This window comes from Odontesthes bonariensis, chromosome 2 (genome assembly GCF_027942865.1).
Source record: "Odontesthes bonariensis isolate fOdoBon6 chromosome 2, fOdoBon6.hap1, whole genome shotgun sequence".
NCBI classification, from domain to species: Eukaryota; Metazoa; Chordata; class Actinopteri; order Atheriniformes; family Atherinopsidae; genus Odontesthes; species Odontesthes bonariensis.
Genome location: NC_134507.1, coordinates 7,632,529 through 7,773,528, shown reverse-complemented (window position 1 = coordinate 7,773,528; position 141,000 = coordinate 7,632,529). Strand labels below are relative to the sequence as shown.

Genomic DNA, 141,000 nt, shown 5'->3' with positions numbered 1-141,000 from the left:
AGGGGTCTGCTCCCAATAGAAAATGCCTCACCACATGCTAGACTCCTTAGCTCCAGTTTACTCCAGACAACTGCAGCAGGAATAAATAAACCGAGGAAGAATAAAGTAAGGAATAAATACATTATGAGCCTGTCATCATCTTTTTTTCATATTCTGTGCCATCAGACTGAAAGTTGACCCTGACTTGACCCAGTCAGTAAAACCACAGCTCGCCCACTTCTTTCACCCCTGGAGCCGGACAAAAACATCAGGGCTGGCCCTGTTGCCCGCCCTGGTGGAAAGCGGTGGTTTTATTGTGGTTATGTTCCCAAGTCGAGCAGTAATGAGACGCATTGCTCTGCACTGCGGCTCCGACTCCAAGTAAACTGACATGAGGTAACGCCACGCACAGACAGGAAAAGAATTTCATGGTGATGGTTCAGCCAGAGATAAAGACCTCATTCTCCCTAAATAAATAAATAAATAAATAAGTAAGTAAGGGAAGAGAATGAAACGTTAACACACTGTTGACATGACACGTTTTTTCTTGTTTTCTCATTATAATTCAGCTGTCTCCAAGGTGTCAGATGGAGAACTGCTCCCAAAACTTATTTCAAAGTTCAATCACGCGCCACAGTAGCAGTTTTTTGCTCTGACAAACTACTGGCACGTCACGGTTAGAAGTACAAGCATCTTCACACCTACATCCAATATATAAAGAGAGAATAAGTTCATTTTAACTGTCGAATAAACACATCCCACTGTGCAGCTGGACTGTTATTTTCACTGATAGATGCTTTTACTAGCCTGGGAAAATTGGGTGCACTTTAGAGAGTATAACTAGAAATGAAGTATTATGCAAAGAGGTGTATATAAAATAAACCTTTTTTCTCATAAAGGGGCAGGTTGTGCACTCACTGAAGGAGCAGCGAAAGGAATCTTGGCTTCTGCACTTATCTGGTGTGTGGAGAGGGGGGTACTTTCCTCCCTCTTTCCTCCATTTCTTCTCTATCTCTGGCACCAAACTTATCAAAATAATGTGCAGTAAGATCATTTTTGGCTTTCGCCTGACAAACTGATATAAATTTCAATCTGACTCTGACAGAAGTTTTCATTTTGCCAAGAGTGCAAAAGGAGGCGCGCGAGTTTGTGTGTGTTTGTGTGTGCGTTTGGAAAGTGTGCCGTGCGCGCCTTTCGAACATCGGTTAAACTGTGACCATTTAAAGAGGAGTTGGCCGGAAAATGTTGTGTTTTCTGACAACACGGAGGAAGAGCAAAACATTTTCATGTACGAGTCAATCGAGTAAGCCGCAAATTCTTTCACGTCTTCCATAGCTTTGGAGCCAGAACCCCGCCTCTGTTCCCCACTTTAATAACTTGATTCTAATTCCTCAGGCTCATTATCTTTATTATCATTACCACCTGTGAGGAGCTTTTCCAGCTCAGAAAACCTTCCATGCAGCTGTCTGTCAGGTGTCCACTGTGCTGCTCAAAGTCACAATGTAAAAAGAGAAAGGTGACATCTACACTCGAGCTGGGATGCCATTCAGCGGCGCACCATTGGCACCTTGGTCCAGTTTGGCACTGGCCTCAGGAGCAGGAATCTTGCACCCTCATTACACCCCAGCCACTCTAATTACAACCTGCTCAAGAGCTGTTATCCTACACCTCACAGTGACAATGACAGCGCCTCCTCTTAGAGGCCTGGCCAGTTTTCTGTGCTGAAACCTAACACAACACTCCTGTAAATAGAAGACAGTCCTACTGGAAGGAACATTCAGCAAGTAGCAATTACAAGCTAAAGCCTGCGATCTGGGGGAGGCGAGCATTTAACTTTTTTGAGGACATAAATGTCGTTTTCTCTTGAATGTTGAGGATGATGGCGAGGATGCTTTAATGCATTCAACTAAACGATGATGAAACCGAGAGGCATTCTTTCTGGCCCCTCGCTCGGTTTCATGGGGGAGAAATCCATTTACACAACAGGCAGCGAATGCGGCTATGAATGTGTTCCATGGTGTCCTATCACACGCACATTATTGTTTGAGATCCTGTGTTATGCTGACAAATCCTCTCGTGGCAGCAGTCACCTAAGCGTCTTCCATGAAAGGGATGTACATATTCCTCCACTTATTTCAGAATTTATTGTGTTCGTTGCTAATCCAAAGATGGGTTCCTCATGTAATACCCGCCATCTAATCATTCTTAGTACTCCAAGGGCTTGTTAGACAAGATGCTGTAGACGGTAATTGTTTTGTCAATTGATGCCATAGAAAAGCAAAGATAGATTAGAGAGCAGAAGACAGTGGAATAATATTTTGGAACATTCACATGAACACTGCATTTAAGAAATGTAAGATATTTCTAAATGAAAATCTGGAAAAATCTGCTGTAAGATAGAAAATAGTACATTCAGGGGATAGAATGTGCATCTACGTGAACACCTTGCTGCTTCTTTTTGAATACAACGCATTCATTGTTTTGATAACATGCCTGACTTTTGAGCGAGCGCTGGCTGCCTACTGTATGTCCTCTCTGAACATAAACATATTACACAGCATAATGTTTTTATAAAAGTCCATATTAGGCTGCGCACATCCTAAAAGGTTTATGACGACCATTTAGCATCATGAGAGCGAAGCTTAACATGGCCGTGTCAAGATAACATGCAAGCATCCGTGTTGTTTTCATTGGCTGTCAGCACAGATTTTACAGTGGCTGTGGGGAAAAGGGGGTGTATGCGCTTAAGATGCTCAGGCAGGGTCTGTCACTGCAGGGGAGCGGGGACGGGGAGACGCAAAAATAGAACAAGAGAGACAGAAAACTCTCCTGTCCAAAAAGATGACGAGGAAGAATGGAGCACAGTGGATAATTTGACTGGAGTAGGGGGATAATGGAGGAACAGTATTTTATTTGAAACGGCAAATCCTCTCTCACACAAGCCTCATTCAGCTGTCTGTGTTGCTCTCAAAAAAGGAGCGCATGGGCAAGAGTGGCGCTGCAGAAACTAGGTGGAGCTATTGCTTACATCTGCATCCACTGGTGAGGAATGAGGGCCAACAGAGGGGAGGGGAGAAGACAATGTTTAGGAAATTAATGCAGTGCAGGGCTGGGTCAGCGCCTTGAATAAGACCTTCGGGGGTATAAGAAGAAAAGTAGCACTGTGAACTGTGCACCTGTCACACAGGATCTAGAGGCTCTCGTACTTAAAGTGCCGCTTTAGGCCTGCTTGTTTCTCCGGAGGAGGGTGAAATATGAGAAAATGTCTGCACGGTTCATACTTTATCGAATCGGCGCTCCCCTACACCCCTAAAGATGACACCCAACAGAAATTAATCTATAGGGAGATTGTGTTGCCGTAATGCTGAGTAGAAATTTGCAGACTAAATTACTCTTTGGCTCTATCTCCCCCATCACCCATGCATCATAAAAGCAGGGGTTTAGTGTGAGATGAGTAATCTCGCTCCAGCATGCCTCTCTTCTGCTGCTTCCCCTCACGCCATAATTGTCAGAAGGCAAGCCAGCTTAGTCAACCCTGTGCTACGGGCCAGGATAATAATTGCTGTATTAATTGGTGTTGTCCAGGCTAGACAGAATATAAGAGATCCCACTGGGGCTAATAATTAATGTTTTTTACCCTCTATTTCTCTCTTCCTGCTCTAGCTCACACACACTCTTCCAGTCCCTCCTTGCCTTCTTTTGCTGTATCATTAAGCACCGATCTGAGTAGCAGGAAGATGACGTCTCACAAGAGTATTTTTAGATAAGGCAGTGGACAACAGCACTATTGCCTGTGCTGATTGTGTTTATTTAAGTCCTTTCATCTCATGCTGATATGGGTGTCATGTATTCTAAGAGTTTCACAGTTGTCTGTGAGGATGTGTTGGGGGGGTTAAGGTCTGATATGAAACCTGGCCTCCTGTAAATTTGACTGATTTGATGGGAGCTTGAGAGCGGTCCAGTCAGTTGCAAAAATACCAACGCGCAGAAGCTCACGAAGCGTCTCCCAGACGAATGAGCAAGGGAAGGAATAAAGGTGCGGTATGCAGGAAGTGATGTGTGGGTGCGCTGTATATTAAACTTGTCTTTGTTTTCTAGCCACATGGCTGCAGTTGCACAGCCCCTCACAGCCTGAACCTGCTTACGCTCCTTGTCGGAGGGCCAGTGAGTCAGTATGTGCGAGTGATTGCCAAAGAGGAGAAAAGCGTTTTTATGAAAGGTGCACAGGAGCCCGTGGCAGTTTTTTTACGCAGCCCCTCCACCCTCAGGAAACAGATAATTACAGGCTGCATTATGTGCTGTGGTATCATGTCAGAAAGTATAGTGACTGCACAGGACTGCTGAATGCGCTATTACAGCATGTGTTCCAATTGTAAAGCGATGATTATACTCTATGATCCTTTTAATGACAGATATGGGGATTTTTTTTGCTCAGCTGGTATTTAGCACATATCTCAGTGTGGTGCTGTTAAACACATCTCACAATTTAAGAGGCAAGGAACACAAATTTGGAGGTAGAATAGAGAAAATTGCCTAATAGGGATCTCACTGGTTATTTTCAAATACGAGCCAAACCACACACCAACTTACTGATTCGTCACAGCTTTAATTTAGTGACCTCCCATGGTGTGCTTGTTTTTTTCTCTTTCTCACTTTGACTCCAAGAGGTGATCGAGGAAATGACACTTTCTCTTAAGCGGCTGATTGAAGGTTATTCAACACGAGTACCTGTGCTGTGGAGATTAGGCGGCTTGGTATTAACAGGCTTCATTTCAAGTCATTTATGGTCGTATCTGGCATGTTACAGAGACCGTCGCCTAAACGTCCCCTCTATAGCGCTGAACCAAATGTATTGACTGCACGCCTTAATTAGAACCACAGCTTTAATAAGGCCCAAATTGAGTGAAAAAGCAACTCAACAACTGCAATAAATGCGCCCGAGCACAGCTCTGCTCTGCAGACAGAAAGGGAATTAGGACCATGAAGAGGCCCGACTTTATTAACGATCCTGACAGGGTTGTTTGACCATCTGCCCTAATTACAGGTGCACACTCTCAAGCTAATGGCTAAGTGTCACCCATGCAAAGGTGCAAATTAGTGTCCACTTTAGGATCCAGGGTGTGCCACAAATCAAACTAATGACATCAGCTGCTTTCAGGCGTGAAGCACAAATCAGTAAAAATGTCTGCGTTCATCTGTGTTTTTGTCTTTTAAATTTTGAGGGTGCCGAACATTATTTATTCAAGCGCAATCTCATCAATCAATAAAACCGGACTCTTGTTATTTTATCCTTTGCCAAAACCAGCTGGTCATCATGTGAGAATTTATGCTGCATGGGAAATGCTTGGCACTGTGTTACATGTGTACACATGTAGACGTAAGGACAGAATGTTGCCACTGTGGTTGGTATTTCAAAGGCAAAGGTTTATGAAGCCTGCAGGGCAAATTAAACAGCTGCATTCCCGACATGCCTTGTTCTGCACCACACTGGCAGTTAGATTAATGGGAGCCTTGCTGCTGATTTAGGCGCTAGCTTTTAGTAGAGCCCCGTCACTTTTTCTGATTTCGTTTAAGTTTGCTCAGACTGCAAAGTCAGAATGAAAAGCCACCCAGTAAAACCGACTGTTTTAGCCCACATAGCGCGTTCTCTCTGCTCCGGCGGCCTCTCTTCTTCAACATCTGCAGCAGGCCAGCACTTCTGCAGAGGGCACGACACAGGGGGAAACCTACAGTATTACTTTTCACTTTTCACCCGCACTCACCTCTGACTCATGGGTGTTACCAGAGTGAACCATCAACTAATCAGCTTTCTACACATATCTTCCTAATGTCGACAGCTCGCCTGTAATTCTCCGTTCTATAGGCCTGTGCAGAAACGAGTGAACTCTGTGTCGCTAAAATCAAGGAGTCATTAGCAGTGGAACAGATTGTCTTTTCTTCCAGTGCCTGTCCTTCAGATAAACAGGCCTGAGTGCTGACATTTGATCCGTTCTACTAACACAGTCCATCCTGACCAACTGATGGGAGGAACAGTAATCAGGTGGAGGTCATGTGGATGACACACCGCACTGCAAGCTTAACATTTTCTTAAAATGAGGGAGCGCGGAATGAAGCATATGTTGCATAAATCTGTGAAGCGTATTCAATTTCTGTGAGCTGGGATTGTCAGTGCTTTAAAGAATTGTAGTAGCACAGCAAATTATGCACAAGGTTCAGATGAGCCCCAAACAACTGGATGTGCTCTGGATTTATGACTGTTAATCATTTGAGATAGTCTAACAGAAGGAGAACTCCGAAAGAAGAGGGGGAGACTCTCCCTCTTGGCAAACACTGCCTTATGGTGCGTTTTCATCCAAGCCAAACGTCTGTCTGTGTGATCTCCTCCTGCAGGAGCCTGGTGTTCTGTCAGCCACCCAACCCAGGCAATAACTGTCATTAATTAGTCTGATAAATTACGTCCAAAACAATGACATGTTTAAATGGTCCAATTTAGCTCAAATCCTAAATGAGATATTACATCAAAAGCCAGCCGTTTCTCTCTTTTAGCCCATTTAAAGAGGCATACTGCCTTCCTGAAAGCATTTTAAAGGTTACGATTTCCTCAGATGATAAAGCAGTACCTTTTAATGAAATTCTAATTAGTAATTTCATGGACTTTGTTACCAACCATATCTGATTAGTGCACATTTTCACAGCCTGCTTTAATTAAGCGCACTCGCAGCACAGTTTCAAACATTCCCCACTTGAAGATGGAGCTCAGCTCCTCAAAAAACTTACTTTGTAAACACCAATGTTGCAATTTCCTTTTTTAATTAGATTAAATTTGAATATTTTTTGTGTGTGTGTTGATGGAAATATCTTTCTTTTTTCCCCCATTTCTGTAGCAAATATCCTTGAAGATGAAAAATGTGGTGATGATAAGGTTCTCACTACCTACCATGAATTTTGCTTAATATTTAATTTGATGGCAACACAATTAGTCCCCCACAGTTTTTCTTTTTTTTTTTTTTAAAGCTTTTCTATTTAGAACTTTTCCAAAGCCTAAACTCTGTTACTGTTATAATGATGGAAACATACTTCCAAACTTTACTTTTATACAGTACGTAACTGTCTGTATAAAAGTAAATTGTGTGTGGGTGGTGCTGCCGCAGGTCAGCACTTCTCCAGGTTTTTAAGCAATACTCATAATCACATTACACTTTTTACAAGTAGGTTGCATGTTTCCTATCCAATTTTGTCACAGCCAATTACGCACTGTTGGTGGGCTGTTAAGCTTGGGGGACTGTTGACCAAGGAGCCCTGAGACATAATCTGATTTCACTTTTATTCAAATGGTTTTCCACTTTGAGATCTAATCCTGGTTTTCGCTGTATGAACTCTGACCCTGAATATCAACCGGACTGCAGTTGGTATTTAATGTTCATCAGAGCTCGGTGTGGGAGTCTTCCCCTCACAGCGGAGTACTTTTGACACAGCCTTCACCCAGCCTCCCCATAGTAGGCCCCAGTGGACTCTCTTAGGTCCCTAACCACACAAGTGTTTCCACGGTGGCGAAACTGTTTCACTCTGACTGACATCCCAGTATTGGGGTACGCAGTTATAAAAGTGCACAAAGCGTGACAGACCACCTTGGCCCTACCTCATCACCCCATCTCTCGTTTTAAACATGGAGTCCAGCCTGTCAAGTCACATGCCGGAGCTGTAATTTAGACTAATAATTACCAGACATCACCACAATGAAACATCAGTGTCTGAACTTCTTTGGACCAAACTGAATTTTAATACATTTGGAAAAGGTTGGCCGGAGGCAAGAACCCTGCACACTGGGAAAGGCAAGCGCACATGTGGAAGCACTTTGGGAAGTGATAAATGATTTGAAATCCACAGCGTCCCTGAAAATGGAAATTAGGCCGAACAGGTGTTAAATGGGAACCACTGGTGCATTTTGAACAGGGGTAAGACAACGTCCCGGGTCTTCGGGGCCAGATGTGACAGGGCACAGGCCGGGATGGGGAGGGCGCTGGTGAGTGGTCATGGCCTGAGGTGTGTGATGTGTGGAGGCCCCATGTGACCTTCCCTGCGAGAAATAACGGATCACTTGTGTCAGATGTTCTGTTCTTTTACCCTCCCTGTTGCCATGAATACATTCCTTCTCTGGAGAGCATAAATATGAATATTGCTAATTTAGCTAAAGCATAACTTATAGATAATGTGTTTAAAGTTATTTTCAGCTGTGATCTGCTGCACATGTGAGGTATTCCAGTCACAGGGTGTGATGATAGCAGCTTCAGCTTGCAAATTCTCATCACCTCTGGCATTATTTCTAATATGTATGGGTGCTGTCTTTAACATGGATAATTGCCATAAATTGAAGCTTTATTCACAGTGGGTCACGAAATGGCCAAGTATAACAGCCATCAAGTGGGTAAGACTAATTTTCCCTCTGCTCTGCACTGAAACTCTTAACTGGAATTTTGAGCCAAGGGAACTGGGCCGCGACCTAAATGCCCATGATTTCATTCACATCATGCAGAGGTTCTCTTCACCTTAGGGAGCCAGTTTAAACGTGATGAGTCATTTACATTGTCAGAGATAATGAATGAATAGCAAAACGGTGACAGTTTCTGGCGTGAAAGAAAATAACTGAAATAAGTGGGAAGAACGCGGGACCAGGCTCCGTTGTTGGAGCGACAGCGAATATTTGCTCATTTTGGACTTTCTGAGCACTGATGTAACTGACAGTAAATTCCTGCCTCTTTACCTAGCTAAACACCCAACCTCCTGTTTCTCCACACGAGCACACCCTCTCGATGTCTGCTCAACTCTCCTGTTGACATTTCCTTCTTTCTTTTCCCCTGTCAATCACACTTTCCCGGCTGATTCATGGAAACCTCCTCAGACTCCGTGAATTGTCCACTTGTTTTCACTCTGAAATCTCAGATTCCTTTTTTTTTTTTGTCCCAGCTGTCAAATCCGGAGGAGTCAGCATTGGGCACGTTTGCAGCAGTGGGTGATGTCGGGGCAGCATTATAATACGCCCTCAACCAGAAACGCTCCCAGAATGCATCACTCTGCAGAAAATTGCTATACTGGTTGAGAAAATGGACAGCTGTTAGGACTCTGTGGTATTTCAAGAGTATAGACTTTATACTAATAGAGTGGCACACTGCCCAGATGGATCCTAATCCTATCTATACATCAGCATAAGTTAACCATTTCATTAACCCTGCGGTACAAACCACTGCTGGGGGCTGGCTGTGTAGCTGCATTGTTTAGCCATGACACCACTGCATGGGAGTTTAATTGGCTATTCCATTAATAACACAGACAAACTAATTTAGTAGAACCTGTCCTCTTTAAACCACGGGAACAAAGAGTAGGAGGGTGGAAATCAATCTCAGCTTTGTGCCTAAGCCACTGACCCGTTCATGCTTTGAAGATTGCTGCTGTAAAAAGAGAAAAAAGGAAAAAAAAAAGCATCTGAGAAGTTATTTAACTACAAACAGAGCCTACCTTCCCCATTCCAGCTGCATAATCAGGCATAATAAGTGACTGCAAAGGTCCACTTAATGTATTTCTAACACTGGAGACCTGCTAATCCTGTCAGGGGGAATGAAATAGAGGGGGGGCGGGGGGGGGAGGCGTGCAGAAGCCTAGCCATGGAGCTGAGCATTTAACTCCATAACCATGCAGGGAAATGCCTGGGCGCCTTTCACACAAAAAAAAAAGAGAAAGAGAGGGAGAATAAGCCCAGCTTCATATTTCAGCCCAAAGTGCGGATCCATTTTTCCGCTTTAGTGGCCATCGAGGAACAGTGGAAATAACAACAACAGCAGCCACGGCAGTAACAACCATTCTCACTGGGCTGAGTCCTCATAAACCGATGCTATTATCACTCTCTTTATGGGCAGTTAAATAGAGAGCCCTTCAGATCAGCCGTGTGGGCTTACTTAGGTGAACCTCGGCCCCCTCGCTTTTCTGCCACTTGTAACAAGGCCTTTGTTGCTTATTTGGATTCTTCTTTTTGTCAATAATGATTGAGAAATCAGTGCCGACATTATGCAGAAAACTCTGCCTGAGGTACAGATGTCGGCATGTTTACATGCTGTTCAGTCTCAGCCCCCCGATTGCTGCTACTTGTTTATTGTGTTCACTGACATTAAATATTCTTGATGGAAGGGACAGCTATTTTTTTCCTGGAGTTAAACACCATGATGCCGTCAATAATGAAAAGCTAAATTAAGATAAAAAGGAGGAAAATGCAGAGCCTTCAAGCACTGCTGCCCTGTGAATAATGGAAGCATAAAAAGGGAAGAAAAACAAACAAAAGCTCCCAAATCAACAAACACACTGAGGCTCATCAGATATCCCGTTTTCCCCAGCTCTGTTTGTCAAAACACCTTTTATGGTGGTCTTTGAAATTCAGGGGCCCCATTAACAGTTCAAGCATATAATCACATCGCCGTAATGAGGTATTAATTAAGCGAGGGGCATCCATTGGCCCGCTAAACAGCCTCATAAACAATTGACAGGAGATTTGTGATTTTTGACTCCCTGACACCATTAAACAAATCAATATTGGGTTTTACAGACATGCTCGCCGACTAGCTCTCTCTGGTCTTTGCCAATCAGCCCTGTTGAATACTAATGAGGGAATTAACTGCCTCGTATTCCGCATGTGTCCCATCAAACAGATCCTTATCGAGTGAGTCTCATTTGCATGGAAGAAGACTCTGCTTTGTAGGTAAAGATTTCACAATATGTCACTCATTATGCCAGCCCGCACCGCCCCACCCCAACTCAATCTCATCCACTTGTCTCTTATTTTCCATAAGACTCTTGAATATCCCCATGACCACCACCAGACACAAACACACACACACAATCACACGAGCCCACTAGAATTCTTAGGACTTGTTTGTTCTTATAGTCCAGCAAAGAGAAGGTGATGTAACATAATAAACAGAACAGCATTTTTTCAAGTGCCGCCCTTATCCTCTGTTCCTGCTCAGACTTTCTGCCGCCACGCCTTTGAAACAGCTGCTTGTTTGTTGTAGTCTTTACTCGCCCTTCTTGAGTGCTCCAACAATCTCGTCTGAAAAATTGCTTTTAGACTATTTAACGCTTGCTTTTGAAATGACAGCGTTCAGTCGTTCAAACCCATTTCAACATTCTCTCTCTCGTGTGGTCAGTGAATTTTTTTGGGTGTGTTTTGATATCATAAAGGTAACCTGAAACGCAGCTATTGTCATTCAGATTTTCAGTCCTCGGTGGCAGCAGCATGACAGCAAAGCTACAGCTAAGTGGCAAAAACAAATAGAAAAAAATCTGTGAGGAATAAAACGTCCACTTGCAAGCAAAGACAGAGGTTAGCAATCCAAATGACAAGATATTTCAAACCTTTGAGTAAGGAGCACTGAATGCAAGCAAAGGCTTGGAGAGCATCTAGTGTCGATGCTGCTTCTGGTGCTTTATGATTCTTTTTCAAGGAAGTTTTCAAGGAAGTGTGGAGTTTTGTATGGTAGTGTAGTGGTGCGCTGTTCTTATGAGTGGGTCCCTGTTTCATTTTTTCGGCGCACACATAAAGATGCTCGTTACAGCCACTGTGGGCCAAGGTTCAAATATTTGGCGAGGTTAAAGGCCTGATTGACGATGGAAATATTCTGAGAAGAAAAACTGGAAAAAACTGATTCGGTTTGTAAATTAATGAGAAAAGAAACTCATTTAAAAAAAGCGAGCATGGGATGGATCTTCTCTGGGGTTAGAGCTGTGAATTTGTGAGCAAAAGAGATTTGGATCAGGTGATGAGGCAGCCATGCTGTTGTGCTTCTTGCTGCACTGTCTGCGTGTAGACGATCACAGAGACGGTCTGTAGTCTGATGCAGGTGATGAAAAAGAGTAAAAGAAAAGTTTCTTCCATGTAAATTAGTGTCTTTAATCTCAGCTGTTTCTTATTCAGTAGGTTTTTTTTTCTTCTTGCCAACCCAGTCAAATATAGCACATTCATAAATACAGCAAATTCCTACCCATTCTTTCATTTTGTTCATATTTAAGGCTAAATGTTACTAATTCGGTTATTACAAACCAAATATTTAACCATTACACACACACAGGTATATTGGTCTAACTGATATCAGCCGGTATTCAGCTTGTTGACTGCAATCAGCCTGTCAACAAATAGGATAACATCAACCGACGACCGTGGGCAATATCTATCAGGTGTCTTCTGGTTGTGTTTCATTAACTTTACTCTTGAAATAACAACATTTATTTTTCATTTAATTTGGCTAGGAACAAAATAAATCTGTCGGGCCGCGTAAGTACTGAAAAGTAATTGAGTTGGAAATGGTTTTAACAAACTGCAAAGTTATTTTCATATGTACCTATTCATGTGGAAGGTTAGAATGATTGAGTTTTACATGTGCACATTCAAAGACAGAGTGGCACGGGGCTGAAATAATGGCTGCGCAATTAATCGAAAATAATCACAATCTCTACATGTTGTCTCGTTTCTGATTCGTGGCATTTCACTTGGATGTATATTTCCCAGCGTTCAGACCAGGCTGCATTCACAATGCTGGCTGATTTACTTGCTATATGTCACATCCATTGGTCACACGTTTTAAAGCGAAACACCATAAATGAAAAATCCGTGGCAGCGTTGGCATGTGTGACTCGACTGGTGCAAAAAAAAAAAAAAAAGAGCATGTTTCTCGACATGGAGCATTTTTTTCAGCTTCAAACCTGACGCTGAGACACGAGACGTCACTACTGTTGAGCCGTGCTTTACCATCACTGCAGCAACGCAGGTTATCGCCCCCCTAATCTCTACAGCACGAGATGGCCACAAAGGATAAGAAAACCAGAGCTGAAACACACCACCTGAACGTACGCAACTCAGACATTACACGCAGCATCATCACACTCTTCAAGCTGAGAAAGAAGAGCGAAATATGCAACAGCAGACCAGTATTTTTTGACATTCTACGATTTATGTTCAACAGCTACTATCCAGCATCACGTCCAGCATTTAATATTTTCATTGTTGAAAGTGCTGTAAGGATAGCATGTGTTCTTTTTCCTCTTTACTTTGGTGAAATAGATTAGAACAATTTCAATCGTACATCCTTAGTTAAAATACTCTGAAATGTTCACTTCATTCGTTCAGATACTTTCCATTCTGCATATGTCGTCATTGTCCTGGCATTAAAAAGAAAATGAATAAAAACCACCGGTGTCGACTGTCAGCCATCGGCCGGCAGCATTTTTTAACAGTTTTTTTTTAAACGTGCAGATGTAGATCGTAATCTCAATTACGGCTAAAGTTGCATCCATTTAACAAACGTGGCTCACTGTGTCCCTGTCTTTACTTCCAGTGATATTAGACTGCTGCAGCCAAAGCTTTAACTTCTAAATTCATTAGTGACACCTGCCTGTGCTCTTCTTCTATGACAAGTCAAAGTAAAAGGCTTGTTGTTCTTAGCGTAGGATTGCAATGGGACTGATTCTTCGGGACACTACGCTAAAATGATCATCGTGACATGATCGAATATCAAACAGAGTTGGAGCTGCATTCATTGCATTTCCTCACAGTGCTGCATTCTCCAAGTTTAGGTTTCAGCAGGTGAGCCCAGAAGGACACACCATCTAATTTAGTCCATCATGGGAGTGCTCTCTGCACCGCTCACCCCAGCAAAATGAGTGACAGGGGATGGCCTGTTGTCTTTGTGCTGCGTGTGTGGCCGTGGGGCGGGGAGTTAATGCCGGAGATTGACTCTTAATTGCAGTGGGGAACGCTCATCTTTTCTCATTAATGAGACGGAGTCAGAGCCTGGAGAGTTTCTCATCATCACACAAACACACTCCTCCACCAGGCCAGGTTAACTGCTGTTAAGATTATTGGCTTCCCCTGCAGATGTTTTTTTTTTTTTTTCTTCTGAGCACTATGCCTCAGATTGTGAACAAGCAAAAGATGTTGTTGCTGCTGGAGGAGGAGGGGGGGGGGTTTGTCTCTGAAGTGAAGCAGTCACATGTGTGATACGAGCCCAGAAGAGGCAGGCCTCAGTCCAAGGGGCTGGCCAAAAACCTCTCCGTAGAGCCTAACGAGTCATACGAGAAGGCCATTTATGGGATCACGTTTCATTTGCATTTTGTCCAGCCTCCAGATCAAAAGACATTGTTAATTTGAGGCCTGCGCCGATAGAAAGTGAGTGTTCCCCGATGGATACAGATGTTGTGGGTTGAACAGGCAGGAGAGGAGGGTTGGAGCGGTGGGTGCTGCTCGTCTTTCTGTCTGCCTGCCTGCGTCTCCCTGTGAGTTTGGAGGTGGGGGTTAACCTCCGCCTAAAGAACGACCACTGGCTCCCCGTGATGCATAACCGTGAGGGATTAGAGAGCACAAAGCAGTAGACTGTTTGGTGGAGCACTAAAATGTGCTCCTCTGGGGCTCATTGAAAAATGATTGCCGATTAAGTGTTTGAAGTCTGCCAAAGACGAGTGCGCGTTTTTAGTGGGATGACGATGAAACTCTATCTTTCCTGCTTATGCAGGCAATTTTCCCTCACTTTTTTTCCACTAACTGTACCATGATGTGTGTTCTCTTCTCGCGCTTGGAGTTGAGGTTGCCAAACTCATTTCACCTTTTGGACCCCAGCTTGACTGCAAGCCAGACAACCAAAAGTGATAAGAGTGAATTAAGCTGTTACTCTCCGGCGGGAATGTTATTATACCGCCTGAGAGTGGCATTGATTTCCCTATGAGAACAACAGGTGAGCATGTAGAAAATAACTGGGAATCTGCCTGAATAGCCTGTAATCCAGAGTCTATAAAGATAAAACTATATATATGGAAATATAGGAGATAGGATGAAAAGCTTGATGAATTGGGTCAAGTCCTAATACCAAGTTTAGAACACCATAACATTTGTGTTGAAGCAGCAACAGTATCGCTAAAATGTTGTATTTTTCAAATGGTGTTTTTCCAACATGATTTGCAGTTTTCTTCGGTATTTGCTCAGAGTATAAAACAGGGAATCGCAGGCCAAAATCCTCCAATAGCAGAGCAGTGAAGTATGGCTGCAAGTCCTCGTGACGCCGGGGTCAGTCAGAGTCGCCCTGCAGAGGCATATGGAACTGTGCTTCCCTTGATTAATTGAGCCCCTAAGACGACTAATACTCTGAAGTGAACTGGAGGAAATAATTTGTGCAAGAGACAATGTCGAGAGTGATGACAAACATAGCTTAGCGTTTCCCTGGTTGCACCTCAATTCCCCTCAATGTCAGCTTTGAAACTGCGGCACTCCTCAATATATTATCATGTTACACTCATTTGTTTTCATTATTGCATCAAAGCGAATCTGGTCATGCAGCGGCCATTTTCTGCTGTACGGAGGCCTAGAGAACAAATGTGACTCCGGAGTCACTTTGGGGTTATACAAACAATGAGGAATCTGCAGTTTAATAAAGGGTTAGACTCACATTCTTAAGTTACTACCTAAAGAAAGCAACAGCCACTGGACTTCAGGGTGAAACTAGCACTCCATGTTGCCTCGTCCTGGGCTAATATTTGAATTTCTGTCTGAGGATTACGCTGATTCACAGCTACACTCAAACCATGTTATAGCACATCAGACATTTTGTGTGAGGAAATGGCATTCCAACCTTTCCTCCTAAGCAGTGTTGGTAAACAGTGGCGGAGCTTTGGTTAAAGAGCTGTAAAAGGAGCTGAGCCCAGTATGTTAAGCAGCCTCTCAGAAAAGCCGGAGTCGAGGGGTGAAGGGAGACTCCGGCCCCAGCGGACAGGTGGAGGTAAGCTGAGAGCCGTACCACCCAAGGGGAGGATGAACTTGAGACGTGTCCCACACCGTCCTGTGAAGGTGGAGGTCAGCAGACAGCCATGCTGATCGGCCGAGATGCCCCAGTCAGCAGGAGGGACCGGACCCTACTTCCCCCTGATGAAATGAAGCCACCAGCGGGCCAGGTCAGTCACAATTAGGACTCATAAAATATAATCAAATCCTCAAAAGCTGGACTCGGGTGGTCGGGACAGAACAGAGCACATCTTTGTGCTGTGAGAGGTATTACTCATGCATGAAACAGACACACCTTGTTCACCGACTGGGATGTATCTCTTAATCAACTGGAGAACAACCACTTTAAAGGTTTCCACAAGAAGAAAAAAAAAACTATTTACACACCTCTTCCAAAGCGTCACTTTTCCCTGATAGGCAATTTGTTTTTTTCACAAGACACAATACTTTTTATAATAATCTCCGTCAGATCAGACAGCCGAACATGATAATAAGCGTTTATGACCGTAGAGGTTGTTTGTTTTCCGCCGGCATCTCTATCTAGGCCGTTTTATTGTTTGTTTTTGAAAGCTGCTAATTAAGGCAGCCTCAAATTTGTATTTCTGTTGTCTGAGGCCTGGGGCCAGGATTAACAGCATTTAGCATTGTGGAGAGCACCCCGCCCCCTGAAATAGGGTAGATAAAAAAAATTTGAAAGAAGACAACATGGAAAGATGAGTTTGTTGTGGTAATACACACAGAGGGGGGAAAAAAGCATTTGACATGTTTATGTAACTGCTCGGAGATGAGTCAGTCATTAGTTGTTCATTTACACATATGGGAGGTTAAGAAAAGCAGCTGCTGCTAGCTGTGGTTACACTTAAAAGCCCACGGCTCACATGAGCTGCGTATTCTTTGTAGAAACAGGGATAGATGCACCTGCGTTGTTTAAACGGTGGTTTTCACACCAAAGTGCACATGATGCCAAAAGGTATTTGGAGTGGCCATAGCTTTCTGACACTCATTACTGGGGTATTACAAGAGCACGTCAAGCATGAACATATTCCCCATTTCTGCGGTACATCTTGAACAAAGAGTTACATTATAGCCTTGGAATTCTCCGACGCTCACTAGGCATTATTTGCCCCCTAGGCTGCACCCCGGGGTGACATCTCAACTCCCTAGCTTATTAGACCTGCCTGTCAAATCTTGGCTCCCAACCTCTTGCCCAATAACGAACATGATTTGAGCTGCCACTTGGAATGACCTGCTGCACAGACTTGCTTACTGGGAGGAAGTTTTCTGTTAAATGACGGTACTTTTGAAAGAAGATCAAGATGATAAGCCCGATTGAGCACCTAATAATTCATTTTAACGGATTCATTATTTGACTTCCTCTGACATCCTGATAGCCACGCTGATAATAACTGCTACAAATTATAGGCTCGGAAGACTTTACAGTTTAACTGGTGTGACAGTCAAATATTTTGCTTGTATATATTTCGAAGTCTCAGCTGCAATCTGGCCTCAGTCTCAGCTGATCGTAGTTTCAGGTTTTTCGGATAATGTCGTTGCGCTCGGAGCAGAAACGTTTGTACTCCCAGCTGGTCACTGTAAGAAGAAGAAAACAAAAGGTTTAAGGCTCCCAATAGATGTATGTATACATACATATATATGTATACATACATATATATGTATGTATATACATATATATGTATGTATATACATATATATGTATATATATATATATATATATATATATATATATATATATATATATATATATATGTATATATATATATATATGTATGTATTTAAGCCTGATGATGTCTGTGTGTTTTTGAAGTTGGGTTGGGTTGTTGAACTGCGCTCTGTGGTGTGACATTGTGTGTTATGACGCCGGCTTTCGTCTCCTTTCACATCTTTTTAAGCATTTTTAAGCATGCGTAACAGCTGTTGTCACAAAGGAATTGTGTAGTTGACATCAGCACTGATTCATCGTCGCAGTGCAGATGTTGCCAAAAAAACAAGCTCGCAACAGAGCACTACACAACCCATTATGTTTTAATATTATTAGCTCTTGTCCTGCTAAAAGCTCTTTTGGATCAGGGATGTTCAGGCTACCTGTTTGCAGTTTAACAGATGTTTATTAAGTTTTTTCTCTTTTTGAAGCTCCTCACCCAGCCAGTGTTTAGGTCCATAAAAGATGGCGGACAGTCTGGGAATCTCTCACCTCAGCATCCTCTGGTAGTCGCAAACAATCTTATTAAATGAGCGAAGACTTGCGGCCCTTCAAGGAGATCACACTAGGCCAAAACTGAGAGAAAGTGACTGTAAAATGAGGGAAAGCGCAGCATTCAAAAGAAAGGCCAAACTAACAGGCATGTTAGGACGATTATGTTGCGCTGTACTAACAGCTGAACGGTTTGCCTCAGTGTATGTTTCTTCTTAAGTAATTCACGTGCCCCACATAAGTAATTCATAGACGATGTGTAGATTTGCAAAATGGGAAATAATTCAGAAAGAACATTTACACGCGGAGCGGTTAACTCAATAGGATTGTTATTTGCAAACTGATCTCAGGTGAACAAATATGAAGAAGACTTCTATCATATTTCCTACATCCTACAGGAAATAGATGAATTCTCAGCAGAGAAAAAGTTTATTTTTCCTCATACATTCCTCCACCTTAGCTCTGTCATAAGCTATTTTCTGCTCCACTGCAAATCCTAATTGATCGAGTTCAATCTTAGCTTTACATTACATGGGCAGATGACATCATTTGATACCGATATTTTGCAGCGCTCTCGCAGGCTAATGTTGTTTTGCCAGCTTTATGACAACACACCGTCTAGACAAAGGCATATGTACACAGAAATCAAGTATATAAATGTTTAGACAATCATTATTTTAATTTGAAAATTTTAAGGTTGACTTACCTTTGGTGGATGGTGCCAGTCATTGTTAGATGGTGGCAGCGTGAGTGTTATGCTAAGGCCTCCGGTGCTTTGGTTTCTCTCGAGCTCACACGCTTCAGGAGGTTATGTCAAGAGTTGAGGAGACAATAGCGCAATTTATTAGACAGCTGAAGATCAGGTTGTGCTTTCAGTCTTGGTTTTTTTAAAGATTACACTACATACTACTGCGTTGTTTGAGTAATGAAGCAGTGACGGAAGAAAGTTTGCGCATATTTAACTCTGTCTTTCATTTTGACAGTCAGGGATTTCTATCAAAGAAACTAATCTTCCAACATTTGTACAAATAACATGTGATAAAAAGTTTTGTTTTTTTTAAAGTGAGCAATGGTTTCTTCTTAAAATATCGGTTTGTTCCTCCTACAGTAACTGTCATTTAGTTTTTCTAGGACAGCGTAAATCGATCATGAACTCTGGAGGAGGTTTTTCTCTTATCTTCGAGGATTCTTTATCAGTATCCATTTCATAAAGAAAGATCTGGGTAGTTGTCTCCGGTAATGTTATCAAAAACGCCTTGTTTTTTTTGCCATGAAAAACGTACAGCACCAAGAGCACATTTCCTTCCTACATACCTTAGTCACTCTTTTTTAACAAGACAATTAAGACGCTCTCAAACATCAGTCACTGCAGGCTTTATTGCCATTCGTTTCTTCAGGGTAGAACAGCAGCCTCCCAGAGGGGCTGCTAAATCAACCTTAAGACCCAAGACTAGCGCTTTAACCCCTTGACTACCTCTCTCCAACTCCTCCCCCTTCTCAAAGCTTGTCCTTTAGACATTTACTAATAAACAACAGGTCAGCACCTGTGATGGCAGGTGATTTATTTGACCCTGAACAGCCATGACGAGCAGGCAGTGGGGAGGGCGGTGGATTGGAGGTTAAGGAGGGGAAGACCCTCACCAGAAAACCAGCTCCACAGCCCCCGGAGGCCTGGAAGTCGACGCCCCCACTGTAAAGCACTTACTACTCACTTAGCTCTGCTTCTCATCTGACTGTTTTCTTTATTTCGCCAGTAAAAGATGGTAGAATTATTCCAGTTTATCACCACAAGCTCTTAAAAAGCCCTGGAGGGTAGCTGTTGGGGTGTGTCCCCAGTGTATGATACAGGTCGAACGGGGCCTGACCACGCTCTTCCCTGCTAGTCACACAAGGCCACCAGTTGTGGACCAATGATAAAGGATTAAAGCATGCTTCCCCTGCATCTGTCTAGCAGAGTGAGCTGATCAGACAAGGTACAGTGCAGGATGTTGTCTAAGGACCTAACTAGAGGAGAATTATTGAGTAACAGGAAATTAAAAAATTCCTGCAATGCCGATTCACCACTCAAAGTAATTCTTTTGCAATCTGGTCTGACCCCGCTCTGAACTCCCGCCATTGGGGGTTTTCTTTTTTTTTTTGTTGTTGTTGTTGCCGGCAATATATCTCAAAATAAAAGACAGAAGGAGCAGCAAAGTTTTCCTGCTTTTCTGTTTTTTTCACAATGTCGTTGTTGTTTTATGTATCACAAGTACAAGGTGTACTTGGTCCAGATTGCCAATTACAGTCTCCCACAGTAACAACGGCCAACCAGAGAAATAACACAGCTCTAAAAAGTTAATGGAAATTCAGGCAAGTTTAATGATTGCATTTAGTTAGGTTCTAGCTTGTCTAGTTCATCCATTTGGGGGTATTTACCCAGGTCCTCCTGCCAAATGCAGATAGCTCTCTAACTGGTAATTCCCTGCGTGATACATGGGACAAAGGCCTAAATGTTCCACAGTTCCAAATCTCCTCTGAATGATTGCACAGAAATTTTGTTCTACGTTTTTGCCTCTTGGAGACTGATCCTTTTCCAGGAAACACAGGAAAAGGAACCAGTATCTTGTAAATCAGACCTGCCTCTTATCGCGTGGGCAAAAAAAGATCCATGCTGCCAGAGAAAATGGTTTTAATTTACAGCAAATACAACAAACATGTGGATTAAAAAAAAAAAAAAAGGCCTTGGCTGTAAAGGACATTTGCAATCAGTCATATGTTTTCTGTGCTATTTTTACATTAACAAAATCAGACGGATGGGAATTTATTGCACCATTAAGTGACCTCTGAGTTAGAGTGTGTGCTTTTATAAGGGTGTTAATATGAATTATGTGAACATATTACACAATCACCTACAAGTTAAAGCAGACGGGCTCTGTAAAACTGTAAGCAGGTGTGAATGAATACAGCACGGAAGTGTCAGTCTGTGACCGCGGGCCCACACAAACCTTTTACACTCAGTAACATCGACCCTAAGCCCGCTTGTAAAATATTAACGCCAAAAAAGAAAAAAATAAATAAATTACACGTGCATTACTTTAGATTTCAGCAGCATGTGGGAACAGTTAATGCTGTACCTCTAATGTGGCTGAGCTGGCTCTTCTCATTAGCAAAGTGACCGGGGCAGGAGGGCTGGAGTGTAAGGTGATGAAGAACATCCAGGCCGATTTCCTCAAACCTTCAGCCCACGCTACATGAGGATTTGATGAACGCTCTTCTTGATTTAGGGGAGCCATCCCACCAGAAGGCAGTGCAGCTGGGGTCATGGACACGCCCCAATCAGTCCTGTGTTGCCTCCTCTGAAATCTAAAAGGATCAGGGATGTACAGCGTTGGCTGGTAGTTCGTTTGTTTTAACCATCCTGGGGCAGCAGATGGGAGGGGACATTACAGACAGTGCCACAGAGTCATTTTTTACATTGCATTGTTAATGTTTCATCTCTCTGACCTCAAAGCAAGGCCGAGTAAAACACTGACACCAGGATGATATACTGTCACGTATGAGTTGCAGTAAATCTTTATTTTTAGATGTTATTTCGCTATTATTCGCACCACAACATAGAAATCATGGTAGAGCGGATGCTGTGTCCTCCTCTCCAATAACTCTATTGTTCTCTGTGGCAAACAGATTTCATAAATCTCTTGCAGAATCCACTCTTGAGGGAGTTCAAGTTTTTTCTTCTTCTGTTGAGTTTATTTCAGACTTCCTGCCTTGTGCATTGAAAGTGCAATACTGTACAGAAGTCTAGAGCCAGGCCCGATGTCTTTATACTGTGTTTTCAAGCAACCCAACCTTGTTTTTTCATTCAGTTCTTGTACTTCACCACTTTCAGAAGATTTTTTTGGTTTCTTTGTTGTCCTTACTAAACTGACCTATATATCATTTAAGCATAAAAAGCACTTAACTCAATGGGTTGAACCGGTGTTCATCCAAACAACTTGGCAAAGGGACAATTCTGAATTGTATTTTTAAGCTATTTGTTACTAGCAGCCTCTTACAAAGACATATTGTGTTCTCATTTCTTTAAAAGTTTTTGTTTAAATGCAAAGGATAACGGTGAGGCGGACATAAAATGGTATTTTTACACCAAGTTGTTTCCAAAAGAGCTGTTATCAGAAACTCAAAACAATGTGCAGTGTGTCCTTAAGAGATCGAGGAAACTGAACAAATGAAGTGGCCAAAAAAAAGGAAATCTTTTTTTTAAAATACAGCGAAGACCTGACACAGGACCTTAGCGATGCATCTGGTCTTCAGTAGGTCCATCTACTGTTGGCTGAAGCCTCATCAGTAATGGTGTCCATAGAGGGTGGCTGGAGAAGCCATTCTTAAGTAAGGGAAAAGGGAAAAGGCTGAGATGAGGCCAAACGATACAAGAGCAGGACTGAAAATCAGTGGCAACAGGCCCTATGGTGAGATGCATCGTTTCTAGAACCTGGATCTTGATATTATTGAAGCAGTGTGTGATCAATTTGATACAAAACAGAACAAAAAGGCAGCCAACATCCAACTAAGAGCTGAAGAACTATACCTGAAGGCTAAATAATGACAGGAAAGCTCTCTAACAGGGTTCGGGCTGGTCGTGAAAATGTTGACTTTGAACCTCAGCCGAATAGTACAAACTTTGTTTTTGCCTTATGTACTGTGCTTTCCATTTATGTTTGCACATGTTTAAATAAAAGAATTCACCCTATTCCCATTTTTCCCAGTCATAGAAAAAGAAATGAGGGATGGCTCGAGTTTTTGCGCGGTGTTGTACATAATGTAAGAGGATATTTCACTTGGAAACAACAACAAAAAAATGTCCCCGCTGACCTTAAACCCACACTGATTTGTGGGCCACGAAAAAGGAGTTAACGTGTCAGTAACACATTTTTTAACCTGTTTAACAAAACAAAACCGATCAGATGGAGAAATTTACATCAGACAAGCTCATCAATTCAAAGTACACGACATCGCATAGAACAAGAGGTAGCATTCAGGTTTGTGGTTTCTTGTCCGTGGTTTTCCAATGAGATGATAGAGGTCCCTATAAATCCTGATCCTGTTTCATTTTAGAGTTTTCAGATTGGACGTGGTGGATGGGGGTATTTCTATTAGTCCTTTGGATGGAAAAAATGGAAATTAAGAAAAATAAATAAATTTATATATACATGTATATATATATATATTTTTTTTTCCATAAAATTACTCTTAAATCTTAAGTCTGCCAATAACTAGGTTAATGCTTCAGTGTCTGCCTATTTCATAGTTCTTGAAAAAAGAAATATTAGCACAATACCAAAACTCATTAAAATAATAAATAAACATTACAACCTGTCACCAACACGTCTATCTATTTTAATGTTGTTTCATTTTGTTTCAAATGTCTAGTTTAAAAAAGAAAAACGACACTACACTGTCACATTTTAAGGAAACACATCTGGATCAACACATCTGGTATCCAAAACAGGAAGCAGATGGAAAGGCATCAGCATTTATGTGGTATCTGATTGCTGTGAATCCAACAATTATACCTGTTTTAATTTGTTTTCTACGTATTATAAAAAAAAAAAAAACTAAACTAAATGTGTCGCCGATGCGTAAATGTGTAAATCGCTTGCCTGCTTCTTCTGGAAGTGAGGTGGATGGGAGCAGAGAGACTCAGAAATGTGAAGCCGAGGATAACAAAGCCAAAACAGTGAGCCAAAAACTACTATGAGTGATGTGACATCGTACCCGTTTTTAAAAGCAACAGATATATTTATCAGAGCAGCTTTAGATGCCAAACTAGGTGCCAGTGTGATCTTCAGTGGTTTCTCATATTCCCTTTTGCCTTATGACATTAAACAGTATTTAACAAATTGGAGCAATGCCTCATATTACTGTGTTTAACTCTGTCACATACACAACATCAGCCTCAGCTTAATTCTGTTCAAACCAAACAATTATTTGGATTGATCGTAACAGAAAGCCGAAGCACGAAACAGTGAGCTTGTGTGTGTTTGCGCATCGCTGCCATAACGCACAGTTATTTTTACTGAGGACTTGAGTGGAGTGTGAGTTGTGTTTGAAAGGTGGTAAACCTGCTGAGGCTCTTAATTTCCCCCACTCTTCACCAGCATGAGGGATGGTTCAAAGGGTGACTCTCTGACAGGGCATGTGATCGCTCGTCTGTCCTTTATCTGCCTCCCCACATTAGCACGTAAATGAGGCTGCACTTTGGGTTTGGGGAGCTGAAGCGTGCTCAGTGTAAACAGGAGTTGTGCTGTTATCGTTGTTGGACAGATTTCTGACATCCTAACACCTCCGTTTCATTAACATTCAAAAGGGCTGGGATTTTGACACTGCCTCTGTTTATACAGATTTTGAATACTTTGCTGTGGGGATTGTGTACAAAATACTGTATACATAGTATCTCCATTATGGAGTGAATTGTACACTTCTGTATTGACAACCTAAGTATTGTGGTGTATAGAGATGATTATGTGTACTATAAGAGCAGAAGTTAAAATGTGTGTTGGTTACTTTGTACCACGACTTAAGAGGCTGCAGTTGAGCTCTGCAGATGCTTTGGAAGCGCTGTCAACAACAGAAAAGAGCCTTTAGTGCAAAAATGGATCCAAGATTGTATAATTAGCCGTAGTGCTATATTTAAATGTGGCTTGTATGTTGGTGTTGTATGCTGGAGTGTGTTCTCAGGCCTACGTTGGAGTGACTGCAGGGTCCTAAAACTCCATTGTGACTCGAGCAGAGCTTATCGCATGGGAGAGAACTGGCAGGCTCTTAAAAGGTATTATATGTGCTCTCGTTCTCCTTCCCTCTGTCTGACAGGAGCCCTTGGGATGAAAGGGAAAAGCAGTGGAAAAAGAGACATCGGTTCCCGACATGGGGAAGTCTTTGTTTCTATTCTCTCCATTCCAAGTCTCTCCAGGAATCCTAATTTCCACCATTCACCTACCTATCGGCAGATAAAAGCTGGTTGAAGGGGGGGGGGGGGATTTCCTCAATTGAGACAGCTTGTAACCAGTCTGCATAAGGGGGGAAGCCACACAAAGCTCTGGAGTGAGAGGAGGCTGAAGCACAGATTTCAAATCGCTTTGAATTTGAACACACTAGTGAGGGAGTTGTTCTAAAGGACATTTTCACAGAGGCTGATTTGAAACCTGGCTGGGAATCTCTGAGCTGGGAGTTTGCATAAGACCAGTGACACACGACATGAGAATCTCCTCAAATCCCGCATGTTCCCAAGAAACCGAAGGAAGGATGCTGACGCTGCCTGGCAGAGTGTTATTGCCTTGTTTCTACTTATGTTGCTTTCCTGAAAACACTCTCATTCAAGGCTGTTTTCCTTCTTTTTTTTTCTTTCCTTTTGGGAGAGGTTGGGGGTGGTGGTGATTAGACGGTGATGTCCAAACTCAGGCAATGCCCGTCTTGGCAGCAGACGTCTTTAATTCAGCTGGTTGGCATTAGAAAGAGGAAGGAGAAAGTCCATGCCAGTCTCTGGGGAGAGGGAGGTGTTAACTTCTAATGGCTTTCCCTGACATCTGCAGGGCTCCCAGCAAAAGAGAGTGAGGCCTTTTTGAAAAATTAATGGAGCTGAATGCATCTCACAGCAAGGAGAGGGCTGGATTAATCAGCACATTAAGGGCTAGCCCCAGATTGAAAATAATTATTGGAGCTGACAAGGTGCAGAGGTGCCAGTGCCAGCTCCTTTCAGGAATGCATTTTAAAAAGCAGTTTAAAAAGCCTTCAGATGTTGGCATTATCTTGCGTGACCAAATTAGGAGCAAATGAGAAAAGTTTATCTGGCATTTTGGAGTATTGAAAGAGCTTAGGCTTTATAAATTATACAGTGTGTGTTCATGTGTACGTCGACGTGTGTGGATCTGCATGCATGCGAGCAAAAAGGGTGCAGATGTGTTCTGTGCAAGCGGGGAGGGGGGATGCAAGCCATGCGAATTATGTGTAAATCCCTTTTCTCTTTCTCAAATTAAAAAAAAAGAAAAGAAAAAGACCAAAGGTTTCAGATTAAAAGTGTGTGTTTTTTTTTTTCTTTTTTCCAGACGGACTGCACAAAACTTTAAGGGGGATTAATTTAAACGGGTGCTTGAAACTATCATACTGTTTGTGCAAATGAAAAGTGGATGTCTTAACACCCTGAAAGAGCCAGACGGTAAACTGATTACTGTTGACCACCCATGAAAAGCATGAAGAAAAAGGGAGGGAGAAATGATTTAATAAGCGGCATGTTTCTCTGCGTTTCAGAAATAATCCTCTATAATTTTCCCGGGGTAGTGATTGGGCATGCGTTACAGTCATCATAGATATTCTCAGCCTTTCAGACATCATTTGCCAGATAATAGGTGCTTCCATCAGAGAAGAATCAAGGCGATGCAAGGCAAGTCAAAGAAAATAACTATTTACGCCAAAGCCATATTGATATATCTATCTTTGTGCACAATAAAAAAAAAAAAGTTGAAAATCTGTTATTTTCTTCTTCTCAATGCCCGTTTTTATAGCAAGATATTGGGATAATAACCTGCACTTTGTATGTAAAAAATGGAATGAATTTATCATTAATCGCACATTTCTCCCAGATTTGTATTGGAAGACTAAACTACGACTTATATGAGACATTTTTTTTCAAATCTGGAACTGTTCCAGTAAAGTAAATGTTATTTAGTTGTGCAGCCCCACCTTGTGCTTCCTTCACATTTTCTGCATGTTCACTTTTTAAACAATGTTACAAATGGTCAGCCATCTGAGCATTTCCTTTGGTTATTCTGGATAAAATGGCCGTGACTCTGCCCTAAAAGCAAACAGAATATGACCAAATGGATTAACAGTAATAATGTTTACATCTTCACGGTGGTATGAAGACAACACCTTTGAAGAGAGGCGGTCCAACCATCAAAAGAAACTCTGTGAGGAATGCCAAATGTTTGCTTGACTGTTTGATCTTTAAAGCCCCTCGATCAGATATGCAACCTTGGATAGAGATCTCCATTATGGCTGTTATTCTCTTTTAACTACAACGGCTCTCCAGGTAATGGGAAAGCACTCAGTGGCAAATTGGAGGGCCTGAGTGGCATCTATCATCTTTGCGATCTCTGTTCCACCACAATGAAAGAGTCACAAACTTCAGGCCGGCGTGGAAACTTTAACACTGCGAACGAGCGATTACTTCAGCCGACATCGATGTCGCTCTGTTGTCTCGAGCGCTCTCCCTGTCCCACGCCATGTAATCACACAAGGCATGACTAAAGTCAAACCCCAGAAAATAGGTGGATTTGTAGATGCAATCAGGTTCGTGATGTAGCCAATTCAAGGGATACAAATTTGATTTAACTATCTCCAGAGGTGATGTGCGGAATGAGATATTACTGAAAAGGCACGTAAATTGAAAAAATAAATAGGAAAAAGATCATCTTAATTAGCTTGAAATTAGACTCATATTCCATGGTGCTGATATCAGAAATTGACATAGGTTAGAGATTCCATTTGTTTATTCACCAGTTGTGTTGGTGATTGCCATTCGTTGCATATCACAGTTTTTTCTTACAGCATATCAGTGAAATTGTGTTTGTTTCAAGGCAGAGTAGATTATCGAAAGGTGCGAAAGAAATTATAAAACTGGATTGCTTGACATGAAATGCTACACCTCCAGAATAAATTGTGTGCATGTGCCTGTCTCTGTCCCTCAGCTTGTGGGCGTAATGCTTAAGCTTCTACATTTTGTAAGTCCAACAGGATATTTACCTCCTGTAAATGCTCACATTTAGGTGAAAGTCCAATTTCCTCAGATTCATGTGTTTATGATTGTGTTTTGGAAAGCTCACCCCTGACCTGTTGCCTCAGGGGCCGAGACTGGCGCAGGACAGCTGAAATCCCTATTCTTCCTTTGACTCACTTTTTGCCCACACTTAGTAGTGTACTGGTGAATCACCGAGGTTAAGTGCCTTTTTATTACATCCTTTGAAAACAAACAAAAAGATAGGATCGCTTTGCAAAATGTAAATGAAAATAGAATTTGTTGATGGGAAAATCATTCAAGCCATATATTTAGTTTTAAACAAGTAGACAACGAAAAAGAGTAATTTCATTGTGTTTGAAAAAACAAATCTCATGTATCTCTGTTACTATTACATGCATATACAGAAAACATGGTTGCATGCAGGGGACAAAGTTGAATAGCAGTTCTGAATAGCTGTGATCTTCAGGCCTTCAGGCAGCGTTGCATGAGCTCAGGAAGACTTCTGAAAACTGTTGAGAGTAAATGCAGCTCATCACTACAGCCCAAAAGGAGAAGGGAAAAAAAAGAAATGCACAAACGCTGTCACATTTCCAAATGGACTAAAGCGATGAGTCAAAAAATGTTCAGGTTAGCTGTTATATGGCTGTTAGATGGCTAGGGTCGGAACTAATGCACATCGGTAACTTCAGATGTTTCAAGACACATGGTTGGGGTTTGAAAATATACATCTTGTATTATTAATGGATCTTTGTTCACACCCTGTCACGTGGAAATGGTTCTACAGAAAACAAGTGCCTCGTTTGAAGCCGCACATGAAAAAACGTACCTATTGCATGTTTTCTTGTGAGAATGGACAAAAGCCTGATTTAGTTATAGTGTGAGGTGTATCAGCACACACTGTCTGGATAACGTGCCCATCTATGAAAGCACCATTAAAGCAACAATGTGTAGCAGTTACTGACCTCTACGGGTCAAGTTGGAGAAAATAACCATCTTCAATGCCATCCGCCCACTATTGAACAAACTGCATCTAGGTTACATATAGGTTAATAAGCAGAAAGATGAAAAATGCAACTTTGGTATCACTCCAAGCTTCTGTTCATCACTGATATCCATCTGGGAAAAGCCACACCAGTGTCTTCTTTTATGTTCTGCCTGAATTTGGTTTTGCCTCCTCGTGTTTTCATTTCTTTGACTAGGGTGGATTCACGTGGCGTTCGCCGATACGTACTCTCAAATTCCCGAACCAAACAGCAATCACAACCACTAATTCCCCATCCTTATTCTTCATTGTCAGCCCCTGAACAGTACGCTTCTTCTACGTGTCTTTTTTGGCGGTGATATGGCCATTCTTTTATGTGGAAGAAGGTGCTTTGTAGATAGATGTAAATGGATCATTCTAAGGTTATTGAAACATAAGTCATTTATCAGAGCAATTGAATTCTCATAAACAGTTTTTAACAATTTAGTCAATTTTTTAAAAAAGATTAAAAAAATCAATCTGGTCTTGTAATTATTTGTCATTACGTACTGTTACTTTAATGTTAGATAGCATACAGCTTTTAGAGGAACATATGCTGCAATCCAGGTGGCGTCTTTTTTTCTAGGAAGGCTTTGCTTATTTCAGCAACATGATGCAAGATCACATTCTGCATGTATTACAAGGGCACGATTCAGAGCGAGATTTGGTATCCGGACTCACGGAGTTCAACTAAACTTGTCTTCCTGCAAGACCTGTCAGGAAATTAAAAATTTGTTTTACTTGAATTAGGCCGAGACTTTCTGGCAGGCACCGGTCACTTTTTCTCCTACGAACAGGCTAAAGTGGACCACTGGTGAAGAATCCAATGGTGAGTGTTACACTGCTGCAGTCTACTGAATCTGTGGTTAGCTGTGATTGTAGAGGCAGTGTGTGGATGGTAATTTACCCCCCACACAACCCGTGATAATCCCATAAACCTCAAACAACTTCGCTCCTCTGTGCTTCCGTCAGCTGTTACACTGTGCAGATGTTAGAAAGATTTCATTCTGTGGTCCTGGACCCCGGACCACACAAATTTCAGAAGCCATAAAAGGGTTTTTCGACTCAACTGAGGAGTGAGTACTCCTCACTGATTGAGAACTTAAGAGCTAGAATTAGATTGAGGATTAATTGTGACTGTTTTCTGTTACAAGTCTGTTTGGGGAACTGCAGAAACCCATTTCTACGACTATTCTGCCAAAGAATAAAAACACTGATATCTTTGAAAATATGAACAGACATGTCTTCATATAAAAAAAAAGAAGACTGATTTTAAACTCCCTGAGTATAAAGTCAAGAATTTAAGAGAAGGTGATGTTTCCAGAAATGAATTATGCCTTTAGGAAATGCAAACTTCACAAAAGAGGGTGAAAAACACATCGAGCTTGTCATTATTGACAGTCCCACCTCCAATCTTCCCCCTCCGTCAGCAGAGCAACCCTTCTCTGCCCTGTGGCCGCTGCCTCGGGCATGGCATTCTGGGTAGCGTTTGAACACACCTCTGTCTACTCTGTTCAAAAGCTGTTCAGATCTTGGAAATATTTATGGATCCCTTTTGAAATCTTTGCATATATTTAAGCGGGAGCTCTGCCTTTGTGTATGTGTGTGGTGTGTGTTTGAGTGTTGGGGGGGGGTCTCGCTTCTGTACACCAAAAACAGAAGTTGATGGATTAATTTTTATGATAGATTAAAGGGGCGACATCAACCATATTTCTTCGTATGTGAACAAAAACGATAAATCCATAAAAATAATGCAAACCAGTAGAAAAAATATATATATAATTTTTTTTTTTTTAAATCTTTAAATCTGTTTTTTACAACAGTCTGTAATTAAACTTTCTTTAAGCTTCCAAAAGAGATTTCATGAAGGCCAAGGGTCCCGGGCTGACACTATGTGTGATGTTAGGGTGCTGATGGTACAGTATGGTGGCTGTGATAAAGGGCAGCTGCCGGCGATTTAATGAGGGAGCAGGGGATGTGGCCCCCCCACCGCAACTCATCGCCACTTAATGGCACCACTAATCCCTGCAGAGATGGTGCTGTACACACAATTGGTCCACCCCACATGTGGCAAAATATCCCAGCAACACTTTCTCACACCCAGCATCGCCAGTTAGCTGTTCACGATCACTCCGAATGAGTGCCTTTTTAAAAAAAAACGTTGACAGAGGGAAAGGATGAGCCGGCTCTCACAGGTGATTCTTCAAAGGAAATTGCTTGTTTCTCTCTAACACCACCACTTCTTCCACTTTATAGTTGAAGACCTTGCTTGTAGGTGTAAAGGGCTAGAAGGTGTAAAGATGTGCCCATTATTTTTCCCTGCAAGCCTCTCTTGTGTATGACTGCTGTTGGCCACATGCTGCTAAACTGCAGGGCAATGAGCACTCATACTTCCATGGTCATAGTGTTAAGGGTGAGGACAGATCCATCAGTCCTTGATGTTATTTAAAGCAGTCTTAATTGGACCTGGTGTGAAATGGAATCTATGAATTGCTGGCTCATTTGTTTTTCACAACATTATGCCATTATAAAGTGGACATACTCTGACCTGTTAGCTTTGCCAGGAGTTCTGTCCTACATTTTCTCTCGCAATCTCTTCATTGGAAGCCTCAAGCCTGACACCAGACATGTGCATCTACAGATCTGCTTTAGTCCTCTCATCAAACACAATGATATCGCTTTGTTTTTTCGATGAGTTTCATTTGGATATGAAGAAAAAAAAACTTAGGTTTCTGATACTGTTCTCCACGCATGCACATCACTCTCAATCTCTAGGCAGATGAACATATGGAAATTGAATTGCAAGTGAAATTCAAAAGCATGAAAATCCAAACCACACTCCACAAAAACATTCCACACATGAGTTTGCAGCACTTGCAGCGCCGCAGAATGGAAAGGTAATGCATCTAGCAGAAACGTCAAAGCAAAGGAGAGCTTGTAAAACATCTCAATATGTTAACATGAGTGCACGATTAGCATGACTCATTTAAGATACACGCATGTAGGACATAACCAATTTCATTCCCAACTGGGAGTTTACCTTGTTTCCTTGAGGAGGAATACTTATTCTTCTTGTCTGGATAATAATTTACAGATTCGCTGTCCTGCAGAATACACCCATTCTTTGACTCAAGTTGATACTTTAGTCTCAGCAGGACTCCAGGGCAGCGGAAACAAAATCTTTAGGATTCTTTACCTCTCCATATGTTTTTGTTTATGAGCAGGTACTTCTGCCTGGGAATTCACCCCCATCATTTTGGGACACAGAAGGTGTTTTCTCCATAGTGAAGAGTATATGCCCATACATGTGGCGTTGCCCACCTGCCCGACACGCACATAAGCTCTTTGTCTATTTATATAAGGCACACTCGCATACGCTAACCCTCCGTCAGCCTCGGATCCAGATGTGCTGTGCTCTAGGCGCAGACTGAGCTTCCAGTTGAGACTCGAGCATTTCCCTGGCAAAGAGCAAAAAGGCCAGATGAAACAGACAGAGGAGGGGGATTAATGCTCTCCTCCCTTTTTCACTGGAAGCCTGCACTCACAGCCCCTCTGCATTCAGCAGGACTGGCCCATAATGCATTCAGAACCTGGATTGTTGCTGAGTTTCGTAAAGAACAGAGTCTGGATGCGATTCTAATACATGGAAATTTATCTTGCACCTGCCTCAAAGTTTCTTACCCGAACACAATTCTTGATTTCGACAGAGCGGTCATCCCTTATCCTCGTTTTAAAGTTGATGAAAATCTGCCTTAAATCCTTTGCGGTGGTAAATTATTGCCTACGATAATTGTTTATGATGCCGTGGTTTGAGGAGACAGAGCTCTCTGCTTTGGATCTCAGTGTTTTATGGTGCAAAGACAGAGGATCTTTAATCAGTCTGGCTTTATAAGTTAATCGAAAGCTCCTGATGGCACAGATTAATCTTAGAGTGCATGGGAGGAGGATGCAGGGCCAAAGAGAGCAAACCTCAAGGGGTGGCGCTTCATATTTCTCTCCAAGAGGATTATGGGGGATTTTGTCAACAGATACCTCTTGAAAGCAAAAAGATGCCATGGTGAATCGAATATGGAACAAAAAGATAATGTTTGTTTTGGGGTGTTTTCCATCTCATGTGTTGCATTTACTTTGTTTATTGTGATCTAATTCCTATAAATATTGACAGACAAACATTTCGCCATGATAAACATGCAGTCTATTTGGAAGAGATTTACGCTGAAAAGACAAATCAGTGTGTGATGGTTATCCTGTGGCTGTGAGCACATACGATGGGCCACCGGTGGAAACAGAAATGGGCCCGAGCGTTGGTCGCTATGCCCCCATCATCCTTGATAAATGGAGCAGCGGCAGAGAGGCCTCTGTGAGTGAGCTGTAACTTTCGGCAGCCCCTCACAGGTGTGGGTGATCTTTCATCCTCCCAGCACTCCTCCGCCGCTTTGGCGTCCTATCTCTGGCCTCCATCAAAAGTGAACGTGCTGCCCCAGGTTCAGATTAACTCCACACTGACAGACCAAAGGCCTCCCCTCCTCCTGCCCCCTTCCACCTCGACTCACACATCTCCTACAACAGGGGAAATTAGGGCTAGTTTAGCAGATCTTACAGCACCACTAAACACCACCTCAGATCGCTTGCTGATTGCTTGGCTCAATCTATTGTGTCCCTCCCACCACCTCCACTCCCCTTCGCTTATCTGTGCCTGTGGCCAAAAGCAGCTTCTCTGCTCTGCACACACACACATGTACACACACGATCCTCCCTCCAGCCTGTCCTGAGAAAACATATAACTAACTTATTGTGAGCGGTCTCTCAACAGGGTCAATAGATGATATCAGTTCAGACTCTTGCCACAATGTTTGCTTTCTGGTTTTCCAGTAAAATACACGCAGAGTTAATGTTTCTTTTAATTGTGGATTAAAACAGATAGTTTGCTGTGCTCATGACAAACTGTAAGAGCTCCTTTATTGGTTATTATCCAGATTTCCTCACAGATTGGCCTCTGGGGTCACAGATTTACCTCGACTGGATCGCTCTGAACAACGTTGAGTTCAGCAACAACAACTCAGTTGGTATAAATGGAAAATTAGATATGGAGGATGGGCAGCGGTGTGATAATTGCTTGAGAAAAAGGGTTCCATGTTGAAATGAAATCTCACACGACGTGTACCATTCCTTTAAGAATCACCTTTGCCGCAATTATGGATGATCAGCCATTTTGGCAAACTGGTTAAATGCCCATGTTTGGGTGAGACCTATCATTTGTCTCTCTTGTCAGTTTCCTGTTTTCCTGAGCAACTCCCTTGACCTGGCTGGCAGGCCTGCCTGCCCCGAAGAGCACTTTCCCTTTCTTCATACTATGCTGGGCCGAAAAGGGAAGAAAGGAGGGAGGGGTGGGTGTGGAGTTGGGGGTCTAACTTAATCTGACCCCTTGCTCAGGTCAGTGAGCTGCTTACAGGGTCTATCCAAACATAGGAGCTTGTTTTGCTAAAGCTGTGGAAAGAAGAAGTACCCTCTTAAATCAATGCTTTACTCAGAGCTGTGCACATGCAAGGTTGTTATGTGTGAAACCACAGGAGGCAGGGCTGGCACACAACCAGCAGCATGCTCCTCTTCCTCATACTCCTCTCGGCAAAGAAAAAAAAAGAAAACTTCTCACAAGCTGTTTTGCTGCTTTTTTAAACCTGAAGTCTATGGAACAATTTCCCCACAATTGCTTTGGTTCGCTCAGATTCAAGAGCATTTTCATTTGGGCCTTACACAGTGTGCGCTCTTCCTATGGCAGAGGGGAATTGCACTCTAAAATGCATCCAGCTGTGTGTACTTATCTTTTTCTCTTGACATATTTTTGCCAAAAAAGTTCAGCCCTGATTTAATCACTATGCTGCGTTGAGTCCAGTTTGAGCAGTATGTTTGTGGCCCACAGACTGGAGCAGTTTGAGATTTTACTCTACTGTTTGAGTATCATATGATCTAAAGAGGAATGTAGAAATCAGCCAGATTTATTCTTCCTGTGTGACTGAGCGTTTGCAAAGGCAAGGATGGAAATGTTTCCTCTCGCTCGAGGAGGCATTTAAGGTATCTTTGAAGTAGCTGCAAGACTACTGAAATGCCTTGTAGCAGAGGAGACAAGATACATTGCACACCTCAGAGGTGAATTGTCATTTAGCTTTTATGAACACCCGAAGGCACTCCCCCCACCACCACCACCACCACCACTCGAACTGACTTGGGGTTCTTACTTTGTAAGTAAGATAGGGCTGCTGTGAAGCGCCTGGCACTGCAAGGAAAGCAAATTCACATTATCTTGGGTCTGTTCCAACACCTGAGCAAGGTAGGCCCCCAAACTACAGGAGGAGTCACAGGTGGCTAAATAAAAAAAAGCAGAAAACTTGAATGCAGGTTATATATGGGGCCTCTGCCAAACATGGCCACTGATAAAAGGCTCTTGCTGTGACTGTAAACAATGGCTCTAATTCACCATAATGATTCTATGGGTCTAAAGCTGTGGGAGATGCAATGGCCAGTCTCAGTAGCTTAATTATCTCTCTAATTTGTATTAGCACTTGCTATCCTCTCAGGGATAATTATGTATCTTGTGTGTGAGCAGGCTTAATGAGGTTAACTTGAGTCTTTACGTGGGATAGGAGTTCAGTCACCTCAAAGAGGGAGAAAAGCTGCTGATTACTGTGTTTTTCTCCCATGTAGATGATGACCATTAAGTCTTTTAAATCCCAGCGGAGCGCAGAGGTACAATGCACTTACTCCCAGTGGCAGCAGCGAGCACAGGGGGTGGGTTAGTTAGGTTGCAGTTATGGTTGAAAGGTACACAGTTTGAGCAGCTGAAAGCGCACTACCTCATCCGTGCTGACCGGTTGTAGATGGAAATCGCAGAATGTTCCCTGCCAGATTAGTATAACCTCACTATCATTCACTGTGTTTACCCCCCACCGCCACCACCCCTTCCAGTGACATTTTCAGGAAATCTCAGCACTTCTCGCCGCCGTAAGTCACCGTGCACTGAAGTGAATTGTGTTTAGCGGGTATTGATAAGGCCGATAAGAGCTCTAGCTTGCTTTTTGATATAATCTGAATTCCTAAAGTCCTGTGATCGTACGCTGTTTCCCTCTCAGTTCATACATGATATACTATGCACCACTAGCACAAAAGACTACATTTTTTTCCCTCTCATGGCAGCGATTAATCCACAGCTAAAGAGCTCTCGTTTATTTGCTGCACCCCTCCCATTTTTATACTTGCTCAATACTCAGCTGTTTTTACTGCAGGTTAGGAAAGGAAACCATCTTATCTGTTACTAGGGGGATTTATTAGTGTGAAAAAGATAATTGCTATTCATAGGTCACTGGGGGCTGATTTACAACCACTAATATTTAGGATTCCTTGAGCCGTTTTTCAGCTTTTTTTTTATCTCCAGCCCTGCCTGCAGCGCGGAGGGGAGAGAGGTCACGTTGGACGATGAGGGATGGGCTGGGCAAAGCCTCCACTCAGAGCAATTTGGCTGAAGACTAATGTGTGAGGAAGTAGCCCACATGAAAAGGCCTCATCCACGTAGGTCTGCCTGGAGCTGACAAACACCTGTTCTACTTAACCTGTAATGAGTCTGCAACCGAGCTCTGCCTTAGCCCTCGCCGTCTGCAAGGGCAATCCTAAGAAAACAAAAGCGGCAATAAAGTGGAAAAACCTGGGATGATATTGCTTTGAATTCTCTTTTATTGTGTCTGAAGATGTGTATAAGAAAGAAATACCTGGAATGACCACATCAAAAGCTGAAAGCTACAAACCGAACATTACCGAAAAGCCTCCTCCTTTTCCTCCCGGCATTGAATTCACAAAACAGGGAAATCATGACTTGTCCTGACAAAGGTCATACCTCGGTTATGTTGATCATATTACCTGTCACACAGATAGAGTTTTTTTTTTTTTTCTCCTAAAGTTTGTGAAGGTTTGGTTGCAGGCGAAACAGGAAATGAAGAGTTCTGGGTCTGTCTGTCCATGCTGATCCTCCAGTTGACCGGGAGGCGGGGGCTGGGGTGGGGGGGGCTTCATCAAGAGCACTCAGATGTGGGGTCATGGGTTCAGAGCCCAGGTGTTGTGCCTCACAGCAGGACACTTCACGGTCTAAACTGTACAAATGAATTTATAGAAAACCCTCCTATCTTGTGCGTCCTCACTCTAGAGGCAGTAATCTGCTCTTTATTTGACACAGAGTCTGTAAATTTGCCAGATAACAGAAAATTTGGTAGACCTCAACACTTTTGTGCCTTTTTTATTTTTATAGACAAATTTGACTGTAGATTATTATCACATTTAATTTTCAATTTGTTGTCTGAATTAAAAGAGCCAGTCGGCGGTTGCCAAGCGTGATATCACAGCAAGAGGAAAAGAATATGTGAGCGACTAGAGAGGCCCAGGAACATGCAGCTTCTTCCTTTTTTTTAATTTTTTTTTTTACCTCACTTCATTGATTTAATTTCTCCTCCTTATGAGATGTCACTTTGTCTGAAAAGGTATTCATCCTGCATATGCAACTCTTAATAACGCTAATCTTTTTGCCAGAGCAGAAATCTCATGGAGGGATAATCTGAGATAAATATAGTTAATTGAGGCCAGGTGAACTTTCTTTATCAGCGGCGCAGTCAACCAATCTGAAGTAAATGTGATAATTAGAACAGAGATGTCTTCACCGAGAACAGAGCGTGGTCCTGTCCCACAGCCATTTGCCTCAAATTATATCTGATTTCACAACACATCAGAAATCTCTAGCAAATGAGATCGGTTGAGGATGCAATAATGTTTCCTATAGCGATATATAAACAGAACCTGGAAGCAATAAGCATGAAGTACATCTACTTTTCCTTCCTCTGCCATATGTTTCTGGTCTTATACAACTCTGTAAATCTTTAGCATGATTATTTCAATAAAACAAGTGCATCAAACGAGGCGTGCTATCTCGCTGGAAGGCTATTTCAAGCCCAGAAACACGCTCACCTTTTTCCCTTAGGTTTCCTGGTGAGGTATGAAAGAGCGCTCTCTCTGGCCGTGCAGGCGGCCTGTGCTCCACTGAGCCTGACCACCATTAACACCCCTGAGAAACCTCGTCCTAATTACTCATTCAGCCTGACAGAATCTCCTTAATTACAAACTTCATTAGCCTGCAGGACTTTGTTTTTCTCCAGAAAAGGAGGGAACAGGGGACAGCTCAGGCCAAGGTGCAGTGGAGGCAAGGGGGTTTGTGCTTTAGCACCTTATTCCATGCTTTTTTTTTTTTTTTTGAAAAGGAGATGTTAAGACCTTAGCAAGAGATCTAATTAGATTCATGGTGAGAATCAGACACCTTTTAACTAGCCTCTGGAGTCCCTCTAAAAGGACAGCAAGATCCAGGGTAAGAGAGGCACAGAGAATTAAATTGACCTACTGCTGCCTTTCATGTGTGAAGTGGTCTGATTTGCCATGTCCTCACCTCCAAATACAAAATAACCCGCAGCACTTACGCACCCCACTACCATTATACCTTGCCTATAAACACATAAGACAGCTGGTGGGGTAAGGGGAGGACAAAAGCTGCAACAAAACCATGTGCCGTGGCTTTAGCTCTTTTGTTAATTGATCCGGAAAAGACATGTATTACCATTACCTCGTTTATGTATCCCACACTCAGCACTGCACCTGTTTGTTCTGAGAAAGCGATGCACGCTATAGTAGACCATCACACATCACTTCAAAGTCAACTGCCACTCATTTCTGAGGGTTACGTGCATTTAGAGTTCATATGTTCACGCTGCATGCAATTATATGGTAGACTGGCGAGTGTTAGCACCAGTTAGAGTCAGCTGAAGCACAGGGCGCCGATGCATAATAGAGTGCTGCACAACCGGCGATGTTGGAGAGGTCCTCACCATCGCTGGTCAGACTTCAAAGTCACTTGGTGGGCGAGGAGTAAGTCTGTTGCTTCTGGGGAAGTAATTATTTTACTTTAAGCTTACATACACCCTACCAAGAAGTTATGCTTGTTAGTAATTAGAAGGCAGCACTCAGAAACTCCACTTGAGATCCTCCAACGGTGTTAGCATCCCTCTCCTTCAATAGCTAAGCTGCGCCGTCTGACGAAGAACATTATGAGTGAATGATCAGCAAGTGTAATTTGGGTTAGTTTCTCTGTGGAGGTGCTAAGTTGTTCATTTGCCCATAATAGATGTCACAACCTGAATTACTGCTACCAATCATTTACCACCTGTCAAGCAGCGTTCCGACTCTCCAAGCAGTCCCACTGAGACGCCATGTTTATGCTCAGATCAAACAACTAAAGCCATCCATGTTGCTTTTTTGATTTTTTTTAGACATGTTATCGTTTAAATGTCAGACACTTTCAGCCCACTGTACACTTCCACCGTAACACATTTCAAACACATGGCTGCATTATTTTACGACAGGGGATTCAAGAACATCTGCCGCCAGTGGAAAAGAGCAACCAACGTGAACCTCTCACATTTTCCAACCTTATACTTTACATTGCTTTCATGTCGAATATCAAACTTGTGCTTAATCTCAGCTGAAGCAGCAGCCTTCAGACCCGAGGGACAAAAGCCACGTCTCCACTTAGGTGTTTGTGCTCATCGCCCAAGTCTGTGTTTTTAGCCCCAGCCGAGGACATCCAATTCGAATTTCTTGGAACAAGCCCTCAGACCATTTTGTCAAACAGCGTTTTTTTCCACCAGGAAAACCAGAGAATGTAGAAGTTCCCACCACCCAACCCACGAATGCATCAACACACACACAAGAGACGCACACGCAAGCCCCACAGAGACTGTTGTTTGCGAATATTAGTCATGTTAACATCAGCATCAAGTGTAGAACAGCGGGAAGGGGGGGTGATATGACAGTACCGACCAGAGAATTGCACCGACACAGCTTCGTTCTGATGCCACAAATAACCTCAGTGTTGTGTGAAATGCTGATGGGAGCAGGCATGGATCTGCACCTGCGAGCAGCACCCGAAACGTATACCATAAATGTCAAAAAGGAATCATTTCCTGTCTGTTATGAAAGCTGCTTGTTGTAAATCAGTGTTACTTGTCATTCTTTAGGGTTAAAAGAAGATTGGGAAAGGAGAAACTCTACATTCCGAAAAGTAAGGGGGGGAAAATATAAAAAATATTCCTAATTTCAGTGCTAAATGTAAAGGGTCAGGCGCCTGTGCAGTGATCTGCAATCATTTATAGAAAGAAATCAATTTTCTATTTAAAGAAATATTCAAATAAAACCTCATTGTGGTATTTTGTATGCTTTGTGACTCTGCACACTAGTTTTTGGGTCATTTTCTTGTGTAATGAATTTGCTTTTGCTTTCCCTTCATCACAACCTAAATTAAGTGAGTTAACCTGACTTATTGAGTGTCGAGAGCTTACTCCTGTTAACTAGCTCAGGATGTAATGTATGTTTTGATCCACGCTATACATAGTATGCATCAGTGCCGATGTGGGACAAAAGCTGGGTAAGTCAAGTCAAAGTCATGGTATTTTGTAAAAGATTAAACTAATTTTGTCTCTTTTTTTCATGCATGTGAATAAGTTGTCACAAGGACTCCAGGAAGGAAATGACAAGAATATGTAAGACTGTGGCACTGACTGATGTGTTCAGTATTACTTTTGCCTGACACTGGTCTGTTTTAAGGCACTTAATGAAAAATCCAAAGATCTACAGTTACACTTTAAACTCGTGTCAAAGGCTGAGTTGACTTTTCGTGCTGAAAAACGAATAAGAGAAAAGCGACGCTCCATCCGAGAGCACACAGAAAAACCCCTCGCTAAAGCGGCCCACTTTAGTATTTCATGCTGCTGCGCTTTTTCCAGACACTAAACCCTCAACTGCTGTCAGACTCAGCCAGAAGAAACTCGATATGTCATGTTTTTGGGGGCCAGATTGTTTTGCTCCCTCCAGGCCACCAAGAGGGGGAGACACAGCAAAGCTCAGGCGGGTGCATAGAGAGGGCAGAAAAACAGGTGCCCACAATTTCACCTGTCTGCCCAACAAGCCCCACACTTGCAGCTACTTTACATTAAACCCTCGGATTGTGGCCACATTTTTCTGCGCTCGAGGAGGGGCTTCAGATGTTAGCTCATTAAACTGCCTCTGATCACATCCTGACATGGGAACGGCTCATTACACGGGCAGAAGAACTGGTAGCTTTACCAGACCGGGGGACACAAAAAGCAGCATGGCTTTGCGTGAACCTACAGCAGGTAAAAGCAGGCCGTAAAGCTTGGCATTTATTTTCAAAAGTACCTGAGAGTTGTGTCATGACACCATCCGGAAAACACATCAGCGGTGATGATGAGGGAGGGGACTCCCAGGTCAAGAGACACACAATAGTTCAGCAGGCACATGTGATATATTTAGTGAGGCCGTTGTTTGTTTTATTTAGAGAGCGAATTGAGGATTTTCCAAACTGCTGGGCCCCTGAGGTATTTTATCAGGTGTACAGTCCGCCATATGTTACACATTAGTGTGCTGAGGGGAACGCTGGTTGCAGATACAACCTATAAAATGTTTGGAGGTTGGAACTTCTGAGGACAGGGGGTCGACAATTGCTCTCTTCAGAGCTGGATATGTGGGAAACACTTATATGCAAATGAAACTGAGGCAAATTACAGCCCAAATTGCCCCTGTATCATTAAAGAAAATAAACACGAGGAATCTCTGGGATTGCAGTAGGTCATAGGAATATTAATGCAGTGAAAATAGGTGTTTACTATTACTGGCAGTGGAAAAGGAAAAAAAAGAAGAAGAAGAAGAAGAAGAAGAGGGAAGAAAGCAGCTAATAAAGGCCCTGAACTCTCAGAGGCTTCCAAAACTGAGCTTTGCCATGTGGTTACGGCGGGGAGCAGGCCAAGTTCAGGCAGATGCTGGAGGTGTCTCAAAACTCTGCGCGGGGCAGGATGGGGGCCGAGGCCAAAGAGAGAGAGGGAGGGCAAAAAAAAGGCTGACTTTGGGAGAAAAAGGCATCTGTGCAGGTGGAAAAAAATGTAGTGTTTCTGATAATTATATTTCAGTTTGAAATTTGAAATTTGTGTCTTCTAGGTGTGTGACATGTCCCGATCTTATGATGTCCGTGCGGTGACCTCAGTGAACATGAGCAATGGAGCACCACAACCTTCAGAGTGAAACTCCTCATGGGTGTGACAGAGCAGCTTGTAATGTGGCTCTTGGCTTCTTTCATCCATTAACAATCGCATGTTAGTGCCAGGCTCTCATTCTGAGCTGGAAGCCTGCTCTGAATCCATTCAATCTGGAGTGCTTTTTTCTATTTTCTATATAAGGATACGTCACTCTGGATCATTTTAGTTTATATTCTATAAAATATCATTAACAAAAACGCTTTGTCCTGGCAGGTTCATTTTAGAGGTCTGAGCGTCCTTGTTATCGTACACTTCAACGCATCAACTTCAAAATCTAATTTGGAAGTTTTATTTTTTTTTCGAACCCAAATAACAGGATCAAGACAGATTTGTTTGCGTCTGCGCACTGGTGCTCCCGCCAGAAGAAATCCAGCGGACTTGTTCCAGTCAGCCCGAGTCAATAAGCGCTGACTGCACCCGATGGCGAATTTGGAAGTTGCTGCGTTTGGAAAACATAATCATGGGAGCACATCGCAGCCCCTCCTTCGTTATTAATAATAAAGAAAGAAACGGAATCCGAGGCTCCGATGTTTAATTTATTATTATGTAAGCTATTTGGAGAGTGATTGTATGGTAATTGCTCATTAGTCTTGTATATTTATCGCTGCACCTTATGTCAAGGCCAGAGGAATGGTGTAGGGTGGATTCTCCCCTTTCAGGGATCCATTTCAGAGGCAATTTGTGAAACAGGACGGATCAGGTTAGTCCTGACGTGGTTCTGTGGCAGGGTCGGCCCGCAGGTGCCACCTCACAGACGTTTATTGTAGCCTGATGAGATGCTCTCTGGAATGAAACCAGAAAGGCCTCCCCGCGCGGACATGTTGACAAATTATCTAAAGCCACCCTTTTCAAAAGCCACTTCTCCCAACTTAAGAGATTCCAGCTCGATCAATTATTGACTTTGCGCACTAATACCAACCCTGTCCTCTTGTCTATTCCCTTCCGCCGGCCGCCATTGACATCACTAGTGTCGGCGGACGTAATTATAGCTACTAATTGCAGATTAGAGGTTTTGGGTCAGTGGGGTCACTCGATAGGGCCGACTCATCTTTTCAGTGACGGATCATCATTTCACGTTGCAGACTAAATGTTTAATGCGAGGTCCAAAAATGTTCCAAACGGGCTCGGTTGTGAATATTTGGAGGAATAATCCACTTGTGACGATTTATGGGGGCGCTGGGTTTAAGTTTAGATAGGCGGGTCACCAAAGGTCCCCATAGGTGGCCCTTAACGCATAGCACGAGCGTCTGGGAGAGGGATCTGATAGGAGAGGGCCCACTTCACATCGCAACACACACACACACACACATATGCTTGAATTCTACCCAGGCCAATTATTTCCATGTGACCTTATAGTCTCAAATTGCGTTTGACCGTCCTCATAGATCCAGGAATTTAATATGTATATATATATATATATAGGCTATATATATATATATATATATATATATATATATATATATATATATATATATATATATATATATATATAGGCTATATATATATATATATATATATATAAATATAAATATTAATCACCTCATCGTAATTTCAGTATTGGGCGAGGTTGGCAGTAAAGATAATTTCCACATTGTCTACAGCTTTTATTTCAAGGCCGTTACTTTCCCATCTTATTGTTTCATATTTGCCCTCAGAGGGGAAAAAGGAAAAAAGAAAAGAATCACTCGCTGTTTTATGTTCAATTCTAACCTCACAAGTCAGAAAGTCGAGCTTTCAAGTTTGATCAATTTGGCATTTAACTATCCTAATTTGAAGGCACAAAATTCTAAATTCCGCACATATAGATTTTTTTTTATCAACAAAGCTATTGCTAGGTTTGGGGGGAAAAAATATTTACAGGTGAAATTTAATTTCACTGAGGCTCTAACAGAGAAGCCCGTCCTGACTCATGTGTGTCCAAACAGGCGCACACAGGGTGTGAAGGTTGGGGGGGGGTGCGCCAAATTTGTTTGCGGCGGATCAAGGCTCACCGCCTCCACTGCACTTTCTTTATCTTAATTCCAACTTGAAAAGATATAATTATCTAGTTTGAACAGGACTGCTATCAAATCCTTCTTTATAGGCAGGGTAGGGAAAAGCTCGAGTGGATTGTGAAGCTCTGAGCCGCTCCGTGTTGCCCGAGATAGGAGTAATGAAGTTGTGGAGTCCGGAGATACAAAGGGCATTAACCTCATTAGCATGAAACCTTTTCTTCTAACTATTGTGGGACCCTTTCAGTCCTCTAATCCCCCCTATTTCAAAGCTGGGTTTGTAATAAAGCTTTTAGGTTTTTCTTTTTTTTTTCCTCTTTCTCCAAAGCTAATGGTATTCTCTCTAGATTTTTATTGCTGTTATAATCTATCCCCAAACACATGCACCTCGCACCAACGAAAGAAAAAAAAACACCAAAGTCGAATTTGCTTTGAATTCATAAAAAAAAAGAAAAAAAAAATCATAACCCAGTTTAATTTTTTTTCCCAACCCTAACTTGCAGCGTGCGTCTCGTTTTGTTTGTGCGTCAGTGCATCGTTTCCTGCTGTAAACTGCTTCTGAAAAAACAAACCTCTCTCTCAATATATATATATATATATAAATATATATTTGAGCTCACGGGCTCAAACAGTCCGGTAATGTTCCCGTTCAGTCCAAAGCGGCAGCACGATGGAGCCCACAAAACAAGATTTGAAACAAAGATCCCATTTTGCGGCGCATTGCGACCTTCCCTTATCTCGTCGTGAGGGGTAGTCAGATTGTACTAAATTATGTCCAACCAAGCCCCGTTGGATCCGTGGATTAAGAGATTAAAGTGGACCACTGGGCAATGCATCCACCCACACACCCCCCACCCCAGCCCTCCCCTCCCACCTCCCCCCACTCATATTACTCGCATGATAATTGCCCAAACTGATTTGCACTTTCACAAAAGCCTGTGGAGCCTCTTTGTAGCCGGAGCGGAGCAGACGCCGCAGCCCCCTGAAAACAGTCGGACTGAAGGGGACAAAACGCGCGGCTGAGGGGCAACAAAATTGCACGCTTGCAGACCCCTCGCGCTCCCCGCGGTCCAGAATCAGACTAAATCTCGAGTGTCCCGACGTCACCTCAGCAAACCTCACCGTGCGCGCACGAGTTCCCCCCCCCCAACCCAAAAAAAAAAAAACTACCCAGGTCGCACGGGAAAGACCGAAAGTCCGTCGCCCCCCCAACACAGAGGCCTGAGTCAAAAAGCCCGTCCTTTGCACTGCGCCGCAACATATTGATAAAACTTTATTGACAAAATATTGACAATTACATACTTCTTGGAAGTATACTTTGTGTTAAAATTGTAGCAAACTTAACACAAACACAAAAAATTATGTACATTCCGTAAAAGAGGGTTGAACAGAAACATTAACTTTTAGCTTTTCTGTACATGGAATACGCTCAGTGCTTGTTTTTTTTTTTTTTTTTTTTTTTTGTAATCATTCCTGTCAATTCTTGCATTTAGTCCTTCGTTGCAACTTTCACTGGAGGGCCAAGTCCTGACAGAAGGCTTCACGGGGCCACAGCGACACATTACAGGTAAAGCTTTGGGTTAAAGGAATGTCCTGATGCCTTCCCTTTCAGTCGTGGTTCTGTGATCTGATTCACCCTTTTTTTTTGTCCCTTTATGATTGAAATTAATTTTTGTTGTCTTTTCTAAAAAAAAAAAAAAAAACACTAATAACGCAGCACCGCTACTTCATATGTTTTTTTTCACAATCACTTTTACACGAGAATCATGAATTAAAAGACTGCACACGTTGTAAAAAGGAAGAAGCACGACATCTCTCAGTTTTGAAAATAGAGTTAAAAACAAAACTCGTTCTTGTTTTTCTCCTTTTTTTTTCCTCATATATGTATAGATATATATCTCGGTTTGAGGGAGAGAGAAAAAAAATACTTGTCAAATCAAAACAAATACCAGGAAAATACTATACCATGCAATTCAAGTTTTACAAAAAAAAAAAAAAAAAATCGGTTTGGTGTTTTGGTATCTGGGGTAGGAAACGTCTTTTTTTTGTTGCTGTTTTTTTTTTTCTTTTTTGAAAAGAAAAATAAAAAAATAAAAGAAAACTTGTGAAGTGCAAACGTCCCATGTGAGCTGGAGAAAAATAGAATTAGGTGGCGGGTGGGTTTGTAGTGGTGGGGCAGGACTGAGACGCTGTCAGTCACGCTTTCCTGGGGGAGTTTGGACTGACAGACCCGCTGGTGACAGCAGTGGCAGCCGGGTTTCAACCCCCCCACCCCACCCCACTCCTCAGCTGCCGACCTCCGGAGATCTGAAATCTGACATTGGCTGTGTACCCTCTCTCACTGTCTCTACACGGCATCCTTTATCCATGTCCTCCTTCATTCAGACGCGTATGTAAATGCGAATATATATTTGTAGTCTTGTGTGTTTTTTTTTTTTAATCGTCCGAGGTGACATCAATTTCCTCCGGGCTCCCCTGCTTAGTCGCCAGTCTCCACCGGTTTATGTGATGCGATCCCTTTTTCTTCTGCTGAGACTCCGAGCCCTCCTCCTCCAACTTCTGCCGCTTGAACTTCGTCCTCCGGTTCTGAAACCACACTTTTACCTGTTGGAGGAGAGGGAGAAATAAATGAATAAATAAAAGAGGTGTTGGGTTGAGAGGTGGGGGTGTGGGAAAAACACCGCGATTGGTCGTAAAAGAAAAAAGATTTTTTTTAAAAAGCAAACCTGAGAGGGGTAAATGGGGCCAAACGCGAGCACGCAGGGGCGCGGCGGAAATAAAAGTGCACCACGGTGACGCAAGATCAGTCACGGTTTCAGGAGAGCTCGAATTCCGCCATTGAAACACATTGAAAGACAAATTATAACACGCGCGTCAATTTGGGATATTTTGCCTGACACCAAAACATGCGACTCCAGCCTTTAAAGCAGAAGAACAATAATAACTGTCATTAAACACACCCCAGCTCGTGTTCAGTTAAAAATAAAAACACTGACTCAGAATATGTCCAAACAAATTCTCACAAGCGTGCTTTTTTTTTTTTTTTACAGAAACTTTAAAGAGCGTGTCTTTTTTGTCTCTCTCTTGTTACCAGAAACAGGCAGAATATCTACGCATCACGTGACGTAGACGCACTCCTCTAAACGGACCTGTCAATAATCGGTCCCGTAGGGGGGGATGAACGGCACCTAAATCGATCGATTATCAGCTCCCGCTTTGTCACTCTGCGGCCCTTTGAGTTCCTAAATGGCGACTGAGGTGCATTTAATAAGCCTTCAGTGGGCTAATTGAAGTAGGTGACGCTTCATTTCTCCCCTCGGCTCCTCCAAAGGCCCCGCAGTCCAAAAGGAGACACAGTGGACAAAAGACAGCGGGCTGATGGGCTCAAACGGCATCTTTAAATATGGCAGGTGGGGGGTGTGTGTGTGTGTGGGGGGGGGGGGTTTCCACTGCACCCGCCTCGGCCTTTGTATCGCCTTTCCCATAAAATGGTTAACTGGTTAATTTGCCCCTCCATTTTGAAAAGGCGACATTCTCTCCCCCCCTCAAAACAAAGTAATTCAAGCCCTCCTGAAATGAGGTTATAGGCCTGCACAATGAAGGTGGATTTGATCCAACAGAAAAGCCCCCCCCCCTCTCTCCCCTCTGTCCTCTGTCCTCGACTGACAACATGCATTTGTGGCAAGGAGAAACATTTTAGTGTCTTGTTTAAAATGGGCAAATGTCGAGCATTTTACTCCTCTTCTTCTCCTTGTTGTCATCTTTAAAAGGCGCAGCGGCGAAGGGCCAAAGATCAACAAAAAGCATCGTGTGTAACCCGCAACGTCCGCCGCGTGAGAACGCGCGGTTGGAATAGTCATATAAGTATGACAATAAAAGCGCGAGCGTGGAGGATTTCCGGGCCACGAGCGTGGCCAGAGACTGCACCGTGGTGCCAAACAGGTGAAGTAGCTGCAGAGGCCTTTCTTACCTGAGTTTCTGTGAGGCTAAGGCTGTGGGCGAGCTGTTTCCTTTCCGCTCCCACCACGTAATGGTTTTTCTCGAACGCGTGTTCGAGCCGCAGGAGTTGCGAGGGTGAAAAAGCTGTCCGGATTCTTTTGGGCTTTCTGGCCAGCGCGTTGTGCAAAAGGAAGCTCTCTGGACTCGTTTCATTGCCTGCGAACGAGCAGAAAAAACGAGGACGTTGGCACACACTTTGCAGAGTCAAAACATTTTGCACATCCAACATTTAAAGACAACAGGCCACAGCAGCGGTCCGCCGAGGGCACGGCTCAACTGGCCGGGCAGTAATAAATAGAAGCAGAATATGTGACATTTAAATGATTTCTTATTGTTGTGATAGCTGCATCTAACATTTGCCTTCCCCTCTGCGTGAGGGGGGGACAAAGCGGAGGTATAATCCTGGGCGTAATTAAATTAGCTATAATAATAAAAAAAAGAACAAGAAAAAAAACCTTTCAGAACAAAATATGAAAATAAACCAATGTAGAAATTCGTTAACAGTGAAACTGCGAGCAAAGTGGATTGTATTGCTTTCATTTGTCAGAATAAACACACATTAATGCCCCAAAACAGGCTGAGCGCAGGCCACACAGGTTAGAAATGTGCTCCGTGTTAACTGCAACAAGAAAGTCAAATAAGCTTTCAATTTGTTTCATTTGTTTGTTTTTTTAACAAATGTTGAAATGTAGAAAATAATATTTCAAACCGCAGAGGAGCCAGATGCATTCTTCTTCTCTTTTTTTCTAAATAACTCCTTTGTTTTTTTTCTTCTTTTGTTTTTGGCCGGAATATTTTTTTACTTTATTTGTATACAACCTGCAGAGCAACAGTGTACAAACATGTCAGTATTTCTAGTTTTTGTCTAACCCCTGAGCAAACTCCAGGCTCCAAAAGCCACGTTATTATTATTTATTATAGCCAAACATCTTTATTCGATCTTCCAAATTAACACCATTTTCCCATGGTTTATTTGTTTTATTTTTATTTTTTAGATCGAAATAACCCTTTTAATAAATGGCCGTTTTTGGAGATGCTGAGCTCTCCGGCTGCTGTGCTACAGCTTGGCGGATTGTTAGTCCTATCTACTCCCTGCTCTGTACACTGATGAGGAAAAAGAAGAAGAAGAAGTAGCCCCCCGAACACAGCCGCTTGTCATGCGTAAAGCTGAGCCAAATCAAAGGTTGTTGTTTTTTCGAAAACTTACCTTGGAATCTGTGACCCAAGTACCTATATCTGTGTAATAACCAGGGGTAGAAAGTTGAGGGGTCCCTTTGCTGGCTGGCAAAAAGCGGGTGCGGACTGTGTGAGGAGGAAAGCGGATGAGCGGCCAGTGCGTGCGGCGGAGCCACCGAATGGACCGGTACGCCAGAGTTTTGCGGATGAGAGACCGCCTCGGCAAACACCAAGTCCGGGTTCGAGTACACACCCCTGCCGCCGGAGTGAAAGCCGTTCAGAAAAGGGTTCATCTGGCCGGAGTTTGCATAGCTGAGAGCCGCCGGCCTGATGGGCTCCTCGGAGCGGGACGCCGGTACATGATTATCCTTCGCCACTAAAGACTCTATAGTAAAACACCTCTTGGGTGCGGGTTGAAACATGGTCTGATAGTCCAGATTCCCCAGTTTAGGTTGAAGTTGTCGCAGGCGCTCTTGCTTGAAAAATACTCCACACCCAAGGAAGGGGGAAAGTTTCTGCGCTGGAAATAAGTTGAGCAGAAGAAAAGCAAAAGGCGCGCGGCGGTGTCGAGAAAGCCAAAATAAAAAACGCGTTCGGCTACTCCCAGACTAATCCATGGATGTGATCGTTTTCCTCGCCGGCTTCGTGCAGGCAGATTTGTTAGTTCATGAGCCTAATTAGCTCTGCAGCCCCATAAACAGCTTCCTCTGAAGGCTGTAATGGCATGGTGATTGGTCGCCGCTGCTGCTGCTCGCCTTAAGGTGGAGAAGAGGGAAGACGCTTAAAAAGTGCGTCAAAGGGAAGCAGGGGCGCGGAGAGGCGGACTCGAACGCGCAACACGGAACGGATTCGTCCAGAAGAGGAGCCCCCCGCGTGCGCGTGCACAGTCCCGCACGCGCATGCACATATCTCCAGGACATTTAACTCATTCATCTTAACCAGAGAAGCTCAAGGTAGCCGAGCTTATTTGCATTTAAGGCCCGCGCGAAGATAAGAGTTTTTTTTTTTTTTTTAGTTTTTTTTTCAGGAGTGAGAGTGTGTGGTGGTCCTGTTTAGGTGTTGTTTTTATTTATGAGCAAAAATGTAGCTCAAACACCAGATGAGGTCCGTTAAAGTCTTATTTTCCAGCCAGTGCGCGAGGATGATGTTGAGCAGCAGCTGTCTGTCGGGACTTCATTCATAGTTTTCTTCCTGGTTTTTGGTTTGGTTTTTTTTTAGATTTTGTTTGCATGAATTTTCCAGAGCCGAGTCCAGCTTTAGTCAAGATTTGGAAGGGTTTTTATTTTGTTGTTGTCGTGCGGGGAAGAGTTAACGTTCAGTAACGAGTCGGCGTGTGTCCGAATTAAGGCAAACACGCTCAGGTGTTTTGTGCACCTCCATGTGTACCTGTCACACCACGTGTGTGTGTGTGTGTGTGTGTGTGTGTGTGTGTGTGTGTGTGTGTGTGTGTGTGTGTGTGTGTGTGTGTGTGAGCGAGCGATCAGGGGCTGAGGGCAACAGGACATGGCTGTAGCAATGGCCGCGCAGCAGGGGCCTTCATACGGACACGCGTCCACTCACGATGTGACTTAAGGTTGCTGCGAAATTCCTGCAGATCAGAGACTTTACAATGCTGCATTGCACCCAGATAGTTCGTAGTGTGTGTATTTATTTTAATATACTATCAATAAATGTTTTTTTTTTTTAGAAAATACACACACACACATATATATAGCCTCTATATATATATATATATATATATATATATATATGTGTGTGTGTGTGTGTTGTATATATATATATATTTATATATCAGTAAATATTAATTTGTGAATTTGGTCGTTTGTTCACGAGGTGAATATGAACTCACGTTTAAACTTAAACTCTCACGGTCTGAATACAGCAGCAGCAGCAACAATTAGAGATAAATCAATTCATAATAATGGTAATAATAATGCTGATTATTATTGCCATTATCATGTTAAACTGTTTGGGCTACACCAGTTATCTGCGCGCGTAAATTCTCAGAGGAGTCAAATACAAGCCAAATTATTAAACCACTGAAAGCTCCTCTGAGCCGCAGCAGACATCGAGCTGACAAACACCAGATTGGGAAATCTTTAAGAAATTCACATTACATTGTTTTTCTTTTTTTTTAAAGAATAAAACAAAGACATGTTGAGTGTCTGGGAGCTGGATATTTCATCACGTTTTTCAGTTTAACTCGAGCACTTCGGCTAGTTCATTTGATGGAGCCTTTTCTTTTTTAAATTGGTAAAGTCACATATTATGACTTATAATTACATTTGATGATAACGATGCTGATAATTGTTGTTGTCGTGATGGCGGTGGAGCGTAAATCGAGCGAGCGCGCGGCCAAACTCAGAAGCCTTTGTGTTTGTTTGTAGACCAAAAAAAAAATGAAAAATGTTCGCAGTGGTTAACTTGATTTATTTTTTGAATTAAAAAAAAAAAAAAAAAAACCCGTAGCAGCCTGTGGCTGGTTTAGAAATGACCCCCGCGCTCATCACTCCCTGCATGCTTCTATTTTTTTTTTTTTTTGCCGAGCACGGAGGAGCACGAACACAACACACTTGGTCTGATCACACGTGGTGCAGCGTGGAGGTCCTTTGCGCGGTGCTTTCCTGACCTCTACCGGTCAGTGAAGGAAGTGCTGGCAATCCCTTCAATCGAAACAAAAATCACATTCAACATACTGATCATGCTCATGTTTCTTTCTTTTTTTCCTCGCTGCATTATGGAATGTCTGAGTTCGTAGACAGAGGGCTGTAATGTTAGGCAACATCCATATTCATCAGGCAGCCTGTCACAATCAACACTTGACGCACTTTTCATTGCATTTTTTCCCCACAAGGGCAGATCTTTTCAATACAAAGAACACAACCAGCACAAGAGCTACACACCTGTAACAGTAATAGTGCTACAGGGACAATTCTTAGATATTCCTCCACTTTCACAGGCAAAATAAAGCTAGAGCTGGAGGTCATTTGAACAAATCTGCAGAGAAATCTCAATGTGACCCTGCTGTTTCAATCCCAAACAGACTTGATCAAAGTGTGCTGGAACTCATTAACGCTAATAGAAGAAACTGAACAGGGGACTGGTGGGCAAACATCTTTATTATGAAAGGCTTTATCTGTGCACATACAACCTGGTGAGAAACCGTAGGCTGCAGCAGGACAGAAGCAACCATTTGAATATTCTAAGCATGCACATCAAAATGTAACTTCCACGAGCTCATTAACAGGTTAAGAAGCGCCTCCTACAAGATGAAGAGCAGAAAGGAGCGAAACAGATGACGGGTTTCTCACCGCCGCTATCACAGAAGTTGATCATCTGTGCCATAACATCACAGCTGTGTAATGGAGGAGTGGAAAGAGGCCGTTGGTGCTGCACTAAGTTTGCATTGAAGGTCGGAGCAGGTTTTAGTTTCACTTCAACATATTCGGTAAAAACACTCCAAGCCACAAGTTGTGTTAAGAATGTTTGTGTGAGGTCTGAGTGTACGCAAGCTCACCGGTTAATGTCATTTCAAAACTACAGGAAGACAAAATAAAGATCAAATAAATTCCCAGGAAAACTACCGTCTACAAAGATTTAATTCAAAAGGAAAAACGAGAGTACGAGAAGATTGGAGCCATTAATTCAACACTGTATCCAACTGGCGGAAAAGGCATTGAATATTATGCTAATATTATAATAATAATAATCATAATATTTCTGAATTTGTCTGAGGAGAGATGTTTAGCGGCGAACAGTGGTCCAGCCGTCGTCATCCGTCTCGTTCTTGATGCGACGAGCATCTTTGTCAGTACGCCAACCCTTTTCCCCGTCAGTATCCGGCTCACGCTCCTTTTCCCTGGGACGGTCCCTGTCCCGCTCCTCTTGTTTGTCTTCACCGCCACGACGCCAGGAGCCACCTGAGGAAATAAAAAGGCTCATTATTATGTTGTCGGGAGGGGGGAGAAACAAATTAAATTTAATAAGAAAATGTAAAATTAAAATAAAAACATTAATGTTCATGAATAACTCCTGCTCACAGGTTTGTAAATTTGACTGAACTGGTAGAAATGTTAAATCTCTGAAGCAAGCCAACAGTGACCCCTGCTGGCCGAACAATCAACATGCAGGGCCCAATTTCTACAGACGCGTTCACACATATATAAACAAGATCTTTGTAAAGCTTTCTAAATAAAGGAAACAAAAGAAAGTCCCATCTGTAATGCTTGAATCGTGCTACAGCAAAGGCAAAGCAGACAAATCGGAAACCTTATTGCAGTTCACATCTATGTAAAACCTTTCAGTAAATCTGGGATGGAACTGAGAGTATGAATCATGCTCCACTGACCCTCTTCTTGCTCTCTGGGCGGGGCCCTCATTTCACGATCATCCCGCTGGTCTCGGTCACGGCGGTCAGGACGACGATCGTCACGGCGATCATCGCGGTCGCGTCGATCATCACGGTCGCGGCGATCATCGCGGTCGCGGCGATCGTTGCGGTCAGTCTCCTCTTTGCGAGAATCCCTCCAGCTGCTTGCTTCCTCTGTGCCCCCCCTCCTCCAGACGCCCTCCTCCCTATGAGGATGCAGTGACCAATGAAAACGTGATCATGATGTAATCTGTATTGTTACGAGGGCTCAATCGGCACTCCAGACGCACCTGGGTGGACGACGGTCTCTGAGGTTATCGCTAGATCTTTCCTCGTCCTCTTCTTCAACCCCGTCCACATTGGCACCTCCACGGGGTGGTCCCCAGCTCTCCTCCCGGGCCTTCTCCCGCTCACGCCATCCCCCTGCAACAGAATCATTGGCGCAGCGCCCTGTAAAACCCATCTGTACATAGGAAGCTGCTGTCTGTACAGTCAAACTCACCAGATTTGCCGAGGGGCTTCCAGGGTTTGGCATCATCGCCGCCACGATCTGGCCCATCATCCATGCCTCTCCTACTACTTCTTTCATCATCCCCTCCTCTTCTGGGACCCCAATCATCATCAGCCCCACGCCTGGGGCCCCTGGAGTCATCCATGCCTCTACGAGGACCTCTATCATCATCGAAGCCACGCCTGGGACCGCGGTCGTCGTCAAAGCCGCGCCTCGGGCCACGGTCGTCATCTCCACCCCTCCTCGGCCCGCGGTCATCGTCGAACCCTCTGCGGGGCGCGCGGTCTTCTTCCATTGCTCTGCGCGGAGGAGGGTCGTCATCGCCACCGCGGCGTGGGCCTCGCTCCTCATCGAAGCCTCTGCGGGGTCCTCTGTCATCCCCGCCCCTGCGAGGACCCTCTCCCCGCCTGAACGGACCCTCTCTGTCGTCTCGGTCGTCCTCCCGGCCCTCCTGCCTCCACTCCCTAATCAGAGCACAGATATTGTTTCGATTAGCCGCTCGCAGTTTATTAGATTTAAAACCAAGGCAGGACTTAAGGATACGCACTTGTCAGGCACGGGGCGACGCCATTCTGATTCCCCTTCAGTGCGCTTCCTCCACCCTCCTCCACCTCCTCCACCCCCCTCCTCCTTTTCACTCCAGTCCTACAAAACCAAAGACACATTAGTCGGCTTTCCATTCACCAATGAAGCAAACCTGAAGCCATCTTTTGAAAAGCAGCAAAAAACAACAACAAAGTGAATCGGACACGTTTCCATTTGACTTGTTTGAAGTGAATAAACTCGACTGTGTGGAGTTACATTCGTGTTTAATTCAGCAGAAGGTTCAGAGCTCTTCAGGAATTACTTTCATCTCAGGGAATATGGGGCAGATTAAACGTCTCTCGGAAAACGCCAGTCAGTAAAGAGAGTTTATCATTTCTGGCTCAGACTGAAAACAGCTGGCGACTCGCATCGTTTTTCATCTTTTCTAGGTCAGATGTGAGTTGCAAACCGGTTTCCATTGCCCCCTAATGTCCATCAATACAACTTTTCCATTCACATCGTAATGACAAAATAATCATGACAGTGAACCTTGAGCATCCATCGATCTACGATGACTCTTGGAACTCTTCCGTCTTATTTGAATAGCAGGTGTGACACATAAAAGCTTATTTGTACCTTGGCTTTCTCCTCCGTCGGGCCCTTTCTCTCCTCCTCGCGGCGGCGCTCTCGCTCTTCGATCTCTTGCTGACGAGCACGCTGCTTGCGTTCCTGCTCCTCCAGCTTGCGCAGACGCTCCTGGTACTCCCTCTCCTCCTCCTCACGCTGTTCTAGTTCCACGCGTTCTCGCTCATCACGTTCTGTCACAAAACGAGAAAAGATTATTGTTTAAAGAATATCTGGAGCAGCATCGGTAAAAAGCACCAGTGATGATTTAAGTATCGCGGCTGCACCTCTCACTGTCAGAACTTGGGTGACGTTTACGAACACTGTAATACTGCTGCCACTTTTTAAACCACCATTTTTCTTCTTTACGGTGCCCGTTTCTTTTTTGGGGGGATTGTAATAACACGACTTATCGGACATTTGTGCCAGCCATAAGTGTAAGAGAAATAATTAAAAAAAAAAAAACACCTTTCTTGAGCTGCTCGTCATGGATACGCTGTGCGTCTTCCTCTTTTTGGCGGTAGTAATTGTTACGCCTGTCTTCTTTGCGCTGTTTCTTCCTTTCTTCCATGCGTTGCTTCCTCTCCTCCACCAGGCGTTCCTCGAAAGTTTTCAATTTTTCCTTTTGGAGACAAAGAACAAAAGAAATTCTGAACCACTGCTTCAGTCTTTCCCAGAGCTGAGCTTTTAGCTGATGGTTAGTTACCTCATAAATGAAGCTGCGAGCAGCGGTTATTGATGACAGGAAGTTCTCTTTGTCCTCGATCATCCTGGACATGCGCTTCTTATGCTCCAGAGCCTTTTCACGTTCAACTTTCATGTTGTTGATCTAAAAGATGAGAGAGGCAGATTCATTTTTTTAAATTTTACACTCCGGGCACAGCAAATTCAATTCCCATGCTTTATAGATCCAGTATTTCAGCCAACATACCCTGTCCTCCTCCTGGAGCTCCCATAGTTCCATGTCTTTGACACGCTGTTCCTCATAAGCTTGCTTGATGAGAGGAATCTCCTCGAGGCGTTTTGCCCTCTCAAAGTAGTCGATCTGAATAGAAATAATTATTAGAGTCCAATCCACGCGTCCAAGTTACAACAAATTAATCTTTCACCTTACCTTCTTCTCCTGATTCTTCAAACGCTCCTGAAGTTCCCTCTTCTCTTTCTCTAGCTGCTCCACCTGTTTGGCCATGATGAAGTCAGGATCCAGTTCCTCCAGGTTCTGCAAGAAACAAAATTGTTAGTTCCACCATGAAAAAGAAAAAAAAAATAATCAACAATCAAGTTGTTTTTCTGGCCTCATTTTACCTCAATGTCAATATCCTTGAAGGCTTTGGCACCCAGTTCCGTCTTCTTGATCTGCTCCAGCCGCTCACGAACCGTCTTCTTCTTGATTTGCTCGTGCTCCTGCATGATGCGCTCCTTCTCCCTTTCTTTGGCCTCTTGCCGCAGACGCTCCTCTTCAGCCTTGCGGACTTTCTGCAGTTCAGCCTCGCGCTGTTCGAGCTCCTCCTTCTCTCGCTGAATGTTCAGACTCTCCAGGCGCTCCTTGCGCTCTTCGATGGTCTGCCGGCGAGCCAGGATGCGTTGGTGGTCCTTGCGGGCATTCTTCAGATAGGCGGCGATGGCCTGCTGGTTCTGCTCCTCACGCTCTTGCTGGAAATGGACAACAGCGTCAACATGCAATTCAAAGGTGAAGAATAAAAAGATGCATCAAAAAGAGGAATCAAGATTTTGCTAACACGAAGATCAGTGTTTATGTCTATTAGCACCATGTGTGACTACATAAGTTATACCATCGATGCATTTCATGTCCGAAAAGGGCGAACTCACCAGGATGGACGCGGGCTTGATGACATAGATGGCTTTGGCCAATGAAGCAGACATGGCAGTCAGCTGGTTCCTTATCTGCTCTGATGGCATGTTCTGCAGGAAAGGCCCAACGGGAGCATCCTCTTTGGTCGAGTAGTTCAGGTCAGAACCGAAGCTCAGAGTTCGGGAGGTGTGGTCTATTCGAACCTAAAAAAAACGAAACAAAATGTTTGATTCGTTCTGCAAAAGAACGTGAGACACTCGAGTTTCATTTTACTACAATAACACCGAAGGATTCTCATCTGTCCTGATTTTGCTCTTACCTGCAGATCACAGTGTCGTGCAGCATCCACAATGGAGCGCTCCAGCTGAAAGGCATCCACAAATGGAACCAGGGAGGCCAGACGGCTGAATTCAATGCTTTGATAGATCTGTGCCACCTAATACAAAGGCCAGAAAAACGACAAAGATTATAGTCATTACAGGGTCATAGTCATTTAAGAAAGATTAACAGGAAGAGAAGAATTACCTGCTGCAGAAGCCTAAGGATGGTATTACTCTGCAGGTGGGGGACGTAGTGCTGCAGATCAGCCTCCTTCTCAGCCTGATCTCTCACCCAGTTCAACACCTAAAAACAGAGCAAGTCATGAAATAAGAAACAGCTTTCTATGAAACATGCTGGAAGTTAAAACAACTTATGAAAACATTTAAAACTACAAAAATAAGTTTGTCGAGCTTGTTGCCATCGGATGGTGGCGAATCGTTTACCTTGGTCACTCTTCCGCTCAGCTTCAGAGGATGAAAATCGACCTCTAGCCAGTTGTAAAGCTCCTTCACTTCAGGTACTACGTACTGTAGCAAGTTAAACCTCACCTGAAGCAGGAACAATCAAACATACATGTGTGAAGGGGTTGGGTGTACTGAAGGACACTGTAAATATGAAAGTAAATAAAGCTCCTTTCTTGTGCACATTATGTACCATGTCATTGATGAGACTCTGGCGAGTTGGTGGAGACTGCAGACCCAGGAGGGTCGCCAGCCGACGGTGTTTGTCAACGATGATGCCGTCCATGTCCAGCAGGCGAGCGATGTCGGTGCGCTCGGGGGTGATGGAAATAGACAGCGTTGCCAGGAGGACTCTGGTGGACATCCTGAAAAATCATAACGAAATGGACTAATCTATCAGATCCCTCCCAAGGCGAAACTTCACTCAAGTCATCTACGAAGAACGAACGAGGTACCTCTGCATCTCATCTTGGGTCAGATTTTTGCGCATTTCCCGGGACAGATGATAGAGTCGGTGGAGGGTGCAAGCATGAAAGAGAGCATTTCCTGACTTCCAGAACACAGTGGAAACTTTATTGTAGTAGTTGGCCATGAGCTGGGGCTTTGGAGGCTTCTTGGAGAGAGCAAACAGGCCATGGATGTCTTCTACAGCCTTGAATGCTTCCTGCGGAGAGAAAAAAATAAAATAAATCAGCGCTTCTATGATCTTTACTTTAATCTTTGATGTACCGCATTTTATTACACATCACAGTTGACTATCAAGAACACGTTTTATACGTCCGAGCTGGGAATAATTAGGCTGGTTGTTTGGTAAATAGACAAACCTGCCAGAGCTCCATGCTTATGGCGCTGTCCAGCTGCACCAGGCGCGTCTCCAGGTGCATGGACTGGCTTTCAGGGTTGTTCAGGTTGATGGCGGTGCTCTGGTTGTGGTGCCGCTGGATCTGACCCAGATGCATGCGCAGGTTGTCGCACAGCTTGCGAAATTCCGCCTTGCGGGTATACTGCAGGCAGAACTTAAACGCTGCAGAAAAGACAAGAAGAGATGACTTCGATATGTGACTTCCGCCATTTTATTTACAGCTGGAATCATGTCCCAGTAAACGTACATGTCAGGTTGAACTGGGCCAGTGAGCTACACGAAGGCCACATCTAACCATGATACTGTACTGTTAAAATGGTGTATGAATATGACATTCAGGGTGTCATTACCTTGCTGGGCAATGTCATGATACAGGCGCTCCACCTTGGAGTTGTTTCTCAGCAGGTCCAGGCACTGGCGGTAAGACTCCCACAGGAACTTCACCCACGGAGTGAGCAGCAGGCGGTCCGTACGATCCTGAGTGTCCTCACCACTCACGGCACTCAGGAGCACACTGCGATCACAAGTACCCACGCGAATAAAACACCAAATCAAATCACCTTTACCGTTCAATCCAGCCTTAGAAAGTGTTTTAAGTAGTTTAGAACGCAAGTTTACTTTTAAAAAAGAGCAACGTTTGGCGTTGAAAGATTTCATTGCCTTCTTCTTCGTCGAATTTCCGTCGCTCTACATACGTCATCTGGTATAAGTGATACAATTGGCTATGAATCGCGCGCAAAGCAGCAAGGGAAGAACCAGACGCCATTTGATAGACATTCGTAGCGCCCAATAAACGGCTCTAGGCATTCGTAAACCACGCCTCAAATACGAGAAAATGCACACCTAGTTCCCAGACCACCATCTCATCGAGATGTGGACGCGTCAGCCAGGCTACTCACTCCACTGGCTACCTGTCCATTTTAGAATTTTATTTTAAAATTATTTTATTTGCTTTTAAATCCCTAAATGGTCTTACCCCAGTGAACCTCTCTGAACTCCTCCACCCCTACACACCCAGCCGATCCCTCAGGTCAGCTGACCAGCTGCTCCTGAGGGTTCCCAAAACCAGGCTGAAGCTCAGAGGGGACCGAGCATTCTCGGTTTTAGCTCCCAAATTGTGGAATGAACTGCCACTGCACATTAGACAGGCCTCCTCACTGTCTAATTCTTAAAACGCACCTCTCATCCTTGGCTTTTAATACTACGTAGACTGTTGATTTTATGTTCACAGATATTTTATTTGGGGTGGGGTGGACAGTCTATTTATTTATTATGTTTTATTGTATTTATTTAATTGTACAGCACTTTGGAAACCTTTGTGTTCATTTAAACTGTGCTTTATAAATAAAGTGGATTGGATTGGATTAAAACAGCCTAGAAAACTCTTTAAAAGACATCCCCACCCCCCTCCCTCCCTCCCATCTCCCCGCCTTTTCACCTTTCTGGTGTCTGAATATTGTCCAGGTCCTCGATGTCCAAAACCATCTGCTGGGACTCTCCCTTAGCCGTCTCAGTCTTCTCCTCTGCCAGCTTCAGGTAAGCCCTGACCACATCCTCCAGAGATTTGATATTCACCTGAAGGAACAGAAAAAAAATTACATTTGCACTGCGGTGGAAGCAGCAGCTGAATATGTGCACGCTCCTCTCTCTCTTTTTTTTTCCTTCTTACACACCTGCTGGCAGATGTTCTTGTACTGGTACAGACCCTCTTTGGCCAAGTGGCTCTTGCGGAGATCCACGCAGAGCTCCAGGTACTTGAGCATAATCGGCTCGTGGATCTTCTGCCATGTTCGATGTTTCTTACTTTTGATGACATCGTACAAAACATCCAAAGCTGGCTGCTTCTTGCCAACCTCGAGAAATTCTGAGAGCACATTTGAAGAAATGTATCAGAACTATCAATACAAATGGGGCACATACAGGGCACTGCTTGCCAAAACCAGACGACACAAAGACAGCTTCTTCCCCCAAGCAGTCACTCTGTTGAACACCCATGAATAGCATTCCCACCCATAGTTTCTATTTATTTATATTTACAATCAATTCAACTCCTGCATTTCTAATTTTTATTCTTTCATGTTATTGTTTAGTGTTGTACTTTGTGAGTGAAGTTACCGGAGTCATTGTTTGTTTAGTCAAACCTGGCCAATTAAAGCTGATTCTGATGTTGCAAACGTTGCTGTTAACTAAATGTGGCTGACATAGCTCGACCCATATTAGCATACGGTTTACCTATCTAAGCAAAGACTACTCGTGCTGGTAACTTGACAGTGGCAACCAAACGAAGTCAACGACATTTTATACCTATCAAGAATGTTATCAACCTCGGGAGTTTTCTAAAAATGTAACTAATTATATACATCAGTTAGTATCACAAATATGGGCCTTAGCGGGTTAGCAACACGAGCTACGGACGTAGCTCAACGAAGGCGATACAGCTTCCCGGCCATTCATGCTAGCATTAGCATTTAGCCGAAGCTAATCTACAACGTTGCACTAAGGTGACGAGGCTAAAGCTAAGCTAGCACAAATGTGTGGCATCTGTTAAATAAGAGGCAGGGGTTTGCACTCACCGTTAGCTCGCTTAAGAGCATTCTCCGGCCGTTGAAAATACGCCGGCATGACGAAGCCGCTCCAGTGAAACTCAAAAATCGACGAATTTGAATTCAATTTTTACAATTTCACCAGTCCATCCAAGCCACGCACTCACCCGCAGCGACGGTGCTGGCCGAGAAAGGAAAAACCTCGTGAGCGGCCTAGCAAAGGGTTGCCAGGTCTCGCGATGTCCCACATCAGCAAACGGTGACAAAGTGAAGAAAGTATTAGCTCTGTCTATAACAAAAAAAAAAAAAGAAAAGAAAATGTATGTATCAGCATTTATTTATTTTTTTAAGTATATTTTTTATTCAAGAAAGCACAAAATAAGATTAATTTAAATACAATATCTTGAATTGGTTTTCTCTTCTTTTTAACAAACAGAACCCACCCACAACACCTATACTGCTGTAAAGGGGAAAAAAAACATATAGGCATAGATAGCAAGGTTAAATAAATGAACAATGCAATAAATTAAATAAATAAATAAATAAAAATAAAGAGAAAAACAGTAATAATGATAGTAGTAATGCTAGTAAGAATTAAAGTGTCCATACAGTGATGAGAAAATTGAGAAAAATAGATAAATATACAATAATCATGAAAATAATAATAATGACAGACACTGGGGGCATTACATAATCAAGTACATGACAATAATTAGGCAAGGTCAAATATATATATCTCAGGGCTCCATAGGCTTATGGAAGGGTCTTGAGATTTTTTAAGTACTCAATTAGAGGGTCCCACATCTTGTGAAATTGTCTTGTTGAGCCTCTAGAAAAGTATTTAATTTTCTCTAATTTCAAGAAAAACATTAATTCAGTGAGCCAGACATACCAGCATTTAAAGGCCAAATGTTATATCTACGAATAATTGTTCTTTCTTTCTTTTTTTTCTTTTCTACAGCATGCTGTCAGTTGTTGAAATGTGGTGACATGTATTAGAAAATGTCAAATATATTATATAGAATATAAAAAGAGGAAAGCTCTTAATTGTTTCAATATCCTAATTTGGCATGGTTTGGGCCAAAAAAAATGTTTCGATAAATACTCCTCCTGTGGCGTTATAACGTAGATAACAGCTCTTCGGTTCGACGTTCATAAACGGGGGATTTTAAGCTATCTGGCAGCTCTGGGTGACAAAAGTTCCCGTATGCGCTCCCTGATGACGCGTTCAGACAGAAATAATGGAGTCAAACTGGCTCTCCTGTATTTGCTTCCATACTCCTGTTTTCACTTGTTTTCTGTGACATTCTAAATCAAATCGATGGCTAACCTTAAACAGTGTACAATCATTTACAGTGTATATATTTTTTGTTTAATCTATAATCTTGCTCATGGAGATTTAACTTACAGTGCTGAACAAGGGAGCAGCATTAATGAGACATGTACAAACTGACAAGTTAATAAACAAACAAAAAAAGAAACTAAAATTATTAAATAATTACATAAATCTTTTATCAGACTAGAATGATTTTCAGCAGAGACGTTTTATTTCAGCAGGTTTAAAAAGACGTTTATCAAAACGTATATACCTTTTTTGAGTCATATAGTTTAATATTGCAATTAGAAATACCAATAAAAATTAATAAAAATTAATAAAAATTAATAAAAATTAATACAAAATAATACAAATTAAATTAAATAGAATTAAATAAAAAATAGGTAGTTAATAGAAGCACAGAAATATGATTATAAAGCAAGCACTTACTAGCGGAGATTGAAAATGTGGCTAAATTCACCGTTTGTGATTGGCTGTGAGAAACATGGCTCCTCCCCCACACCGTCCCGTCCCGGAAGAGGGAAGAGATTCTGCAGAGAGAGAGGAGAGAGAGAGAGAGAGGGGGAAACGTCTGTTGATTGCAGAATTTTTATTCAGGCCAGTGACTCGTTTTCACAAATTTTTCATTTTTTTTTATCGGGCCTACCCTGCATCGCACTCTGGCATTCCGCCTTTGCATGAACTCTCGAGGTATTTCACAGTTACATTTGTGTCCACAGAGGAAGAAGATGGCCGGTGTCTGGTCTGCAGTTAACTTGTGGTTCTGAACTCTTCCAGGTATGGAATATGGCAACGACTGATACGCAGCTTATGTTAAGCGTCGGGTTAATCGGTAAGTTTCATTCATTCAGCTCATTCATTGCTGTTGTTGCTGTTTGTGTAAGTTGCTGCTCAAGGGAAAGTTGGCGCCTCAGATTCGCTTAAACGTGCAGGGGAAAAAAATCACATGACACCAGTGTGATGCCGACATGTTTCCTTCAGCTGGGCTCCATATACCTCGCTGGTTCAAATCAAATCAAATCAAATTTATTTATATAGCACATTTCATGTACAAACAGTTCAAAGTGCTTTACATAAAATAAAAGCATTGCAGCAGGGAGTGGAAGAATCATTAAAATACAAAAAAGAATATAAAGAGAAACAAATAAAATCATTTAAATGAATTTAAAACAAGCAACAGTCAAGATAAGTTAAAATATACTGTGCAGATTTCATGCATAGACACATGGTTCGTTTTTCCTGCACGTTTGACCTGTGTCCATTAATGAGCCGGTCCAGAACCAGAGATTTCCATGTCATGGAGATTTGTTCCCAGAAAACCTAGATGCATTCATAGATGCATTTTTTTTTTTATATATATATATATATATATATATGAGAGAATGATATTTCCTCCAACAGAAAAAGATGTGAATGGAGACACATTGTGGGTCTGGTGTTATCCATCTGTGGGCTCTGAATTGAGGCAAATCCTGCTTAGCAAATGCTGCCTGACGCAGGATGGCCGTGAATTCCACACCTTTGTGTTTGGCCAGTTCTGTCGCACCTGGTACTACATCACCACTGTGGAGGTGCAGGAGCCCACAGCACTCAACAAGGTACTACCTAAGGAACAAACAACTTAAAATAACACTTTAAAAAAAGACAAAAACATCTGTATTGATTTTTTTTATCTATTTTTTTTGTCTTCATTTGTCCCCTTAAAGGTCACTCATTTTTCAATAGTCGTCACAGCAAAAGACTTCAACCCCGAGAAGTATGCCGCTCTCAGCAGAATCCTCTGCAGGTAACGGTGTTGGCGAAAATTCATTTTCTTGCACCATTCGGTGCCCCGATGCTGCATTTTGGGGCTGTTTTCACGGTGCCGTTTGTTTCTTCAGGATGTACATCAAGCACGGCAGTCCAGTGAAGATGATGGAGGCCTACATCACCGTCCTCACCAAAGGGATTTGTCAGAGTGACGAAAACGGCTCGTTTCTCATTAAGGACCATGATGTTCGGAAGGCGTACCTGGCAGGCTCGGTCAAAGGTAAGACGTCGCTTCTGTTACGAGCGTTGTGCGTGCCAAACATATAGGTGTTTCTCAGTGTTTTTATTGTAATCAAATAAGGAACAGAAGATGATTTTATACTGGCGTGACGAATCTTCAGTTCTCCAAAATTGAAGGGGATCTTTTTATTATGGTGTTTGTGTCTGTTATACAGAGAGCGGTCAAAGCACTCTGTTTGGAAAACGAGACGGTTTTTCCTGGTGGGCGAGCTAAAGCTAAGAGCTTTATGAGTCCGCAGTACTCTGCTGGGATTTTCTGTTATGTGCGAGTTGTCTTTATTGGCAAAAAAAAAGAAAAAAAACACATGACGCATCTCTCATGGCCGCCTTCTGATGAACTCTTAGCTTTAGCTTCAGGCAACCCCGCTTTTTAAAGAAAAAAAGAAAAACTTTTGTCCAAACTAGGTTTAGGCGAAATCACAGACGCCATTGCCATTCAAAAATTCAGAAATTTCCATTCATTTCATATATATATATATATATATATATATATATATATATACAGTGTATATATATAATTTTAAGAAAATAAATACTATTTCGGGATATATATCGTTATCGGGATATGCAATTTTGTCCATATTGAACACCTCTAATCCGTGGTACGACTAAACTTCTTCTGGGTATGATTTTGTATATTCGTGGGCTTCAGCCCCCCCACGACCCTGAACTGCATCAAGCGGGTATAGAAAATGGATGGATGGATAATTAATCTAGCATTTGGCCCATAAAATGTCCGATCCCAATTTAAAAGGAGCTAGGCCCAGGTGGTTTCAGTTTGCCGCTCTGTCTCTGCTCCCACTCAGACGTGGTGTCCCAGTTTGGTATGGAGGCGATCATCCTCTATACGGCCCTGATGCTGAAGAAGAGGATCGCTGTCCATCATCCCCGGATTGAAGCGCTGCTGGAGTTTACCAGGTGAATTTTAAGATTTTCATTCCCTCTATCTGGTGAGGACTGTTGTCCTGAGCTGCTGACTCTTTACCCGGTTTTCACTCAGAGTTCTGCCGGCTCTGACGTGGCACAGAAAAGACTGGTCCATCCTTCACCCGTACGTGCACCTGACTGATGCTGAGCTGGAGGACTTAAAGAGATGCCCCGGTGAGGCTGCCTCCGGGTTTGTCTATCTAAATGGCAGAAAACCATTGTGCGCTCTCAGATTAGCCAGCATCTGTTCTGCTTTCTAATGGGGGCCTAAATGAATTATTTATGCACCAATATGTTCGTTCTCTCCGCAGGATACGTAGCAGGATTTGTAGATCCGGAAGTGAGCAACCGATCGGACTTGTTTGATGTTTTTGTGAACCTCCCAGATAGCGTCATCACAGTCTCCCAGAGTGCCAAAGGTAGAGTATGTTCAAAGGGAAAGAAATCTGTTTTTGCAGAGAGTTTTGATCCCCTCACATTCATGCTCAGTGTTCCACCACAGACGCCCTGGCAATGGGGAAGTTGCACAAGGACATCGGGCAACTTATCGTTCAGTCTGCAGAGGATCCCGACAGGTCTGATGGTCAGGTTATTAAGGTGAGAACGTGCACAGAACAGAAACGTACCCATTCAAGTCTCATCGGGCGTAGGAACGGTTCTATATCTGACAACACGACCAAACGTTCATTCACAGGACATTTCTGTCAAGACAAAAGAGGTCCTTACCAACCTGGTTGCTCTGGCTGACGAGTGTGAAGACTCTAAAATCACACTGGAAGCATTAAAGCAGCATCATTTCCCCCCGGCCACCGAGAACTTCCTCTTTCATTTGGCAGCCGCAGAGCAACTCTTGAGGATATAAACCTGTTCTCAGAGCTGCAGGACGAGGTTACTGTCGGCAGCTCGGACTCCGGCTGCTCTGTGGTCTGTATGCTGGGATAATTAGCCTCCTCTGAATGGCATTTCCTCACAGAAATCTCAATGCGTGGACAGAAAAGTGTCACTAGTGTCAGATTTTCTAATGCACTGTTGCTCCTATATGAGGAGACTCCTCATCATAGAATTAATGGATACATTTGTTTAACAATTTCATACCAAATCTGAAGCTACTGTACCCTTTTTGAAAAATGACCTCACCACTAACTTACAATTAGGAAAACAAAACCTCAGATAAACAGCGCATGACATATTACATCATGGTTATTCAACAAAAACTGAGCTGAGACACAGGAGCCTTGTGTGGAAAGAACAGCCCACCCTCGCTGCTTTCAGAGGAGTTGAGATCCTTCAATCATCAGCACGTGTGAGCGCCTCTATAAAAGCAGACTTTTTTGTCACTTTTCTGGAGCGTTCAGGTGTGTGTTAACAGTGTCAAGGAGGAAAGACGTCAGCAACGATATTAAGCAAGTTCACCCTAGAGCTACATCTCAGACTCTACGGGCCTCAGTTAGCAGGTTCAATGTTAAAGCTCATGACAGTCCAATTAGAAAATTAAGAGCGAACAAGTACCGCTCGTTTGGAGGGGTTGCAGGAGGCGCAGCTTAGGTTTGTAAAGCCACGAGTCCTCTGATGGATTGGGCTTGTTTTTGCAGCCACAGGACTTGGACACCTTGCAGTAATTGAGCCACCCATGAACTCCTCTGTATGCCCAAAGTGTTCTAGAGTCAGATGTGAGGCCATCTGTCCCAACAGCTAAGGCTGGGCTGGAATTGGGTGATGGATCAGGACAATGATCCCAAACACAGCAGCAAATCTACTAAAGAATGGACAGCTGAGAATCGACTAAAGCGACTTTGTAGAAAGGAGTCGGCTAAAGTCGCTCCACATAGATGTGAGGAACTGATGATGTCACACAGAAAGCAACTTCCAGTTATTGCTGCTGACGGTGGTTCTGCGAGCTGTTGAGTAAAGGAGTGCTTCCTTTGTTTTATCTGAATGAATTCCATGTTGCAATATGTCATGTGTTGTTTGTTTCAGGTTGTATGTACTTGTTTTTTAAATCCTGGTCAGGATCAGGTGATGTTTTTTAAATTTTATTTTATTTCTTGACATGCCAAGCCTTAGAACTTAAAAAAGGGTGGACCATCTTTTTCACATGACTTCCTCTTTAGTCTTCAGCAGGGATCGGTTGGGACTCGTGCAGTGCTGGCCGTGGTCTTTCTCGTGGGATTTGTTGAAAATACTTCACTACACCACATGAGTAATTATGGACTATGGAGAGCTTCGGTCTTTTTTCTTGAATGTTGCGGCACACGCGCTGATCCTTTTCCAGCTTGTCCAACAGGAAGAGCTTTGCAGTTCCCCCCAGGCGCAGAGCTCCACAAACATGGCGCGCTCACCCAAAAGTCAGACGGATTCATGCAGCGAGCGCAGCATAAACGACCCACGTGACAGCCTCATAATGTTATATTGAGTTAGTTGATAAACTGCGTTGTGCGTGGTTATCTGATCACAGCTGCATCAGGCATTGCACAATGGGGGAGTTTTTTTTAATTTTTTTATTAAAAAACAACGTTAACATTTTGTATTCCACTAATGACGTTAGTGCCAAATCTTCCATCCACATTGATTTATTGCATCACGTGTCTTAAGTTCAGACTGTTGTTGCTGATGTGTTGGGGGTCACATAAGTTTTGTCTGCAGTATTTCAGGTAAACCAGCGAGTCTTTTACAAAGAGATGCTCGTGTAACTTTGAGAACTAAATGTGTTTCCATGGACTGATGCTATATTTGTTTGATCTATAAATGAATCTAATATCACAGCAGAATAAAGTTACTATGAATAAATAGATTCACGTTTGGTTCAATGCATTAAAAGTGTTTCTAAGAAAGTAATAATCAATAGCGGTGGGAGAATAAGCTGCACTTCATCTTTCCGTTTGCTCCACGTGTGTTCCTGCCGCTCCTCAGAGTCCTCTGTGGTAGAATAACTGGCTGCCGACCGGCCCAGCCTGCAGCTCCTCCTCCAAGTTCTCCCGTTTTATCTGAAAAAACGAGGTCCTGAGTCAGCAGATTTCCTCACAGGAAAAACCTTACCGCAGAGCCGAGGACCCTCACCGTTCCCAGCTGTGGAAAGAGGCTGAACGAGACGGGAATCATCAGGCCGAGGACGAGGGCCACGCTTATGTGGCGGCAAGGAGCCACCAGCATGGAGTTCTTCTGGAAAAATCTTGTTCTGCAAAGGAAAATCCGTTTGATCCAGCCTGACCAATTGGGAATTCAGTCTGGATGAAAAGCGAATTTAAAAATGACTCACCTTCGTAAAAGCAAAACCAGCAGGTTAGGAACAGTTGCGGTCAAACCAAATAGCGCTGCTCTAGAAAACGCAGTTTCCCTCACAGCCTGATTAAATGGTTAGACATTAAACAAATGGTTAATGCAGCAGGTTTTCAATTTATTTCAGTCAATTTGCTCCTTTCTTTAAAAAAAAACAAACTAAACCTTTTCTGCTGCTGCTTTAGAGATGCCAACAGGCATCCCATTGGAATCAAACACTTGGATCCCAGTTTCTGTCTCCTCGCTTCTGACGGTGAACACGTTGAGGAAGGCCAGAGCAGCTGGAGAGAGTTTCACGTTACAATCCCAGATCAAATGCAAATTTAAAAGAAAACAAGTTCATATACGTCGATTTTGAAATGCAGTCCAAAAATAGTGAGGAGGGGACGGTTTAGTTTTATCCGCATTCAGAATGACCACCTTACCTGAGAGTGGGATCGGTAATATTGACCGGCAGAAAGTCTGGAGCGGGGGACTTCTCACGTGGAGTCTATTGATGAAAATCTGAGGAAGGGCCTGAAATAATAGACACAATCAGCAACTTTTTTTTAACCAGATGTTTACACTCGAGTCATCATCATAATCATCGTTACCGCGGTCAACTTGTACACACCCCTGCAACTGCTGTGTAGGAGATTGTTCCCGCGATCAGCAGGAGCTGCCTCAAAGATGCCGTCTTACCCTGGAGTGAAGACACAAGAGACGGGAGCACTGACGCACAAACGGGGCCGAACAGCCATGTCGGCATTTACGTTGCAGAGTTGGAGGACGTTACCTGCTCCGCCGAAGAGTTTCTGTTCGCATAGTTGAAGCCAGTATTGTAACTCTGCAGCAGAAACTACACGAGCACATTTATCACCGGTTAAGAAAGTTATGTCACATTTCAAATGCACTTCCACCAATGTGAGGAGCAGCCTTCATTACCTGCCAGAACAGAGCAGGTTTGACGTTGCTGTGGGGTAAAAGGGTAGCGACAACCTGTGAAGGACAGGTCAAAGGTCAAAAGAACGGAGCCAAAAAAAGAAGAAAAGACTAAAGTGTTTGTGTCGGTGAGGGACGGACATACCAGCGGTCCTGATATGGGCAGAAATGCTGGAGAGAAAATGGCACGAGTGAGGGAATTATAGCTTCTTTAGTTATTTTTCTTAAAATGTCTGAACGTTAGCTTCTTACATAGTCATGGGAACAGAAGCATCTCTCATTACATGAAGTTACACACGGATTTGTCTGTGACTTCCCATTAGTGGGTTAAAGTTTTTTTTGTCATTCACACTGATTGATCAGTTTTAAAGGGATAGTTCGCCTCTTTTGACATAAAGTTGTATGACATCCCATATTAGCAATATCGTGTGTGTACATTTTCTTACCCCCTGCTGCGTCCTGTGAGCCGAGTTTCAGCCTCGTTTTGGCGTTGACGAAGGTAGTCCGGCTAGTTGGCTGGGGGAACAAAAATAAAGCGTTTTGCTTCTCAAAACAATATGCGTTCAAAAGAGTAATACATTTGCATCACAAAATCGTTCATCCAGGAAAAAGTCAGACCTCACAATCGCTTGGCACCTGCCGACAGCTGCGCCTGTTACGGTGTTTACTGCTCGGAAGCAGGGGACTGCTCGGTCTGCACTTCGGTCTGCACCTTGAAACAGGAGCGGCTGTCGGCAGGTGGCAGCAGGCAGTGATACGAAGGGAGAGAAAATAGCGCCAAGCGATTGTGAGGTCTGACTTTTTCCTGGACAACGATTTTGTGATGCAACACATATTGTTTTGAGAAGCAAAACACTTTATTTTTGTTCCCCCAGCCAACTAGCCGGACTACCTTCGTCAACACCAGCTCGGCTCACAGGGCGCAGTGGGGGGTAAGGAAATGTACATGCACGATATTGCTAATATGGGATGTCATACAGCTTCATGTCAAAAGAGGCGAACTATCCCTTTAATATTTGTGGCTGAAGGACTTTTCCTCTGGGACTTGTGGGACAACTCCACGCCAGTTTTAATATTGACTTTACACTGCGTGAAAGTGCTACATCTCGGGTTAAACTTAACAATGGAGGACAGCTGCCTTGATGTTACTGATCATACCTGGCGGGCGGAAAACGAGAGGAAGAGCAGCACCGGAATCGGCGTGAAGAGAAGACTGAAAACACAAAGCGGCAGCACGTTACACTCGACGTATGCACAGTACGGCTTCCTGAAGATAAACACCTGACAATAAAGCACTGTGCAAAAGTCTCGCGCCACCCCTCATTTATTCAGAAATTGCCAGCCAAAAGGAAAATAGGTGCAAAAACACCATTTACCAAAGAGAACTGCGTTATCTGTGGCATTTTTTTCCAAATTTTTCTTTAGAAATGATCACACTGTGACAGGCTACAAGTAACAAAGTGCTTTAAAATATGATTCTTTGCAAGTCGTCTGCTAACTGTGGACACAACACTGATTCGCAGCTCGAGTTTGGAACTTTTTCAACGCTCGAATGATTCATAGGTCAGAGGTCAGTGGCTTAACAAACAAATACATTCCTCTGACAATGATCAGTTCTGGACTGAAAATGAGTGGGGGAAATAAAAAATAAAAAAAAACAGCCAATGTCCAAAGAAAAACTTTAACGGGCCTTCAGAGAACCCGTAGAGCTTTTATTCAAGATTACAAAAGAAAGTCTGGCTCCATGGATGCAAAATATATAGAAATAAAGATCGCTGCCGCAAAACTGTTGCATAGTACTGTAAATATAAACACTTAAATCGTGCATGTTTATGCTGTGAATTCTGATTCATTGGGTGGTAAAACCCCAGGTTTTCTTGTAAGACTTACAAGCGAGAGGTTCACCGCAGCATTATCCTAGAGGAGAAGGCAGAGCAATGAGATGTAAGAACAATCTGAGGGCCCACGGTGTTGACTGGCTCACCAACAACTAAGATTCTGATGCATAAGCTGACCTTTTCGTCAAGTTTTTGTCCACTTCCAAGAAGGGTGTGGGCCTTGAGTATTTCAGCCTGAGGAGAACAAAACGAGCAGTTACACATTATCCACTCACATCACATCACAGCAGCAGATCACTCAGAGGCTGCGACTCACATCAGAGGACAGCAGAAGGGCTGGATCCAGGAGACTGACCCACATCCGCAATCGTCGGAGGAAAGACTGTAAGAGAAGAATCTCAGAGTCCATCGCTCATTCAAAAATATCAGAGAAACAGGGTTCATTGTAACAAGCATCAATGCGAATGATCTGCATGTTTAATTCCTGCAGTGTACAGTTTACCTGGCCCTGACATTTCCACTGCACCAGATTCGGATCCATTAGAATAACGAGTGAATTTACTTTTTATACATTACATATACACATTACACATAAAGCTACAACGGCACATATCCTGCAAGCATGTCTATCTCATATTCGAGGTCAAGTTCTGTTTAGAAATTCCTTCCGCCTTCGATCACGTGTTCAGCGTTTGTAAAAGTCTACATTCAGGAACGTCGGAAATTTAAGAGGTTTTATTTTCCATCGCATACAAGTTTAGGTTTTTATTGGACGGAGTACACAAAGGCGTCGTTGGCAGTTGTTAAATATTAACATTGATAAATATTATCAATATAAAGGTATTTAAAGGTATTTAAATGGATCAGCGTTTATTAGCCAGTTGCTCTTTGCTAAGTCAACCAGACACGTTGATAAAATTATTTGAGGGATGGATGGATGTGGGTGGATCCTAGCATCTGTTACAAGAGCTAATAAAGTTCAAAAGAATGCCACTAAGGGCACCTTGTGAGCCCAGCTCTGCGTTTTACGGGACGCTTGAAGTTTCAGTCGACATATTTCCACACTATCAGGAGGAGCCCCTGAAGGTAACATGACTGACATTGCCGCTTCTCTTAAGTTGAAGGAAATAGTTAAATGCAATTTCCGTTTACCACTGTTTTTTAGCTGTAATGTTTGAATATATAATATCACCCCAATGAGTAAGTTCTTCTTCTCTTTTTTTGAAAATACAGGTTTGTATCTTGCACGTGCGTAAACGACCTGTTCAGACCGGCCCCCTTCCGTGACATAATCCAAAATGGCAGCCACCATTGGAAATCTACTCAGGACCTCTGTAAGTGCAACTTCATACAATAACACTTCAGACTAGCCAGCCGCAGTGTTTCACCTCAGTTCAGAGCTGACGAGTCAGTACCGAACAGGCGTCGGCAGCGTGTGTAGATGAATAATTCTTCCTCTCAGTGAGGCGCCGTCATGTCGTGTTTGTGTCGCACATTTAAACCTGGCCACCAACTCAGGTCAGTGCTGTCATTGAAAATACTTGTATGTATAAAAGTATTTTTTATTTTTTTTACCAGAGGGGAATAAAATGCCTTTAGGTAAACAAAACAAAACGAAATCCTCGAATAACTTAACGTTATGCGTTGTATTTTGTACTTAGTAACGTTCCTCTGACGTAGTTAATGCGTCCGCTGCTGGCACAGAAAGGTTTAAGAAGGTTATTTTCTGGAAGGATGTAGGCCTACTGTTTGGTATAAGAACAGCCAAATCAAAAGTGATGTATTGTACCTGATTAACCTTTTGATTATACTTTCTATATTCATTGTTGCAAGTACTCAGGGAAGAAGCCAGGCTTTATAGCATTTTATAATGCATTTAAACAGTACATCCTTTCAATCAAGAACTCAAAGAAACCCAACGCCATAAGAACTATCGAAACATGTTCCTCATTGAAGATAATTGATCAACCCTGAACCCCCCTGGCAACTCAGAAAGCATACTCTCTCTTCTTCTTTCCTCTCTCTTATTGCCTATATTGATATAAGCACTTGTATATTGAGAATTCACGTTTTGTATTGCAATGTAGATTGTTGTTGTTGTAACATTGTGGTTTTCAATAAAGAAATTTAATTTTTTTTATCTGCTGTGTATGAAAGTCGCGCACGTTTCGTACGGAAGCCCAATGCGGCGCGCGCTAGCAGCACGAGCCCAGGTGTCATCAATCCTAATCAGACATCTTCTGAAAGTACACTGCGCAGTTGACACGCTTCACGCGCAGGTGGTTCGCTTCAATCATCTTTTTTTATGCAGAAGATGCATTTAACTCATGTCATATTTCTACAGTTGGAACGAGCAACTCTTTTGGCTTGAACATGATCCTGGGAATAGACTAACCCAGTGTTTCTCAATCCCGGTCCTCCAGTACCACTGCCCTGCATGTTTTCCATGTTTCCCTCCTCCAGCACACATGATTCAAATGAATGGCTCCTGATCAGGCCACTGCACTGAGTTGATCATGTGAATCAGGTGTGCTGGAGGAGGGAAACATGGAAAACATGCAGGGCAGAGGTACTGGAGGACCGGGATTGAGAAACACTGGACTAACCCATTCATTTTTAAGCTGCGGCGGACAGCATCGTTATTATCACTAAGTGACGCCTGAGCTTCTGCTGCTCTGAGGAGACCAATTGGATTTGTTTGCGAGCACCAGGAACTTTCCACATTCGAGAACACAAATCCCCCCCTCCCCAGAAGTTCTGTAAGATATCGTGCACTCTTTGTCACCGTGTCCTTGTCAGTCCTCTGATGCCACCGGCGGGTAATGGTGTCCCAGCAGGTGTTCTGCTCCTGGCAGCAGATGTACAACACTCGCTGTGTTCTCACTGTTTGGGCCTTGGCTGGCTGTTGAGCACATGGGGAGCAGAAGCAGTTTGTTTCCCCCCCTGTCGGAAACGCCCTTTGATATCTCGACCTAACAAGTTTTTCAGTGGAGAAAGGAAGACGCTTTGATACCCGATGGTGTTGCATGCTGGCATGACAGCCGCCCACTGCAAGTAGTTGATGCTTCAGTTGAAGTGTTATTGTGAATGTCTGAAAGTATTCTACTGCTTTTTCTTTTTTCTGTTAGGCTCCCATTATTTATTACTATTCTATAAAAGCGGTTGCTTCAACAAATATCTATCTATCTATCTATGCTGCAAACGCCTATGTGTGTATATCAGTGAGCTAAAACTGTGGAAGATTTTCTTCTATAGTGAACGTTTCTAAGTCTTTCCAACCGAAATGTCACGGGATCTTATTCACGTTGAATTAATAAGCCTCGTTTTCTTTCCTCTTAGGCGCGGGTTGCAGCAGGTGGGCTCAAAGTTACAGCAGCCTGTCAACACGGAGCCCGCGGGGCCACGAGGGCCCTATCCGCCCCGGTGCTTCAGAGATCCTGTTTCTCCACCAGTACGTACTGGACCGCCATCGTTTGATGAAACTGGGCAGAGTGCCTTTGGTGCTACAAAGCGCCGTTTATATTCGGGGACGGAAAAAATAACTCAACCCAACTCATTTTCCGACCGGTTAAACTACGTCTTATGTTGTAAACGTTGGACCGAGTTTTCAGTGAAGGAAATGTAGTTTAATGAGTAGTAAAATAATTACATGTAATATGTAAATTCTGAATATTTCAGTTGTCTCTTGATATGAATAGTTGACGCTTTATGGCAGATCTCGTGTTTGCTTGTTAGAATGTGAGTTAAGTCAACAGTTTTAACAGGATATTTTTCACATGACATCACAGTTTGGTTTTCTGAAGTTATTAATATTCATTTGGTGTCATTCCTTGCTTTTTCTCCTCATGCCAAACACGAGATTATACAGGACACCACTGCTTTACAAAACGCGCATCTTCCACTAACACAAACTGACAAAGTATAAAAGAGGGAGGAGAGGGGGGACCGTGGCGTGTCTGCAACCACCCTGCTAAATGGGTAAAAAGTGTTTGATTTGTGTTTATCAGGCACTTCCAGATGGGCCCCCGCCGTCACTCAGCCTGCTCCCGCCTTTAAAGCTACAGCTGTCCACAATGGGGAGTTCAAGGAGATGAGTCTGGCTGATTTCCAGGGCAAATACCTGGTCCTTTTCTTCTACCCGCTGGACTTGTGAGTATTCATGAGGAAAACGATTGTCAGGCGAGCATGAAGAGATAAAGTCAAGATGTTCTTTAACGCCGGCTCCTCATCAGAAAATAACCACAGTGCAGATTGTCGACGAGAATGTCAATTTTTTTTAAAAATTTTTCCCCCCGTTTGCTGCGCTGCAGCACGTTTGTGTGCCCAACAGAGATAATCTCATTCAGCGACAAGGCCAGCGAGTTTCACGACATTAACTGCGAGGTGGTGGGAGTGTCTGTGGATTCTCACTTCACCCACCTGGCATGGATCAACACGCCCCGAAAGGTACGCACGCACATGTGAAAGTGACTCGGTATCAAACAGTTCATTAGTCTACTAATCCCCCCCATTTAGTATTTGAAGTAAGACTTGAAGCACAAAAATGATGTAAAACTGCTCCATAAGTAGCATTTGTGTTCTTTCATGTGTTTGTCAGACTGGAGGTTTGGGCAACATTCACATCCCATTACTGTCGGACCTCAACAAGCAGATCTCCAGAGACTACGGAGTCCTGCTGGAGAGTCCGGGCATCGCACTGAGGTGATCTGCAAAGATCAGTACTTTACACAGTTTACAGATGTATGATTTTAACAGAGAAGACCATCCACTGTGCTGTTTCATGCCCCGCAGTAATGTTTGTTCAGAACACGCCAGCACGTTTTGGACACTTCCTACATGATACTCGTTTCTGTTGATTTACTGTTTTGCAGGAAAGCTCATTCAATATTTTCCAGGCACATGTGTTATGTGTTTTGATATCGTCCCTCAGGGGATTGTTCATCATTGATCCGAATGGCGTGGTGAGGCACATGAGTGTGAACGACCTGCCAGTAGGCCGTTGCGTAGAGGAGACCCTTCGTTTGGTGAGGGCCTTCCAGTTTGTAGAGAGTCACGGAGAGGTGTGTCCGGCCAGCTGGACCCCCGACTCCCCAACAGTGAGTAGCTTAGGACACTACGCCTGCTTTGATGATACGTTTTCACAGATTTATGATTTCAGTTTACGCAGGACAGCTCTACCAGTCACACAATATCGAACATGAAATACCTTATACTTCAACTTATGAAATTCAAATATAAAGTATAACTGTATGAGATGTCAACACATTCCTTTAGGTGTTTAAAAAGGAACATGTTCTTATTTATTGTTAACAAACAAGCTTTTAATTGTTTTCTCTGCAGTCATACAGAAAACCTGCTGGAATAGTTGGCATTATTCTGTGTATATGACTAATTCCTGGTATTCCTAATGTATTCATTGAAAGTGCTGATCTGTGGATGTCAGAATAAGGATGAAAACTTCTTAAGTCATAAAATGCGTCGTCATATAGTTCTTCAAGCTTTTAATTGAGAGGAACAGTTCAGCTGCACGTAATAAAGTGCACAGCAAATCATTTCCTTCTCACTTGCAACTTGGCCTGTTTGCAAAGATCTTTCTGAATATGTGACTACATCAGAAAAACGTATCACCATAAGACGGCCACAGTTCGGATGTTCCAGCTCAGAGTTTATGGAGAAACAAAAATCATTGACTGACTCGTCAGTTAATTACAAGCTGTTGATTTTTCTTGATATAGTACTCCTGGTTATTTCCCTGACAAGCTTTCATAAAGACCTGATCCTCTTGAGCCCAAAAGAAAAATGTGTCAAGAAAAAGAATAAACTCCTTCAATAGGGATTTATCATCTTTTGGCCAAAAAAACCTAACTGTACAGCGGGAGAGCTTCATTTAAGTTGACCTCGTCTTTGTGCTTTTCAGATCAAACCGACTCCAGAAGGATCCAAAGAGTACTTTGAAACAGTCAACTGAAAGGGTCACAACCCTCTGAGCTGAGTACAAATCTAAAGGTTTACAGTTCAACATGTACTGAGAGCTGAATACACCAATAAAAATGGATTCATTAACAACTCCTAGCTTAACGTGTCAGTCTAAGTTGTGCTGCTGTTCAACCAGGATTCAGACGGACTCACCAAAGCATCGTTTTTCATTCACGGCTCTTACTTTCCTGACTGACTAACTCGGCTTCTTTATGAGCATGCGCTTGTAATCCTTCAGTCCAATAACAATCGTGTACATTTATACTAATCGATGTTCACTTCCAAATTAAAACCACACCTAATAACCCCTGTACATAAACATGTTTATTTTCTCTTTTTACAGCAAGTTAATATGCAGGTTCAAAATGTCTCATTAGACATCGGTACACAACATGAGGTGCCAAAATCAACTTCTGTGGGGGAGAACTGGAAATTAGAAAAAGGCATTGCCACTTCTCATACAAGTAGGGTACATACTGTATTTACACAAAATGGGGAGAAAAGAAGCATTTGAAACACACTGCAGCACTGTGTGTGGTTATGAAAACATCTAGTTTTAGGTGTACATAAAGTTAATTTTGTACAGTATGTTTGCAGAGACAGCGCAACCGCCTCGTTCCCTCCGACATTCAAACGATGTTTGGGGTTAGGCAACAGAACATGAGGGGAAATGGCTTACCAGAAGATGTAGAGCCTTTTAAAGCTTTAAATAATGTCAAGTAAAAATAAAGAGCGCCCATAACCAGGTTTGTAAGTTTATCAAAATGTACCTTTTTACATTTTGAGACGGAAGATGAGGAAGTGACAGAAAAGCAAAAAAGAAAAAGGACTGAAGTGGAATTCGACGGTGTGGTGAAAACTTCATGCAACATCAGGCAAGATGAAACAGCCCCACCCCAAGCACCAAACAATAACTTTTATTTCCTTTTTTCTGTTTTTAACTGAAGGACTCAAAAGAAGGGAAAACAAAAAAAAAAAACCCTGTAGTAAATCTGTACAACGAAAATACATTTGGGATCTACATCTAAAGGTACATTATTAAGGTTATATACACTCACCCCATCCATATATTATCTTTACAAGTAGACTTCATTCAAACCCAAACATTAAGAAAACAGGACCAAACTGGGAAATGGGATCACACCAAACATCCATTTAAAAATCTGTTCTTACTGTACCTCAACTGCTCATCAGTCCCTTTGCTCTGCTCTGTACAGTAAACTACAGCAGGACTAAAATCTCATTGACTGGATGGACTGCTACTGTAACAAGGAATTAAGAATCGTCAAAACGGGGGGAATGATTATCGCGCGACGACAGTGTCGATGTCATCTCCTTCCGGTTGAAGTGAATGGGAGCAAACTACTGTACTGTGTGGTAACAAATATTTTGAGTGACGGCAGGAATACAAAATAGAAATAAAGTCAGAAGACGGACACAAACCCAGCTCACCAATATTCTGACACAACAGAACAAAGGCTTTCCGTACACGTCGGCCTCTTCACTGAAGAGAGCTACACCACTCAGTCAATATACATTATATTCTCTGGTCTCAGGTGGGACTGGGTTGGGAAGGAAGGAGAAAAAGAAAAAAGAAAGAAGTCGTGTCAGCCTTAAACATTCGCCCCAACGTTTGCTTGAGAGCAACTGATAAAAACAGAACCTGGTGTTTGATATCTCTTCCGACGACGACTTCTTGTTCACTTTGAGCTGCGGCGTTTAAATTCATTCAGAAAATGGAAAAAAACTACATTGTACAAAGTGAGATTCTCGCAATCTCTTTGCAAGAAAAAAAAAGGTAATAAAGAATGACTTGTGCCCACCGTCTTTCAGTACACACGTAGGCAAATCCATTAACATCCCTGTTTTTACTTTGCTTCTTAGTCGATTTTCACATTTGTGTAGATCTTCCTCACGAAGGCACTTGTTCCCATGTATCCAACAGCACCTGGAAAGTATAAACATTAGGTGAGTTTCTTTAGAATCGGACAGCAGAAAGGCAGATCTGTCGCAGGAAAAAATGATTCCTGCAGAGGGTATCTAATGAAAAAGCACATTTTAATGCAACAAAACGAGCAGTCGGTCAGTCGACCCAGAAGGCGCCTAAAGTTACAACCAGAGCTCAGCGGAAGCGCTTTAAGGGGCGTCAGCTGTGGCTTATTGCTCTTTTAATTGAAAAATGAGTTCAGCTCGCAGCTGCAGAAGGAGAAAAAAAAACAACACTTTACAGCACTTACAGGGATATCTCGTATATTTTTCTGATTGGGTGTGTAAAGGTGCTCATGAGCTGTCAGAGAGCTCTCAGTTTGGAGAATCTGGACCTGAGCTAACAGCTACTCACAAGACGGACAGACGCACCAGAGCACAGCTTTACCGTCTATAACAACTCGATCCTCAAAAATGTCAGAGTTCAAGTAAAAGCTAAATAAAGTTCATTTTTACGTCAGTTATTTTCTTCAGCTGCTCCGTCCCTTCACACACAATCACAGCCCAACTTATTCAGCCATCGTTTACAACACAGATCTCCTTCTCTTTGGACATTAGGGCACGTTACTAAAAGCGACACGGTGTAAAACTGGCTTTGAGCTACAAGTTGTTTTAGATAAGATAAATGTTTCTTTGCTGCCCCTCCAATCTGAGAGCCCTCGGCTGTCTCCTGAATGCGACAGACCGCTGATTTACCCGAGTTTCCCACCAATAAACAAACCTAAATGTTACCGTCTCAAACATTTTCTGAACGACTTTTTCAAATATTTTAAAAACACGAACAGAGCTGAAAATGAGCTCCTGAGCAGAAGCAAAATGTCACCAGATGAGGAATCTGAGAGAATAGCTTACTTTTGCAAGCCACTGCATTTTACTTTCTAAAACCCAAATATGTGACCTGTTCCTGCAAAATGAGTCACAGTGACCCAAATGTCAAAATTGAGATTTTGGTATCAAAAGAAAGGAATGGAAATAAGCTTTAAAATGATACCATAGGCAAAGTCATACGTTGGATGGTTTTCAAAATATGGCCATTTGATTTATGATCTTCCACTTCGCCAGAGCGGGTCACATATGGAGTTTCGGTAAGCCAAAACTTATTAGCTTGTCAGAAGTTTCTTCATTTCAAGATAATTCTTGAGTTTCTAAATGAAAGCGGGCTCAGAACTCACCACACATGATTCCGAGTGCAGTGCTGAACACTGCCATGTAGCCAAAGTAGAAGGACGTCTGAAACAGCCCGTACATCCTGAAGTACAGAGGGACAAAACAACATGTGGGAGCTGCACTTCATCGTTCTGAACATCCTTTTCCAAATCTATGGATTTTTGGCATTTCATGGGGATAATAAAGGCCACCACTCACTTGGTTTTGAAGAAGTAGTAGTAAAAGGAGTACATGTAAACGTAAACAGCAGTGGATGCGGCAGAGAGGAAGCTTGTCCACTGCCTGGAGAGAAGACAAGAAGCAACTGAGCTCAGCCCAAACTCATCTATACTCTACAGAGAGAATCTAAACGGTGGGACGACAATCCATTTACTGTATGAGGGAGTTGTCAGAGATCTGTGCAGGACGAGTATGCTTACCATCTGTAGTCCTCAGCGTTGAGCAGGAAGTATGTACACACGATAGTGACACACACAGTCACAATGCAAAGGATCACCAGGACGAGCATCATGAAGCCGTACACGTAGTAGATTTTATAGGCCCAAAAGGATGTGAAGATGAAGTACCTGACAGAGGAGAGCAGAAAACAGGTTGCTATGACTGCCCTGCTCATGTTCCAACACAGAGACCTTCAGGATCACTGAATACACTTACATTTCAATGAAAATGGAGCCAAACGGCAGGATTCCCCCGAGACACACGATGACAGCCGGCTCCATGAACCTGCGAGACAGGATTCAACATGCTGATGTGATCAGATTTCTCTGAGTGTTCATGCCAGATTCCCCCTCCAGGGGTGATATGTGACTTATTGTTTTAAGTGAAGGAAAAGGGAAAAATGGGCACCCAAGACATTCAAGCTTAGTCAGACGGTGGCCTCAAGACACGGCTACCTTTTCCATTTGACAGCCGTGCCATTTCCCATAAACTAAAAGAGTTTGTGCTGACAGCTAAATCATTTTATATCTCAAACCCCATGTCTGACATTTAAAGCGGGACCATGTACTGCCCTCTAATCAGTCTATGTAAACATCTTTATGATGAAGGATGACTTGAAAAGAAAAGGATTGTTCAAGCTGTAGTGTGAATGTGTGTTGACAGTGTCATTTAGCTGCCTGAGCTCTGGCTCAGTGCCACAAAAGAAAAATTCCTAAAAGCTCGACTGCCTTGATAAAAAGGCCAACGCGACCCCGTCAGCGTCACTCCACACCCACCATTTCTTCTCAGGGATCGGTCGCGGCACGGCGTTCACCCGGCAGGGGAAGTTGGGCTGACCAGATAGATTTCTTCCCAAAATTGTTCCCACGAGGTTCAGCGGCAGAATGACGAAGAAGCAGATGCAGCAGACAGCAACCTGCAAGAGGACGCAAAGTTACTCATTCATCAGCCTGAGGTGTTTCTGGGCTTTTTGCCTAACTAACTATCTCTATCTATCCATTTATACATTTAGAACTGAAAAACAACTCAAGTGGAAAGTATTCCCCCCCCCCCCCCCCCCCCCCCAAATTTAAGACCACGCTACTCGGCTCATAAACATCTGGCACCGACTGCAGAGGTAAACTCAACATACCCGAAACACTGCACTGCGTTCTGGATGCCGGTGCCACGAAAGGTCATGTGACGCGTTTAATATGGTTCAACAGATGAAGCAAAGGATAAATGAGTTCACTCAGCAGCTCGAACGCTGGCCTCCTTACTTCACCTGCCCGTCTCCTGCATGAGTGACCGCACTACGCCACATCACAGGCACCCAGACAAACAGAAAGCTGTTGACTTAGAGGACTTCTTTCTTTACACTGTTTTTAAGAGAGGTGTCGCAGGGTTAAAACCAACCATGGTGCCGAATGGGATGGCTCTGGAGGCGTGGTAGTAGATAGCGATGAAGTTGATGAAGAAAGCGGTCCCGCACACCATGGCTGGGATCAGAAAGGCCCCGATGAACATTTGTTTAATCCATCTCCTGCCTGTATTGTTCAACAAAAAGCCACATGGGAGATTGAATGGCTTTTTAAAGGAAACAGCACACCAAATGACTGTGTCCAACAATGCATCGCATTAAGGCTTTTTATTACCTCCTTGTTTTGCATACAAGCTTCCCCCAAAGTAACCGTTAACAGGAGAAGTTGCAGCATACACAAAAATGGCTGTGCTCAGCATGGATCCTCTCCTGTAGGGAACAGAACACTACGAGTCAAGAACTGCCAAGACAATTCGTCTCAATCTTTGAGCTTTATTCCTGTTGAAAGTGACATTTATATATAAAAAAAGAATTCTCTTGGTTTCTCTACGCTGTTTCAGAGGAGAAATGGAGAGCCTTCCCTCACAAAAAGCTATAGATTGTAGCCAAAAAGAGGATTAGCATGCCCGAAAACTCAGATGGGGGGATTTTTTTCTGATGGGTTATTGACTTGTTTTTAGCTAAATGGTAAAACACATTACTTTAGCTGAGTGAGGATTAAACAGAAGTCAAATTAAAACCCAAACCCCACAACACGTCCTGGAGCCAAACACTCACTCTGTGTACAGATCCTCCACCATCGCCACGATGATGACGATGAAGGACACAGAGAAGATCTGGCAGCCCGAGCCGATGAGGGAGGAGAAGATCAGCGGATGGCTTGATGGTCTAAACACGTCTCCATGCACCTGCTTCCACCCGTACTCGTCTCCCAGGTCTCTGTCCTGTTTGTACGCAGCCAGCAAAAAGTTAAATAAGACAAACCCCACGATCCACTAATACTCAAAGGAAATAAGGTGTTCGTTCAATTTAAACTCACCATGTCGTCCATCTCCTCCTCTTTGCTGTATCTGGCATAATCCTTTCTCAGAGTTCTCATCAGAATCATGGACACGAGACCCACCAAGAAAATGACCATCATGAAGGAGTTGAAGATAGAGAACCAATGAATCTAGAAAATAAATATTCAGATTAGGACTGGGTAAAAAAATAAAAATAAAAAATAAATCTATTCAATCGATTTTGGATCAATTTCATTTTAAATTTTGCAAAAGCGATTTGTAGGGCATGGGATCGATTATTTTATTTTATTTTTTCAAGAAGTTAACCCCAGTAGTCTCGTGCGTGATGCAACAGTGGCGCGTTTACGTCCGCTTGTCATTCAAGCGCACAAGCTTGCAAGATGGCCGACGCAGGTAAAACTCCGCTCAGCAAGCCACCCCAACTTAAGTATGAGGTCTGGAACCATTTCGGATTTTAAAAAAACAAAGGACAAAGAGCTGGATAAAACCAAAGTGGTTTGCAAGATCTGCGAAGCGGAGTCAGTTATTGTCGAAATACTCCAAACCTCAGAAACCACTTGACAAGGTATCACACTACACTAACATTAGCTTCCGCCAACAAGCCGTCCGGGGCAAAACAAAAGAAACTGAGGGAATCACTAACATTACCAGCCGATTCTCCGCGGGCCAGAAAGATAACAGAGGCCATTGCAACTTTAGTCTGCAAAGATTTACGCCCGTACTCTGTAGTGGAAAACGAAGGCTTCAAGCGGCTCGTTCGTGTGCTCGATCCACACTACGTTATGGTGCACCGTAAACATCTGACTGATGAGTGCATATCCACTGTTGGCTCGCCTGGCCCAGGGACCGGTATTGCATCGGAGATATCAACTGCGGGTGATATTGCAAAAAAGGAGCTGCCTAACCCCAGATCACATCAATGAGCTCCTTTTCCTGCACAAGAATCTCACATTTATCAAGTTAGAAAAAAGTCACAATAACAGGACTTGACTTTAGATAGTTTAAGTTTACTTTTAGTTTTGTTACCATTATTATTATTATTATTATTATAATTTTTGCACATTAAGAAACAATGCCTTAAAGGTAGGGTAGGAGATCCTGGGTTTTGAGTCCAGCGAAGCTGCATTTTGAAAATACACAGGTAAAAAGTCCCAACCCTTTTCTCCACTTTCCCCCCTAAGGCACGCCTCTAGAGTACATGAACGCGCACGAGCACGAAGGTGCACGAGCGCTGTTCTGACAGCAAGCATCGATCGTTGCCGTATTTAGTATTTAGTTTATGCTAACTATACGTTTAATAATGCTAGGTGCTAGCCAAGCAGGCTCTAGTTTAGCTTCCTGCCAAGCTTCGTTCACGGAGCAGGGTACGCGCACAGGGAGAAGGAGGGGGAGGGAGGAGCAGATTGCAGTTTGATAGACGGCATCAGAATCCAATCATTGTGAACGGTCCGTTCAGTATGATTGGATACTGTTTTTCCTAGATTGTACGTTCTAGAGGCCACTAAAACTTTTCATATTTGTGTCAAAACTTTTAATTAATTGGTTGCAATGGGGGTGTGAAGAGTATTTCAAGCAATATGTAAAAAAATGTTCCAGAAAAAGATCCCCTACCCTGCCTTTAATGCAAATTTGCAGTGATGGAATGTTGTAGTTCAAGTACACTTTCACTTGCAATTCCTTTTATAATTTTAAAATACCACTTTTGAGACAGTTGTGTTGAAGTTTAAACTGTCCAATTCACAAGTTTGCACTTAAAACCTGTTGTTTATGGTGAAAATAATAGATAAAATAAAATACATTTGTATTTTGTAAAATAGTTGAGCCATTTTCATTATTTAAGAGCAGATTGAATCGTGATTAATCGATTCAGGACCTTATGAATCGAAATCGAATCGATATAGGAAATTGGCCACGATACCCAGCCCTAATTCAGATCGTCACCTCTTTTATTTAAGCACAATGTAATTTATAGCAAAACTTGAATAAATATAATAACTTGTGTATCGAGGTGGAAATGTTCATCAAGCTATTTTGAAGGCATTTATGTTCCACAAATAGTAGTTTAACAGAACTCCTTCCTTCACTGTGCACGTCTGGACAGAGAAAAACAAACTCTTCCTTCATTGAGTGTAGCAGCCTTTTAAAGTCTAATTTTAAAAAAAACAAACAAACAAAAAAAAGCTGCAGCATACTTGATCTGCCACGGTGCGAGGCTCAACTTGTACCTTTTAAAGCACGCTGCATGAACAAAGGTGACGTGTTCATTATGTCCAGTACTCACCCTGTGCTGAAAGAAGGATGGATCGAGGTACTTATCAAATCTGTCCTCGAACTTTACGTCTGACCTCTTCCATTTCACCTGTTGGGGGGGGGGGTTTGCATATATACGTACATATGAATAAATATATATCTAAAATAAATGTTTTCACATCAACCACAACGACAAAGGAACAAACACTGTACTCACAGAATAGGACATCTGAATTTTTGTGTTGGGCACAAGCTTAACTTTGCCTTCACTGGTCAGGTTTACGTCAACGATTCTATTGCCATTGTAGCCGATCTCCAGCTTCTTATATGTCCACAGGTAGTGTTCTTCTCCATTTTCATCCGCCTCACCAACAATACCTTAAAAGCGAAATAAAAAAAATATATATATCTGGTATTTACGTAGAAGGTCAAATGGCCTTTAGTTACATGCATATACCAGTCAGAGTGTGTAAATCCAAATAAAGCTAACCCGTTCATTTGGCAGCAGTACAATCTGTGCTAATCTGCTCAATCAAGTTTACATTGATGCAAAACAATCGCTGTTAATGAGCTCCAAACTGGCGTCACTTTATGTCAGGTTTGTAATGTTTAACTGTCTGTTCAACCACTTCATGCATTACATGACGTTGATAAACAATTTAAAAAAAGCCAGGGGGGGTACCTCTCATCTCTACAGGGGTCAGTATGCTGTGGTAAGTGTTGCTGTATGCAAGCGTCCCGCCGAAGAAGGTAATAACCTAAAAGTCTGTTATCTCGCTGGCAAAGCCAACAACTGGGTGCGTTTTTTTTGTCCGTCACAATCAAACCATTCACTTCACACAATTGAGTAAATATCTGCGCCCCACCCACTGCCGACAGCATCCGCCTGCACAGCTGTGTTTAAGCTGTTGTAAAATATCCAAGCAAATATGAGCGTGACCACAGAGATAACCCGGATGAGTGACAGAGCCTTTAATAATCGTGACTCATCGATATCCTTATAGAACGCTTCGTGGATCTCAAAAGCTATTTTCCACGTCGGCACGTACCAAAAGAGTTAAGTTGCAGGACTAGTGTCGTAAATAAATACTCCTTAAGCATAAATTCGGAGGGTCCAACAGGCTGCATCACAATTACATTTTAAAGTAGTGCTAAAACTTCACTGAGAAGTGGTTTCTTGGCAGCATAAACCACTAAACATGCATGACTTTGCTGTAAAAAATGACACGAGATATTGTGTTAGTCAATTAGGGCTGTCGCGGTGAGGGAATTCCCACCGCGGTGGCTCATAGCCGCTAAACAGCGCGGTATGCGGTGATATCGCATTTTTGTTCATTAGGCTATTTTCCACGACATGCAATGTTAGATGAAAATCGAGCGCATAATCCGGCTTTTTTCCCAGCGATTCTGACATTTCACTTTGCTTTGCCTGTCATTTACTCGCTCACAGACCAACATAGCGGAGATCAAGCAGCGCATACCCCAGTTCTGCAACATTGTTGCCAGTGCCACATGGCAAATATCAACATTGTTGCAGACCTGGGCACGTTTCTTTTAGTAATGACGGAGAAAAATCCGTCATCAGGGCAGCAGTTGAGCTCACGTGTCCGGGATACAGTTTTTTTTAACAGACTGCCGCCGACCAACCAACCCCGGCACATTTTTTAAACTTTTTTTTTTTTTTAATAGTTTCACCTACACAGTTTTGTTGAAATGATCAGGTATTTCCCTACAGCAAATGTGCACACACAGCTGTGGTTCTGTGGAAGCTAGTTTATTGTTGATATTAGACGGTCGCATTTACAACGTTAAAATGGATAATAAGGGAAGATTCAAAGCCATAAAGTGTCCGGACTAGGCAGAGGAGTAAAGCCGAGATAAAGGTAGGCCACTGCATTTTATTTTAACTTCTATTGCTACGACACTGAGTAGGCATATTCTTGTAATATCAGCTGCTGAGGGAGAATGAGACCACAACGAGTAGCATGCAGACGTGTGTGCGTGTGCTGTGCCTATATGTAAAGATGACGACAGAAACGCGGCACCTCGCTGTGTTAATGTGTTTCTCCTGCCTTGAGGGGAATATACAATGCATCATTATTACTGTGCTGGCTTTAAAAGTATCAGTTCTGTCAGTCGCTTTGTATCTACTGTGCAGTCTTAAAAACTCGTTCAGTTTCTCGAGTTGTTCTGCGCGTGCAAGCTTGCGTGCGGTGGGCGGTGGTGGCGGTGGCCTGGACACGCACCGCGGAGGTCCTCTCAGCACCGCGGTGATTGCATTTTGCGGTTATCGCGACAGCCCTATAGTCAATATAACAACTGCCACGCTGCTTTGTTTCACCTGAGGTGCTGAACTCAATGCCTTTTCCTTTTTTGTGAGATATCTAATACTTGTTATGATGAACCGTAATGAGGCTTCTCAGCTCACCAGGCCCACCCCGGAATAAGAACGGGTTTAATCTGTCCACCATTGAGATGAAGAGACCATTATACATGCCATTTGTTACATAAAAATCAGACAAAAACAAAAAAACACTTAAAGACCAGACCAGTTTGAACACAAACCAAGTCCACATACCAAAAGGCAGAAAGGTAGCACCACTTACCCCAGATGGGCAGGTCGTCTATGTACATTTGGTACCAGTAGTGGTTCTTTATGGCATAAACAAAGGCATCCCGTTTGGCTTTGTCCAGCTCGATTTCGCAGTATGTCGACTGCAATACGTCATCTACAGAAATAACAAGACGCAACATTTTTTGGTTAATTTGGATGCAGGGAAAACATGAGGCGACTAAAACCAACCCAGACATCCAGAAGCAAGTTACAGGCATCACACACACGTGAATCCCACCCGATGCACGTGCTGAACAGGTGAAAGTCAGCGCAACAGTAAAATACCTTTGAATTTTATGTCCAGGCCGCTGAATTCCAGCTCCACTCCCTGCAGAGCCTCTCCGAGTGTTTCGTGGTAATGACTGATGGTCTTCTTAGAGCCCGCGCAAAAGGGCAAAGAGAAATACTTGTAGGTCTCCTGTCGGTTGTGGTAAGGCCCAACTGTGTTCATCCATAATACTACCTCCTCCTTGTCTTTATACTGAAAAGGGGGAAAACACGAGGACTCACAGTAAGTACTGCAGGAATACTGCACCTGTTTTCCTAGTTTGGCTGGTTTCAGATTCTAGGCTATTGAAATTCAACAGGACAGTAATAACCAACTTTAAACACATATCCATGGAAACAACGCAGCTCCAATGGGGATAAGAAAGGAAAGTGTACAGAAACTGTCACAGGTGTACCAAAACTGACTGAGTTTTATTTTTAAATTCCATTTGCTAAATTCAAATGCATACAAACCAATGAAAATATTATGCAGGTATCAATGCACGATGCACCTGTGCCGCAATAAAAAGCGATACGCCTCGTCTATGGTGGCTTACGTATCAAGGAAGTGAACGTGGGTGCTTTGTCCATAAACTCACTTCATAGCTTTAAACACCTTCAATATCTGTTTGTTGTGCGGAAGATAATACAGCCTTGTTAACCAATTTCAAAAGGAGAGAGGGGGGTGGGGGGTATCTGGGTTAAAAAAAAAATTAGAGCAGAATATATATCAAGGGAAGCCAATGTTTCCCCCTGTGTTTTATACAAAGTCGTTTAATACGTACGTCGAGTTTCTCTTTACCGGCTTCAATGCGAATAGCGCTTTTTTTTGTTCCGCTTAACAACTAACGCTAGCTAGCTGCTAACTTGAGAGCAGTTTCCGCCGGCGCTCAAGAAAGCTTTCGGGAAGACAAGTGTGGAAGACGTGCTAGCAAGCTAGCTAGCAAGCAAACGGTAGCCATAAGCCCACAGGCCGATAATTGGTGACATGTTACCGCGCTCACTGAACACACGTATCGGTGTATTGAGTCATGAACCCTGACATGTCTGGAAGTCTGTTTTCTGGGCTAGCAGCTAGCTATCACAGCTTCAGTTAGCAGGTTACACAGAGCACAAACGTCCATTATTTCCATGGCTCCCCCCTTTTTTTTCAGTCGGCCTCGCAAAACGCTCTTACCGTGTGGTCATGTTCATCCGCGTCGACAGGTAATAAAGAGCCCACTATGGCGAGAAAAGCCGCCGCTGCCACCTTCCACCTGGAAGACCCCATTATTTTTCGGTGAAAGTATGCAGAAAGATTGGGGGATGTTAGCTTCGCAGGGCTATCCCACCTTCTTCCTGGTTGTATGACAGAGGCAATTTTCAGTAATGCTCTCGTACGCAAATGGCGTAAGCGTCTCACGAGTCTCTCATCGCGCTCGCAGTGGATTGGCTGGGATGAGTCACGTGGTTGCCGGCCGCCTCTCAGCGTGGGAAGCGATGGCTTCAGCGGTGAATTCCGGAACTCTGTCGGCGCATCGTCCGCAGCCTTCAGCCACGTCATCCGACTGCTGGAGACTGGAGCTTCACCTTTGACAGAGCTGGTGCAGGACACCCAATCCCCGCACACCAAAACAAGCGAGGCAATTCACTGCTCCAGGACACTTACGAAGTTGTATTAAACACCTTTAAACTAGACTCAATAAACTCAAAGTTTTCCCGAGTATAATGCGGATTAGTTCTACCACAGGGTAATAGTAGATTACTATTTAAAAGACGTGGGGACATATCCTTCATTGCCAAACATATTTAATTAAAAGTTTCTTTTTTAATCTCTTCTCCATTTACCTATTTATAAATGCCCTTGCGCGTCCACACTGCTGTCTAATGACTACAGCTGCATAAACTGGAAACTGAATTTGAAATGTGAACATCTCGTGAAATGGCATGAACGTTTCAGTTTACTTCCCCTCCTCTTCCCCAACACTTGTAAAGCAATACTAGTTTTGCATCTGGTCAATTGAAGTTTGAATACAGGCGCTCCTGACAGCCATATACACCTCAGCCCAAGTAAATGCTGGGTGTTTCTATCCTGTAGGTGTTGTCTCTCATAAACGGAAGATTTCTCGGTGGCTCAATAAACTCTAAAAGTCAACTTCAAATAGTGCAAAGTTCAACCGGAGTTAATTCAGAGTTTTCTGGAGGAAAAGCGGTGTAATTTTGCCATATGAAAGGGTACATCACCATTATTATGTCCCCTATGAGGCCAATATGTCCAAGTGTGCTTACATCACACAAAAAGACTTGCGCTTAAACCCGCTGCTGCTTTTCGGAGGGTGTCACAGAACATATAGCAGCCAAACTGCAATGGCGTGAACTTTTTTTTTATTCTTTATCTTTTCATCTTATCTGAACGCTCAATATAATCTGTAACTGAGGTGTCAAAACTCAGGAAGTTCTAAAAAGATCGCAGTCAACCGAACATCTAAAGCCTTGGGTTGAAAGACTGATCCTCATGTCAAACATGAGATGAGTAACGTCGTTCTAATCACATTTCCAGTTCATTCTTGAAAAGAGAAAGAAAGGAAAGTAAATGACAACCTTAAACAATAACCAGAGATTTAGAAACAAAAGTTTTATCCACTGACTTGAAAAACAGAGATGAAAGACTTGAAGAAATCAAACATAAATATTCAGTAAAGTCATTCGACACCGCATTTAATGAAATTAGCTCGATCTTTTTCTTTCAAAATCAGTTATTTAGGCAACAAAAACGGAGCGGACGAGCAAACGTGATCGGCGTTCTCCCCGTCGAAGTGGTTTCCTCCTGAGGTCCCGTCCCGACTTCACAGCGACGACACAAACGTCCTGCGGAGAAGAAGGCGTCCGTTTTGTTTAAAAAACACATCAGATCGCTCATCAAAGCCAGCGTCCTCGCCAAGTCCACTCACTTTAAGACGCCCGGCATTTTCGGGTCTCGATACAAGCCGTTGTGCAGATATCCCAGAGACCCGTCAAACGTCACCAGCTGGACTCGATCCGTACCCTGGGCGCTGGCAGCTGCCTCATAGGTCTGAAGAATTTATTTATTTATTTAGAGGGAACAGTTAGAGGTGTCAACAAAAAAACGTGGGCTTATTTCACATGTATGAAGAGTAGCTGTGTGAGCGGGCCGCACCTGCCGAGCTATCTGAATGGGAACTAAGTGGTCGTCCTCGGAGTGCAGGAAAAGTATCGGGCTCCTCATTTTCTTCAAGCTGCAGGGAAACCGGAACACGTGAGGCCGTCGCACCATCAGCAAATCAAAGCTTCGCCTGATGCATCTGGTTACGTTTGTCTTACTTTTTCTCGCTGGGGAACACGACCTTATTTTCCGCCCATGGCTCTGGAAACAGGTAACCGATGCCTGGGTATTTCCAGTAATACTTTAAAAGAAAGAAAGCCAAAGTTGACAGAGTTATGAGTGGCGGCCACATTAAAGACATAAACCAAATGTAAGAACGTGATCGTCATGGGGTTTTACCCAAAGGAAAGGATGAAATGGTATGTGCTGCCGCTCCGAATTAAACGCACCCTCCAGGATCACACCGTCGAAGGAGGCGCCTGGAAAAGAAAAAAAGAAAAAAAAGGAAGAGGAAATAACTCTTCACATTGAGATGCTGGAACCGGGTCCTCTGATTTGTACGAGCCGGGTTTCACCGGCAGCAAAACTCGCCTCGCTCACGCAGCTTGACTGCAGCGTTGGTGGCCACCCTGCACAGAAACACAGAGCGACGGCTTCACTTTCGTCCAATGGGTTGCGCAGATGACACAGTTAAGTTGCCACGACTTGGCCCGCTTCCATTTCATTTGGAGTGCCTTTACACACACTTTGCAGACTGTTGCAATGCAGCGTTTGAAGGCTAAACATTCATGTATCAAAAGCCAAACTGCAACAAAGACAACAAAGAGTGTCAACAGACAGACTTTCTCAACTGACCCCGTGCCGAGAGAGTGTCCCCAGATGACGACCGGGCTGTCTCCACTGCGTGCTTTGACCCAGTCGTATAAGTAGAGGGCGTCCGTGGTCAGACCGGGTTCAGTCGGCTCTCCTGTGGAGTCTCCGAAACCTGCCGGAGTTTCTCACATCACCAGCTGCTCACTGACATGTTTTTCTTTTCACGGCCACAAGGTGGCAGTTCGCTCAAAGAAAATCCGGCACTCAAGGCTGACCTGGGGTTGAACCGTGTCTTTTGACGGCATCGCAGCACACAACATTTGTTTTGGAAATACATTAAAAAAAAAAGAGGGCTGTGCATCAGTGTGGAGGGAAGGAAGCAGTCACATACCTCTGTAGTCAGGCACCAGCACATGGTAACCAAGTGCACTCAATAACTGTGGACACATAATGCTTATTAGTTATCAGAAGAGCAAAGAACCAAAAAGAAACTCTGAGGTCCCTTCATTGAAAGCAGGTGGCTGTGATCACTCACTTTTGCCACGCCCACCCGGTGTGGCGCCGCCCTGTGGATATGATTAACAAGCACAAATGCCAAAAAAGTTCAAAGATGTCGAGCAGCGTGCAGCTTCTTCTCTCCTCAGAAACCAACTACAATCCAAAGAAATGCCTCCATCTGTCATACCTTGAGCCCGTGTTCCCATGAAGGTAAATGAAAACTGGACTTCCATCGCTCAGAGCGTTCTGGTACCACGCCAGCTCCCTCCCTTGTGCCTCTTTCCACCGACTCTCCGGGACAGTGAGCCTGACACGGTTTAAGACAACGCACCACTCAGAAATACAACCAACAGTTGGATCATTAAGAAGAGAAGCACCTCACCAGGCTTCTATGGTGAAAAAACACCAGGGCTTGATGTATACTGACCATACACCCAAGGAAATGCCTTCTTCTGGTGTTAAGTACATGTTGATGGTGTGATTAAGGGAGAAATCGGCAGGTCGGCTGAGATCCACAAAAAATGGCAGGCTGACTGCACACAGGAAAAGAACACGGGTGAAGTCTTTTTTTTCTGTTTGCAACCAGAGGACCTCACAGCACCTCGATGAGGCGGAAATGGCGCCCGCTTACCTCTGTGTTTGAAAACAAAGTGCTGAATTAAACCGGGGAGCGTCTTCAGGGTGACAGGCGCCAAAATGCAGATAACAAAGGCAGCCAACAAACCCCGTTTCAGCCAGCCCCGGGACCTGAAAACAGGGAGATAAAAAAAAAGCACCTGACGTCACACACTTCGGCCCATCGCTCCACACGCACCATCTCTAGTAAATAAACACCAAAGCCTGAAAAGTCGCCCCATCTCCACGTAACTCTATTACAGCAGATCGACAGGTGGGAGTAATAAGCGCCGTACACCCCCACTGATTCCCTTCTAAGTGAAAAGGCACTTGCTCTGCTGAGTTTAATGCCCTCTCTTGCTACTTTAAACACAGTGAGACAGATTCGATTGCTCCGCTAATGCGCCATCTCTCCACCGAATTTCACGGTGGCACTTTTTGCACGACGGCGGAAGAGGGACTGATAAATGGGCCGACAAATCGTGAAGCACTGCGAGGTCCGCGCTGGGCCAAGGCAAGGCATCTTTATTTGTATAGCGCATTTCATACCACAGGCCACTCAATGTGCTTTATATAAAGACAAGGCATTTAAAAGAACAGCATAAAGCAACATAAAAACAAGCAATTTAAAGAGAAAAAAAAATAGAATACAAATTAAAACAGTTAAAAGCAATCAAAGAAGAGGGGAAAAAGAAAGATATAAACTCAACCATACGCACAAGGAAAGAGAAATGTTTTTAACCTGGATGTAAAAGTGCTCACAGTTGGGGCTGATTTCAGTTCTGCTGGTAGTTTGTTCCAGTTGTGTGCAGCATAACAGCTAAAAGCTGCTTCACCGGGTCCAGTTTGAACTCTGGGCTCCACTATCTGAGTCAGCAGATCTCAGAGCTCTGCTGGGTTTATACTCTACCAGCATGTCATTCATGTATTCTGGACCTAAACCATTCTGTGATTTGTAGACGAGCAGCAGAACTTTAAAATCTATTCTGTATCTGACCGGGAGCCAATGTAAAGACTTGAGAACTGGGGTGATGTGATGTGATCTCTTTGTTGTGGTTAAAACTCGGGCTGCAGCTGTTTGAGACTCTTTTGGGGGAGTCCAGTCAGAAGACCGTTACAGTATGAAAACATGAATCAGCTTCTCCTGATCTGTTTGGGACATGAAACCCTTAATTCTGGATATGTTCTTAAGTTGATAAAAGGCTGATTTGGTGCCAAAGCAGCAGATGTACGTGAGAATATACGGTTGAGCCCACCGGCATGTGCAGCACAGAGCATGTGGTTACCGCTGCCGAAACATTAATGTGGAGGAGAGGAACCGAACGATCTGATTGAGACGGCAGGCTGACGCTGGAATAGGTCTCGAATCCCTGGAGGCGAGGGCCCGAAAAGAGAAAGCCTTCCGCAGGATAGCCAATTAATGGACAATACATCCCGACCCCCATTTCCATTAGCACTCTAATCAGCCAGAAGAGCCATTTTAGCTGAAGACTGATCTCCTCTCAGCTCGAGGGGTAACGTAAAGGAGGCAATTTATCCCACGAGCCAACAGGAGTTCACTCCCTCACGTTACAATTCACAAAGAAACGGCCAAATTTCATGATATAATGAAACGAGTGTGTCACATCAATTTGAGACCAGTGTTTTATCCCCGCTTTGTCATCATGAATCCAATCCAGCGGTAACACGGCGACATTAGAGACATTTCGGCACACTTCCACTCCCTGATGAGACTTCCAGGAGCCGCACATCCACGCGAGGACCCGACAGCAGGTGAGTGTTAGAAAAAGCAGCGTCCGCGAGAGGCCGGCTCTCTGAGGTGCACAGATGAGCCGAGGATCTCCAGCTTTTGAATAAAAATGTGTGGGGAAACCACCAAACTGTTTGAAAAGAACGCTCCTCAAAGACAGATTGGAAGGGATTTGCATATTTCTCCCTCAGCAGAGCGGAACATCATTAAACCGTTCGAGGAGTCTGGAGGAGTTTCGGTGCCTGAAGAGCAAGGCAGCGAGCGTGTGCAGGACACTCGCGGGACAAAAGACGAGAAGGACCATCCCGGCTGTTGGGCAGGAACAAGTCCAGAATCCAGGGTCTGTGGTGGTATGGGGCCGTCTCAGTGCTCATTCAGGCTTCCGCGGTGGCAGCACGAACGCAGAAGAAGAGCTCACTGAGACCTCAGAGCAACACGGGCACCTCGTCAAAAAAGCCCCCTCTGGAGCCCACTTGTACAACTGAAGAAAGAAAAAGAGAGGGAGAGATGGGGGATGTCCTCTCTAGTTTCACGCTGGAAAAGCTCATTTCTTAAGGTTCATTTGAGAAGGATGTCAGGCGTCAGGAAGCAGGAAAAGTTTGACCACCCCAACCTTTTTTTTTGGAATGGGCTGGATGCTGGAAAAGCAAAAACAGACTTTTACTTCAATTAAATGAAACCGACCTAAATTTTTTTTTTAAATTGTTAGTTTTTCTTTATTGTCCCGCTTTTAAATGAACTAAACCTTGTAAGACCATGACATTCGAGCATGTGAACGAGTAAGGAGGTTACTTTCAGACTATGCAAACAGCAGCGAGATGACAGGCTTCAGCTCTTCGCTGCTGGACTGTTTTTTATCCAAATAAACCTTTAGAGCCTCGTGACGATTAGCACTGAGGTACAGCCTTTACTCGTGATGGACAAGATAAAAACATTACATCAATGAGTAACCGGAAGGGGGTCAGTGGAGACCCCCCCACAGATGAACAGAACCGAGTCATCATATTACTCAACAGGTTTTCATTCAACCTCATGGTAATGGAGGGACATTTCTCATCCTTCCTGCCTAAAATGCAACTTTGTCTTAACATTTCATTTGAGTCAATCTGCTATTTAAACGCTTCTTTTTTCCCTTTCTTTTCTGTTAATATGGTCACGTGAACCTGCAATTACACTTGCGCTTTTGTTCAGAAGGATTAAATGAGCAACCCCCCCAGGGACCAACAACCAAATCATATTCAGGGGGGTCATACTCTGCAACAGGGGCGATTTTAGGATCTGGTCTTTAGGGGTGCCCAGCCCCCAGTGCTCACAGAGGCACATTATTTCTCTCTAATTGAGGCGAACTAGTACATTTATAAATTTTGGAGCCGTATTAGTTTTGCTTTGAGTAGTGTTTTCCCCTACAACATTCAATTTTGACCTCTTCATTTCAAAAGACTGTGGCTTGGACAGGGATAACAGAGAGCCTGAGACAAATATTGAAGATAACTCAACATTTATTTTGGAAGTAAAGAGTTAAAACAAAAACAAATGCTAGAAAATAAATAAAATTGTCACTAAAATAATGCATCCCTGAGCAAAAAAAAAAAAAGTGTTTTTGCATAATATAATATTTAAAAAATGTGCTGAGCCAGGGGGTGCCGAGCTGTCTCAAGGACGGTGGTGCCTTGGCACCACTAAAAATACCCTAGCCTCGCCCCTGCTTTGCAAGCTAGGGAAAACGAATGGGAACTTAAAATAAAGGAAATCCTAAAACTCCTATGTGCAACATGCATTTATTCTTGTGTAGTATTAACTCCTGCCACCACAGCGGAGACGCAACGAGATCCGAGTGTTCGTGAAGGTGTGACTGCAGTCTGATCAACTTTAGACTCACTATGAACACTATTTATCTAAAGTAAGAAAAACATGTCTGACTTGGAGCCTTTTGTACCACACCATCTAACAACAGACAGAACTGACGAGAGAATTTCTACAATCGAGCTAAAACCCGATTATGTGCTGGCTGCAGCACGCAACTTACTGCGTCACCTCCTTTTTCTGAGATTTGACGTTCCTCCGGGCGTCGCCTGCGTCGGAGGACGAACCGCTCGGTTTCACAGCTCTTTTCTTCATACTTTCACTGCGACGCTTCACGACATAAAATATAATTAGTTGTGAATGAGCTAAGTCTTTCGAGAAGCTGTGAGACTTTGACCAACTTTTTATCAAAATGCAAGTTTAATCGCTGGGGGGGCGGTTACGGGAGTTGTTAAGGTAGCACCACTACCTGCGGTTCACGAGACGAGGAAAACACATGTTACATCTGTAGCCACCTTAAATTGAGCACACGTTTTTGTCCTAATCTGACATCGACCTTTGAGCGGCGTATTTTCTGCGATTATCTTGAAAACAGTGTCTCCATTCTAATCCTGTTATACCTTTTATTGATGCAATACAATGTAGCTGGTCTCATGAAAGCAATTCAATTTATTATTGGCATTACAAGTCCATTCCAGACTTTATTGTTTGCCTTTCAAGTGGCCTTGACCGAAAGTTCTCGAGGCTTTCTGATGGTTTTTCAATGTTCTTTCTTTAGACATTGTCTGGATGGGAGTTTATTTTGCTCCTAAACCTGAATATACCTTTCGCTAATGATGGCAAAACGAGGCTTCATGAACCAATGAGGCTTTCCAGCCCAAAGGTTCGCCAAAAGGTTCATTACCCGAAGCCTCATTGAAACGGTCTCTCTAGTGACACCTGCTGTGCAAAAGGAATATATGACAGACAAAATTAACCCTGAGTTAGAGCATCCTGCAATATAAAATAAACAATTGTTGTCACTGTGTCTCAATGAAAATAAATGTGTGAAAACTGCATATATGGAAGTATTATTGAGTGCTATGGTGTTGATCACTCAAATTAAATATATCAATGATGTACACTGACTACAGTGCTTATGGAACTAAAGTGCCATGGGACCGGGAGTCAGGAATAAACTGCAACCGAGCAGTATGGGCAACAAGACAAATATAAGTTATTGGTTTTTATTTAAAGAAATGTGTGTCAATAACGTTGCGGTTTAATATGCCCAGAAGAAAAAAGAGCGACAACAACTACCGATAACTATGTTCTTCTCTCGAAAAAACACACCTGCACCGCGGGCTTTATAAGAAAAAAACCGCTACAGAGCGCAGTCAGAATACAGCAGCTCAGTCAGAAGAGCAGTGAAATACACGTGAGTCACTATTTGTCCTACTGTACTTTGTATTTTTTTTCATAATCATTTTTCATTTTCTCCCGTTCTAATCCAATGACTCGGGTCGCGGTGCTGATCTCCGCAATTTGAAGCCTTCAGTTCGTATTGATGATTAAAATGATTATTTTACAGTACAGTAGTTATTTGTAAAAAAAAATAAAGGTTACTACTTCACGGATTTCGCCTATCACGGGTTCTTTTTGGAACGTAACTCCCGCGAAAAACGAGGGTTCATATCCTATATAACTATTCTAACACTATTCTAATAATAATAGATGATATGACTGATATAATAACTGAACTTAACCACTAACTCTGATACAACCAACGCACACTCTACCTCTCAACAATACCAAACGCGAACTCAAAACCCTCGAAGTGCCGCAAGGTTCGAACCCTTTTTATGCGATAGTGACGCTCAAAATGAATCAGTGACGTGTACACTGAATCCGAGGCCTCGTTTGTCATCAGTCACGTGATTTTTATGGAAACGATACAAGCCTCGAACCAACGCTTCATCTGGCTCGCCCCTTTTTGCTCGACACATGCTCCGAGGCCTCGCTTCAAACGCCACATCACTACCTTTCGCCACTGATGGTGCCTTTCCAGATGTGCGAGTTGCGCGTGCCAAAGGCACTAATGCACCCCCATACTACCAGAAATGCGGGGTTGTGAACTGAGTGCTGATGAAAAATGACCAATGGTCTCCCCTTCTCTTTAGTCCAGCCGATGCAGCATCCGTGAGTTCTAAGATTTAAAAAACCTTTGATTTGTCTGACACCAGAACAGTTTCCCACTTTGCAACAGTCCATTTTAAACAAGTTTAGGCTCAGAAAAGACGATGGCGTTTCTGAACCCTGTTCAAATATGGCTTCTGCTTTTTTTTTATATATCACTCTAATCTGCATTTGTGGATGGGAGAGTGATTTGTGTTCACAGACGATGATTTCTGGATGTTTTCCTGAGCCCAATGCAGTGATTTCCCTTTGATTTTCAGGTCCATTGCACACAGAGATATCTCTAAATCTATGGATTTTTTTTTCATGATGTCATGTATTCTAGATGACGGGATATACAAAGTCTTTAAAATTTCACGTTGTTAAATTTCACTTTGAAATTGCTCCACAATTTGTGAATGTTTTCTTGCAGATTGCTAAACCCCCTGCCCATCTTTACTTCTGAGAGACTCTGCCTCTCTAAGGTGCTTTTAAAAAAAAATCCTTTTACTGATCTGTTGCTGACTAACCTGATTAGTTGCAACATGTATTCCCCCAGCTGTTTAAGTAGAAAACAGTCCCAGCAAAGAGGTGCTCATGTTTTTTTCATGAAAACAGTTCAAATGTCTTTCAGCATTTGATGCTTTTTCACCGTCAAGGTGACTCCCGAAGAGCTTTCAGCTGAAAACTTACCTAAAAATACCTCAGCATGGTGCGCTGTGTGTCTTTAGAATGTATGAGGAAACTGGACAAATGGAGGACAGAAGAAGACCCAAATCAGATCAGCATATATTTATTTTCTATCACATTCGAGTGGCCACGATGTATAACCTTACAAAAGTTCCATCCTTTTCAAATTATCACTCTTTCTGACTTCAAATCTGCTATACAAGGAAAAGGCCATCCAGGGACCATATATTATTTGGTAGATTTCCCATTAAATGGATTATGTGCGTTGGATTTGTGGTCCAATAGACAGTAATATGCTCGGAATAAATAGCAATTAAAACCTCAACAGGAACGCACACAGGAGATCATTTAGCAGGAGATCATTTAGCAACTTGGGAATGATTATGTAATTGAATTCAGGAAGGAAAAATCTTAAGACATTTTCCAGCATAACTGACACCGAAAAATCCCAATTCAGGGCAATTTAGATGTCAGCGCAATAAAAGGAGACGGTGCCACAGATGCCCGCTTCATTGACTGCGTGGCTCGGGCTGTATGAGAGAGCCAACAGAGAGGACACCGGCGGCAGCGGAGCCCTCGGGAGCCCGATGAGTCAGGTACACGCCAAATGTCACCTAAAAGGCACAAAACAACAAACAAATTGAGTGTCCTTGTCATGTGTGTGCACTTAACCCGCTTCTACACGCACACACACACACAGCGCTGACATGGACACTGGAAAAAATGCCCCAAACAACAAATACGAAACGTTTTTGTTTGAAATAAGCAAACAAAATCTGCCAATGGAACTAGTGAAAATCGGCTTGTCAAGATTTCTTGAAATAAGATGTGATATTTAGGACTTTTAAGATAAAAGTGATCTTGAAATTAGCTGAAAAACCTCTTCAAATGTAAAAAAAAAAGCTTGTTTCACATGATGTGTGACTCAAAACAATTTGTTTAAGACTTTTTCATTTAACAAGATATTCAAGATGTATTGTCTTCAAACAAGTCCCTATATCTGGCTGAAATAGAACTTGTTAGGTAGTTGTATAATGAGATATTTTGACTAGAAATTAGACAAATATTGGTAAGACTTTGATTTTTTCCAGTGGAGGAGCGCTAATTGTTTGTGACCCACCTTTCCGGCACGGTGGGCAGACAGGGACAAAAGCGGCTCCTTTGTTTTGGTCCCAGTGTCCTGGTCGACTCCAACCATCTGGCATCTTCCGCACTGAGCTGCAACCTTTGGGTTTATCGCAGAGGCAGCACATTCATTTCAGGGAGGCAGAACTGCTTTCATCGGCTTTTAAGGCACTTGGAAGATTCAAACGTTTATCTCAAAGAGTCAGCTCACCATGAATCGAGTGTTGCCAATAATCAAGTGTGACCAATTATCCTCCTCAAATGGTTCTACCCCAGCGATGACTAAATTGGCTCGGAAGCGCCTAATGACATTCTGTGTGTCAGGCAGCTGATCGCCCTCACAGCCATCCTGCCTGAGAGCGGGGGGGAACGTGGAAATTGCATGTTATTTTACGCCGTGCGGCATGAATGAGCCACTGTCATGTAAATGCGCGGACGTCAACGCATCCTGCAGCAATTCTGAGTGACGTCTTGTGCGTTCAAACCTGTCGCTCATTAGATTCTGAATGAGCCCCACGCTGGCACGGCTGATCATGAGATACTGAGCTTCATTCACCAGGGAGAGGAGCGGAGAGGCGGCGGCTGGAAAAGAAAACACTACGTTACCCCGACGACTTGTTTGATTGAAAGTAAAACAGTCCTACGAGGTCCTGTGGCAACACAGAGTGGGAAAAGCACATTTAGAATTCAACATATGAGAGTTAATTATGGGTGAAACCGATCAATCTGCTATCAATGTGTCGTAATCAAAGCTACTAAATGGACCCTGTGAAGAGATGTTTGCTCAAATATTATTATAATATACTGTCTGCCACACTATATTAAACATTCTAGATATCTAATCGAGAAATTATAGATATCATGATAGACACCGGCTCTGAACATGAAAGCAGTCCACTTTATCAATCTGCAACAATCCCAGTAGAAGCCTCACACGGACGCAGATTTTACAGGTTTTTTCCTTTTCATGAGGAGAACTACTCGGCCTGTGAACACAGTTGCGGAAAGTTTCTTTTGGCTCCGCGGCTAGCGGCCGTAAGCCTTAGAGAATAGCCCGGATGATGTTCTCAGGAGTATCTCGCGCCGCGCTTGAAGACAAATAGTCAAAAGAAAGCCGGGATTACCAACTCTGAGAGACACGGGCCTTTTAAAAGCCGGAGAGGATTACATGAAGGGATGTTTCTATTGCATTATGAGAAACGAAGGACGGAAAAACTGTATCTTTATAGAACATTTAAACTATAACTCAGACTGAAAGCCAGGACGCTTTGAAGACTGGCAAAAGACTGATTTAAAAGAGATTAGATAGGGAGATATTTGAATATATAGTCTCCTCTCATTAAAGCAAGCTGGTGCAACACTGGATCATACAGTTTCCATGATGTAATTCAATGAGCTGGATCTTTTAGGTCCTCACCGGCTGGTAATATGCACATCTTTCAAACATGCTAGATTTGTATCACATGCTCACGCTGAGATAACTCTGCTCTGCTTTAAAACGGTGAGAGTTACAAACCACAACTTGAAACTGAACCCTGATGGAATGCCGAGTTATCAAAGTTTGTTACATATCCCCCATTTCGTGCTGTTTTTTTTTTGTCAGACTTGCTTCATAACGTCACTTATCACGTTCCAAACATGCTAATTTGATTATGATCGATCGAGGTTCATAATTTCATCTTTATCTGCTAAAATGGACAACATTGGAAGAAAAAAGAAGAGCTTTACTCCGCGTTGCTGCAGCACCTTCTACCTGAAGCACGTTTCTTTAGCACCTGTCTCTTTAAGGCCCCTGAACAGCAACGCCAAGGGCCTGAACGTGCCTCTGCGGGCTGTCGGTGTTACAGATTTGCGAACACACATCTTCATGTAACGGCGTTTATTGGTGGCAGTATCAGAAATTGTGGAACAATCTGAGCTGAGGGCTGTTCTTAGTTGTTTGGATGTTGTTGGTGCTTTAGCTTTGCTCTGCTGTAGAAAAAACAAGAATCAAGGTGGACAAAGACCATTTTTACCTCTGTTTTTAGGCTTTTTACTCTTTTTGGCACTTCGCCCTCTATTTTATAAAATGGTTTTTGGGTTGACCACTCCAAGCTTGAGCTAACTTTAAGTCAGTCCGCCTTGGATCAACGCATAACATCTCCAAAGTCTGCTCGTTGTTAGCTTTTTATGTGATTGCACGTCTGTCTGTCTGCGCGAGCCGGGAGCGAAGCAGATGGATACTTCCATCCGAGAGTTTACGAGTTCTTGAGTGCATGCCAAGCTTGCTAATAGGCAGGTTTAACGCCACAGTGTTTCATGGTGATGTATTTAGGTAATGGAGGGAAAGCCTGGACAATAAAAAGGTAGTTCAAGTAGGTGTCATCTGTGGAAGAAAATAACTCCGTTTTGCATGGATTTTTGTGCTTCGTTAATTTGTAGACTGTTTACGTGGACCAGAGAGCAAGTCAATCCACTTTTAGCCACCTGACTGTTTACTAGGTCTTGGTTATTACAATGGTGCTTGAAAGTTTTTGAACCTTTAAGAATTTTCTAAATTTTTGCTTAAATACAATGTAAAAGATCATCCGATTTTGCACACAGCTCCTTAAAATAGATAAGGAGAAGCCAAGAATCAGATGTTTTTCAGTCAGAGGGATGACGATCAGGTGTTCCTTGGAAGCTTTTAAGCATAAAGAGCGGGGATCTGTCAAAGTCTGTTCCTCACAGCGTGTTTATGGAAGCGCAATGCGGAACAAACACAAAAAAACTCTAAGGGCTTCAGAAAACGAAATGATGGTCATCAGTCATGAAAGGATACAAGAGAGTTTCCAAATAGCTAAGATCAATTAAGATTAAGATTAAGATCAGATTTATTGTCATGCATACACACAAAACTTAAATATTAGACAAATTCTGTGTAAACAGAGAACCATTGTCACCCTCCCCAGGGGTGGTCGTCCAACAAAGATCACCTCGAGAGCAATGTGCAAAATAGTCTGCAAGGCCACAAAAGAAACCCAGGGGACCACTTGCCAAAGAAAGGCCTTTGTCACATTGGCTGATATTAATGTGCATGAGTCAACTGTGAGGAAAACACAGAAAAACAGTGGTGCGCGTGGCAGGGCCCCAAGAAGAAAACCACTGATCCTCTAAAAGAAGAATGAAGTGTACTGCAAGTTGGTGAAGGATGAAATACTTTCTGAAAAGTTAAATGAGCACAAAATAGAACTTTGTTTGGTTTATATGAGGGGTTTTACATTTGGAGGTTGGACAACACTGCATTCACGCAAAAGAACTGTGAAACATGGCGGAGGTAGTATCAGGATTTGTGCCTGTCATGGCTGCATCGGGAGCAGGACGGCTTGGTATCACGGTGGAACAATGAATTCTGAATCATATCAGGACATCAGTCCATAAAGCAAACACCAGTTAAAAGAGGGTTAAGCAACAAGATAATGACCCTGGCAAAAGAAGAATAAACTGTCGCGACTTTCAATTCAATCATAAATAAAAGTATTTTTGCCAAGCTGTGTCACAAACCTTCAAGTATCACTTGTTTTAAATACGCATGTCTACCGTGCACGTACTCAAACATTCACAGTTTTCATGCCCACACAATCACAAAGGCACGGTGTCGCCCCATGCCTTTTGATAAGCGTGTTGCACACAGTTTGCAGCTAAAAGGATACAGTTCTGTTATATTTTTACCATCTGCCTGGCTTACTGGATTCTTTAGCTTATGTCGTGTTGTGTTTCTAGTATTGTGCACCACTCTCAATATCATGGTTTGCAGAGCAATGGCATTATCAGCATGCTAATTATGAATAGCAGCTAGGACACTTGAACAGACTCTCTAGTGTATGTTATGAGTGGCTGTATCCAGGTGCAAGAAACATAACAATAACCCAGAGTACTTTCAAGACATTTATTTGAATGTTTGGATTGTTACACGTGCCGTTTCCTCGCCTCGCCTGCTCAGTTTCCTGGGCTGGCATTTGAACCAAAATGAGGGGTGTGGCAGTGCTTTTATAGAGCAGGGGGCGCAGGATGTTGCAAGAACACTCTTGGGTGATTTAGAAATGTAGGAAATCTGAATATGTTACTGCCGTGACAATTTTTAGTGGGGATTTTATATCCGCGCAAATGTTTTGTGTATAAGTGTGCTTGTGCTGTATGAATGTTGGGTTGTCTTGTGGGAGGAGCTTCGTATGGAGCCACCAAGAGAGAGAGACAGAACAAAAAAAAAAAAAAGTTGGAAAACTTGCTGGGCTCCGCAGCTTCGAGTATAAAGCCTGAAGTAGAAGCTAAAGAGCCCTAAAGCTAAGAGACTAGCATTTATCATGTAATCTTTAAGCTCTTATTTTTGAAGACTTTTGAAGTTAGTTACCTTTTCTATTTGTTATTTTCCCCTCCACAACGTCAGTTTATTGGTGAACAAAATGAAAAATAAATAAATAAATCAAGCACCAGGTAAAGCCTCCTCCTTCAACCACTCATCCGAATCCAACATAAACCTGTGGCTAAGAATCAATAACATCCATAACAGGTGGCAAACTGATGCTGAGCAAAGACGGAAAAGGGGGAAAATTCTAAATTCCAAGCAACCAGCAACAGGGAATGTCGGTGCACCACGACGTGAAGTATTCGAATAGCTCATGCACAGCGAGACAGACAAATCCAGAGAAGAAAAAGTAAATCAGATGACACGCCTGCATAGATACCTTCACCATGCTTCCTCCTCATTTCTCGGGCGAAATCAGGACTTTGTCTTATCAGGCGGCATGGTTGTCCGAGGAAGTCTGAAAGCCACGATGCAGCCTCGTCCCCGCAGTCAACAGTCTCCACCCTGGGGAATGGAGGAGGATTACATTCAGGAGGCCCCAGGGGAAATCTACAGAGTTTTCATGCTGCGTACTATTTGGTGCAACATCTAATCCAAGAATCAGCGGATGAATAGCTTTTCTTTTCTTTTTTCCAAACTGGTGACATGTCATGCGGGGATCTGTCAGAGAAGATTAATATCTCTCGCCCCTCGTTTGTTTTTCTGTTAGAGAAAAAGAAAAAAAATAGTAGGCGACAGGAGCCTCTTAAGGAGCTGAGAGATGGAAGCCATAAGGTGTGAAAAAGAAAAAGTAGCCCAGAAAACACTGCAGACAGAGAAAGCACTGATACGAGAGAAAAACACAGAACCCCATGCTGCTACCAGAGGTGTCGACGAAGCCGGCTCACCTGTCACCGCAAACTTTGCTGTGACACACACGAGAGCTTGGGTGCAACTGAAAGTCATTTTCGAGGGGAACTGAAATGGCCTCCATCCCTGCAGGGGGGGAATAAAAGGATCCTCTCACCAATTCACAGGAGAAAATCCGCATGATTGAAAACTGCCCTTGTTAAGCTGTGCGTTTATTTTCAGCGAGCCATGCAGAGACTCTCTGACCTGTAGCCTGGAGGAGCAGTTTGTTCGAGGGGAGGTGGACTTGTGGGTGAATGAGGCACAAACGCGCCTCTCTCTTCTGACTCAGGCAAACGCCGTTCCCGTTCACCACCATCCAGCCTCTGTCGTACAGTAAGCCCAGCGGCCCCACCGGCCAGTCCTGCACCTGCGGGGAGAACAGTTCACAAACAAATCAAAAAACGGGCAGAATGAAAAGAAAAATAATTGGATGGACGGACGAGGTGAGTGCGAGCTCAAACCTCATACGCGCCACATGATTTGATGGGATAAATGTAAATGTTGGTCAGGGTGTAGGCCTCTCCGTGGCTGTTTGACTCTCTGTGTCGAAATCCTTTCAGAGACGCCTCTGCGGGTCTGATTTTCACTGCTTTATCTGCTTCCCCGTTGATTGTTTTGATTGAAAGATAGTCACCGAATCCCTCGGTTGCTGCTTCGGCTGCTTTTGGCCTCCGTATTCTCTCTTGGTCCACCGTGACCGGCTTCTCCACGAAGCACGTTGCCACGAAGTTGAGGAACTTTTGACAGTCTTCAAATGTTGACATGTAGCCAAAGGACACGCGAACAGATCCGGTCGGCTGGCCGTCCACCAAGTCGAGGCTGTCTCCGCAGACGTGGCCTGCCTTGAAGAGGAAAAAAAGGACTGTTTCATTTCCACCTACACATCCCCCTAAACAAACCTGGAGAACTTTCCAATTTCCTTAATCTCTCACCTCCAGGTTTCTCTTCATCTGCTCGTTGGTGATTCCGAGGAAGGCCTGACAGGCGCCGGTGTTGCAGAAGCAGCCTGTGCGCACGTGAATATTGTACAAACTGGCCATTCTGTCTACCTGAGGACAGCAGAGGATAAGCAGAAATATTAAACAGAATTTCCTGTGCATGAGCACGCAATAATCAAACTGCTGTAAACTTTAATGAATCCAGTTTATTTCACGCACCTGTGAATACCCAGTTATCCGTCCATTAGAATCCAGGAGGTTGAAGTTCAGGATTGCTCCCTGAGTGATCGAACTCTCAAACTGACCTTCGGCGTATATCTGAGCCACCGGTTTCCCGTTGCCATGGCAAAGACTTGAGAGCAGCATGTAAGTGTAGCGAGCCAAGCCAAACGTGTGCTGCTGGATGCTGTGCATGCTCCCTGCAGGCAAAGAGGGATAAAGATGGTAATGCTTTTTGTACTCACCTGAATCGGGTTATCATGAACAACAACCATGTGCATGCGTCGCGGGTCTGCTGATAAATGAGGGATTTAATCTTTCGATACTAATCGAACATGCCACGTCACAGCACCTGCGATCCTGTGAAGAGATTCAAACCCATGATTTACAGCAATGATGTCCAGGAAAGAGATGGTGCCGTCTTCGAATCTTCACCATGCAAAACAAAAACAAAAAAAGATTGCATTTCAGCATAAAGATGCCGAGACATTAAAGTTCTCAGAGAATATCTAGGATTTGACAGACTTGTGCGATACTTCACCTGTCTGAAATGTTTGCCGCCTGCACATAGTAATCTTCTCTAGAGAGGTAAGCTGCTGCTGTGCCTCCTCCGAAATAGGTCTTTTTTAGCACGCCTGCTGCTTTGTTACGGACGAGAAGAGCCCCCAGACCTGTTGGGAAGCCAAACATCTTGTAGAAAGAGATGGGAATGAAATCAGCGGGACACTCCTGTAGGTTTAGAGGAGAACAACTGACATGCGAGGCTGCATCGAGCAGCACAAACCAGCGGCCTTGGTGGTCACATGCTGGGTAAAGACGTCTCGCCTGAATGCCCTTCACATGGCTAAGTGGATACTTCTTCCCTGAGAAGTTGCTCTGTGCTGGGTAGCAGAAGAGGTGCGGCGTTTGGCTACTAACAGCTTCACCTTGAGCCCCGTCCTTTGCCTTGCTCTCCAATTCCTTCGGGCAGACGGGCAGGGAAACTACCCCCAGGGCAGATGTCACCCCCCTCATGCCAACTACAGAGGTGTGGTTGTCAGTGAGGTAGCAGAAGTGACTCCCCACTTCGCTCTCAGTCTCTGGGCTCCAGGGGAAGCTCTCAGCCACTAATTTGAGAGCGGCTGTGCAGCCAGAAGTGAAAATCACAGAGTACTCCTCAGGGGTGGTGTTAAAATGCTGCAATACTCTGTAAGAAAATGTTCTGTTATTACTCACTTAATGCAGCAAAAGGGGCTCATTGGCTCATACTTCAGTGATACTCACTATTTTTTTCACAAGAGCCACATTAACAGAGCAAAATCAAGGGAAGAGACACTTTTACGACAACATACTAAGTCCCCTTTTGCAAATATGCATTTCTACATATAAAACATCCCACAAAAAAAAGAAACAACACAGCCAATACATTTTCAATTAAGACCACATTTGCCTTAAAGGGATAGTTCGCCTCTTTTGACATGAAGCTGTATGACATCCCATATTAGCAATATCATTTATGAACATTGACTTACCCCCTGCTGCTCACAATTTGCTTCACAAAATCGTTCTCCAGGAAAAAGTCAGACGATGTGAGGTCTGACTTTTTCCTGGAGAACGATTTTGTGATGGAAATGTATTACTCTTTTGAACGCATATTGTTTTGAGAAGCAAGACGCTTTATTTTTCTAGCCCCAGCCAACTAGCCGGACTAGTCAATGTTCATAAATGATATTGCTAATACGGGATGTCATACAGCTTCATGTCAAAAGAGGCGAACTATCCCTTTAATACTGGGATGAGCGGAAGCTGGCATGCATGTCTGTGACTTTCTTCATGTTGTAGTTTGTTGTTGTAATCATAGTGACACATTGAAGATGAGCATGGTTTTTGTGCTGGTTTTTGCCCTTTTTTAATTAAAAACCGATCCATTGTGCCTGCATCTCGCGCTGGCTAAAGAAGCTAGCGTGCACTGCGGTCAAGTGTGACGGTGGTTTAAGCGGGCTGCGTTGCCAGGTTTAACAAAGCCCCCTTTAGGAAACACCATTAAGCCTTAATTAATACTTAATAAAAATACTTTATACTACAAAAACACAAAATTAATTTTTTTTAAAAACTAATACTGTGCAGTGTTCGCTGTGTGTTATTTGAAAAAAATATTGTTATTGGTACCATATTGTTATAAGCTACTATGCAAGTGCGAGCCACCAATTAAAGCTTGAGAGCAGCATGTGGCTCGCGAGCCGCGCAATGAGTATCTCTGCTGTACCTGTATCTGACCCCCTCCATTGTGTCGTGTGTCAACCTGCTGCTGGGGCTGTGGCTGTGAGGGTTTCCTGTTAGAGGAGGAGGGGGGGGGGGGGGGGGGGTAATTAATGCTTTAAACTCAGTGGCTGCACAAAAACAGCACTTGAGATTATTTTTTATGTGTCTTGTCTCACCGTAGACGTTCGTTGAAATGTCCCGGAAGTAGTCCCTGACCAGAGACTCGGGGTACAGAGTGGCGGCTGCATGGTCCAGATACGTTATTCCTGTTCACAGCAGAGAAGCAGCCGTGTAAAAAAACAACAAAAAAAAAAGCGGTGACATGTCCGGCCGCTCGCGCTCAGGACCGCGCGCACCGCCCTTACCTCTGATCCTCGTGAACTCCCGCTCGACAACGTCTCGGAAGTCCTCACCGTAGCCGTAGCGAGTGGAAAGTTGCTGGAAAGTTTCAAAAGTGCAGAGTTTGTAGAACTCCATCCGCGGGCCTGCTGTCTGAAATGTCCACACTCACGTCCACACTCGAGTGCACTCACGGCGCGACCAGGGTCCAAGTCCAGTGATCGGCACTTTGGCTTTGAAGTTATCGCCACTTTGTAGTCCCCATGATTCACGGTAGAGCGGTAACATACACTCCCACACACACAGCCGAGCAGATATGTGAGAAGACTCCCACAAAGAGAAGGTTTTGTCTCTTTGGACACACTGCTGGACTCACAGCAGAGCACAACACATGTTGAAGGGGGAGGACTGTTGTAATAACTGCTTTTTAGTCATGTAACACGCTGTTTTTGACTCCATCCACAACTCTGTGGCATAAATATGCTGTTAGAGACACAAGCCCAATGGTCAAGTATTATGGCAAATAAACAATTTGTTTTGAACATGTAAATATGCATGTTACGCAAATTTGGAAAACAATTTGAGGCGAAATGGTTTGTTTTTTTGCCTTTCAGCATTTACATAAAAGCTTTCCTCTAATACAGGCTGTGATTGCTGCATGTGCTACTCTATAAAGTGCATTATTGTTTGACATATCCTCAGCCAATTACGTTTGCTGCTCGTGCGGCAGGGGGGAAAACGCCTTGCAGTTTCTTTCTTTTTTTACTTTGATTGCGGCTGGAGTATAATATTAGACCAGCTCACACATGGACTAATATTGATAGAGGTTCTGTGGCTTTCAGGTGCTTGAGCATCATGGCCACAATTTCATTGCTTTGGAAGTGAAATACAAACTTTCCACTTTGAAACCTCAAGGATAACTGACATATTACAAATACATGGCATTATGGCTGTTATAGCACATGGAGTGAACTACTTACACAAAATATAGGATGTATGTTTGCATGATGAACCTCAATAATGGTTTATTAATGAATGGAATGGAACATATTATTTTGGATTTAGATAAGACACACGTGCCACTCCTGGTTCACGGGTTCAATTCTCTTTGTCTGTATCTGTCTGCTAATTTGTGCCTCCTGCATATTCTTTTTTTTTTGGCCTCGCCATCGTCTTGGATCACATAAACACAATAATAAAGATGAGCCATTTTCATTTCTTGCATCCTCTGACAGTGTAAATTTCCTTCAGCTATCTGTTAAAAAAAAAAAAATCATTTTGATTGGTGACCACTGACATGAAAGGAGAGTTATTTCAAAACACAAACAGCCTGCCTGCTGCAAATGTAAGAATATTATTCCTCATGTTCTAGTTTCCCCTTCCTGATAAGACCTGACGTACATTTGGATTTTGACTTCATTCCCTTCTTCCCTTTACATGTGCCTCGCCTCTTTTCTGGTCACTTCCGATGTAAAAAGACGAGGCAGTTTTCCAGCGTCGTAGCCTATCGCTCGAAATCACTACAAATCCCAGCACGTCCCCCTTAATACGTTGCAGGAATCGATGGAGCATTTCAGGGGATTAAAACGAGATGCATGAAAACAAAATGGATACGACACGGGACAGAAGTCAGCGCGTGGGACCCCCGGAGGATTAATGGTCACTGTCTGCATTGGGTTTCTTGGAGATTAAGAAAATAATCAGATAATTTTCAAATTGTCTTTCATTACATTCAGCAGTGAAAAAACTGAAAGAAATAGGAAAACATTTAATTAAAGGACCATTATCATGTTCACTGACTTTCTTTAAACAAATAGACATTTCCCACATTCCATTCTGTGAACAAGAAGGGCACCATAAAAGTTGGAAGGTTTACTGCACTTTACATGACAGCAATAAATGGACACATAAGCTGTGCAGACGTTCTCATCACGTATGATGATGTATTCGATTCTTGAGTGGGTTATATTAACTGAATCTGAGATGTTTCGCTGTTGCTAAGCAATGAACTAGGTGAATATTTATGTGTACTTGCCCTTTACAGGCCTTTTCCAACGAGATTTTTTGAGACTATATATGGCCAAATCCTGTCCTTTCTGAGTATAGCACAGGAATGCCACATTATTTAGCTGTTTTATAGACTTACAAGGCATTTTTATCAACAGTAAATCATCTAATGTGTGAGGGGAGCAGGGGAGGTGGCTCTCTGGCAGGTTGCATAAGATTACACGCTCATCTTATCACACCCCAGCAAGGCTCTCAAACTTCAAAAAGGACAGTTTATGTTGGAGAAACAAAGATAGAATGAAAAATGTATGCAAGTGAAGATAGGTTCCAGTTGTGAAGGTTTGGGAGTCACTGGTACGGTTCAGTTATTTCATTGACTCATTTTCTGTCTGTTAAGGGACAAATTCCAAATACGAGTGTATAAAAAGGTTTATTTTCTGTCACCATAAGGGGGCTGATCACAGCAGCCAAGAGTTTTAGACACTGGAGAGTGACTGAATCACCAGATTTAATGGATTGAGTAAATGCAGTGGTCGAGGCTGCCCGCTCGGTCGATTGACTCCCCCTTGGGATATTTTTTTGGACTCCTGTAAAGGCCGATGGAGACTGATTTTTCCACCGAAGAGTGTAGCTTGTTTTGTTGTTTCTTTTTTTCCACATTTCACTTTTGCTTTTGTGAACCATTTCTTGGATGTCAGTGCAAAACCCAAGGGGGTCCAGCCTTGTTTTTCGTTTTGTTTTTTGCTTCATCATTGTGTAGTTGTTGATTTAAAGGGGTCAAAATTCAATAACCATTAAAGGAAAAAAGAAGAAGAAAGAAAAAACGTAGACATAAACAGACAATATAGACCAACACCCCTTTCAGTAACGGATTACGGCAAGTAATCAGTCTGAGATCTGACTTCACAGCATCATATCCTCGGTGAGCACCTTTACACGACACGAGAAAGATAATGATAGTTGTGTTATTCCAACCAAAACCAGACTTTTAAAATGCGAGTAAACAACAGTCCAACAGAAATTGTATCAAATCTAAGCTCTCACAGCCAGACTAACACACCCAGATGTCATGTTAGGGTTCGGATCACATCAGCATGTATAGCTCAACTGAAGTCAAACGGGCCTAGCCGCCCCGCGCACAAAGTCTCATGTTTTTCTAAAACCCGGAAAGCGAAACTGTATCATAATAACAAACAAAGCTGCTAAATATTCACATATTTCCCTGTTTCCCACGCCAGACGTCTAAACGTGTTAAAAATTGTGTTTTAAAATCGTCCAATTAAGACTTTCTGTCAAGTCACAGTCACCTAAAGCATTTCCAGACTGTCGCTTCGCTCTGATAAAATCCTAGTTATATATCACCATTCAAATAACTTGTGATAACTCATTGTCTGTGCAGTGAATTCAGCTTTACTCGTAATCTATATAAAGTGTTTGTAAAGTGGCAGGATGTCTTTAGAGTTCTCTCACACAGTTCACAGAGTCGAGGCATCAGATAGGCTTCAGTTAGTAACTGGATTCCGCCCCCGTGTACGTATCCTGGGACAAATACTGTAGTCCATTTCGATGGCCAGATTGAACTCTAACCACAGTAGCCACAGTGACTGACAATCAGGCGCATGGAGAACATTAAACAAGTGACAGGCACTCAAAATGTCATTGGAAATCCTGTGTGAAGATCTGTATATGTTACAAAAAATTAAAGCAAGTATCCTCATTTTTCCGATATTTTTAATCGACCCCGCTGTGAATAACTGTAACTGAGAACATAATCCAGTTCCATTTAATCCCTGATTCTTTAATCCCACTGTCACATGATGTACGTGTAGGAGAGGAAATTAGTCATGACTGATTGGTGTAAAAATACCAGATTACCTCACAGTCTATGAAACAATACAAACACCCGTCACATACTCGGTCCCATGCCCTTCACAGCTTTGACAGCGTTGTTGCCGTTCTGATTCTGTTTGGAGTTCGGACCCAAAGGGACCCATTGTTGCCCACTGAACTTTTATTAACCTCTCCTTCACGTTTAACTCATTCTCACCCCTGAAAAGGCCCCCTTGTAAGTGAAGAACTGTCCACTTTACATAGTTTTATTCTCTTGAGGACATTTGGTACTTTTGATAGAAAAGTTTAGAAGTTGTATTGAAGTCCTGGTTGTAAAATGTAAGTCAAATGCATTACTTAGATGTCTGATAGGTGGCCCTTAAGGCCATTATTGTCTCTGTGCAACGCCCTGAATGGTGATCAAATATGCCACTTATGCTTCACTGATTCATTTCCTTCACAAATTTGGAGCGTAGCTGAATACATTTTTCTGTGCAGAAGGGCTGTATTGTATCCAGTATGGCCTCATTACAAGGGCAGAAGGGCTTCGGGTGGGGGAGGGCAGAGGCCGCGAGGAGGGGAGAAGCACCCCATGAAGACATTGTGCTTAACATCACTAAATACCTTCAACGCCACATTGTCCTTTCTAGTCCTCAATTAGTGCGGCTCCTTACACAAAGCACCAATTTCATACAGGGAGATTTATTTTTAAGGAAAATCCGGCCCTGTTGCAGGCAGGAAGCTCTCTGAAAATCTAATGAAGGACACAGCAGTCATGCAGAGCTGTTAGTCACCAAGAAGCATTGGTTAACAAAGCCTCTCTTCACTGTATCTCTGTGTTGATGACTGCAAAAGGCTTGATCTGCCCAGGTTTTTTGCCATCGTGCTGTATTTATTTATACAGTAGATTGCCTGTGCTGGACGGTATCCAGCCGATGTGCCTTCTTGCCCTGCCCTGCCAGGCCTACTCAGCCTGTGGATCTTCGTGCAGAGGAACGCCTCTTTGGTGGCTGTGACAGGGAGAATTAGGCAAGAGATGCGGGTTCACTTGCCCTGCGTAGGGGCTTATCTTGGGCTAAGCTGAGGGACTAATAGCAAAGCCTGCCTTCGCTCCAGCCGGTCTGAGGGCACAGGGAGCCATCTGTCCACTCTGAGGATAACTGACAACAAAGGAAGCAAACATTGAACACGGACTACAAACTAAAAGGCCATTCATTTGGAAGACACCAGAACCAAAGAGGAGGAAGAATTTTGTACACAAGGTCAGTGCTTTGTACTCATCATTCTTTCTACATTATAGGCCTCTCATTCGGCTACAGCCGCCAGCGTCTGGCTGCGCCCAGATCAGTTTTTGCTTGCTTTTAAAATTGTTATAAACTACAGTAACGTTGAGTTCGAGCCAGAGAAAAACTTGAAGTCGTTGGTTCTGTACTTTGAATGAAAGCTAAACAATGTGAAGCTTTGTTTTAACGCACTACCCCTGACTCCTATTTGGTCGAGAATAATTTGAGCTGGTTGTTTGTCTGTTTACGGCTTGCATTGTAAATGTATCTTCTTCTTTTTTTTTTTCGTAGAACTCTTCCCTTTAGACAGTTCAGGCTAGACTTAATTAACGCATGAAACCAGACATGTGATGACTATCCAACATAGTAACCTTTGTTAAGGGAGAAGCGCCTTGTGCTCATGGGCTGCTACGTGGTGGCTCAGAGAGCTATAAATAGTCAGTACTCTTGATATTTCTTAGGAATTTATTACTCTGGCTAAATTGTTTGTACATCTTTAATCATTTTTTTTTTTTTATTAAAACGTAAAGACAGATTTCTTTTTTAAAACATCTTTGTTTATTTAAGAGGATTGTTCCTAAGCTGGAGCACAACTGTGGGCAATAGTCTTAGATGATTAAACAAACTTATCATCGAAATTTCAAATTCAAAATGTTGTACCCTCTTTGTGTTAGCCTCATATTTTGAAAACATTGTCAAATAAAATCCCTCAAGTAATCCACTTAGACATTGTTCTCCGTTTCCCTCCAGGATTAAGGCGCCGTTTTTCTTATCTTTTTCAATTTTTTTTATTGTCTGAAGCAGACTACTGTCTGTGCTCAGGGAGCAGAGTTCCTCTAGATGATCTGTCTTATCATGTATACTCCGCGGGTGCTGTTGTGCACCAGGGTTTTGTTCAGAAGTCTTGAGCGCTGACTTGCTCGAGGTGACAGAAATAGGTCAAAAGGGTATTAGCATTAACCAAACAAATCCAGGCCTGTAGGATTAGCGCGAGATGTTGCTGTTTATTTGATGTTTTCATTGTAACTTTATAATGATACACTCTAGGAGAATGCTGTGGCTCTGGCTCTTGTTAACAGAAAGACACCCTTCATTTATCCACAATATTGTTGGGACTAAGTCCTCAAGCTCAGTCAGGCATTACAAACACTGGAGTGTGCTAGAGCGAGAACACATGAAAACCATGCTCTATTTGTTTATTCATTTGCTTTTTTTCATCTGCGTCAACTGACATCGACACATTGCAAGTAACTGACTTGTGTCATTGGAGCTGTGTTTCAGCGACACATTCATTTCTGGTCTTTGTTTTTTAGGTGTGGGATGGCGGCAGAGAGTTCTGTGTTTGTTGGTTTGTGTAAGTATCAAAGGAGATATGTGGGACGGTCAAAGATCTTGTATTCAAAGGATAGCTTTGGGAAATATGGTTCTATTCTTTTATGCAAACAGCTGCATGTCTGCATTCAGGAAGCTAGAAGCATGTTAGCTTAGCTAAGCTGTGTACAAATACTAGAAACAGGGGGGAGATAGCTAACCGAAAGATCCTGGGCTGGTTGCAGCAACTCATGAAAGGTGAGCAGGCAAATTTCAGATTGAAGAAGGCTCATTAAGGTTCATGAGCAAAGCGTTACCTAATTGCTACTATAATAAGACTGGAGTAGACTTAGAGTATCAAGATTGGTCAAGGTCAGGAAGCGATTTGTTTAAAATGGATTAGACAGTTGGAGCGACATTATGCTGTACACTGTTTCACAGCACCAACTGGACACATACTTAGGATGGTACAGTACTGCTTAAAAGTCTTGAGCCGCCCCTCACTTTGTTCTACATTGCCAGGAGAACGAGCAGTAGGTGCAGCGATTTATAGAAATACAGTATATGAGGTAATATAGTGTAAGGTAACAAGCTTAAAAGTCAGTATTTGGTATGACCATATTTATTCTTCAACACAGTCTGAACCCTCTTAATAACTCTTGCTTAGTTCTCTGACAGCATGATCCCACACTGCTTCAATAATGTTGAGCTCCGGGCTCTGGGGAGGATCATTCCCTCCATAAGATCTGTTGCCACTGATTTTCAGTCCAGTTCTTGTGTCATTTGGCATACCTCAGCCTTTGCTCCCTGTTTCCTTTCCTTTAGTATAATTATAGTTTGTATCTATTGCTGAGGGCTGCCGGGTGGTGTTGTGGTTAGCAGTGTCGCCTCACATCAAGAGGGTTCCAGGAGCAAAACCCAGCTGATTTTCTGTGTGAAATTTGCGTGTTCTCCCTGTGTATGTGTGGGTTCTCTCTGGATACTCACTCTTCCTCCCACTGCCCAAAAACACGCATGTCAGGTTCATTTGTGACTCTAAATTGACCCTAGGAGTGAGTGTGAGATGGTTTATCTCTGTGTGGCCCTGTGATGGACTGGCAACCTGTCCAGGTTGTGTCCTGCCTCTTGCCCAATGGCAACTCGGATAGGCTCCAGTCCCCTGCAACCTTGAGTTGGATTAGGTATAGAAAATGGATGGATTTATTGCTGATTCGGTGATTTGACTGCTGGTTGTATTCATATTGGTGTACTTGTGTAGCACTTTGGTCAGCTGAGGTTGTTTTCAAATGTGCTATAGAAATAAACTCTGACTTGACTTTACAATGGCTTCTTGACAGCCAGCCTTCCATAAAGACCATTTCTGATGAGACTTCAGTGAACAGTAGATGGATCAACTGAAGGTCCAGATATATCATCTCTCAGGTCCTGTATCTAGTCTTTGTGGGATTTTGTCCCCTTTTTCTTAAGGCCTCCCTTTCAGATGCTATTCATCTACTGTTGATAATGTTTTTTAAGGGCTTCCACTCTCCTGACCTCCGCTTGTTCATTTTAGTCGAATCTTAGGACACACTGCACACCATGCTGAGATATGCCAAGTCTTCAGCTCATAGCTCTTTTGGAATCACCTTGTTGGTTTGAAAATACTGTTTTATGAAAGTCAAATTGTGTTTATTTTTGGCATTTTTTGGGATGCAGCTAAAGAAATGTGTTGAAACTATGTGTTTTGCAACAGGCTGCTCACAATAAAACGCATAAAGATACAATTTAAAATGGGTTATTTGCCAAATTGTCTGTTATGTGTAGATACAACACTAGTTTATTCTTTGTGGGAAGGCTTAAGACTTTTGCACAGTGCTGTAGATGAACATGTTGGATATGTTTTGGTCACTGTTAACAAAGCGGATAGAACTACACTGCAAAAAATAGGGGTCTTCAAACAAGATAAAAAACACTAAAACTAAGGGAAAAGATACTCAAAACAAGTGAAAAAATCTGTCCATGCAGCAAGATAATTTGACTTGGCAAGATTTCTTAAATTAAGATTGTAGGAGTCTTGTTTCTAGATTTAACAAACATTTGTCATATGCTTAAAATCCAAGGAAAAAAGTGTGTTTTCAGATATTTTCTGTGTGACTCTTGAATCAAGCATGTTGAGTTTGTTATTGAATCTTAAAACAAGATTTATTTTGATGAGACTTTGGAGGAGAAACGTAATACATCTTATTTTAAGTGTTAATTGTCTCATTTTATGATTCCCTGCCTGTTTGAGACAAAAAAGTAAAGTTTTGCTTGATATAAGATTATACTGTTAAGTTGAAGACTTAAAATAAGAAATTAATTCTTAAAACAAGAAAAAATATCTAGCACTACTAAATGTAAGGTTTTTTCTCTTGGTAAGAACCAAATAATTTGCAGTGTATCCCTTCAAACTGCGCACTGGCTAGACTTTGGCTAGACTTTGGCTAGACTTTGGCTAAGAATATCACAGTAAGCCAATCAGAGTACAGTAGGTAAGGAAAGTACACTGCCTGGAGCCTGGTCAGCAAAAATACTGTCAAACTCCTTCAAAAGTGCAACATGTTGCCTTTACAAATCCCTTTTGTATGGATCATAAAAAAAAAGCTCACAATGTCTTACCAGTTCTTTTGAAATGTCATCAGGCATGTTGAAACCTTGAAGGATTGACATAAACTCTGGATTAACGGCCAACACCTCATGTATGATTGCCAATACCACTCCACCATGTTCTGTTCCTTTCTGCCTGTGCCAAGTGCTCAGCGAGTAAATCCATGGTTTGCGTTCACATTTTAGGTTAAAATTTACATTTGTTTGCTCACCCAGTCCAAAACCCAGGCAGTCTCCAGTTAAATGACCTTTTTTTCTGCTTTGATTGCTTATTATTTCACATTCCTTTCTAAAACTTGTGCTAAAAGTAAATGTAAAAACAACTTCTTGGAACCATGCTGCTCTAACAAACACTGTGACCTTGGCTCTTAATGGAGTTGCACTCTTCTCCCTGTCTGTTATGGTCCAATAAGCTGCCTGTCCTGCACTGCATCGACACATTCTTTATCCGTTCTGGAAATACAAAGAATCGGACACGCAGCCACAACAGAGGCGACACTGTGTGGTGTCTGTGTGCTATCAAGAGACGAGTCACACACACACATCACTTGATCCTCAGGCCTCCACAGCACAAGCGGCTTTCTTTGTGTCTTGTCTTATCCAGGAGAGTCACACAACTTGTATTTAGCTGGAACTAAAGATGCAGTCCCATGTGAAGATTTCAACTAGTGATAGGCTTATCGTCCTCCTCTCACAAATACACGATCAGAAGACAAACAACAATGGTCCATCACTCCCCAGAGAGTGTAAGTCCCCCGATAAATTCTTAAAAGAAGTGTTTGTCTCCTTTTAGCAGCATGAAAAGTGACTGTTCAAACTCTGGAAAATGTTCCGCTTAGTCTGCATCAACTATACTTAAGATAATCTTCCATAACAATTCAAGTGGTGGGATTTAACAGTGGGGATTCAATTCAATTCAGTTTTATTTATATAGCGCCAAGTTACAACAAATGTCATCTCAAGGCACTTGAATAATATAGTCCAATTCAAGCCAATTGGAGTTCAATTCATTGTAATCATAATCCAATCAAATCCAATTAATTCATTTAAAAATAATCCAAATTATTCATATAGAGCCAATTCAAAAACAATTTCTTAGCTAAGGAAACCAACAGATTGTATTGAAACTTGTCTTCAGTCCAATCTCCCGTGCTGAGCGTGCCTGAGGCGACTGTGGAGAGGAACGACTCCCTTTGAACAGGAAGAAACCTCTGGCAGAACCAGACTCAGGGAGGGTGGCCATCCGCCTCCACCAGCTGGGCTTTGAGAGGACAGAAAAGAGGGGACAAGAAATACTGTAACACCATTCAAAGAATACCCGTTCGAACAGGGAAACACAAGTTAATGACAGCAATAATGTCACATGTACATAATATCATTTGAGAAATTAAACAGGGGAAAAAGAGAGTAAAGTGAGGAAAGGTGTGACAGATGAGGCCCCCCAGCACTCTAGGCCCATAGCAGCTTAACTATGGGATGTTTTAGGATGCTGCTGACACCCACATTTAATGGAAGCTTTTATATGCTCCATTTTGTAGCTCTTTTCCAGGATATTCATGTTAAGCACAGGAAATGATGCATTTCATATTCCCTGCAGCTGCTGCTGTGGGACTGTACATTAAGGCAGTTAGCATAAGCAGCCATGTTTTCTTGACTGGATTGGAAATTCATCAACATGAAGCAAAATTTGAATTAGCACGCTTTGTTACTCGAGTAAGGCCTTACACACCCAAACATAGAATACGGATCAATTGTACTGCAGAAACATTTGTATTTGGATCTGGCTGATTACCTCCTCAATTTTACACATCATTTCCCGAGCATCCTGAATCACTGAACTACCTACCATACACAGATGATGTCTTTTTCTTGTTACAGAGTGTTTACGTCGAAGCTTTGAAAACACAAGAGGATGTCCAACAAGGAGGAAATGGCTTCAGATGCCAATCTGAATGTTACACTGACGCTGAGGCTGCTGATGCACGGAAAGGTAATCAGCAGATGAGTAAACAGCCAAAAAGATCTATTGTATTTTTGCAGTAATAACCTGTCTTGTAATGGCATGTAATTGTAGTTCAGATTATTCATTACAGCCATAAGTGCGATCATCTGTGTGTTATCTCATGTTCAAGCGCTTCTGTTTTTTCTTTCCCAGGAAGTTGGCAGCATAATTGGGAAGGTAGATTTAATTTACAATCCATCTGCCCTCAGCAGCTCATACAGATTTTTTTGCGATTGTCTCATCATATTGTCCTTAAAGCTAATCAAGCTTTTCTTCCACATGATTTCAGAAAGGGGAAACGGTGAAGAAAATGAGGGAGGAGGTGAGCAATTTGATCTGACGTCTGCAACATAAAAAGACACGACTTCATCAATTCAGGCAGACTAGTTACAGCAAATCAAGCTGTGATAACCGTGAACTTTGGTTCCTAGAGTGGAGCTCGCATCAACATATCAGAGGGATCATCTCCTGAGAGAATCGTCACCATCACAGGACCCACTGAGGGAATCTTCAGAGCTTTCTCCATGATTGCACAAAAGTTTGAGGAGGTACAGCAAAGCAGATATCACCATCCCTTGAAACAAATATCCCCAAGTATTGCTGAATTTATGATGTTTTTAGAAAAATTATTTAAGAATTGATCTGTCAAAGACAGTGAATATGCTTTTTTATTCAGTCATGCAGAACGACTTAAAAAAAGAGCTGTCACATAAAGCTGATGTTCTATACAGCTGCCACTGCAGAAATGGTAACATATTTTTGAATTCTCCCTCAGGATATTACAGCAGCAATGACAAACAGCAACGTGACAAGCAAGCCACCTGTGACACTCCGTCTGGTTTTCCCAGGGAGCCAGTGTGGCTCACTGATTGGCAAAGGAGGCTCAAAGATCAAAGAGATCAGAGAGGTAGGAGTCTTATTCGATTTTCTTTTCCCGCTTGGAGTTGTCTTTCTGCACCCAAACAGGGACAGCAACCCTGCTCCCAGGCGCTCTGACACCTTCTTATTTCACTCTGCCGTGAAACTTGTGTATTTCTTTGCTTGCTGCTCATGATAAACCTGCTTATGCCTGTAAAGACAAGCAGAGTTGGAAAACTCATTCTGAATAGACAATATTTGTATGTGCCTCGGCAAATATTGGAGCACACATTTCCATTTGGTTTGCAGCTGCTCCCTGCATGTCCAAATGTGTTCAGGGTAATTTGTGGGCGCTTCACATAGGATTTCAATATGAATGATGGTGTGCTCTTTTCTGAAGTTAATATCCTTTTTTCCTTCTGTTGTCTGGCGATAAAAAGACCACGGGCGCTCAGGTTCAGGTGGCAGGAGACATGCTGCCGGACTCTACAGAGAGGGCTGTCACGATCTCCGGCACTCCACAGGCCATCACTCAGTGTGTAAGACACATCTGCTCTGTAATGCTGGAGGTGAGCACTGTCAGACAGCAGATGATATTCATATTCAGCGGCTCTATTTAGGTGGCAACTGTGTCACACGTATCAAGGATGTGGTGGAAGGTGTTTGGTAGCGCATTCAGGATATTTTCTAGGTTAAAGTAATGCTGTCAGGCTATCTTTTTGTATCCGATTGAAATAATGTGTATAAAAAGCAAATTACTGCATTTCTAGTACAACGGAAAAATAAGTGTCTAGACGGCTTTCAGATTGTCATTCCTGCTGTGCTCTGGCAGGTATTTTTCATCTGTTATTTTTGAGCTAAGAATTTCAACTTCCCTCTGTGCCTGATAAATAGCAGCCTGATCTCACAACAAAACAAAAGTAAAAGGTATATTTTTCCAAAAATGAAAAACAAAGTATGGTCACAAGCCATGATAAGAAATTGTGAGAAGATTGCTGATTTGTGCAGAGCAGCGTTCATGTGACATAACAGAAAAAGCCCTTCCGATGAACAGTAAAATGTGTAAGCCTTAACCGTTTTTTTTTTAAATTGCAACGTTTATCAATCTAAGCCTCATGAATAAAAGAAAAGCAGAAAACTTAAAAGGTTTCCATGTCTGCTTGCCTAAACTGATCGCGACGTTCTGTGAACACATAAACTATACCACATACCAAATATATGTAGAAGTCCTATAGATACAACCTTCTTTCTTTGGTTCAGGGTTTCAAGCAGCGATCACAGCACATGAATGAGGCAGAAAAAGATTTAGTGAGTGGTATAAAATAGAGCATAAAATAGACCACTGCCAGTGAGACTTCTTTCCTCAGCTGTAGCAGTGAATAATATTTTTCTCCCTTTATAGTCTCCACCAAAAGGAGCAACTATTCCGTACCGTCCCAAGGTCCTACCTGCTGGAGCCCATGCAGTATTAGCACCGCAACACCCAGCACAAGTAAGTAATTGTGAGGGGGTGATTCTAACTGATTAAAATCACATTTTTTTTAAAATTGCTGCTGAGTCACACTGATCCTTGAATATGTTTTCACCACTAGAGGGATATACTCTATCCATGGCATGAAACTCTACATGTTTAATGCTGTTAGCAGAATGATGATGACGATCATGTTAAATACACAGCCAAAGATTAATGTGGCAGAAATGTGAATAACTGACATTTACATGAATAATTACCCCGCAGTATGAAACCTGTCGCCTGTAAAGTTCATGTTTTCCATGGACCGACAAGCTGCTGTCCTGGATTTGGCACTGTCTGCTCTGACCTACCAAACATCTGTTTATGTTATTGGATTCCAGACATGGTCAAAGTGAGGGAAAAAGCAGCAGATGACATTTAGATGAAAATTCCAGCAGATCTATATGCATTAGAGCTCTGCAAAAGTGGAGGGGAATGGATTTTTGCTGCCCTGATTTTACTTTTCATACTCTGTGTGACAGTTTTGTATTTCAAGTGACACGCTACCATTGTCTACACTGCTCAGCCAACATCTGATCTCCCATTCCCTTCAGGCCTTTGCAATTCCCGGGCAGTACGCTTTTGCACATCAAGATGTAAGTATGCTAATCAGAATGACTGACAACCATCCTAATGATCTACTCCTGCCCACTCCTTCCAAGCCACCAATAAGCCCTCTTTGTGTCCCATTCTGCAAATGGGATCTGTTGACATCACTAACACTAACCCATAGTAGCAGCATGCATTGATTGAAATGGAAATTAAGATCTTAAAGAGATTTGAATCAGTTGTAGCTGTGTAGCCAGAGATGTGACTGTATATTCTGATGACTTCTACTAGAAGCCAGCATGCTTTCTAAAGGAAAATGAATCTCTTCACACTGACTCCATCTGTGATGTTTGTGAACTTCAGATTGGCTCTGTATTGTAGCTGTCAGCTCCTCTGAAATAATCCAGTTTGATTGGTTAGCTCTAACTTCCTTCCTACCCTGCAGTTGACCAAGCTTCACCAGTTGGCTATGCAGCATATCCCCCTCCCTTCCCTTGGGCAGAGCAACCCTACCTTCCCTGGTACGTACCCACGGCTCCCTGGGGAAGTCCATCTCTCCCTCTGTCTTCACTCCTCTTCGAATCACACCATCATTACACTGCTGCCAGTCACTTCAGCCAGGATCGAGGATGACTCCATTCTCTCAGAGTTTACAGACACAGGTTTTTTCTGTTCCTTCAGTAGAAGGTGGCTTTACAGAGATGCGCATGTAACAAACGACCTGTCATTTTTCGGAGTGGTATTTTGCATCTATTTGCACATAAAAGTAAGATGAAAAACAAAAACAAAAGAATAGTGAAAAAGATTAAGCCACCAAGCAATTTTATTATTGACCAATTCAAAAGTTAGAAACTGAAATATTTATAGTTCATATGTGACAAAGAAACAGCAGCTTTATCTGAGATGGAAATGTGAAAAATGACCAAAATATTTACAGCTCAGTGAATATTCAACCATTTCTCACTATTTCTCATTTCCTCCCAAAATTCAACTCCACTTGCCCAAATTATCCCCTCCAGAAAAACGAATCCTAATCTCTCGACCCCATCCTCCACCTTTACAACATTTCTCCCACAAATCTAACATCATCTTGGCCCTGACTTGGCCCTGACCTCAACCATCCCATATACTCATATATTCTGCCATAACTAACTAAACATTACCAAATTTTGATTATTCAGGCAGGATTGGTGTGTCAGCTTTACTGTTCTCTGTCAAAAAATACCTTTTCTAATTGTAGAAATAAGTCAGTGCATAGCATGTGTGTTTAATGTACATATACTGTAGATTTTTATATGTAGAAGCAACGTTTTTTGTCATTTCATGCTTTTAACTTAGCCATGCAACAGTGATAAACTAGTTAAAGTAGGGCAACATGTGATGCCATGAAAGTGGGAGCTATTAGCTCCATCCAGTTGTTATATTCCTTGTCCTAATTTGCAGGATTGGAAGCGTCTGTCCCCACAAGTACACAAGAGCTGGCAATACCTAATGATGTAAGTGCCCCATCATTTGTGCTCACCCACTAAAACCTGCAACCTCATGCTACTGACTTCATTAAACATTTTTGGGAGGACAGCTATATAATGAGAAATTTTGGTACATGCTCCTTCTTAGCTCCAGAAATTAATTTATCCTTTTTCTTTGCTGACAAAGATAACTGCACGGAGTCACAGCACACAATTGTAGCACAAGTGCATGCAGAATTGTTGAATTTCAATGCGTTTACAGAAACAATGAGCCGTCAGTAGAACACCACTTTAAGGTTTCAGAACTATTAGCTGTGCTGTTTGTGGTAGAAGAGCAGGTTACTTATAGAATATGTGTTATAAATTATATTTTTCAGTTATGTTTAAATCTCATTCTAAGGGGAGTTGTTTTTGTGGAAATATGCTTATTCACTTTCTTGCTGAGACATGGATGACTGAGACTGACACCAATCTCATGTAAGCCACAGAGGCAGGCAGCCAAAAGTTTAGACACTCGAAACACGGGGAAAAGCAACTGGCCCTGTCTGTGACTTTAGAGTTTTTGTAATGCAGTTGTGTGATAAAGAAGGTGCACTCTCTCTCTCAGTTCTAATGTTTAATGTATCAGGACAGAGTGGAAAACCATTTGGTTCTTAAAAGGCCTTAAAATGAGGGCACTACAGCTGAGATGAGCTAAAACAATTGACATATTGTACCACGTCATTATTACGTAACAAAAAAAAGTTTTGGCAGTTTGCTTGTCTTGAAAGAGGAAAGATGTCAGTGATGAAACAACGTGTTGCTCCCTATCAATATGGGAAATGTAATAAATCAACGTTCGAACAATTTGAAGTTCATCATTCTACAGAGAAAAAGAGTTCAAGACATTCAATACATCTGTGAAAGTTCACTCCAGGCTCAGACTGTACAACAGTATGGGTGGTTTGGAAGAGTGAGCAAGAATAAAGCATCTTCTCTTAAAAAAAACATGACAGTACGGCTTAGGTTTGTAAAGTTGCATCCCACCAAACCACAATACTTCTGGAATTGTGTACTTTGGTCATACAAGACCAGAGTGGTGATGCTTGGTAACGTACAGCACCGTGTTTGGTAAAAACCAAACACAGCATATTAGCACAAGCATCTCATGCCAACTGTCAAGCAGGTGCTGCTGGTGGTGGAGGCCTGAAGATTTGGGCTTGTTTTGCAGCTGCAGGAAACTGGGCACCTTGCAGCCATTAAGACGAGCGTGAACTCCTCTGTCTGCTAAAGTATTCTATATTTAAATATGAGGCCATCTGTCTGACAGCTAAAGCTTGGCTGGAATTGTCTCATGCAACAGGTCAATGATCCCAAGCACAGCAGCAGATCTACAAAAGAATAGATGAAATAGAAAAGAATGAAGTAGTTGCAATGATCCAGTCAGAGACCAGTCCACAGCCTGATTGAAATGCTGTGGTGGGACCTTAAGAGAGCTTTGCATGAACAAATGCCTGCAAACCTCAATGAACTGAAGCAATGCTGTACAGAAGAGTGGGCAAAAATCCCTTCATAGTGATGTGAAAGACTGATAAGATCAGCAATTTGGCTTTAGTTCTTGTTAAACAATTACATGGTGCATAATGTCATGTGTTGATGGTTTGTGTTTGGTTGTTTTTACATGATTTTGGAATTGAAGGGGAGCGTTCTCTCTTTTTCACACGACTGCAACACTGTTTAATAAACATAAAACCAATGCACAAGCAGCAGGTTCTGTGTCAGACTATTCTTGTGGGCAGGGGCAGTGCCTTCGTGGACTTGTGCTGTTTCCAGGCAACCACAGAGGAAACAAGGAAGTCACAATGGCCAGCCGTGAAACAGTCAAGCACGTAACCTTTCCTGAAACCGTAAATTGTCAGTCAACACCATGTGTGGAATAAGCAAGCAAGAAAGATTTGACATGCTAATTAGTGAGCTTTAGAAGTGCTTACATTGTACACAGAGCTGGGGGCTGTTTCCTCTGTTTTCAGTTCGTCATATTTACCACAGAGATGAAAGAGTGGAATTAATTGTCTCAACTTTCAGCAAGAAATTGAGTAAACAGACACTCCAAAAATGTTGGCAGTTTTAACACAATGAAAGCTCGTGTAGTGAAATGATATCCCTGGAGTGTGGTCAGATTCCATTTCATTCATTTCAGGAGAGCATGGAAACATGACATGTGGTGTTATTTACATATTTCTAATCTCCTCCTCCTAGTTTATTGGCTGTATAATTGGAAGACAGGGCAGCAAGATCAATGAGATTCGCCAGGTCTCTGGAGCTCACATCAAAATTGCCAGCGCCACTGATGGCTCAGCCATGCGCCAAGTCACGATCACAGGCTCACTGGCCAGCATCAGCGTGGCTCAGTACCTCATCAATGCCAGGTAAGACAATACACAGGGCAGCCATGTCCAGCGGTGGCTCTCATCGCAGCATGATGATAAGGCAGCCAAGCAGTATGCTATTGTAAGAGGGCAGATTTGTTGTGTTCAGGTTGAGGCTGGATTAGTTCCAACTCATTGCTCCGTTCTCTGGACTGCATTAAAATCCGTGTTGTCTCTGCTTCTTTTGTTTCTTTCTTTTTTTTTTTTAACACATTCCTTCTTTGATTCTGATGTTTTCTCCTCTCTCACCACCCTTCTCCTTTGTCTCACCCATCCTTTTTTTTCTCCACTTTTTCACTGTCTTCCCCTAACCCCTTCGCCATCATCTCAACTCCCCGACCTGCAGCTTAGAGATGGCTAAATACACCATGCAGGCCGCTTCCTCTGCGAACCCCGTTGATCTCAACATGAGCCTCTCTCAGTCTGCTTCCACTGCCTCCACCGCTGCTTCTTCCATGGCCATCATGGCGGCCACCACCCAAGCCCCAAACACCATTAACGTCCACTCTCCCTCCATCCACAACCCGCATTACGCCATCCCTGTTTCCAGCCTGCTTGGCATGAAAACTCTCCCTGTTCTGGCTGTCCACCCAGGAGCCACTTCCAGCCTAACACAGGGTTTATCCCCTTATACCACAAAAATCTCAACCTCCGGAGTCAAAAAATCTGATCGGCAGAAGTTTGCTCCTTATTGATGCCAGCTTAAGTCTAGTCGGTGTAGCTGACAGATAAAATGTTATTAAAAGATGGCAGATAATTTGATATGAGCGTATAGGCTTGAAAATGGATTACACCAGTGTGTAAGTTTCTCCAGTGTACCATTTCTTTTCCATAAGACAGAGGGATATTAGACAGAGACTGAAATGAAGGTAGTATTAAAACATGTCTTCCGTAATGAAAAGAGGCAGAAGAAGTGCATATTAACACAGTATTATCCTATGAACTTGCATAACAATTCACGTTGGCAACTCAGGCTTGTATTAATATCCAGGGAGAATATATTTTTGAAATGAATTCATGTTCCAGAGCTTTATAATAACACTTACTCCAGGAGGTCCATAGTCCATATATTGACTTAGTTTTCTATCTTTGTAACGATCTTTTTTTTTCATTATTTTATTAGAAAATGCGAACTAGTATTATGAGATGTGGTGCTTTGTCGGCAGCAGGCTGTGAAAATGTTTGTCTTGTACAATAGATGTCAGTATGTTCAGTATCTTTTTTTATTATAAAGGATTGCTCCACTCTTCTGTCATGTGTCCTCCTTTCTTTCACTATAGGCTCTCATCAGTGTTAACTGGCTTGGGTGTTCTGTAGTAGCGTTGCGTTGTTGCAGCTCTGATGGGATTATCTTAAAGCCACAATGGATTCTAGTGGATTTCACTCTACCCAGTAATCCTGTAGAGCAGGACTGGCCTAACTCATTTTACTGGTTCTGTACACGAGCTCGCTTCCTTGTTTATTCTCCAGCCTAAACAAGCGGAACGCTTCAACTTTCAGCATCTGAAATGAGCCCTTATGAGTTATTTTTGAGGAATGTTTTATTCATGTTTTACCCCCCCTCACCCCCACCTCCCTCCAAAACAATGCAAATTTGTAATATTTGTAAATGACGTGACTGAAATAAATGGAACTTTTTATGAATGCATCATGGTTGTTTTGTTGTTATCTTAATATTCGACAAAACTTTTCACTTATTTCTCTGACTTCTTAAGAATAAATCTTTGAACAGACCTCTGCTCAGAGGTACCCAAAGGCGTGACTCAGCAGCCAGTTTTGCAAGTCAAAAAACAAAGATTTCATGAGAATTACCCCCCTGTGGTTGTACGCCTTAATTTATCAGTCAAAGTCTATACGCCATTTAATATATAAAGAGAGCTGACAGAAATGTATAGCCATGTTTTAAACAACAACAAAAAAAAGGGGGAATACAATAATTTGCCAATAACCCAAACCTAAAACCAACTGAAAATAGCCAGAAGACATCAAACCTAGACTGCTCTTTCTGGGCCCGAATTTATTCAATATGGAATGAGGCAAAAGTGAACAATTGTCTTGGGATCTGAAGAGTCAAATAGTTCACTCTTTTCGTGGTAGTCATAGCTCATGGTAGTGTGCTCTGGGCCAAAAAGGAAAAAGGACCGTCTGGCTTTTTATCAGCATACAGTTCAAAAGGCACCATTGGTGATGAGATGCCGATGCATCAGAGCACATCACATGGGTGAGCTATACATCTTGGAAAACAAATTTAAGGCCGAACAATTTACAGCGGTCGCGGAGCAACGTTTGCTGCTTCCTAGAGGAAGCATATTTATCTTTCAGGGAAAGGTGTTGTTTATTTCATCAAGATAAAGCTGAAGCCTTGACCGCTTCTAATAGTAATGTCGTTGCCAAGACACTACAAAGATGTGCCTGCGTTGCACAGTTCTTCAACCTTTCACCACAGATGATCCGTAGTTTCAAGGTGGGCACCCGAGACTACAGTCATCAATTCAGCATCCGATCAAATGTGAATAATGATCTCTACCGGGTTTTTTTTGGCTGTTTTTGTAGATTATTATGATATCACAGTGGCGCTGACCCCTGACCACATTGTGATAATGTCATTCTTATGTCTTAAGAGAACATTTCTGTTACATTTGTCCAAAAAATGTCAAGAATGGGATAGATAAAAAGATAGCAAAGATAACAAAACACACGGTTCAGATTGAGGCAATATCCGAAGTACTGGCAAAGTTTGAAAACAAGAAAAAGTAGAAGTCACTGAGCACAAAAACAATCCAGTGTATGAGTAGAATTGGGGGTGTATGTATACTGCAGGAGCAGAGCCGCAGACCGGAGTGAGGTGAGCAGAGAAGATCAGGGGGGAGAGCAGAGTGAATGAAATGTGTCAGAAACCCAAGACTGTGAAATGTGAATCAAACCTATTTTGTTCAGTGTAATAAGCCTCAAATGGAAAAAGGAAACGTATTCTACAGACAAAGCATTCTTAACATCGAGTTTCTTCTGAGATATCGTGTGATATTTGTCAAAGTCGCAAATTATATTATGCAAATCTCATCGGAAAACTGACACGTGTGAGGTTATTTCACTTGTGTTGTTGACTGATATGCATAGGCCTGCGGATCCACAGCATTAAACTGCACTAATACCGAAGCATAGGAATCAATAGAGAGCAGTAACAGGGCCCATTAACGATATGCTGGTATTATAGATGCAGTTTGTTGATGGCAGAGGGTGCAAAGTCCCTCACCAAACATATCTTTCTACCTGCACTCTCTTGGAACAACAGAAGCTAACTGAGACCAAGCTCACAGTAAATATTCAACACACGCCGTAGCAAAAATTCTCAGAGGTCTTAAAAAAGCACAACTTAACCTCCAGCTGTCCTCTCAAGCATGATGCTAATGGGTAGGTGGGGTAAAGTTATGTTTCTCCACACCGCTGCCACCCCTGTGTCCTCTTTACCCCCCGCCCCTCTGTGAAGCTTACTTTACCCAATTTTCAGCGTTAAAAACCCGGAGGTGGGCACTTCTGTTCTGCTTGATCTGTAAAGTATGGGTAGTGAGGCATGTGGGCCATTTCCACAGCGAGCTGAAAATGCTGAAGTGGAGATAATCAATAGTTAATGGGGGAGAAATGTAATGACAGTGAAGGATGACATTTCAACCTCAGGGAAGGTGTAGCTGCAGAGAACAGTGCTGCATGTATGCCGATGTGTGCCCGGGGCAGTTATGAGTTTGCAGCCAACTTCTAATGCCATATTAATGATTTCCTTTTTCAACTTGATAAAGGCAGCAATGAGGGACCTATTTTTGGGTCTGGCTGCCATTGTTCAGTTTTGGAAAAAGCTATTTCGAGGTAAATAAGTGGATGAGTATTTTTTCCTCCTTAGGAGCATAATCACTTGAAACTTTGTGGCAAATTGGAAGGCAGAGCTGTCACTCAGTCCCTGATGAGGAATCATTGCACTACTCTTGCAGTCCTGTCTCGCCTTATTGTGTTTCGCAGTATTTCTACTGCCCATTCTTATTATGAAGTTTTAAATCTAAAATGCTTCAATTAGAAAATAAAAAATGTTTCCCAGAATATATGCAGCAAATTCAGAACATTTTAGTTTGTTATGATTATTCTAACACAGTTCAGAAATACATCTGTGGGAGTAATTATTTTTAATGCCAGACAAGTGGGAATTATTTGCCTGGGTTCAGACATCTGAACCCATTTACTCTAAATGGAGTGTAATGACCTGTCAGTTCTGTGTGTTATCAGGCAACAAGCTTATTATTTTTGCACATCTCCAACAGTGTTACTTCAAAGTTATTTTATCAAGTTTTTTTGTGTACAGTAAAAAACTTCCAGCGACAAACACCTTATTATTATACTACTTCTGGCAGTGGCGTGCTCAGACCTTTTGAAGGGCAGGGGCGGAAAGAAAAAAAAGGGCACATATAGCGCGTCCTCACCACTGTAGAGCGCACTTTAGACACGTTTTATGTGTTATACAAATGGCACATTATATAGCCTTATATAATTCCATGGGAACTGTGTGGATTTCAATGTTGGACTGTGAAGAACACACAGAGTAATGGATGTATGAAGGAAATAAATCCCTAGGGGGTCTGGGGGTCTTCCCCTCAAACATTTTCAATTAAGTAGATGCCATTTCCTGTATTCTAGTGTATTTTAACACCATATTAGCACCAGATAATCCAAACTGGTGCTGTGAGATATCGTTCTGGCTCAATACAGATCAACAAAGGGCCCAACATAAAAGTCATTGCAACAGTAATGTGTCATAGTTTATCTGGGTCCTAATAGTCTGCTGGAGCTGAATGTATTTTCTTCACCCAAGAGGGCTCTGTGATAAAATGTAATAAAATCACACAGGGAACAAAACACATTTAAACTATCTATTTGACAACTCAAAAGAAACAAACTATGATGAACGACGATGTCTAGTCTCAAGTCTTTGTGCCCATATGTGGCAAGTGGAACTACAGTAAAAGTCTTCATTTGGCCATCTGTTTGTCAATGACCTTGTTCTGGTCAACAGGGATGTCTCTTTCAGTGGAGAGTAGCATTAGGTCAGAGAGCCTTATTTCCCCACATCGGTTTCTCAGGACAGTTTTAATGAGTCTCAGTTTTGAGGAGGACCGCTCTACTGAAGCCATTGTCACTGGTATAGTTGCATAGGTTTGGAGGAGCATGGTCAGACTCTGATTCATATGATTGCATATGGAGTGCATATGATTAGTAGAATACCTTGAGCTCAGTGATGAGGTTTTCTTCATCTACATCACAGAACTGGCACATATGTTTTACCCTTCCAGTGAGGTGAGACAGTAAGGCAGTGAAGACCTGATAGGATTGACCCTATTAGCTTGGTGTGTGCCCGGGTGGAGGCGTCCTGGTCGTGGGTTGTGAGCAGCACCCAGTGCAGATGGCCTCCTGTTATGGTGTTTCCTGACCTGGCTCCTCTGGATTCAGCCACACGTTTCTAACTTGCCTTTTTGCTTTCATAAAAAGGACCTTGAAATCTGTCCTCATTGCCTTTACTTGAATGAATTGCACTTTAGCATGCTTTTTTGCCTCCCAATAGGACATTTTAGCGCATTTTGGAGGGCACTTTAGCACGCGTTTTGGCTCTCAAGAGGACACTTGAGGGCAGTTTAGCACACGTTTTGGCTCCAGAGAGGACACTTGAGGGAACTTTAGCACGTGTTTTGGCTCCCAAGAGGACACTTGAGGGCAGTTTAGCACACGTTTTGGCTCCAGAGAGGACACTTGAGGGCAGTTTAGCACACGTTTTGGCTCCAGAGAGGACACTTGAGGGCACTTTAGCACACATTTTGGCTCCAGAGAGGATACTTGAGGGCAGTTTAGCACACGTTTTGGCTCCCAAGAGGACACTTGAGGGCACTTTAGCACGCGTTTTGGCTCCCAAGAGGACACTTGAGGGCAGTTTAGCAAACGTTTTGGCTCCCAAGGGGGCATTTTATCACGCATTTTGGCTACCGAGAGGGCACTTTAGCATGCTTTTTGGCTCCCGAGAGGGCACTCTAGCACGTGTTTTGGCTCCCTAGAGGGCACTTTATGATTTTTTGTTGATTTTTTTCAACAATTGGGCCACAAGGGGGGCCCCCCCTCGGTGCCCGCCACTGACTTCTGGTAATTACAATAGAGGCGTCTTTCTTTCAAAGCAGAGAACTTACTCATCAGTCGGTAAATCCAACCATGTCCTCCACCACTGGCTTAAAGTAGACTTGACAGAACAAAAACAACTGTCTGAAATCACGAGTCTGGTCTCTTGGAAACATGTGAAACAGTCACAGGACAGAAAACTTGGTATTCTTATTGATGAACATGCACTTAGTTCAGTAGGTTGTCTGGTTCGTGTTTGTCCAATACATTTTGCGTATTTAGCCGTGGGGGCCGGAATGGGCAACCAGAAATCAAGGAAATGGAAATAATAATGCATTACATTGTTACAGTGTCTGTTTTAACACAAGTCATGATGCTTCCCTAACCTTACCCAAATAGTTTGTAATATGTAAAACTGCAACTGACAGAATTCTAATATTACATTTGATATCAAAGTTACATTGAAAACATGAGTGGCTTGGATGAAGTCTCCATCCTCCAAACACAGACTTTGTTTCCAATTAAATTTGAGGCATCAGTTGTTTCATGACTCCATATCCCAGTATGTACTGTGGCTATTTTCATGTTTAATAGCACGAAAGATCTGTGAAAACTGTAACATGAATGAATCGAATGAATCGATCGTGATTTTGTGTATATGTCATGACTGGGTTGGTATAGCACTGTAACATCAAGGTCAAATGTAACTCAAGTTTACTTTAAAAAGACTGATATCGGGGCGTAGTGGGTACAGTAGGCGCCCCATGTACAAGAGGTCCTCGCTGCAGATGGCCCCGGTTCGAATCCCGCATCGGTCGGCCCTTTGCTGCGTGTTGTCCCCCCCCACCCCCTCTGCCCCCTACTTCCTGTCTCTCTTCACTGTCCTATCTAATAAAGTCATAAAAAGCCCCCCCCAAAAGAAATAAAATAAAAAGACTGATTTCACATTAATCTGCAAACTGAGCGCGACTTCTGAACGCCATTTTGTGTTGGAGGCACGTAAAGTGTAAAGGCAGTTACAGAAGCAATGAGCTTCTCCTCCGCTGACTTTGTTACCGGGGTTACAAGTCCCTCTTTACCTGCAGGAGATAACTCCACTGCTTCTGTGAAAAGGTCGGTGATTCACTCATTCAGAAGAAAGCAGAAATGAAGTTGAAACATCATTTCGCAGGCAACATGGAGCTACCTATACTATATATTTTCATAGAGCCTAATAAAAGAAAACTGAAGATAATACTGTGAGTGTGAGTTAGCAGTACGACTTTTTTTTTTTAAATCGTGACTTGATAACCCGAACAGATATCTCTCACATCTCATAACAACATCCTTTCCTGGGAAGAATCTGTAGGCAACTGACAGCATTGTACAGCCTATTTTATTGACTTATCCAAAGCCTTGTCATTATGAAATGCAGAAATGTCAGAGCATGATGCCTGATAGTTTGAAACATATCTATCAGGTAGATGTCAGTATGCACATGCAGAAGGTATCCCTTCTGGGCCTCCATGGAGAGCCAAACAGTATTCCCCCTGGTTGGGTTCTGAGTCCTTATATCCTCATTCTATATACTGATCGTCTCGATAAAAAATGTCTCAGATGCAAATTGCCATTTGTATATAGATGCTACCAACATGTACTCCTCTAGACTTGTAACACAGATAGGTCAAGTATATTATCATTAATCATCATTGCTTATTATGCGCTCAAGTTGGAAGGTCTATGTTGTTCCCCCACAAACTCAATCGATGGCATGTTTTTATTAATGAGGCTGTCCTTTATCTGCTTCCCTCAAAATGGTATGCAAAGTTTGTTGTGCTCACCCTCTGGACTTATTCCCTTAATCAATATAAAGCTATTTAACATTAATTAGAGGGAGGCACAAAATAATGAACATGTTTTAATCCAATCCCATTGAATCTAATTGTAACAAGTATTTTGCAAATTATGAGAGCCACGATTCTCTTGTAAATGAGATTGCTCACCCCAATCGGACATTTCATGCTTGAATAGTGGTTTCAATACTATATGTAGTATATAGTTTATAACTAGATTAGTAATCATGTACTTAAGAATACTTACTATATATCTAATCCTTAGCGTGCCTATTCTGATATTGCAATATTGCACTATTCTCATCCTCTTCAATTGTATTATTGCATTTTGCTTGTACCTGTTGAGGTGTCCACGACCATGGTACACTGACAGGGACAACAAGAAGGCGGACATTCCCAGCCGCACACCCCTAGTGTCACCCATAGTGTCTATTCATTGCAAATGTACTGTATTTATTTATTCTCATACACAGCCTTATTTTACCGCCCATACTCAAATTCTATTTTTACTGTTCTGTATTTCTAATTTTATTCTATTATGTTATTGTTGAGTGTTGTACTTTGAGAGTAAAGTTTAACCGGAGTCAAATTCCTTGTTTGTTTACTCAAACCTGGCCAATAAAGCTGATTCTGATTCTGATTACCTTCTGCATTTGTCTTAATTACACATAATGAGTCTTTGTCATGGATTCCAGTTTGTCACCAATCTTCATGATTCATTAGTATTTATTCATTTCAGGAAATCTAAATACAGTTATTTGCATGATGTCTGAACTGATGCTCATTAACGTAGCTAGTTTTTAATTAATTTATGGAACTTCATATACATATTTGTGTTTTCCATGCAAATGTTTACCTATGGTGACCAGTTGGAACTTCAAATAGGTTAATATTTCTAAAAAACAGATACTGGTTTTATCGCTGAGAGGTATACTTGAATATTAAAGTAAAGTTTTATGTAACTAAAATCACATTTATTGTAATTCCCTCTCAAGTCGAAATCATGAAAACCAAGTTGTTCTTTTGTTACAGGCTTTAATCACACAAGGAGCATGATAGTGTGCCGTGAGAACTGTTAGACATACAGACAGAAAAGCAAATAAACCAAATTACTCCCACGTAAAGACATCAAAGGAACAACGCGACTGTTACATGACTCAACAGAACTTCGTCACATTACATCTTTAGTCTTACAAACATAACAGTAACAACATAAATGTACCTCATTGGCCGCTTTCTCTTGAGAGAAAATTAGAAATCTTCAGTCCTTCAGTGCACTATGCACTTTATCCAGTCTTCCTTGATTATTGCTGATCTTAGGCAGAGAAATCAGCAAGGTGCCTGCCTGCTAGCTTGGTCCAGAATGTTACAGGTAGCGACCCTCAAAAGTAACACCCATCAACCCGCGGCAGCAACCTTGGTTCCCCCTTAATTAAGACTTGTTCCCCATATCAAAACAAACAATTTACATGAAATATATGAAATGATGCTTTTAATATTAAATTACTGTTACTACAAATGTATGTATTCATGAACTCTGTATGTTTTAACCTAATATTTATTAATCTATTATTTATTTATTTATTCTGACTTTGATGGCAGCTACACTCCCACCAAATCACTTGTGATTTTACTCAAACCTACAAACTAAGCTAACACTGGATGATAAAACACATTGCAAGAAAAATGTGGCAGCATCACTCTGCTTCAATCAGGGTCACTGTCTTATGGATGGGTCTCTCCAAGTACAGCGGCTTCCCAATGCGTTTACCTTCTTTATCCAAAGTTGAATCACTGATCAGCAGTTGCAGTTTCCTTACACAACCATCTTCTGCAGGATAGGCCTTTGTGACCTTTGCCAACTTCCATTCTGTTCTTGGGGCAGTGTCATCTTGCACGATCACGATATCATTGACCTTAGCGTTCCTGCGCTTTCGTTGCCATTTCTGACGCGGTTGTAGGTTCAAGAGATATTCTTTGCACCATCTGGACCAAAACTCGTTGGCTAAGTATTGGACCTTGCGCCACCTCTTTCGAAGGTAGAGGTCTTCTTTTTCAAACTTCCCATTCTTGAGGCCCCTCGGTGCGCAGTTTCTGGACGTACTGGAACATGTGGAAGATGATGTCCTCAACGTACAAGAGCCCCGTTGGAGTTCACTCTTTGGGACCTTCTCAGCATCTCCACAGGATATGATGTCGCTCATGAATGCAACATAGTCCTTGTGGTACTGCTTGTCCTTCTCAAATCTCCTTTTCAGACACCGGAGGCGATGATCTGCACACTTGAGATTGTTAGGCAGACACGGCTTGTCTTCTTTAAATGGCAATGGCATTTCACGCTGTCCATTCGCTTGTGTCTTTATGCCCTCCTCCATTTGCGTGATGAAGCGAAGGTCATCCTGAGAGAAATGAGCATCTTCTACGTTTCTCTTGCTGAAGTCTGATTCAAGCACGTTCAGCACATCTGTCGGAACAATGACTTCCTTGACTTGGGTTCTGCATATGTACTGAACTTGACTTGTTAGGTCACTAGGTGACTGTAGACTTGGTGTGACTTGTTTCACAATGATTCTGTGGCTGCTTCCGATGGCGTCTCCATAGTCAACACAGGGGTTGACGCAGCCAACTATGCTCCAGCCAAGATCTGTCCTTACTGCGAATGGCTCGTCATCCTTGCCTGAAACAATTTCTCTTGGCAACAGGGCTTGAGAGCAATTGTACCCTATGAGCAGGCCGACATCGCAGTCTATCAGAGGAGCGATCTCTTCAGCAAGGTGCTCTAAGTGAGACCATGCTCTTGCTGTCTTGGGTGTGGGAATGTGACTTAGACTAGCAGGGATGAAGTCTCGCGAATAAGTCACGGGAAGAGGGATTTTCTTGGAGGAGTAAAACCCTCTGACTTGCAACCCAGTTAACTTGTGACTTGGGATTACAGTCTGCTTGGATACTAGTGTGGAAAGCTTTAATTGAACAGGCTCCATCTGTGTATCCAGAGTCTCTACCCTTTCTTGTAGGATGAAGGTGCCATCGCTCTGACTGTCCAGAAGAGCGTATACCAGAACTTCAGCATCTGGGTTTCTTGTTGTTGACAGCCAAACTGGCACTATTGTGGACGCATATGTGCTGTTCCCATTGTGCATGATTTGGTTAGACATAGATGTACTTGTTACTTCAGTAGTTGTAGACTCTGTGTCACTATGTTTCGGCTCTTTAGACCTTTCCTTTCCCTTTAAGGATTTTCCACTCTCCCTTTGTCCATCAGCTTGGACCCTTTCATCTGCCTTAGCACGGTCTTCATGCAAACATGTGGGATGCCTCCCCTTGCATACGTTGCAAACACTTCTCTTCTCGGAGCTCTTTGAGTGGTGTCCTGGCCTTAAACATGCAAAACACAGTCTCTTTGTCTGCACATACTTAACTCGCTCTTTAACAGGCTTCTCCATTAACTTCCGACATGTCTGAATACCATGGTTTGTCTTCTCACAAAACATGCATCCCTTAGCATCGCCCTTTTGTCCGTCAACATCTGGCTTCTCTTCAGATGTACTTGCTAGCACCTTTGCACCAACATTGCGAATCTTAGATGGCTTTGCTCTTTCAGCATCACCACTCTTCAGAGCATGAAACGAAGTCATCGGATTGCAAGCTATCTTTGCTTCTCTAAACACAAAGTCAACAAAGATGTGGAAACTCGGAAACTCGTGTTTTTCTTCTTCGAATTCCATTACCTTTCTGTTCCACCTGGCAGTGAGCCAGTCAGGGAGCTTGCTGAGGATTCTTTGATTTTCACTGCAGTCGTTTAGGACTTCAAGACTCTTAATATGACCCATTGCTGCTTGACAGCCTCGTAAGAAGTCTGCAAATTCTCTCAGCTCAACGCTGTCTTTGGGTCCAATTTTGGTCCATGAATTCAGCTTGTCGCGGAAAGCTTTAGCGACCACAAAGGAGTTGCCGTATCGCTCTTCTAATATTTCCCATGCGGAATCATAGGCTGTGGAGCCTTCATGTGCCAAAGGACTAACTCAGATCTTTCTACACGGGATCACAGCTGATGTGGAATCTCACACTGCAGCCCTGGCTGACATACTTCCCTGGATCTGTCCAAATGACACTGGAATATCTGGTGAAGCTTCCAAACCGGACGGTCCGACTGACATCTCACACTGGAACAGTGTTGGTGCCAAACCCAAATCATCAACCCCAGCCAGGATCTGGTCTCATGTTGTCCGTCGCAGAGGTAAATCCAGCACTAAACCTAAACCTCCAGCACTCACTCCGCCACCTGAAGTTCTATTGCACAATAGATACGATCCATTGACTCAAAATAGAGTGTGTGATGATGAATGTAACCCAAACATGAAGACAAACAAAATAAATGGCCCCAAACCTCAGCCTAGGGCTAACCAGATCATCAGGAGAAGCCCAAATCCCACAACCAAGGTGAGGACTACGGAAGTGATCGACACCTCCACACAAAAAGCAATAGACACCATTCTAATCGGGGACTCTATAACACAGCATGTCAGAATGGCAAAGACGGAAAATATAACTTTTTCTGATACATCAGTCAGGGAACTGATAGATATTTTGCCGACCATTCTGTCTACTCATCCAGATGGCACGAGGATCATTGTCCACACAGGGTCTTTTGATATTCTGAGAAGGAAGACTGGCTCTGAGATCTTGAAGAAGGATTTTTCTCTGCTGTTTGAGAGACTGTGTCACTATGGAGCACATAGGGTCTCCATTTCTGGCCCCATTCCTACTGTGGGTAAAGGAATTGAACTTTTCAGCAGACTTCTTGGCCTGAACACATGGTTGTCAAATGCATGCATCGCCCATGGGATTAAGTTCATTGATAACTTTAATATCTTTTGGAACTGTAAGGAGCGTTTCAGACCTGATGGCGTGCATCCCAATCGAACTGGATGCAGATTACTTGGTGCACATTTACGTCATGCTGTTGGGACGGCAAACCCAAACATGACTGTACAGATTAGACTGAAGGACACAGCAGCGAGGCAAACAACCCCCAGCCCTCCCCCCTCACCAGACCCTTTACTCCACATCACCCAAGGTCTCAAAAGGATGTCTCTATCCCAGCCAGGACTCCAGCGACCACCAT

At 42.9% G+C, this 141,000-nt stretch overlaps 9 protein-coding genes across 11 annotated transcripts; 3 read left to right on the top strand and 6 right to left on the bottom strand.

The window, feature by feature from the left end:
- Positions 1-46,211: 46,211 nt before the first annotated feature.
- On the bottom strand, positions 46,212-49,887 carry emx2 (empty spiracles homeobox 2). The gene is made up of 3 exons (XM_075483701.1): positions 49,177-49,887; positions 47,941-48,125; positions 46,212-46,574 (listed from the first exon to the last, which is right to left on the bottom strand). Exons 1-3 carry the CDS (start codon positions 49,565-49,567, stop codon positions 46,407-46,409), a joined length of 744 nt encoding a protein of 247 aa, XP_075339816.1. The 5' UTR covers positions 49,568-49,887; the 3' UTR covers positions 46,212-46,406.
- A 2,359-nt stretch (positions 49,888-52,246) lies between these two features.
- eif3s10 (eukaryotic translation initiation factor 3, subunit 10 (theta)) lies at positions 52,247-61,374 on the bottom strand. Of its 2 annotated transcripts, none has more exons than XM_075475183.1 (22): positions 61,205-61,374; positions 60,305-60,495; positions 60,070-60,206; positions 58,982-59,145; positions 58,594-58,793; positions 58,225-58,433; positions 57,963-58,134; positions 57,752-57,856; positions 57,513-57,611; positions 57,307-57,423; positions 57,005-57,190; positions 56,480-56,827; positions 56,289-56,393; positions 56,106-56,219; positions 55,881-56,003; positions 55,643-55,796; positions 55,187-55,368; positions 54,573-54,670; positions 54,017-54,489; positions 53,805-53,937; positions 53,494-53,720; positions 52,247-53,065 (listed from the first exon to the last, which is right to left on the bottom strand). In XM_075475183.1, exons 1-22 carry the CDS (start codon positions 61,251-61,253, stop codon positions 52,890-52,892), a joined length of 3,762 nt encoding a protein of 1,253 aa, XP_075331298.1. In that variant the 5' UTR covers positions 61,254-61,374; the 3' UTR covers positions 52,247-52,889. The 2 variants fall into 2 exon arrangements, with proteins under 2 accessions (XP_075331298.1, XP_075331290.1); XM_075475175.1 differs by having other exon boundaries at positions 53,805-53,942; positions 54,019-54,489.
- Positions 61,375-63,032: 1,658 nt separating this feature from the next.
- dennd10 (DENN domain containing 10) lies at positions 63,033-68,277 on the top strand. The gene is made up of 10 exons (XM_075475147.1): positions 63,033-63,200; positions 63,288-63,342; positions 63,912-64,108; positions 64,217-64,296; positions 64,391-64,539; positions 65,366-65,477; positions 65,560-65,660; positions 65,798-65,905; positions 65,989-66,083; positions 66,181-68,277. The coding sequence occupies exons 2-10, from the start codon at positions 63,297-63,299 to the stop codon at positions 66,346-66,348; spliced, it is 1,056 nt and encodes a 351-aa protein (XP_075331262.1). The 5' UTR covers positions 63,033-63,200; positions 63,288-63,296; the 3' UTR covers positions 66,349-68,277.
- sfxn4 (sideroflexin 4) lies at positions 67,598-72,198 on the bottom strand. Its single transcript, XM_075475162.1, has 14 exons — positions 72,024-72,198; positions 71,838-71,903; positions 71,699-71,755; positions 71,574-71,600; positions 70,842-70,896; positions 69,829-69,854; positions 69,687-69,740; positions 69,538-69,600; positions 69,376-69,444; positions 69,188-69,278; positions 68,928-69,043; positions 68,743-68,828; positions 68,544-68,661; positions 67,598-68,470 (listed from the first exon to the last, which is right to left on the bottom strand). Exons 1-14 carry the CDS (start codon positions 72,060-72,062, stop codon positions 68,393-68,395), a joined length of 945 nt encoding a protein of 314 aa, XP_075331277.1. The 5' UTR covers positions 72,063-72,198; the 3' UTR covers positions 67,598-68,392.
- A 506-nt stretch (positions 72,199-72,704) lies between these two features.
- prdx3 (peroxiredoxin 3) lies at positions 72,705-77,593 on the top strand. The gene is made up of 7 exons (XM_075475135.1): positions 72,705-72,855; positions 74,861-74,972; positions 75,529-75,670; positions 75,832-75,967; positions 76,119-76,222; positions 76,452-76,617; positions 77,439-77,593. The coding sequence occupies exons 1-7, from the start codon at positions 72,820-72,822 to the stop codon at positions 77,487-77,489; spliced, it is 747 nt and encodes a 248-aa protein (XP_075331250.1). The 5' UTR covers positions 72,705-72,819; the 3' UTR covers positions 77,490-77,593.
- Positions 77,594-77,806: 213 nt separating this feature from the next.
- tm9sf3 (transmembrane 9 superfamily member 3) lies at positions 77,807-89,922 on the bottom strand. Its single transcript, XM_075475110.1, has 15 exons — positions 89,719-89,922; positions 88,560-88,755; positions 88,267-88,389; positions 85,878-86,038; positions 85,692-85,769; positions 83,428-83,559; positions 83,166-83,332; positions 82,723-82,817; positions 82,484-82,614; positions 81,865-82,004; positions 81,305-81,373; positions 81,070-81,216; positions 80,849-80,932; positions 80,656-80,732; positions 77,807-79,445 (listed from the first exon to the last, which is right to left on the bottom strand). The coding sequence occupies exons 1-15, from the start codon at positions 89,809-89,811 to the stop codon at positions 79,378-79,380; spliced, it is 1,761 nt and encodes a 586-aa protein (XP_075331225.1). The 5' UTR covers positions 89,812-89,922; the 3' UTR covers positions 77,807-79,377.
- Positions 89,923-91,140: 1,218 nt separating this feature from the next.
- Positions 91,141-97,549, bottom strand: LOC142389891 (lysophosphatidylserine lipase ABHD12-like). The gene is made up of 13 exons (XM_075475123.1): positions 97,347-97,549; positions 93,587-93,702; positions 93,383-93,488; positions 93,143-93,262; positions 92,993-93,023; positions 92,849-92,894; positions 92,500-92,629; positions 92,236-92,273; positions 92,044-92,123; positions 91,863-91,945; positions 91,699-91,777; positions 91,472-91,593; positions 91,141-91,388 (listed from the first exon to the last, which is right to left on the bottom strand). The coding sequence occupies exons 1-13, from the start codon at positions 97,436-97,438 to the stop codon at positions 91,367-91,369; spliced, it is 1,065 nt and encodes a 354-aa protein (XP_075331238.1). The 5' UTR covers positions 97,439-97,549; the 3' UTR covers positions 91,141-91,366.
- Positions 97,550-100,127: 2,578 nt separating this feature from the next.
- mocos (molybdenum cofactor sulfurase) lies at positions 100,128-110,399 on the bottom strand. The gene is made up of 15 exons (XM_075475097.1): positions 110,071-110,399; positions 109,882-109,971; positions 109,710-109,776; positions 108,006-108,650; positions 107,817-107,893; positions 107,465-107,664; positions 107,240-107,356; positions 106,769-107,149; positions 106,512-106,674; positions 106,304-106,391; positions 105,796-105,920; positions 101,578-101,674; positions 101,304-101,445; positions 101,088-101,192; positions 100,128-100,581 (listed from the first exon to the last, which is right to left on the bottom strand). Exons 1-15 carry the CDS (start codon positions 110,180-110,182, stop codon positions 100,477-100,479), a joined length of 2,514 nt encoding a protein of 837 aa, XP_075331212.1. The 5' UTR covers positions 110,183-110,399; the 3' UTR covers positions 100,128-100,476.
- Positions 110,400-115,017: 4,618 nt separating this feature from the next.
- Positions 115,018-129,511, top strand: LOC142399174 (poly(rC)-binding protein 3). Of its 2 annotated transcripts, none has more exons than XM_075483689.1 (14): positions 115,018-115,143; positions 116,478-116,518; positions 120,979-121,090; positions 121,256-121,279; positions 121,392-121,424; positions 121,534-121,650; positions 121,878-122,009; positions 122,401-122,529; positions 123,363-123,452; positions 124,028-124,069; positions 124,468-124,543; positions 125,466-125,518; positions 127,730-127,899; positions 129,180-129,511. In XM_075483689.1, the coding sequence occupies exons 3-14, from the start codon at positions 121,013-121,015 to the stop codon at positions 129,214-129,216; spliced, it is 981 nt and encodes a 326-aa protein (XP_075339804.1). In that variant the 5' UTR covers positions 115,018-115,143; positions 116,478-116,518; positions 120,979-121,012; the 3' UTR covers positions 129,217-129,511. The 2 variants fall into 2 exon arrangements, with proteins under 2 accessions (XP_075339804.1, XP_075339797.1); XM_075483682.1 differs by lacking the exon at positions 129,180-129,511 and adding an exon at positions 128,246-128,988.
- The last annotated feature ends 11,489 nt before the right edge of the window (positions 129,512-141,000 follow it).

Coding starts and splice junctions, on each gene's coding strand:
- LOC142389891 (XM_075475123.1), bottom strand. CDS start 97,438: ATGAAGAAAAGAGCTGTGAAACCGAGCGGTTCGTCCTCCGACGCAGGC. Junction 92,895..92,992: donor ACCGGGTGGGCGTGGCAAAA/GTGAGTGATCAC, acceptor ATGTGTCCACAG/TTATTGAGTGCACTTGGTTA. Junction 91,946..92,043: donor CATTTCATCCTTTCCTTTGG/GTAAAACCCCAT, acceptor TTTCTTTTAAAG/TATTACTGGAAATACCCAGG.
- LOC142399174 (XM_075483682.1), top strand. CDS start 121,013: ATGTCCAACAAGGAGGAAATGGCTTCAGATGCCAATCTGAATGTTACA. Junction 121,091..121,255: donor GGCTGCTGATGCACGGAAAG/GTAATCAGCAGA, acceptor TTTCTTTCCCAG/GAAGTTGGCAGCATAATTGG. Junction 122,010..122,400: donor AGATCAAAGAGATCAGAGAG/GTAGGAGTCTTA, acceptor GGCGATAAAAAG/ACCACGGGCGCTCAGGTTCA.
- eif3s10 (XM_075475175.1), bottom strand. CDS start 61,253: ATGCCGGCGTATTTTCAACGGCCGGAGAATGCTCTTAAGCGAGCTAAC. Junction 59,146..60,069: donor AATATTCAGACACCAGAAAG/GTGAAAAGGCGG, acceptor TTGTGATCGCAG/TGTGCTCCTGAGTGCCGTGA. Junction 54,490..54,572: donor CGTCGCCCCGTGCCTGACAA/GTGCGTATCCTT, acceptor TGCTCTGATTAG/GGAGTGGAGGCAGGAGGGCC.
- prdx3 (XM_075475135.1), top strand. CDS start 72,820: ATGGCAGCCACCATTGGAAATCTACTCAGGACCTCT. Junction 74,973..75,528: donor GAGATCCTGTTTCTCCACCA/GTACGTACTGGA, acceptor TGTGTTTATCAG/GCACTTCCAGATGGGCCCCC. Junction 76,618..77,438: donor GGACCCCCGACTCCCCAACA/GTGAGTAGCTTA, acceptor TGTGCTTTTCAG/ATCAAACCGACTCCAGAAGG.
- dennd10 (XM_075475147.1), top strand. CDS start 63,297: ATGGCAACGACTGATACGCAGCTTATGTTAAGCGTCGGGTTAATCG. Junction 65,661..65,797: donor GGACTTAAAGAGATGCCCCG/GTGAGGCTGCCT, acceptor TTCTCTCCGCAG/GATACGTAGCAGGATTTGTA. Junction 66,084..66,180: donor CTGATGGTCAGGTTATTAAG/GTGAGAACGTGC, acceptor GTTCATTCACAG/GACATTTCTGTCAAGACAAA.
- mocos (XM_075475097.1), bottom strand. CDS start 110,182: ATGGAGTTCTACAAACTCTGCACTTTTGAAACTTTCCAGCAACTTTCC. Junction 107,150..107,239: donor AGATGAAGAGAAACCTGGAG/GTGAGAGATTAA, acceptor TTCCTCTTCAAG/GCAGGCCACGTCTGCGGAGA. Junction 106,675..106,768: donor AATCATGTGGCGCGTATGAG/GTTTGAGCTCGC, acceptor TTCTCCCCGCAG/GTGCAGGACTGGCCGGTGGG.
- sfxn4 (XM_075475162.1), bottom strand. CDS start 72,062: ATGGATCCGAATCTGGTGCAGTGGAAATGTCAGGGCCAG. Junction 71,756..71,837: donor CCCTTCTGCTGTCCTCTGAT/GTGAGTCGCAGC, acceptor TGTTCTCCTCAG/GCTGAAATACTCAAGGCCCA. Junction 68,471..68,543: donor TCTTTCCACAGCTGGGAACG/GTGAGGGTCCTC, acceptor TCGTTTTTTCAG/ATAAAACGGGAGAACTTGGA.
- emx2 (XM_075483701.1), bottom strand. CDS start 49,567: ATGTTTCAACCCGCACCCAAGAGGTGTTTTACTATAGAGTCTTTAGTG. Junction 48,126..49,176: donor CTTGGGTCACAGATTCCAAG/GTAAGTTTTCGA, acceptor GCTCGTTCGCAG/GCAATGAAACGAGTCCAGAG. Junction 46,575..47,940: donor TTAGCCTCACAGAAACTCAG/GTAAGAAAGGCC, acceptor CTCCTCCAACAG/GTAAAAGTGTGGTTTCAGAA.
- tm9sf3 (XM_075475110.1), bottom strand. CDS start 89,811: ATGGGGTCTTCCAGGTGGAAGGTGGCAGCGGCGGCTTTTCTCGCCATA. Junction 88,756..89,718: donor CGGATGAACATGACCACACG/GTAAGAGCGTTT, acceptor CCCCCTTTTCAG/TATAAAGACAAGGAGGAGGT. Junction 81,217..81,304: donor GGCTCCATTTTCATTGAAAT/GTAAGTGTATTC, acceptor CTCCTCTGTCAG/GTACTTCATCTTCACATCCT.